Source organism: Mauremys reevesii, linkage group 7 (assembly GCF_016161935.1).
Source record: "Mauremys reevesii isolate NIE-2019 linkage group 7, ASM1616193v1, whole genome shotgun sequence".
In the NCBI taxonomy this organism is placed as follows: domain Eukaryota; kingdom Metazoa; phylum Chordata; order Testudines; family Geoemydidae; genus Mauremys; species Mauremys reevesii.
In genome coordinates this window covers 55,723,832-55,863,102 of record NC_052629.1, presented here as the reverse complement: position 1 = coordinate 55,863,102, position 139,271 = coordinate 55,723,832, and the positions used below count along the sequence as shown (strand labels likewise).

The 139,271-nt window shown below is 41.8% G+C and overlaps 1 long non-coding RNA gene across 2 annotated transcripts; it reads left to right on the top strand.

The window, feature by feature from the left end:
• The first annotated feature begins 18,416 nt into the window (after window positions 1–18,416).
• Window positions 18,417–106,452, top strand: LOC120369093. Of its 2 annotated transcripts, XR_005582926.1 has the most exons (4): window positions 18,417–18,486; window positions 68,952–69,085; window positions 104,202–104,281; window positions 104,713–106,452. It is a non-coding gene; the product is annotated as an uncharacterized LOC120369093 (long non-coding RNA). The 2 variants fall into 2 exon arrangements; XR_005582925.1 differs by lacking the exon at window positions 68,952–69,085.
• Window positions 106,453–139,271: the final 32,819 nt, after the last annotated feature.

Below are 139,271 nucleotides of genomic sequence, written 5' to 3'. Positions count from 1 at the left end.
GATGTGCAGCTGCTGCTAATATACTGGAGGGTAGTGAGGGAAATACAAGAGTAGAGACATATTTTGAGCTAACAAATGCTTGTTGCTGCCTTCCAGAAAACAAATGGACTATGAAAAGGTAACTAGTGAGTGGGAGGCATAGAAAGGGGGAAAGCAATTTAGAAAATGAAGAGAGAATTAAAACAACGAGACAAATGTGTTTATCCCATTGTTTTTTAAAATTTTACCATATTTTTGAAGTCCTTGGAGGAAACTCTGAAGATTGCTCTCTTCCCCAAATCACAATGCTTAAAATGCAAGTGGAGCCTGAGCCACAACATTCAGAACTGCATTTCAAATTCCCAAAGTCTGGAGATGTTGGCTTAGCCCATCAGAGATTCCAAGCTGTGGATTCTTGCCAGGATCTGCATTCAGATTCCAAGCCCTGTCTTGCTTCCTCTACATTCAGTGTTGTTTGGTTCTGTCCGTTTCTCTACAGTCTTTTGAGATGGTGGAGGTTTCAATTTCCTGTTTGTCCAGGTTTATGATATTATAGCAGTGACCCACAAATCTTGGTTGTGATTTGTTTTTCCTGGGGTAGCTAGTGTTGAGTCAAGGGAGCTGCATGTGCAGAATTCCATTTTAAGGCTTCCTGTCAATATTTCCTATCACTGTGGCCTCTGGAATTGATGGTAAATCCTCTTTGATAGGGACACAGACTTCAGTAATAAGAAAAATGTTTACATTCTTAAATGAATCTGACTTTCCTTTATATCCCTATCATAGCAATAAAAATGCACTTTATAGGTTCACAAGTATTTATACATATTGTTTAGACAGAATCACCAATGCATTCATTACCTTGGCTTTCTGGGATCCTTGTTACATCTGGAATTTTTTATTTTTGTCTGAATACTAGGGCCGTGTACAGATTTTGTCAGTTTAATGGCATTGGCTATTGTATAGAAAAGCAAAAACACCCCAAACAAACTCTACTACAAGGATACGATTTTGAAACCCACCTAATGTGTTTGGATGCTCACTTCCAGTGTATTATCTCTGCTTTAGGTATTGCAATGGAATTAATATACAGTTTAAGAGTATTTAAAATTATTGAATCTTTGCATTAAAGAAGCACCTCAAAACCCCACTTAGTATCAGGACCGCATCATACTGAACAAACACTGAGTAAAAGACTATCCCTGCCTCAGAGAGATGTCTGTTTAAAGATTTTTGGTAAAACAGATGGACTATATATGGTGTTCATATTTACTGAATCTGGGCTGGACACAGAGCCCATTGAGACCATGTGAGACTCTGAATTAATTTCAACTGATTTTGCTGAGCTGTATGAATCAGAACCTCCACTGGTGTGAAGCAAGATAGGTCTATAGACTACAGTGAAGCTACCCAGATTTCCACTGGCTGAGGATCCACCTCCATGAGTACATGCAATCCCCTTTGTCTTTCACAATTTGCTTTAAATACACACAAGGCTATTTATATTGTTATCGTACAGCGATGTCGGTGTGTACCACAATGGTTTGAAGTCTAACTCATAAATTCTTGTCTTCCAGTTTTTATAAAGCCACAGCACAAATTTGCTCTAAGGTGAAAAGTGGTATCTCTCATCCTGGGAGCAATTTTCTTTCTCTCTTTATATATATAATCTGCATCATTGTAGCTTATTTTTTTCACAAGTTTCTAAAGCTTTACATTTTGTTTTTGTTATGTCTCTTCTTTAAGATTCCCAGAGGCTCATGTTAGTGAACTGAAGTACTAATATGCCCCTGGCTGGGCTGTCAGTTGCAGGAGGTATTTGCATTTGAGCTGTGGTTTGTATTTCCTGGACTGATCCTTATTCCTTGGGTATATTTTAGATTGCTTGATGATAATGGTGCATAACTGATTTCTGTAACTAATTTATTGCAGTGCAAGTACTCTGCCTCTACAAATAGTTGTTTAGTGCTAGTGATTACCCCTGCAGTTTGTGTATTTACCTTATGGCGTGTGCCAATGCAAATTTTCTACTAGGCTGGAACTAGTTGCTGGTGGTGTGGTGCTCTCTTGGAAGTTCTTCCAGTAGTCTTAAGTTAAGGTTACATCCTTGTATTATAGGTTTAGTTATTATATACTAAACATGGATTATAAGCAATTTCTCTATGGTGGCGAAACAGCTTCATAAGAGATGGCTCTGTTTCGACTCAGACTGTGTCCCTTTGATCTGTGCATGGTGGAAGCTCTCCGTTTGCAGATCTCTTGCTCTTACTGAATTCAAGGGTCTTAGCTGCCTCTTTGGCAGCATTTACCTGCCCTGTTCCCAGACTCCACAGATCTGCATGTGAGAAAGGAACGTTCAGTGGCATTGAGGGCAGAGGGGGAGGGTGAACGGACATATCTAGTCATGTGGAGTTGCCCATCCAGCGAGCAAAGTGTTTGGAGTTGAGTGCTAACATATTCACTGCATTGCTCATTACACCAGTAGCAGGCAAAGGGTGCATTGGGATGACTTAAGTGTGTGCAGGACATGTGTAGTCCTGTGGAGATGACTGGTTAGTCTACCAGTACCTCAGGAATGGCACAAAAGTGGTCTTCTACAAAGAATACCTGAGGAGTAGCCCTAATTATCAGCATGAAGGAGTTGGCCCTGAGTAGTATATGGACATATATTTTGAATATTCCCAAGTGTCACATGTAATAATTTAGAAGCATGTTTTCATATACCCTGAGGGTAGTGTGTTTTGTTGAAAATGCATGGAGGTACTTTTTAAATCTCCATTTTTCTGATCCCAGAAATGGTACAGGTGCTGTTTCCTTATTCTAATTGCATAAAGACTTTGCTTCAGTGCATTCTCAGTAACTCAAGCCAGCTGGTATTTTGGAAACCCAGTATGGTCCTTGCATTTTTTTTTAAATTGCCTTATAGATTCATAGACTCTAGGACTGGAAGGGACCTCAAGAGGTCATCGAGTCCAGTCCCCTGCCCTCATGGCAGGACCAAATACTGTCTAGACCATCCCTGATAGACATTTATCTAACCTACTCTTAAATATCTCCAGAGATGGAGATTCCACAACCTCCCTAAGCTGTTTATTCCAATGTTTAACCACTCTGACAGTTTGGAACTTTTTCCTAATGTCCAACCTAAACCTCCCTTGCTGCAGTTTAAGCCCATTGCTTCTTGTTCTAACCTTAGAGGCTAAGGTGAACAAGTTTTCTCCCTCCTCCTCATGATACCCTTTTAGATACCTGAAAACTGCTATCATGTCCCCTCTCAGTCATCTCTTTTCCAAACTAAACAAACCCAATTCTTTTAGCCTTCCTTCAGATTATTGATTAATTATTGATTAATTCATCGGCTAGTGTTTCCTCAGTTACAAACCCATCTGGAAAAGGTTTTCTTCAAACAACTTTCACATTTAGAAAAAAGAGAGATAATTAAGATACTAGATTGTAAAAGTTATTTGGAGCAGAAAACTTATTGTGTGTAAAGAGTCATGCCTGCCAGTAGCATGATATAAATAAAGGAAGTGAACCTTGCTGACCACATGAACCATGATTCAAACTTGCAACAGAGCTTTTATATCAGAAATAAACAAAGGACACAGCCATGAGTGTGTAGTCTCCTCTTTCAGCAGAGGTACCAATGAGGTTTCCAAAGAAACTTCCTGAACTTCTTTTGGAAGTCATATAAAAACCCAAGCTTAATAAAGAACTCTAAGGCTATACCAAATTAATTAAAAGAAGTATAGCCTGGAGACCCATTGGTGATACTGTGAACACAAAACACCCCCATTGCCCGTAGAATGTGTTTGCATGCTTCACTGGGACTGCAAGCCATTGTTTCTTATTGGCTCTTGGCTATCACAAGCCACTGTAAATTCTCATGCTGGGTACTCAGGTCACTGAGGTCATCAGTGCTGAAAAATGTGGTATTGTATCTGCAAATGTACTTTCACCGTACATAAACCTTCCTTTCTCCTGGGGATTCCCTGAAATGATAAAAGTATCTAACTGGGCTGACTAGACAAATAAAATGTTTGATTTGTAGATGACACTCCCAGCCTACTAAAGATTCAATAGTTACAAACTCAAGCAAATTATGTATTGTACTGCAGTGAAGCTTTGCCTGGTCATGATTGTCTGGAACTGCCTCCTAAACTACTAGTTGATAGCTACCCATGTGAGTGAACCACTGCATGGATATCTGTGAATTTGTTTCCTGTTTTAGGGACTGATCCTGAGATGCCCTGAGCTCCCAAAGCTCCCACTGAAGTCTAAATTAATCCTCAGTTTATGAGTGTAGGAAATCTATATAAGCAATGTTCCCTTCCTACCCTGTATCAGTCTGATTAATAGATCATGTTTCCATTCTTCAAGAAAAAGAAAAAGAGAACTAGTAAAAAAAATCTTGCATAAACATTTTTTTTCAAATGGAAAATGCCCTGTATTTAAAAATAAAGTTTTGCTGAAAAATTGTTCCATTTGAGATCTTCCATTTTTTAAATTAAAATCCCCCCCCCCCCAGATTTTAGAAATGGAAAACTGAAAAATATTTACTGCAAAACTAATTTGTTTTTGCAGGAAAGAAACTATTTGTTAAAGTGTACCACCCTTTTCTCTAAACTCTCAAGACAGTACAGATGTTCAATCATTTTGACATTCTGAATGTAATTATTTCATTAGGTATACACTCTCTCCCTTAACACTAGTTTGCTGTTTCAGGAAGAAGGTAGATACCTGGTGGAATAATTATTCAAAATGTCAAAACCATTAAATATCTGGATTGGTAACTGAAATAAAATGAAGAAGATTTAAATAATTCCCTAGATAGTGTTTGTTCAGCAAAAATCAAACTATAAAGATGGGCAAAGTCTGGAAAAAAATCAATGAATATTCGTTACAATTTTGTTATGAATTTGCTTTGAGTGTTTGCAGCGTTTGTGTTTGATTTCCATAAATATTCTAGTAAACAAGTTTTGTGGCAGAAGTGTTCACAGAAACAACTAAGTTAAAGCAAATACTGTAAAATATACAGGGAGGTTAAGGCCTCGATTTCAATTTCCCTGCAAAATAATTGATTTCAATATGATTGGTCTCATGAGGAAAGGTAAGCAGGGGCATAAACATTTGCAGGATCAGAGTCTAAATTTCAAACTTGTAATCATGATGGAAACCTGATTCTGAGCTAAGATGGTCCAATCAGGGAACAGAGACATACCACATAACCAAGGTATTTAGTTAATACAGCTCAATTTTCAAATACTAAATATAAAATATTTGCAATAAACTGCTTGAAAACGAGATCCCTGACCTATAATTATGAGCAAAAATTATTTCAAGAATTCTATATAAAAATAAATTTGAAAAATATTGTCTTGTTAGGAGACCATTCGCAGAGATCAAGGCAACATCTGGGCCATCACTGCAGTCACTTTACTCCCTTTGGTGAGTAGTTACACATGTAGACTTATTGAAGGCAATGGAACTAATCTTGGGAATAAGGATTTTACAATCTGGGCCTTGGATTTTCACTCAGTTCTCCTGAACTCTACATACAGTTCTAAAGTGTTATCCATTTGGTCTCTGAAGTTGTTCAAAATCCAATGGACTAAAAATATTCCCTCTGCTAAGGAGACAGTCAAGCTGGAAAGACTTGGTTGCACTTTCTTTGGGCCACAGTCTGCAGATAAATGGAGATACCCATCCCTCCTTCCCTCGTCCCCAGACCTATTCACAATAATCAAGGAGAAACCTGACTGATAGCTAATATTCTGTTTCTAAATGTAATACAGTCCACTGCCCACAGTTCTAAAACTCCTTTCAAGTTACACTTTAATTCTTTTGCTGTAATTGATGATCAGTTGTATATCCCTTTGTAAAGCTTTATTTTTTAATCAATGTCTTTGGTGGTTCATTTTATATCAGCAGCAAATCAATGCCATTTTAATGGAACAGAGTGCTTAACTTCAAACTGAATTAATGTTGACTTATCTAGAGCTTAACTTCAAACTGAATTAATGTTGACTTATCTATTTCAATATCAAATGAAGTTTTCAAAGTCTAGAAGAGCAATTTTTTTGCCTTTAGAACCATCCCATTTGTCTCCACACAATGGTGGCATCCTTGTGATCAGCTGTAGTAAAATTACCTGTGTTAATGAAATTGGTTTAAACAGTGGCATTGTCTTTTCAGTACAATAGAAAGAAATGGGAGTTGAGGCTGATAGCTGGATGAATGGTTCAATAGAATGCAAATACCCACATAGAAAGTCTCTCTCTCTCTCTCTCTCCCCCTCTTCCATCTTCTGAGAAAAATATACAAAATCACTTAGAAATGAATATGTGTGCATGCATGAGCACATCCATGTGTGTATGTATCAGGGAATTCTCAGTGGGAAGGCTGTGAATGGAATAAGAGCTGCCAGAAAAGCTCTCGTTAAGAGCACTTAACCATATATCAAAGTGTGTTTTGCGGGGAAAATCGTAACTAGAATATATTTTATCTGCTTGTACTCTTTCTTCAGCATTAAATGAAGATACAGAGCTTGAGGGCCCTGAAGTCTTGCAGCCTTATTGAAGGAAACCCTCCCATTAATTTTAATGGTAGTTTTGTCTGCACTAAGGCCAAAGTTTTATCCGAGATTCCTAACTGAATCAGGGCCCTACTACCTGCAAAAACCATTGACTTCCACAGGATTTAAGCATGTTCTTAATTTTAGACACAGGCTTAGACATTTCGCTGAATAAGGATAGACTTGAGCACGTGCTGAAATTTAAAAATATAGTTAATAAAAATATTAACAAATCATAGTACCTCATCTAGAAACTTACATGCATGCCATTGTTGGCATGGGAAAGACCCATAGAACTCTCCACACACTAATATTCTATCTGGGAGTATAACTAACGTGGTCTATAGTGAGATTTAAAGTGAAAACACTCCCATTAAAGTCAGTGGCAAATCTTCCATTGATTTCAACATGAGCAAAATGTGGGTCTCATGTATTTCGTTCAGATAGCCCCAGGCAGAATTATATTTTATCAAATTGTGTCTACCAGCTAGAGTCAGTTTGAACTGCATGAGCCATTTAATCAGCCTGAGTGAGAGGCTGAAATAAGCTGCTTTGCTGTGAGTTCTGGCTATTGAGGACCATTTCAGGACCATGCTGACCCAAGACATACAGCCTTGGAAATTTGCATACCGAATTCCAATGACTTTCTAATTTATGACAGGAGAAGCTTTGATTCATTAGCCCAGCCTTGAAGAGACTTCAGGGGTCTAATAAAACCTGTTCATGATCTTGTTCTGAAAGAAAGGTAAGAAAAGAGACTGACACATGTCTTTAATATTTTGCTATAACTTTTCCCATTTCTCTTGAGAGAGAAACTGATGTCTAATTCTCCTTCCCCATCTTTCATTGACGACTAGATTTAATGGGCTATTGAACGGTATTTAGTCATGTATAGATATTTCCTACAATGTGACCTGCAGTATTAATCATTTTAGGATAGTCTTTCAATAGGCAAGATAGTCTTGTAATGACTTTCTTAGGTAGATAACAACAATAGGCCCAATTTTCCTGTAGGCAGTGGCTCAGAAGTAGGAAATCTCCATGAGGTTTTTCTAGTATAGTTTTATATCTGATCTTTGCATGGGAGGAGGGCAGAGGTTGTTGGCTTCCCCCATGGAACAGGCTGTAAGGCCAGCCCTCAGGTGCTGTGCATTCCCTAGGAATTATGAGAGACCAGGTTCTGCACTGTCCTCAGTAGTCTCTACTGCCTTTGACCTCTTCAAATGGTGGGATTGCCAATATGGAATGGGAAGCAAATACAACCATTAAGCATATTTTTACATTTGTAAGAAGTCTATCTGGCTGCAGGGGATCAGCTGCCATTTTGAGAGGCAGATATGATGCAGCATGTTACAGAGGAGGCTCACACTGTGATCTCTCATGGAGATTTTACTTCTTTCTTCTTTTTGTTTTCCCTCAATCAGAAATAAAACTTTCAAACTATGGGGAAAAAATCTACAGAAGAAACCATTGAGGACAGAACATGACACACGTCTGTTCCCTCTTCATGGGTTTACCTGTCCCATGAGAATTTTCAAGATATCAAATTTTTTCTCAGCCCGACTCAGGACTGCAGGAATGAGTGCCTAAATCCTGATTTTGACTTTGTTTTTACTTTTAATCTAAATAACTATAAGCTGAAAAGTGAAACTTTGTATTGAAAAAGTCATTATTTGTATATTTTCTAATTGTTAGCTTTGTTGAAACCAACCCTTTCCTGCAAATAGTTTTGGGTTTGATTAATCAACATTTTCCAAAGGAGCACTGGGAGGGCAGCAGCGGTGGGGGTGCGGGGGTTCATGGGAAAATTCCTGACCATCTTAAGTAATTGGGACCTGTATGGCTGAGAGTAATAATATAATATAATATAGAGAAGGTTTAATATTTACTGGGACTCCTGGTTATTTCTGCAACAGATCTACTGATAACGATAATTTTACTGTTGAATATAGCAGTCAAGCTTGACATTCAGTTATGTTAATAGGCTGTTAATGGTGGATAACAGCACAGCCAGTGGGAAGAATGGTCACCATAGCAGGATAAACTGACCGACTGATCAAACCAACTAGCAGGCCTCCCTCCCCCGCTATGTAAAAGATCTGCTTCTCCCAGGGGCTGTGGGACTGTTAATCTGTCAATAAAGTTTTTGTTGTGCTCAAAACATTTTACTGAGACTCTAGCATCATTGCATAGGCAACGAGAATGCTGGAACTTGAAATATATGAGTATAGGTAAAGGTTCTGCTTAAAGTGGCCCAAAAGTGCAATTTCAGGCAGGCCAATTGGGGAAACTTCTGTCTTCTCCTTTCTACAGTATTAAACTACTTAATATGTATATATTAAAGCCATGGAGCCTTTCCCTTGAACTATTTAACGGTGCCAAAGTATTTGTTAGATGTTTAATTTTAGTCCAGGAAAGTCCCTTGGATATGAATCCTATTGCTGGCGTAAAAAAAAAAAAAAAAAAAAAAAGCCTGATATGGCTGCTGCTGTCACATGTCTTATAGAAGCATTAGTACTATGAATTGTGTAACAGCTCTGCTGGTATAACTGAAAAAACTATGCCTTGAGTGCTGGGAAGTATATAAGAAAAAATGATGCAGTCCAATTCTAACTACAGCATACAAAGGAAACGATCAGTCATTATTGACAGGAAGAAAATGAATAAATATTGTTACAGATAACACATATATATCCTTCAACTCAATGAATTTATATTAGCATCTGAGTGATGACTTCTCTCAGGAAGACCAGTAGAGCAGTTCTATTAGCTTTCTTGATGGATATCATTCTTTTCAGGGTCAATGAACTTCTGATGTAAAACTATTGTTGTTCTTACTTATTCCTTGGGAGTATACACTTTCTCTCACATTGGGTTATCTTAAAATTCAAACCGATTAAAGTTAGGCACCTAAATCCATATTTAGGCACATAAATGAAAGTGGCCTGATTTCTACATATCCCATAGAAGTTAACCCGAAATGAAGGTGCTTGATACTTTTTTGGGGGGAAGGGGGGAAGAGCCTTACATTTGGGTGACTAAATGCAGTTGTTGGAGCCTAACTTTAGTCACACAGGTTTGAAAATTCAGTCAATGACATTAAAAGACGTTTTCTGTTTGGTACAAAATGGTTTTAAATTGTTTATCATGTTAAAGCCAGGAAAAAAGTGACCAGATAAAGAAGTTAGTTATAAAAAGGAGGAAAGAAGAAATATGGCTAGATGACCAGTAAATGGAGGTTCAGTTCAGTTTGTTAATCCAGAACCCTTTTGACGTTTGAAGATTATTGGTTAGCCACTCATCCAGCTTCCCATTTTATGTCATTTCAGTTCCTGGTTCTCACTAAGCCCTGAATTGGAAGTACAGAAATACTGTAATAAAAGGCCCAGATCCAAAGATAATTGAAGTCAATGGAAAGACTCCTGTTAATTTCACTGGATTTTGGATTGTGCCCTAACTTTTCTCATGCTATTTCTAATACAACAGGAAATGTGAAGTACTAGAAGTCTCACAACAAACCTTTTTCATAAGATCTCCAGAGTAATTTCGCTAGACCCAAGAGCATGTAATTTTTTGAATGCTTCAGATAAATATTTGAACTGTTGTGTTCATATCTGAACTGTACAACTTTCTGAGAGTGACCAGTCACTAATAAAAATGTCATCCATATTTTTTAATCTGCCCTGGCAGAAGTGCTGCTTTTGATACTAAATCCTTTACTAACCCTTGAGAATATATCAAAATGTCATGTTGTGCAGTACACCTACTTTTTTACCCCGGGATTGTAGCTGAACAAAATGAATGCTATACAGAGGGAGATCGTTTCACATCACATAACTGCTTTTCCAAATACCAGTGGTAAATAGTCAGCAAATCAATAAAATGGCACTGATGTATAGTCAAAAGTTACTTATGATGCTTTCAAATCCATATCATCACGTGCCTTTTTATTGCATCCCCTCTGAACCAACCAAAACATAATCTAGAACAAAAGAGATCTTTGGTTTGAATGTCTGGCAAACTTGCATAAAGATTTTGGGAAACCTGATTGTACAATGGGGTTTGATTTTAATTGTGTTTAAATGAAACATTTTGGAGCTGTTTTCCTCCCTTATCTTTGAAGAAAACATTATAAAACCTTTTGGTATATGCTGAAATACCATCCATTTTATGAAAAAGAGGTCCATTAATGTTTATGACACTGTTCCCTTCCTTTGAATACTAAAGGACAGTCAAGAGTTATCGCTTGAATGTCACTGAATTAATCTTGCTGAAGGGTTGGATCATATCACTGACTTGTGTTAAGTTACCTCATTCATTCATGCCTGTTCCTTTAAAGATATTCATCTTGTGTGAATTAAAAGCAACAGAACTCTACTGTTACAATTTCCAAGACAGTAACTCTATACTCCCAAAGACTGATAGTGTTTCCCTTGAAGCCAATGGTGAAATTCCCATTGACTTCATGGGTAGTGGAATTAGATCACATATGAGTGGCACAGCAGAGAGGTAAGTAAGTGGAAACTTCTGATGGTGCCGAACAGACAGTGAGAGAAGCTGACACCCCTCATTTATTCCCGGGACAGGTAAAGCAACTGCAGCACCACTGAAAGATGTTTCATACGTTGTCACCCACCCACATCTTCCCTGATCAGTAGGGCTCACTTTAAGGGCAGAGAAGACAGTTAAGGCGCTATGCTCTGGGCCTCTCTGTCGAGGCTGCCAGTAAAAGAAAGGTATTAGGATTAACTATGACGTGGATAGCTGTGTGCTAGGAATCACATTATGACTGCCAGCACATTTTACATTAGCTCCTGAGAGCCCTCAAACTGAGTGGAGCTGCATTTGAACCAGTGACCTAGAAGGACAAGTCTGAGTTGCGAGATGCAGGTTGCTAACCAGCCATTCATGTGTGAAGTATCAGGGGAGTCTTTTAAAAAAAATACCACTCATAAGAAATAATATAATAATCTGGTGGTGTTGTAAATTTCTCTAGTCCCTCTTGCCCACAAAACATAGTTGTATGAAAGACACTTGCTCCACCTTTAGGTACTTCTGGGAGAGAAACATTCCTTTTATTTCAGTAACATTCGATACCTAGGACTAAATGAGAAAGATTTTGAAATCAAATTCTTCTGAATAAAAGCCTGGCTGAACTTGGCTTCCAAATAAGAAATTGTGCTGTGATGGCGTGTTTCTCCCACACAGGCTCTGAAAGGGTTAATGTGTGCCTGAGCATCCAATCAATCCAGCTGGTTACACTTGGCCCAATTAAAGATGAGTCCCTGTGGGTGATTAGTATAAAGCAAGAAAATCTGAAGCAGAAAGAGTCTGCAATCACTCTCTGGGATTACAGAGTAGGGAGACAGGATGGGTGAAGTAGAAAGCCGAGGAGGAGCTTAAACACTGAGATTCTTGTTAAAGAAGGCTGGTAAGTAGTCAGGAGTGACATAGAGCAGCTTCTGGGCTGGAAAAGGCTCTGGTAAGAAAGAAAGGCAGAGATTGGACTTCTTGGGAGAAGACCCTGGAAGGTGTTCAACCACGGAACAGAACAGGGAAAATTTAAGAGGGATGAAAAGTTAAGCCTGAGGAGGGTGGAAGTTGAGTTTATATTTGTATTTGTTAGTGTGTTATTTTCTGATGGATTCCAGTGGAGGGCCTGTGAGTCCTGGACCTGAGAGAAGGGTGAACCTGGAGAGGTGATGGAGCAAGGGCCTCAAAAAGAAACCATGATAGGAAGAAGTCCAGGGAGAGAGCAGCAAGGAGGCTGAAAAAGCAGGCCTTGGCTGTCAGTTATAGGGCTCTTGGACTGGAACCCAGAGTAATGGGAGGGCCTGGGTTCCCCTACAAGCCACTGGCATGGTGGCATGAAGCCCCTGAGAAGGGAATAAGGATGACAGAGCCCTGAGAGAAGGGCGTAAAGACCATGAATCCCAAAATTATGACTGAAGACCTTTTGTGAGGACACTTGGACTTCTACGTGTTGGGCTTTGTTACCCCAAAAGGGATGGCACTAAATTGTGATGCGGCCAGACGGCCAAGTAAGTTACAGGAAGAGTGACCATATTGGAACTGGAGTGGCTGTTAGCAGGGAGCATCAAGTGGGGAAAGCCTCCTATGGCACATCGAGCCATAAAGGGGCACACCAGCGGTGAGTCCACTCTTTCTCACAGGCGGAGACAAAGACAATAAGTAGTTGAAATAAAATAAACTGTCCTGACAATTTGCCAATCCTTTGAACTAATCCCAAAACACATTTTGTTTTCCCCTGAAGTTCATTAACATTTGGTTAACTTTTAAAAATGTATTCTTGTTCATTGGTGCTCCTCTGCAATTTTCTGGTTTCAGCTGTAATATCCTAAACGTTGCTGTCATTATTATGCTTTAAGTACCACTAGTGTGCTGTGTGAGATGCAAAGACAAGGTTCCTCTCCTGAAGGCTGTACATTCTTAGGGTCAGATGATGTTACCCGTAGCTGGGTAGTGCCTTACTCCAAAAATAGTCCCACTGCAATCAGTGGATTAGCACGAGATTAAGGGTGGCAGAATCTGGCCCTAAACTGGTCATGAAGTACTCTGGTAAAGAACTGGCCATCTCTCACATTTTGAGGTGTTTCTGTCATTTCACAGCTTGGGCTTGCTATCAGGGCTGTATTGGTGGTCAAATAAGTCGAAGTAAAATAAATGTACTTTTCCTTCCAATATATCATTCATTCATGGGCGTTACCTTAGAGGCCATGGGCTCTGATATTTCAGATGAAGGATCCACACAGGGATGAGTGGCTGCACTAGCCCAGATGTGTAGCCTACATTCCATCAAAGGCCTTTAAAATAGGAGGAGGTGCCCCTAATCCATTTAACACCCTGCAGTCACAGCAGAGGACAAAGGGACCTTTGAAAAATACTTGTGACTTGCAGTTTTTAAGAAAGCTTCTAAACAAGCTTTAGTCCACCCGTTTCAGACTGCATATCCCTAAAGTTAAGCATATGCTTAAGTGCTGTCCTGAACAGGGATGTTTTCCTGAACTGGATCCTGAATGAATGTATAGTGAGAGAAGAGGTTATAGAGTACCCAGCTCAAATTTTGACCGAGAGCCACCACATCTCCTACCACCAGTTATGATTTATGATTATGCAGTAAGTTAACCTCTGTGAGCCTGAATGAAAAGGAATCCTCAACAATTTTATTTTTTATTAGTTGAAAAAATGGCAAATATATATATATTTGCAGTTACTTGTGTGTGGCCCACTTGTCTTGTGGCATCAGGATCTTCCCAAACTTGGGATTTTTTTTCTTTTTGCCTAGAGGTTTTTGCTGGGTTCTCTATGTTCCTGAATGGAGCTCAAAGGCTATTTGGGTTCTGGATACCATGATGATTGGGATGACCTTTACATTTTCTAAGACAGATGCTAGAGAGACCCCTAAATTGCCTCTGCTTTCCAACATACTGTCCCAGCTACCATCCTTCCAACTGGGAAGCATTTGATGAGATTCCCTTTGGACCCTCCTTAATCATCTTGCAGGGCACTGTACTTAGTTACTGAGTTGCATTGACATGCTACCAAGACCTTATTGCTACAAGACCTTGGAGAGACTTGAATTGAGCATCACATCCTAATGGTTCTGGTCCATGGGAGACCTGGGTCCAGTTCCTGCTCTGCCTCCTATTTCCTGTGTGACTCTGGCCAAGTCACTTAATCTCTCTGTGCATCCATTTCCCCCATCTGTAAAATGGGATAATAACACTTCCCTACCTGAGAGGAAATGTGAGGATCTTAGATACTCTGGTGATCTGGGCCTTTAAGTCCCTTAGTTTGATAGAACCCAAGCACCCTAGCCCCCTCAAACTTTTAAGGTTTAATGACCCTGTGAAAGCTTACAATTTTTGTTCATATTCAGAAATTGTGACTGCCTTTTGCATCAAGCCACAGTGCCTCATAATGTATTTAGTTTGTAATTTCAGCAAGGTGGTTGTCATTCTAAAATACACACAAGGATTTTCAAATGTTTTCCGATTCAAAACTCTCTTCATTCCAAAAATAAGGAGCCAACATTCATTGGAAAGTGGCTCATTTTCCATGGGAAATGGCTTTTCCCTCAAATAGCAATTGAAGATGAGCTACATTTAAGTGAGAATGGGCCCATTTTCATGTTCATGACAAAAACGAAAAAATCTTAGAACATGGAGTCCCTCTTGCATTTGGTTACAAATCTCATGCTGCTTTAATGTTCATGATCCAACTTGCAGAATGAATTTCTGGCCCTCTTAATGGTAAAATTCCCAGTGACTTCAATGAGGCCTGGATTTCACCTGCAGTCTCTGTTCAAAGTCAAACTTGAGGCTCCAAAAACTATTTTCTAATACTATTTCCATCTTTCTACCCCTTATTCCCCCTCCCCATCTCCAGGCTGCCACTCACAGTCCAGCACTAAGCACGTGGACAGTTTGTGGATTTGCTTGGCTTCACTGCCTCTACAACTGTCATCACATCACTAGGGCTAGGTGGAAGTGAATCAAAATCTGAAGCCTTTTATAGCAGTATTTGGCCTTCTTTGGCACTTAGATTTTTACCATTGTTGGAAGCAGCTAAGACTAGACTTGAGTGAATAATGCCTACCCAACCCCCAAAGAGCAAGCTGCGGAAGAGACCTTAGTAATACACTTCAAGTATAGAAATGTAGATTCTTAGGCACATGTGAACAGAAGGTGAGGCACTAGCGCTCAGAAATCCTCACATTAAGGATGGAAGCCTGTATAGGCACATGCAGTCAATTATATAGGCTGTGCACTCAAACATGCCTGGAGCTAAAGGAAACAATCCTTAGCTCCCAACTGCTGTAGGTGGCTTCCTACTGCAGCGTATAGACGGAGTAACATGTTGTGGAGCTGCTGTCCATGTCCTAGATCTGCCCTCCTCCCCAACATACAGATATGCTTCAGGGGGAGGGAGGAAAGGGAATTCATCCCTGTTCAGAAGGCCAGCACCAGGCCTATGCAACCATTTAAGCCCTATTTTGAAACCCTTAGGGAGCAGACTGTGTCAAAACTTGGTTCTGGGGCACCTGGGAGACTTGAATTCCCCTTCATACTCTTTCCAGGCTGTGCACTTCCTCTGCAGCACAACCCCGGGAGAAGGATAAACAGACGTTCATCCCAGCTAAGCATTTGGTTTTGTGCTAGAATCAAAGACTTAGAGCTGTGACATATACAGAGTGAAGAACCTATTTCACCACCATTGAACACATTCCAACAAAGCAAACAATGCATTAGCACTGTAACAATTTAAAATTATACATTTAGGGTCTGTCTATACTGCAGTTAAACACCCATGGATGGCCTGTATCAACTGACTCAGGCTTGTGCTCCAGCGATGTTAAATAGTAGTTCAGATATTCAGGCTCTAGCTGGAGTGTGGGTTCCAGCCTAACCTGAATGTCTACACCACGAATTTACAGCCCTGCAGCCCAAGTCAGCAGCCAGAGATATTCAAGTGCAGTGTAACCATAATATTTGGTGTTTAAGGGTAAGCTCTGATTTTTTTGCCTTGCTGAGGAGAGATGCCTTTTAGTGTTTTGGGATGATTTAGTTGGGGCATTAAAATATATACACTATAAAACTTGTGACAGGATGTACATATAAACCCTTCTCTTCCTACCTTAATGTGGGGGTAACTAGAGGCTCATGAGAACTGGAATATAAAGAGGAGGCAATGGAAGGCAAAGGGGAGAGTTCCTGAAGGGGAAGAGCAGGCTTTACCATCTTCCTTTCAAGCCCACTCCATTCCAGTTAGAGTAGCACTGTTACCAGCCCTTGAGATTTTATCCTAATTCACTTGATAGTTGGTGTTTCTCTGAAAGCTGCAGCTCCTACAACCAGGTGATTAGGAATATTAACTCGGCTTTCATTTAAGAAAGTTCTATCCTTCATGGTTGTAGAGAAAAGACTGATCTGAGTGCCAGGGGCGGCTCTAGGAATTTGGCCGCCCCAAGCACGCCGGTCCCGCGGCTCCGGGGGACCTCTTGCAGACGAGTGGAGCAGAGGTCCCCCGGAGCCGCGGGACGAGCGGACCCTGCGCAGTCATGCCTGTGGCAGGTCCACCTGTCCCGCGGTTCCAGTAGACCTCCCGCAGGCATGACTGCGGAAGGTCTGCTGGAGCCGCCTTCTGCCCTGCCGGCAAAACGCTGCCCCAAGCGCGCGCTTGGCGCGCTGGGGTCTGGAGCCGGCCCTGCTGAGTGCACCCATAAAACTTAAAAGGCAGAAGACAAATAAAAAGAACCCATCTTTTAAAAACTCACTCCTAAGCCAATTGCATGCTTTTTGGGAGCCTCACTTGCTGAACACATGGGGCTGATAGGACTAGAGGCAGGAAGCTCCAAATCCAGACCAGGAAAAAAGGAGGTACCGGAACAGTGATCATGCTGATCAGAATCATCTCATTGTTAAAGTGTTTTCCCCTTGTCCAAAACACACTAAGACTTCTTTATGTATAGGGTACCTAAATTTAGGGCAAGAGTGATAATAAACTGCAATTCTCTCTTATTCTGTTTCTTATTAGCTCCAATTCAACAAAGCATTTAAGCACATGTTTAAGTCCATCCCTATTCAGCAAAGCACATGCATAAAATTAAGCAGGGTTTAAGTGTGTGTTTTAAGAGCTTTGCAGAACAAGGTCTGCTGCATAAGGGCATTCTGCTCACACTTGGCCTGCATATTAGCTAGCTGCCACAGACCATAAACAATTTGTAGAAACCAGATTAAAAGTTCACATTTTCCCAATTATCCTTTGTGTAATAAGACATTGTTCAGTGATCTTAGCACCCAGAATTCCTTGCGCTGGTTCAATTTTATAAAATGCAGTTTCAGCACCCATCTTTTCTCCCTATAGAAGGAGAAGGAACACCAAACACCACGCCAAAATGCTGCAGCATCTTGCCAAGATTTGACAAGTATGCATGACTCTCCATAAATAGCTAATGAATACTTTTTGAAATACAGAGTAAAGCAGGTTGCATTTTCAGTTCATCTGGACACTTACTATTTGACACTCCTCAGGGCTTGGCAGATATATATTAAGTAAAAGGTATTTCCTTTCAGCATATACTAAACTTGAGCAGGCATAGAATCCTTCTTAGCTAATTGTGTCACTGTTGAAGTCCTGGTGACCCCATTCTAAGGTATAATGAACAAATCCTCCAAAAAAGCACTCAGATGCTAATCTGGGAACTAGGAATTCCTCACTTTAGAAAGGAAATTATTTTTATTGAATAAAAATTAAAGTCTCTGACCCATGCAGTAGTTTCTTCCAGTCTGTTTTAGAAATCTCTTGACAGAGGCCTGAGTATTGAAATGCCAGTAATTTTGCTCTATCATTCCTTTCTAATAAGTAGACAAGCAGGCAGTTAGTCAGCTTGAAACATGACATTTTAATAATTTCCAGCTGTCTTGGTTTGTACGTGGTGAGCCTCTTAGAATTGAAGCCAGGCAGCAGAACAGAATGGACTTGTTTGAGAGCCATTCATGGATTAGGATAACCACATACATTTTAAGGAAACAAAGGACAGCTAAATAAAAGCAAAAGGGGCAATCTTCTTCTTAAGAGATCTCACCCTCCAATGCTTATTTGTGGTTATATATTTGTATCTCACTGTATGATCTGATATACAAGCCACTGCGTATAAACTTATTCTGACCCCACACAGGACTGAGTGGAGTTAAGGTGGCTGGGTAGGCCAACTAACTCCACAGGCTGCACCTGGAGCAGGAGCCAGGGTGTAGGAGACTGATTAGGAACAGACTCACCTGTGCAGAAACAGGCAGAGCCTATAAAGCTAAGTAGCAGACCACAGAGTGATTGATTGTTGGGAAAGGCCAGTCATTTCCTGGGGGGAGTGGCAGGAGTGATTGGGGTCTGCTGGGAAAGGCTACAGGAAGGTAGGTGGTAGTCATCCTCTGGAAAGAGGGAGATGGGTTCTTGGAGCTGGTACACTCAGCGCGCGCGAGAGAGAGAGAGAAGTCAGCACCACCACCACCAGAGAGTAGGAAGCAGTCCAAGGAAGAATGATGGCATGCAAACTGTGGTTAGGGGTGTCAGCCTTGAGAGCCACTCCCCAGGGTGAGCAGGAGGAAGTGCCGTGCCAGGCCAGTGGTGAGTGGAGCATCCCAATGACAGGCTGAATTCCTGTTTGAGAGATCTCTTTCAGTTCTTTTATTATTAAGGGAAGCTGTACTTTAGAGGCTTGGTAGATAGTTTTCTCTTCTCTCCTAAAACTACTTTAACTGACTTATCCTTAAACCAAAGAGAATACTGTAATTATTAATGGAGCACCAAACAATTGCTCCTTTTAAAAACTATGCAGGAAGATTCTGTAGTGCCATGTAGAATTCAGTTATGGCTCTTGGAAACTTACTGGCACTCAGAAATACTGAGTCACAAATATAATTTACTGCTCCAGAGATCTGCCCATTCCCACCATCCTCTGCCCACTTGACGCTATGTCAGCAACATGGGAATTTTACCTTGAGAATTTGCTAAAAACAAGGCTCCTTGTTTGTTTGTTTTTTTAACTTGTAGTCCTTGCTGAGCCAGAGGTCTCTAACTGAGAAAGATTGTGCTCATTAAGTCTCAATCAAGGGAGTAATTGGAGGGCTGATTAGCAATGTAGCACAGAGGAGGAAGAAAGCTCCTCTGACCTGCATTATGATGGAGAAGACTCATCAGATGCTCAAGGGAGGATAAGAGAGTGTTTGTGGATGCATGTCTGTTGGCCTTAGTCATTTACTTCAGGGAGCACTGTGATTGCTAAGCGGAGCAAAATCATTGGAGTGTATTTTTTCATAAAACATTGCAATGTTGCCAAGGCTAACTTTTAGAGATAATGGCTTGAGTAACACTGCTTTATTAATCACATTTACTAATTAAGAAAATTGTGGGTATTTTTTTCAAAATATCATTAGAGACAAATTATACAGCATTGGCATTTCTATGGAAATTCAACATTAAAAGCTGTTTTTGTCATATAATGCAGGTAATTAAATGGGGAGGAATCCAGAATCAGTCTTGGATTCCATCGGCTTCAGAAGCCTAACAGCAACTTGCATTGTAGCCCAGTTGATTTAATGTAAATTTAACTTTGAGCAGCAATGATCATAATGTCTTTTACAAGGTCTATCTGGAAATATTGCATTGCATTTGAACTGCTTCTTTCATATAGCAAATAAGAGCTGGGCTGTTACTCGACAGCTCTCCTAATGGGATTATTTTTAAAATAAACCAACAAGCAAAACATAAAATAGATCAACTCTTAATTTGCAATATCAAACTTCAAGAGTGGTATTTATGGAAAATTGATCAACTATTCTTTATCATTCATACTGCAAAGCACCATAAATGGACACAGCGCTAGGCAGTTGATGCTGACAATGTAACAGCTCCCTGTCTCAGAGCACTCACAGTGTAAAGGCCCAAGTGATAACAATCCAGTACAAGAAAAAATAAACACACACGGAGTAGGTTATGACCACTATAACTTGAATGCTTCATGGAATAGGAATCTAAATGGAATTTTAGAAAACTTTTTATAAGGTGCAAGGAGTTGGCTTTTCTGGATCAGAAGGCAGAAAACTGTGATAACAAATAATACAATTTGTAGAGATGTTTTCATTGCAAAATCACATTTCTTACAACATAAGTGATACTGGCCTGCATGTGTGTATGTAAACACTTATACAGATCTATCAAAGAGTTTTATCTTTTGGCCTCAGTGAAAGGTGATCCAGACCACAGAACAACAATACTACTCTTGGAGAATAACTCACTTTTCATTTTTTTAATATGGGAAAGGGAACATTATTACAGGTTGTGGAACTTACCTGATAGTTGACTGTTGAAATCATATTAGCCTGCATGTAATTACATTTACATAACTTTATGGGATTTTCTTCATAATCTTTCCTTCACTCATGTCAGAAAATGAGATTACTTACCTTTCCAAGCAATGCCTCTTCAAGAAGGAATTAGAATCTTGTGCTTAAAGGGCAGTATAGCTAGTGTATACAATGCTGTTCATTATTCTAGCAGCACACTCTCAACCCTGGTACACGTCCACTCAGCTATTAATCACCTTTATCTTTTGTTCTACCTAAGTGCCAAGCAATTTATTCTGGTTATGCCTTGAATTAAAATACAGGGGCCTGATTCTCCACTGCCTTGTGTAGTCACATACCCCTGTGTAAAGCAGGGATAAAAATGTTACTAGGCTCATTGGACAATCTGTTCCTTCATTTGCCCCCAGTACACATGCGTGCCCTTGAGACAAAAACATGTGCACAGTGTGTAAAATCCTGCCCCCACCAACTTGGTCACAGTGGAATCCAGATGTAGCAGGACTATGGTGCGTTAGCTGCGCAGGGAAATAGGATTTCTGGGACCCATCTAGTTATGCCACAAAGAATCATCACATGGTGGCTCCTTCCAAGTCTTCACTCAGTGAGGTTAAGGAGACCTGTGTGGACAAGATGAAAAGCCGGGTGAGGCCAGTGGATCTTCTGCTATGTGGGTCCACCAGCCATTACCCTGCATGGAATGGGGGCACAGATGCTGCTCAGTGTGGTGCAGTAGCAGCTCATGGAGTGGTTCTGCCCCTTTAGCTCTGTGGCTCAGGGGAGAAGGCTTCCTTTTCCCTTCTGTCTCAGTAAATCCCCCTAGCAGCCACACAGGGCCACTTGGGCTTCAGGGAAGGGTGAAAATGTAGCCCACTGTGAAGGGAACCAAGGTGACTATGGGATAAGGATTGACCCTTTATTAAAAGTATTAGTCTTTTAACTTTGTAGAAGTCCTTGGCTACAGGCGTGAGAGCAGCACAGAGGAGACCTCCATCTGGGAAAAGTCCTTTTTTTACTGGAAGGCCCTGAGGGGTGGAGATGGGGCAGGTAGGACTGGATAGTCCCAATATAAGGGAGCTGGACCGGCCCTCTAATATGATTTATTTTGCAATAACTAATGAAGGCAAACTCTGTAGAATCCAAAACAGGCATCTGGAACTAACTAGTGTTTTGATGTGACAAACCTGATAAACCAAGTATTGGGTGAGATTCTTACAACAAAATACATGGAAGCAGATTCTGAGCTGGTGTGAATTGTCATTTCACTTTGAAGTCAACAGAGCTATGATCATTTACACCAGCTCAGCATCTGGCCCCATGAACTTTCACCAACACCAATGTGCATACTAAGCTAAACAGAATTCACATGCCATATTTTTCTTTTTTGTAAGCTGTGGGGATCCTGTTTATCTGGAAATTGAACACTTGTGTTTTTATTTTAAAAAAGCACTTAAGCAAGAAAATTAAGTTTAATTGTTGCTTAAAAGTAAAGTGTGTAGTCATGTAACTCGCAACTAGTTGGGAAATAACACATTATTTTCATTTCAGAATAGTCAGTCAAACGGAAATTAATTTAAAAAAGAAAGCAAGATAATAGTTCTGATAAATACTGATTCACACTTCAAAAGTCCCATTCCTGCTTTTAGTACTAGGCAGAGGACATTCTGAGAAACGCACATTTCTTCAAAGTTTGTTTGTTGCCTTTTTGGGGGGGGGGGGAGAGAACTCAACATGTGGTCTTTCATCTGGCTGTTAACTTTAAGAAAAGTCATTCTAACATTTTGGAAATTGGAGCTCTTCCAGTTATACTATCAAACAATAACTGATTCTTACAGCCAGAGGGGTTTATTTACTTTGGCTGAGTGGCAAACATCATCATAACGTTGGAAGAGGAGTATGATGCATTCAAGTTGATAAATTTTGCTGCCTGAAACTCCACGTTTATCAAACCTCAAAATTAAAGTTTCCTATAGAAGTGACTCCTAGCATAGTTTAACTGGTCACAGATAAATCTACAGGTGTCTTGAGGAAAAAGTGCACTTAAACAGGCATGTAGCCCCTCCCATTGCATGGCCATGCAATGGGGCTGCAGCTCATACTTCTCCATTTGTTATACACCATGAACAATGGATCAATAGCTGTTGCTGATCTATAACCCCTATGCAGGTGTTAAGGACACTGGATCTACATAGGAGAGCCATAACTGCCAGGTCAGCCCAAAAATTCCTGTACATATCAACCTTTCTAAACCTATTCTTCTCCAGGTGCAAAGGTGAGCAGAGGCCTTCCTATGTACGCAAGCTGGCTCCTGGCAAAACTCTCACTGGCTTCAGTGGGGCTAGGATTTCACACAGTGAGGTGGTCCCACTGCACAGTAACAATGTAAGGGACAAGTGTTATGGAGGGCCTCGAGTCAGCCCTCCACACTACAGCTGAAGTGCACCCAAAGGGCATTGTTCAAAACCAGCGGGAGGCCTGCCATTAACTTCAGTGAGCTTTGGATCCAGCCTTCAATGCCTGTCTTTATAATTGGCACATCTTAATCTTTAGCATTGAATCAAGATTTAGAATATCCAAGAATGAGTTATTGACGCTTATCTATTAGTTCCTTACTAAGAAAGGAGGCAGTAAATATCATAGGCAAGGCATGTGCCACCATCTATTTTTAAGGAGAGCTTGGTGGGGAAACAGTTTTCCCATATCCCACCCCGATCTGATTTTTGAGGAGATGATAAAAAAAAAACCAAAAAAACCTTCTCAAATTAGAATGAGAAATAAAAATCTGAAAAACGTTCATGAATTGAATCTGGGTTTTTTATTGGATCAGGTCAATTGAAATATTTTTCCTTTTGATTTCAACCTTTATTCTTTTTAAAATATTTTAATTTTAAGTTTGTCCATTTTCAAAATGAAAAGTCATTTCAGCTCAATTTTTCCAATTAAAAAAAGTCAATGGGACACTTTGACAATTTTGAAACTTTTTTCCGAAGTTTTGTTGGGTCAAGAGATTTGTCAAACTGAGCCAGTTTCAAAAATAATTTTGGTTTGGCTGAATCAGTACTTTCTTTTGTGTATATGTAGAGGGGGAAATGGTTCATCAAAAAAAAAATCCTTACTATCTGATTCTTCTTCCCCTTTTGTAAGTTGCTGTTTTCAGTTGCTTATAACTTTGCCAACTTTTAACTGTTTGGGCTGAAATTTTCTATGCTGAATATCTGCTTGAGGCGGAATTATTTCTGGAGAGAAATCATATGAGATTGTAGATAGAATAGTTTCTCGTGGTCCTTTTTAATAAGCATCAATTAGCTCTAAGAGATGATTCTCAGTAATGAGCCATTCCTGAGCACCATTTGTTGTAGAATGTCATGTTAAATAGTATCTCTAGCAGAAGCCCTATTCTATACCTGTGATCGGCATCAGCTTCCAAATAGTGCAGTTTAAGAAGCTAGCCTTGAGTTCTAAAATCATTTAGGGCTTTAGTGGTGAAAACTTTAGACCTTACGATCCTCATACTACTGTGGCTGTTTTGGTGAAGGGAGCTGCTTACTCTTTTATACACTGTGGCTGGAATGGAATGGGAGGCTACTTGAAGCCGTGTGTGTGGTGGTTAGTGAGAAGGCCTGACAGAGCACAGATTTGTTGACCACAGAGTAATGCTGAAAGTACAGTCTTTCACCTGATCTTCCCTGGTGAAGAATAAGGGGGATTAATTGGCTAAGGTGGGTTATGAATTGAAGGGTAGCATTTTATTTTCATGTGGTTTTGGGTGATTGTCTATCATGATTGTAATAGCTCCTATTTCACATAGGCAATTTTTATTAATCTAAATAAGTAGGAGGCTCATTCTCAGAATTGTATCTAAGCTGATTATCACTTTTTTCTTCAGATGGACACTGTTAGTACTTAGTAGTCAATCACAAAACATTATTAACTTGAGAACTTTGCTGATTGCCTACTATAGTGTATAATACATGCATCTAGCTTCATTTTTAGTTCATACTAATGCCAACTTCATTAGGAATACAGGCCTGACTTTTCCTCTCAGTTACACCAGTGAGAGGATGGTCAGGATGCTAGCCTGGGACTCCGGAGACCCTATGTGTGGCAGAGCAGAGAATTCATACTTCCTTTGTGACCCTGAGAGAGACTAAGGGAGTTGCACTGTGCCTCAGTTCCCCATCTGTAAGATAGCATAATGTCACTTTTTCTACCTCACAGGGTAAGGGTAAATATATTAGTGTGAGGTGCTTAAATCTATGACCTTTTCTACTGGAATAAGTACTTTACTGTAAATCAGGAATAACAATTAGTCAATTGAATTACACCAGTATATAGCCTATTATAAGTAAGAGGAGCATCCCAATACCCATATAACAATTGCCCTATATCTAGGAAAGATCATATGGTGATTTAAAAGAAGAAAAAACTAAAGGCTTCAATTGGTTTCTTAGCTTTGCTAAGTAGATTTTTTTATGGATGTTTTAATTAGATATTTCTGTTTTAAATATTGCATGAGACTTTGTTTCCTTGTCCCCTGGGAATTTGATAGATCTTTTAGTGGCTGGGTATAATGGCAGGGATAATTAAATTGCTCAGAGAGACTTTGAGCAACTTGAAGCTGAGCACAGAACTGTGGGAACTTGATTAGTCATCCTTGCTTCCACTACGAACTTGTACTGTGTGTAACCCATACAGCGAGCGTGTGGTACCTTCACCCCCTCTCATGGCTGGACCAGGTAAAGAGCTTTGAGTCTACTACTACCTTTAAGGTAGGTAGATTGAGCAAACAGTAGAGGCTTATGCTTTTACGTGTGGTGGTCCTTGGCTCAATCCTTACAGACAACCCCTGTGTGTCTGTATGTGTGCATCTCTCCACCACTCACCTGACTTCTCCATTGCCCCAATCCTGCAGAGAGCTGCTGCTGTGCACCAAGCTTTACCTTTGCATGTTCTCTTCATTTGCCACTGTAGAGTTGTATCTTCCTGGATTTTGCACAGGAATCTCTACAGATGTACAGCTAGTCTTACCAGTATGATCTGACTGCTTTACATGAAGAAGCTGGAGCATTTAAGTAAATCTGGCCTGCAATATTTATGGTGTAATCAATAAACATCTATAATTAGATGACCTTAAAAGACGACATAGACAACAATGAGATTCTAGCTGGAGCTATAGTATTGGAAGAGGAATGCACCTCACTGTGCATAGCTGCCTTCAAGGAAAACAATCTTCAGTGAAACTGCTGGTCTCAGTTTGTTTCAGTAGTTTGAAATGACCATCATATTTACAGTCCATGTTTGGGGAAAGCTGACAGTCAAAATAACCTTCCTCCAGGACCTGCCAGATATCTTGACAGCCCTGACAGTGAGCTAGTAACACACTGATCAAGGCCCTGTTAGTGCTCTGCTCAGTGAGAAGGAAAGAAATGACAGTGCTTTGAAATTCTATACTGGCATTTCCACACCCCCCGCCCCCTTCAAATACATAGTCCTGATCAATGGATTAATTTCATTCTGGGTGAATAATCAGGAATTGTTTAATACACTCGACTTTGGTTCATTTTATAATGGAGAAGCAGCAAAGAATCCTGTGGCACCTTATAGATGAACAGACATTTTGCAGCATGAGCTTTCGTGGGTGAATACCCACTTCTTCGGATGCAAGTAGTGGAAATTTCCAGGGACAGGTGTATATATAAGCAAGCAAGAAGCAAGCTAGAGATAACGAGGTTAGATCAATCAGGGAGGATGAGGCCCTGTTCTAGCAGTTGAGGTGTGAAAACCAAGGGAGGAGAAACTGGTTCTGTAATTGGCAAGCCATTCACAGTCTTTATTTAATCCTGAGCTGATGGTGTCAAATTTGCAGATGAACTGGAGCTCAGCAGTTTCTCTTTGAAGTCTGGTCCTAAAGTTTTTTTGCTGCAGGATGGCCACCTTAAGATCTGCTATTGTGTGGCCAGGGATGTTGAACTGTTCTCCTACAGGTTTTTGTATATTGCCATTCCTAATGTCTGATTTGTGTCCATTTATCCTTTTCCTTAGAGACTGTCCAGTTTGACCGATGTACATAGCAGAGGGGCATTGCTGGCATATGATGGCATATATTACATTAGTGGATGTGCAGGTGAATGAACCAGTGATGGTGTGGCTGATCTGGTTAGGTCCTGTGATGGTGTTGCTGGTGTAGATATGTGGGCAGAGTTGGCATCGAGGTTTGTTGCATGGATTGGTTCCTGAGCTAGAGTTACTATGGTGTGGTGTGCAGTTACTGGTGAGAATATGCTTCAGGTTGGCAGGTTGTCTGTGGGCGAGGACTGGCCTGCCACCCAAGGCCTGTGAAAGTGAAGGATCATTGTCCAGGATGGGTTGTAGATCCCTGATGATGCGTTGGAGGGGTTTTAGCTGGGGACTGTATGTGATGGCCAGTGGAGTCCTGTTGGTTTCTTTCTTGGGTTTGTCTTGCAGTAGGAGGCTTCTGGGTACACGTCTGGCTCTGCTGATGTTTCCTTATTTCCTCTTGTGGGTACTGTAGTCTTGAGAATGCTTGGTGGAGATTTTCTAGGTGTTGGTCTCTGTCTGCGGGGTTAGAGCAGATACGGTTGTACCTCAGTGCTTGGCTGTAGACAATGGATCTTGTGGTGTGTCCGGGATGGAAGCTGGAGGCATGAAGGTAGGCATAGCGGTCGGTAGGTTTTTGGTATAGGGTGGTGTTAATGTGACCATCTCTTATTTGCACCGTGGTGTCTAGGAAGTGGACCTCCCGTGTAGATTGGTCCAGGCTGAGGTTGATGGTGGGGTGGAAGCTGTTGAAATCGTGGTGGAATTTTTCCAGAGTCTCCTTCCCATGGGTCCAGATGATGATGTCATCAATGTAGCGTAGGTAGAGAAGGGGCGTGAGTGGACGGGAGCTGAGGAAGCGTTGTTCCAGGTCGGCCATAAAAATATTGGCATATTGTGGGGCCATGTGGGTTCCCATAGCGGTGCCACTGATCTGGAGATATATATTGTCATTAAATTTGAAATAGTTTTGTGTGAGGATAAAGGCACAGAGCTCAGCAACCAGTTGTGCTGTGGCATCATCAGGGATACTGTTCCTGACAGCTTGTATTCCATCAGTGTGTGGGATGTTTGTGTAGAGAGCCTCTACATCCATGGTGTCTAGGATGGTGTTTTCTGGAAGGTCACTAATGCATTGTAGTTTCCTCAGGAAATCAGTGGTGTCATGGAGATAGCTGGGAGTGCTGGTGGCATAGGGTCTGAGTAGAGAGTCCACATATCCAGACAGTCCTTCAGTGAGAGTGCCAATGCCCGAGATGATGGGGCGTCCAGGATTTCCGGGTTTGTGGATTTTGGGTAGTAGATAGAATAACCCTGGTCGAGGCTCTAAGGGTATGTTGATTTGTTCCGGTGTTAGTGTAGGGAGTGTCCTGAGTAGATGGTGCAGTTTCTTAGTGTATTCCTCAGTGGGATCTGAGGGAAGTAGCCTGTAAAATTTGGTATTGGAGAGTTGTCTGCAGCCTCCTTTTGGTAGTCAGACCTATTCATGATGACAACAGCACCTCCTTTATCAGCCTCTTTGATTATAATGTCAGGATGGTTTCTGAGGCTGTGGATGGCATTGCGTTCTGCACGACTTAGGTTGTGAGGCAAGCGATGTTGTTTTTCCACAATTTCTGCCTGTGCACGTCGGCAGAAGCATTCAATGTATAGGTCCAGACTGTCATTTCGACCCTCAGGAGGAGTCCATGTGGAGTTCTTCTTCTTGTGCTGTTGGTGGGAGGGTAACTGTGTATCAGTGCGCTGTTCAGTGTTGTCCTGGAAGTATTCTTTGAGTCGGAGATGGCAAAAGTAGGCTTCCAGATCGCCGCAGAACTGTATCATGTTGGTGGGGGTGGCAGGGCAGAAAGAGTCCCCGAGATAGGACAGACTGTTCTTCTGGGCTGAGTGTGTGGTTGGATAGATTGACAATATTGCTGGGTGGGTTAGGGGTACCACGGTTGTGGCCCCATGTGGCAGGTAGGAGTTTAGACAGTTTACAGTCCTTTTTCCTTTGTAGAGAGGTGAAGTGAGTAATGTAGATCTCCTGTCTTATTTTAGTGAAGTCTGTTTGTATGGAAGTTGGGTTATTGATGAGAGTTTCCAGGTTGGAGAGCTCTTTTTTGATGTTTTCCTGTTTGCTGTATAGGATGCTGATCAGGTGGTTCCTCAGTTTCTTTGATAGAGTATGGCATAATCTCTCACTGTGGTCTGTGTAGTATGTAGATAGCAGTGGATTTTTTACCTTTAGTCCATTAGGTATGATGTCCATCTGTTTACATTTGGAAAGGAAGATGATATCCGTCTGTATTTGTGCAAGTTTCTTCATGAGGTTGATGGATTTCCACTCCATACGGCTAAATGCAGTGCCTTGCATGGTGTCAAGTATAATGGAGAATATACTTCCTAATGGGGGAACCCATGAAATAGCCGGGACCTCCAGAATAACACTCAAACACAAAGTAAAACTATTTCCCCATTTTATTCCCCTCCCCCACGCTGTTCCTCACAACTTCTTGTCAACTGCTGCAAATGGACCATTTTGATTACCACTACAATTTTTCTCTCTCCTGCTGGTAATAGCTCACCTTAACTGATCACTCTCATTAGTGTGTATGGTAACACCCATTGTTTCATGGTTGTGTGTGTGTGTGTCTTCCTACTGTATTTTCCACTCCATGCATCCGATGAAGTGGGCTGTAGCCCACGAAAGCTTATGCTCCAATAAATTTATTCTTTAAGGTGCCACACGTACTCCTGTTCTTTTTGTGGATACAGACTAATACGACTGCTACTCTGAAACCACTCAAACACATGGTTTATAATGAAAATAAGACACTTCAGCACATTATTACGTAGTGCCAACTAGTGTACATCTTAGGTGCACAGCATTCACTTGACTCTATTACCAACCTAGCCAGGGGCTGCATTAACCATTTGTGTTGCTAAATGCCCTGAATATGGAAAAAAGAACCTGTCCGATGTGGTCCAGGCTTGGTGCCTGGGAGTGTCGATGGTAAAGGAATGTTAGTACTTCCAAGGTAGAAACATCCCTGGATGCAATGTGGGAAAGCAGCATATATGCACCCTCCTATTTGACACTGGGTGCCCTCAACTCCCATTGATTTCAAGGTGGTTCTTTTAATGCAGCTGGAAGGGATTATTCAATGCTCACTGCTGCACAGTCCGTCAGGTCTTTTTTTCTTAATTCACACCAATCAAGCTGTTAATCACAAGCCTGAAGGGGAAGGAAGTTATCACACCAAATTCACTCTGTCATGTCTAATTGCAATTAGACAACTTCATTCAAATAGTAATTGTTGGTAAAGTGTATGTATTTGTGTATGCTAATAGCTGAGGCTCATCAATTCCAAAAAATGAAGTAATGCTGGGAAGTCTAGCTAACCTGCCGGACCATTTGTATTTCATTTTCTTATACAAAGAGCAATTTACTATCAAACATGAATAGAATGTGATTGTAGAAGCCAATTCCAACTAGAGGGGTGTGAGTATAAAGTGGAAAGTGTTATTTCTACTATGGGCTGTAACCAGATAGCTGTACTCTTATTGAAGCTGGTGCTCCAAAAATAAATAGTCATGGGCCACAGCTCCAGATCCACAATGTATTTAGGTGCCTAACTCTCATGGAAATCAATAGGATTGAGGCACCAAGTACCTTTTGAGGATCTAGGCCAGTGTATTGACTTTTTTTAAAGCTGAGTTCTCTGTAGGCTTCAGCTAGGAATCCTGCTTAATCATTTCTGGTATCCACATCTGGAAAAGTACGCTAGGATTTAATAATGTTGAAACTAAAAGGGCTCAATGGAAACTTTAAAAAGTGCTATAGAATTTACACTCAAACTTTATATAATCATCCTACAGCTGTTTTGATCTATTCTACAGAATTCTATAGCAGGCACATAACTTTCCATTAAATTCTACATGTTCAAAAAAAGCCTATAGAATAGCTACCACTGCATGAAAAATTCCTATAGAATTTAATATAAGGGTAATTCAACTCCATTTTTGTAGTGTTTTGAACAAAAAAGCCTCCAAAAGAAGTAGCTTTAATAGAACTGGCGTTTCAACAGGGAACAAAGATGACGTATTGCTGCGACAAACAGTTTACTACTCAAGGGACAGTGTTTTTAAGAATGAGACCAAAGTGTCCCCAACTCTCAGCAATTTGGCGACAAGCTAGGTTTAAGGGTGGATGCCAGGGTTGCCAGTACTAAGATATGCACGTCCACTCAACCTTCCATGGTGTGCGTATGAGCAAGCACAACAGATACATGTGCAAATTGCAAACACTCATGCATAGCCAGTCATATGTCTCTCTCAATTTTCCTGTTATGAGAATGAGCATGTTTCCTGAGAATGAAACTGAAACTGGGATGTTCATAAAATTAACTGGGGGGTGGGGGTGGGGGGGAATGTATAACCTGGAGAACAGTATTAGTGTTTAATACAGAAAGGAAATGAGGTGTGTGTGATGTCCCCACTATTGGATTAATATAAAAAGTGGCAGCTCTGTTCTTTAGCATACTGTAGTTCCACAGACTGTTTCTTACACCTTGCTGAGCATCATTTTGAACCAAATGAGTAATCATCCGGAATGATGCCTATAGACTAATAACACTCAACAGCCCTCTGGTTAATTTTGTGGTTAGTGAATTGGGAAATTGTGGAGATACTCATTTTAAATATTTTCATGGTGTATGTTATGCTGGGCTCAGCTGATGTGAAAGCACTGGAAAAAGCATCTATTACTCAAAGGACACCTTAAGGAATTTAACCTATTTTTCTTATACAAGTATAATTTTTGAAAGTTAAACACTGACATAGCCTTGGTGCTTCCTTCCTAGCACTGTGCAGGTGTTTGGAGTAGGGCCAACTGGATACATGTACCACATGCAGAGGTACATGGAACCCCACAGACTTCTGGGATCCCATGTTCTTGCAGCACATGCTCTTGTTGTGAAGGCATCTCCATTCCAGGGATACCACCCCCAAAAGTGCGAAAGCTTCTTCCCTATTTACTTTAAAGTTTCAGCTCCATTGCAAGCTGCCCTTCCATTTTGTCCTATCACTGATGCTTGGAAGGTCAGGACCCTTAACTAGCTTTCAGGGGTCCCTGCACATCTGGTTTCCCACACAACTGAGTCTTTTTCTATATTATAGTATTTCCTGCAAACCCTCCACAACTTGCTCTTGCCAACAGGAATCTCTTTTGGCACCTGACAAAATGAGGTCACCAGCATTGAAGGCAGATTAGGAAACCTCTTGCTCATTGATGAAGTTAATAATTTGTTATATACTCTACTTTGCAGGCATGCCAAAGAAGCAAACTAGAGGGTTAGTTGGACATTTCAGTTTATTTTTTTCCAGTGAAACAAAACCAGTGTCCTTTTAGTAATGCAGAAATGAATGAGCAAGCAATTAGCAAGTGTCAATTCCTGATTCAGAGAAAAGCTGCACATTATTTTAACTTCTCAACACTTGCTAAAAATCAAACACACACATTGAAAGAGAGAGACACATGCTCAGTGTAGGGCAAACAAAATAAAATAGACTTGCTTTAGAACATGAATGTGTACATACCCTCTCCTCCCCAACAAACCCTAAACACAGTGGCTTGAAGGGAGAAATCCATCTTTAGCAACTTTGACTTGGTAGCTTTTTGTCATCTATATATGTGCTAAGAATAATTTGGCTGATAACATGTTCCCTTTTACTCTGCATTGATTAACTTCATATGCAGTGGAAGCTTGTAGATGTAATTTATAATCCCTCATTGAAAATTCTGGGACTCTGACAGTATTCAGAAGCAATCTTCTGAATAAACGATATTGGCAACTAATACAAATAAGACATTGTGCACCCTTGCTACATAAAGCCAAAGCAATTGAACTACAGAGGGGATGGATGATATTTCCAACTTCTGGACAGGCTGCAGGATGATTAGTACAACTTGTAAGATGGCAAAGTGGCTGCTACTGCTTCTCCCCCCCCCTCCGCCATGTGTTTAAGTGGCACTGAATTCCACATTACAAGTGAATTTTACCTATCCAGCATAATGTTGAAATCTTAATTTTAATCCATTTTATTAAAATCACTTCTAATAGCACTCATGAGGAAGACCTATAGAATTTCCTAAGGATTGAATCAATAAGGTTCTAAAGAAATTTTCTTAAAACCTAGAGTGACATTTAATGCCATTGAAGTCACTGGGAGTTTTGCCATTCAGAAAACTTATTAACTTTTTTTGACCATCCTCTCAAATTCTCTCAAATTCACAGGATGATTCAAACTGCCTATTGAAAGGAAGCCATTCTCTAGTAAATTTGATAGGACTCTTCTGTTTAAATAGCACTCCCTTATAGATTTCTTATTACCAGAAGAAAATGAAAGTTCTTGCTATCTCAAGAACTCTATTTGGCTCTCTCTACTTGGACTGAGCTTTGCTGATTTAATGCAGATTTAGTGTGTACATGCTCCTCAGCCTGATAAATTCTTTATCAGATTTAAGGGGTTATTCTTCCTTTTTATAAAGAGTGTCAGAATGTATCTGAACAGCATATACTGTAGGTCTGGCTTTGCAGACAAAGTAGAAGGAAAGTCTTGACTTGCTGTTTTCAGGGCCTCTAATAGTTTTGGTTTGATTTTCTTCGAATTCCTTCCTTCTTGCAATCATTAGTAGCTGTGTCAAAGGAATGCTTCTTGGCTACTAAACTGCTATCTGATCAGGCGCAGCACTCAATGACACTCCAAAGGCAACATGATGTAATCTCAATGGTAAGACAGTAGTAGTAGGTACATCTTTAGCAAGTTGGAGGTTTGCTTCACAACTGGATTAGCATCTAAAAATTTGAATTGCATTATCTGAGTCTGATTTAGACTTGTATGGAGGTGAGCAGGGATGATGGGCCAAATTTATCTCTGGTGCAATTCCATTGAATTTGGCTCCTTTAGACTCCTGTGTTTGTATAGTGCTGAGAACAATAAATGTAATTGGCCAAGAGTCTAAAGTCTAACCAAAGAGTTTAGGTGCCAACCTTGAGACATTGAGTCTAATTTTCAGGAGTGCATAGCAATCTTATGATTTTTAATCCCAGCTCTAATATTGATTCCTCTGTCATATCAGTAATGCTTTATGCTTCAATTCCCCACCTGAAAAGTGGGAAAAGTACTAATACTTACTGAGCCCCTGATAGGGTGGGGTAAAGATTAATTACTTGATATTTTTCAAGTGTTCTGAACACAACCAGTTCTGAACACAACCAGGATCACCTATGGCTAGTCGTGCTTTGATTTTTTTTTCTGGATGATTGCTGTGGAAATGGATGATAGAGCATGTGTCTGATTTCACATTGTCAAGGCAATGATACCGTATGCATTTGCTTTCTTTCTCCCTCTGTTTCCTCGAAACTAATGTTCAAGTAGCTAAAAAAACAGAAACGTCCATGACTTTGCTCAAATAGCTCACATTTCACCAAAATGCACAGCTAAAATTCCTTGAGGGGAACATTTTATTCCTTGTGCCTGCCTCCAGAGGCAAAAGAGGTTATCTTGGAAAACTGCATGAGGCTCTCCCCACAATGTCACTTGACCTATCAGTAGTGAAACCTTTCCAATAACAAGACGACTCAGGGCATTGACGCTGCCATTATTTTTGCCAATTAACAAGGCCTTAAATTTAAACAAAGTTTAACTCTAATCACATTCACATTATACACTGTACAATTACAGGCAGTCCTCGACTTTCTGACAAGTGGCACTTAAGATGTTTCTGAATTGACACCATGTTTCAACTTCCGACAATTGGCTTTGACTTTATGACGCTCGGTCCCACAAGGGAGTGGATTGTAGTTCTGAGTTATGACATTTTGACCTGCGATGCAATTTTCAGGAACTAATTGTGTCTTAAGTCAGAGGACTGCCTGTATAACAAAAATAAAGACATTAAAAAACTAGTGGTGAGAGAATTCCTTTCCATAATCTGCTCATGATAACTCTGTTTTCCTATTTTGGACAATCTTTTTCTTTCTGCTTCTGGCTGTAATCTCTGTGATACTTACAAGCTGGAGACCAACCAACTAGGGAAGCCTGATTAGGTTATGAAAGCCACTCTTTCTTGGAATGTGTCCTAGCCCACAACTCTGTTTTTATAAGGAAAGTCAAACTAGTTTTGGCAAAATCGACACACGGCTTTAGCTTATTTTTATTTTTTTAATTTGAAAATGTTCAGATGACCTCTACATGGACAACCCCACTTAAATTATGCATTAGAACGTGTGAGCACACTGGGAGGGAACCTAGCTCCACTTCAGTGAGCAATTGGCACAAGGCATAAGTCGAATTCACCAACCTGCTGCAACCATATCTAGTGAGGAATATGATAGTTATTCTGGTTTAATAGTTAAGTAAACTGCTTATTCCGTATAGAGATTAGGGTTGACACCCATGCACAATTCACATTCAGTTGTGCACACACTTGCACATGCAAAGTTAAATTTGAGCATCTGTGCTAGCAAGGTCACATGGAGAAGAATTACAAACCACTACCCTCTGCACTGGAAATTAATAGGGGAATTATGGGTAGGCAAAAGGTAAATACTACTCAATGAAATTTGTACAGAGGGGAACATCTTTGGTATTGGGTATTTCAGTTGATGTGCCAGAAAAGATACTTGTTTTCAATATATCATCACAGTTCTGTGTATGTTTGAGAGATGGAAAAAGACTACGAGACAGGATAGAAGAGGCCCTGCATGTTCTTTCTTCATTAGAAGAATGTGCTTGCAACAGCAGGGAACAACTGCATTTTTAAGTCTTTTGTAAATGTCCCCAAAAGAAAATTCAGAATATCTACAAAAACACCCTAATCCTCTGACGTGTAATATTCCCATATACCCTGTCCTCTATCACTTGGCGTTTATGATCAGAGATGTTCTACTGCAGAAATTTGGCAGGTAGAGGATTGGGATGTTCCAATACAATCTACTAGTCACTGAATACCATCAGTTAGCACACTAGATTCCACAGGACCTGCTAGCGCTGTGATTCATCCTCCATCATACAAAAATTGATTACTCTGGCTTTGTTTCAGAAGAAAAAACATGGTTATTAGAGCAGGTTGGTGATTTAAATCCACCCCACTATCTATGAATGTGTCATGGAGGGAATGCAGTCACCGTAATAGCCATTGTTTCCATGTATCCCTTTTTTTTGTGTGTGACTTTTTTATGTTGTTGACACACTCCTAGAAGAATAGTGGGAAGACATTAAAAATGTAAATTTAAAATGCCATGAGGGAAAATTTCCTTTCTGGTGATTTTGATTTCAGGATGCCGCATCATACCACTTGGAAAAAGATCAAGACATCACAGGTGTTCATAGCAGCTTTCATTTTCCTAGTGAGAATGTGGGTTGTATTGGGAAATCCAACTAATATGTAGTAGAATGGATCAGAGCAATTACTGTATTGACTGATCTTGTGATTGGGCAGTTTTAAACCTTCATGGACATCTTGTCCTGGACTAAACTAATCTCTGGTGTAACAGAATTGGATGAGGGATGAATTTAGCCCTGCTAGGCTGCAGTTGAGAAGGAGTGAATTCCTGATCCTTTACTCATCTGAAATAAGACTACATGGAGGCAACTTGGGTTTGAGTTATGAGCTCAATAGAGCGGTAACTGGATGAAATTCTATGGTTTGTAGTGTACAGGAGGTGAGACTAGATGATATAATGGTCCCTTCTGGACTTGAAATCTCTGAATGTATGGATCAAGATCACTACCAGCTGCACGTCCAAATAAGAATAAGTCTGGATGTTGCAGAATGCTGTGGGCTGCATTTGTCCTTGGGCTTCTCTTCAGGTTATCCTGAATTAGAGTATTTAATAGAGAGGCTTATTCAGAGAGTATTGTTCCCACTATGGTACATACTGTGAAAACACATAATATGATTTTGTATATAGCCCTGCTCTTCCTTTCTTGGGTTATGGTTTTCAAAGCAGCGCAGAACATTTTGGCCACAGACCATCTTCATTTAAAATAAGTGTGGCTAATTCCCCTGTACTGCTTTGAAACTCTCCTCCACAAGGAGGAGGTTCTGTGAGAAGAAAAGCAATGACGACCATGCAGTGGGTCCCTGAACTAGCCTGCTGTCCCAGGGCAGCACACATTAAGGAGCAGGATGCAACCCTGCTAATGTGCCACAAAGTGCAATATATACACAAATGGTGTGGGGGCTGACCACACCCTATAAATAACACACCATGTCTCCTTGTGATGTGCAAGGATTGATAGCTGGGACCTTCCTGGTGCTCAGAAGAGTGCTGGGATGGGAAGGCATTCTTACCTGTTCTTGTGTTGCTATGAAGGTGGATAAAGCTCTGTAGTCTTTTCTTTACATTGCACCCAGTGCACCCACCCAACTCAAGGCAGGATTTAGCTCTGTATTCCCCCCCCCCCCGGTCCTCCCATCTGACCTTGAATCTAAACATTGTCCTGAAGATTAGAAAGGTTTGTTACCCAGTCTGGAAGCTGAATGGAGTTTTGAGCAATGAGCCTTTCTGATATAAAAACAGAAACATTGGCCTAGTGAGAGAGATCTTTTATTCAGCACAGACTTCAATCTTTTCAGTTTTCTGAGCTTGAGCGGGGAAACTCTGGGCTTTGTCTGCTTCCCTTCCTCTTTCTGCCTTTGTGCATACTGCAGTCTCCCTCAGCTTGGAAGTTGGCTGCATTAGCTCTGAAGGAAGAGAGACTATTCCTGGAGCAGCAAAGAATCCTGTGGCACCTTATAGACTAACAGACGTTTTGCAGCATGAGCTTTCGTGGGTGAATACCCACTTCTTCGGATGCAAGAAGAGCTTGAGCTTTCGTGGGTGAATACCCACTTGCATCCGAAGAAGTGGGTATTCACCCATGAAAGCTCATGCTGCAAAATGTCTGTTAGTCTATAAGGTGCCACAGGATTCTTTGCTGCTTCTACAGAACCAGACTAACATGGCTACCCCTCTGATACTATTCCTGGAGCCACTGGCATGTACTAATACAAGATGACAGAAGCCTGAATAAACTAAGAGAGGATCCCATATTAACAATAAATAAATAATGATATATAGATCACTTGAACCCTCCATTGTAATCTGAGGAAGGAGCAGATGGCCAACACACAGCCTTCTAAATCCAAAAGAACCTTGCTCCCCCTCAGTCCCCAATAACTTCTAGGCAACTTAGTCACATTCATTTCGAGTTTGTGTTCTTCCTCTTTGCACTTATGCAAAGGAAAAAGCTGACCAAAGGAAGACAATATACTTACTGCAGTATATTATGCAAAGCAGGACTAGGAGCAGAGCTACAACAACGAACAATGCAGACTCTGTAAAATGAGACACTGTATGAATGAACCGGTCGGACTTTTCTGCGCTCAGTGACTTATCATTTTGCTCAGCAGGTGGCACCATTGAGCTAATCATCCAGGTAGAGCTGTTTTACCACAAGGGATGCCCTTTTTTGTTAATATCACAATGATGCATTCTACACATTTCTCAAGCTTGAGTCGTTACTGGAGGCTGTGGTACCACTTTAAGAATCGAGGGCAAAAGAAACATTAAAAGGGAGCAAGGTTATTTTCATCACTCCAGCTGAAAGTCCATTTCTTTTTGTTACTAGGACAGAGCTTTGTTTCCCAGTGAAATCTATTTTGCTTGTATTTCCTATGATTAGTGTTTCCTATTTAAAGGCTATTTCATTTGTGCAAGCAGAGCACGTAATGGCATGACAAACAGGCTTTATTGGCATGGGTTTGGGATGGCTGTAGTGCACACAGCTCACCCCATCGTGTGCTGTACACATGACGCATTTTATGGGGGGGGGAGGGAAATACTATTTTAGAAATGTTTACAAATCTTGTCCCTGATCCCACAAATTCTTACACACAAGTATTTTTGTAGCCCTGCATAGTGCCATTGAAGGCAAGAGACTACTGGGTCATGTAAGTGCTTGCAGGATTGGGGCCTTACTGATGGCTTTTCTTCATAGCCTTGAGCTGGTTGAACTAGTTGTAAATGGTCTCAAGCTCATGTTTCTAACCCAGTTGGGTCACAAGCTATCTGGCCTTCTGTTTGTCACTGGTTCAGAATTGAGCATTGCCTGTCCTGATCCCAGGTTGGTGTAGTTTGCGGGGGGCTGGAAATATTTGGAAAAAGTAGTCACCCTTTCAAAATTGCTTTTGTTCTGGAATGTTAGCAGCCTTAGCCAAGGTTCATCAGTGTCTTTCATATATTCCCTTTAGAGTATGCACAGCACTTCACATCCAAATAAAATGGAACTCCTACAAAGCAGTTAAGGGTGCCCTGTGTGCACAGTTTTCTGTTCCAAGATTCACCTAGGCTGATTGGTATACAGACTCTTTCCCTTCTGTAATCCTGGTACTTGTCTGTGGTAGCTTGCAAAGTAGCCGCGTCTGAGCTATACCCATATATATATTTTGCTGTCATAGTCATTATTTTACACACACATCTCTGCAGCATTTCATGCACTCTCCTAAAATTGCTAATAACCTGGAGCAGAAGTAAGTTGTACATTAAGGGCTTGACTGTGGCTGAATCTGCAGGTGAGGAGGAGGAAGAGAAGATGCACCACATGTGTCTGTTACCCTCACTCACCTTGGTTGCTGAAGGATTTCGCTGTGCTGTATTATCAATGTATTATTGAGGGCTGGATGCTGACCATTCTTAAACATAGAGGTCTACCGTCTCTGCAAGAAACCATCTCTTGATGCTGGACTGCCTGACAGTTACAGCCATGTCTCAGATTTCTCCCTTTTGGGAAAGATGATAGAGCTCTCTGTGTGTGTGTGTTGTGTGTTGTTTTTTTGCTGTTCACTTTCACATGCCTGTAGACCTCAATAGTATCCTGGGTACATTCCAGTCTGGGTCCCAGACATGCTTGAGAGCTGAGACTGCTTCCTTTTAGGTCTAAATGGAGGGCAGTCAGGTGGTGATAGACAATTAAATTTCGTTACCTTGGGAAGTAAAACATGGCAGTTCAGTTTCACAGTATTCAATACACAGGAAGCCTCTAGAGCAATGTTTTCCAAACTTGGGATGCCACTTGTGTAGGGAAAGCCCCTGGCACGCCGGGCCGGTTTGTTTACCTGCCATGTCCGCAGGTTGGGCCGATTGTGGCTCCCACCGGCCACAGTTTGCTGTTCCAGGCCAATGGGAGCTGCTGGAAGCCGCATGGGCCAAGGGACGTACTGGCTGCTGCTTCTAGCAGTTCCCATTGGCCTGGAGCCGTGATCGGCCGAACCTGTGGACATGGCAGGTAAACAAACCGGCCCAGTGTGCCAGGGGCTTTCCCTACACAAGCGGCATCCCAAGTTTGGGAAACATTGCTCTAGAGAGAGTCTATGCCACGTTCAGAAATGATCAATGTGGGTATTTTCATAATACACATCTCATATTTCCTACCCTGTGGAGTTCAGTCTCTACTCTGGATAATTGCTTACATAGCGTAGCTCTGATGCATCCAAATGGCAATCTTGTTCTCAGCCCAATAATATTAGCCTTGCTGTGGGTAGAGGTAATAGAGTGCCCATGGTAGCCTAGGTGCCTTCCAGAACATGTAGGTAGACACATGTTCCCTGCCCTGAGAAGCTTACAATCTAATGATAGGACATATGCAAGTGCTACAAACAGTAGGTGGCATTATGAATACATAAATCTAGAGGTGTGAAAGAGTAGACTTCACTGATAGAAGTCTTCCTTGTGTGAATTCCTGCTCTTGTGACTCTAGAGGTCATCAGTATGAGAAGGCCTCTTCTTTGTCACACTACTTGTCATAGGGAGTTAGTCACCCTCTTGACCATGTGCATTCTCTAGAAAGACCAGTATAATGGATGTGGTGTGAAAATGTGTCCAGTTGTACAGTTTGCACATTATACACCTTTTTCTTATCCCATGATGACCTTGCAACAGCGAGACGTCTTCCCCATAACCTGGGACACTAGATTTATTGCAATTCCCTTTCAGTAGGGCTTCCAGCTGTACTACTTACAGCTTGTTCAGAACTCAGCAGCACCTTTGCTCAGTGGTTTGAGTAATCCTGAGCATAGTGCACCCATTGTGCATTCTTTACATTGGTTGCCGGTAAATTGACAGATTGAATACAACAAGTAAAGATGAGTTATATGTTGCATATATTCTGAATGTTTCCCCTTGTTCCTTTGAATATCAGCCTGCCTCCAAAACAGTAATGTTTTAGGAAGTGTTATGTTGCAAAGCGCCTAAGTAATTCATGTGTGCACATGCACCTGCTTCAGAAATAATAGTAGTATGGATTGTCATGATTTTTATTAGCAAGGATCAATAAGCATGTGACATTAGTCACATTCAGTCCTGGCAAGGCCATTTTGACCAAAGGCCTTTTTCGAGTAGGTGAAAACTAATAATGATACTTAGCAATGGTCTGACATTTACAGACTGCAATTTCCAATTCCCTTTGAAAAATCTCAGCAGACATTGTCAAAGCACTTTATGCTCATTAGCTATGTTGCAGTTAACCCCTATTTTATGCATGGAGAAGCTGAGATGGAAACAGGCCAAACTCTGCTCCGTTTTGCTAATGTAAACTTGGAGTAACTCACTTAAAGACAATGGAATATACCAGCAGGCTTCAACTGGGTCATGGTAGTTCTGGACCCAGTCTTGGGAGTGGGCCATGAGGTTGGTGCTTCTGTTGGAGCTATTCCTGTAGGTACATGAAGAACTGGGAAATAAGCACTACAGACTAACATGAGACCAGAGACAGTGGCTGCAAGATGGCTGGAAGAGTGCTTTTCCAGGGCTGGACACTTGCTTCTCTTCAGCATGTATATAACTCCCATCTCAAGGGAATGTGTTCCCAGCAGATATCCCACTCCTAGGCTTTTGGGGGAAGGAAGAGAAGTGAAAAATTCCCTTGTCTGTCCTGTGGTTCCTTACCTCCAAATTACCTGGGCTTTCAGAAGTTGTATGAAAGTAAATGCAGGTGACCTGGGTTGGCAAGTCTTTTGCCTTTCTCTGTGGTAGAATGTGTTGAGGAAGGGGAATCTGTGTTGGAGTTAAGTGGGGGTGTCAGTGGGCGTGAGAGTGGAAGGGAAAAAGAACAAGGTCAGGAGAAAGCATGAGCTCATTCATTGTAGGGCCACGCTGTCTTTCTGTAGGCCCTGTGAATCTTGGCTGTGGTAATGTACACTGGTATAAATGGGAGCAGAATCTCTCCTATGGAGAGAAGTGACTTGTATGAGGTCACGCAGCAAGGCAATGTGAGCCCTGGGGTGGAATGTCACAGGGCCAGGTTCCCACTCCAGTAACTAGACCACCAGATCATTAATATTTATAATGCCTACAGTATGGTGGGCCCTCTGCAGAACAGAGGTTGGCTCCTAATGTCCTGGTGAGCTTATATATGGCAGACATGACACAGCAAATGATCTATGAACAATAGATGAGGAAAGAGGAGGGTAGGTGAATGAGGGTTACAAAAATAGTTAGGCTGTAACTTAGTTGGTATGCACGCAATCCAAACTCTGTGCCACAACATGTACCAGTCACTCACCAAACCACTAACAATCACACCTCACCCAGACTGCCCACTGCCAAGATGAGCTTGTAATGACTCTCAGATAAAGCCAGCTTACAAGCAGGGGAACACAAACCTATAAGGTACTGGGACACTCCTGGTCCCTCTTCTGTGTGATCTCCATGAAGTAGTTACAGGTGTCAGGAGATCACAGGGATGCAGAAGCTGTGAAGACCTCACTGGACCACAACCTTCTACCACCCCCAACCCACAGGTACAGAAACTGCTGCTACTACTCAATGTGATTGAGTCCCAGTGGGTGGCACTGCCCCTGGGAAAAGCTTTTCCCAGCCCAGGTGGCTGGGAAAAGCTTTTCCCAGCCCAGGTGGCTGGGAAAAGACGCCTGTCTTGTATGTCCTTAAAACACTTTCTCCTTACAGTTAAACCTGAGCTGCAAAGGGAGAAAATTAGGGTTTACTTCCTTTTTTGAAGTACAAAATGTCCATTCTTTGTGTAGGTTGCTTGCTTTTTACCCTGAAAATGCCAGAAATATCACATCCGATCTTCCCTGCTTTATAAATAAGTTGAATATTTTGACTTTTTATGACAAAACAACTCTTGAAATATTGAAGACTGCTGCCATTACGGACTCTATTGATTGGACTTGTTGCCCTTATAAGGAAGTTAGAATGGAAAATAAACAGCAAGTTCAAATGTGCGGGTGGTTTTTTTTGGCTCTAGAGAAGAATGCTCTCTACTCCACCTAGCAGCGGCAAAACTGTCTTGATTGCAAAACAGGTCAGGTAATGTGATGAGGGATGTGTGTGTGTGTGTGGGGGGGGGGGGGGTATGCAGACTGGACCTTTGAAAACCTGGCCCTCCATATCAGCCTCAGAAGCACTGGAGCTGTGGCAGTTTGTGGAATTCGCAGTAGCAGCAGCAGAGTCAGCATTAACAGTCCAGTGGTAAGTTCCAGTAAGTTTTTTATTTTTAGAATACTCTTACAAAAAGAGGAAAATAAAGCAAAGTACATTTCAACTTGCTGGTGAGCTACAGTCATTTTTAGCTGTTACCACAGCAACGGAAGAGCACCATGCACTGGGTACATTTCCCTCCCCCTTCACTGCTTACTAGTAGTTAACTGCTGAGGACTAGATAGGCATTTAAAATATCACCCAGCTAATGAGCTCAAATGAAGGCATAGATTGTTAGAACTCTGACACCACTATGCAGCACCTAGGGCAATAGCTATAGAATAAGGGTCAATTCAGTGGCCTTTATCTAGCAGATAATTACCTGCAGGGGTGTTGAATCCCTGGGACTGGAGGGACCCTTTTGTGGCAGATAAAGGAATACTAAGGCTTTATTGTTGCTATAAATGTCAGAAAATAACCCAGAACAAGAAATTCCTACAAGAAGAAGGCTGATAGTAGTTTTTCTCCCTTACCACTCCAATTTTCAGAGTAATATAACGGGGTTTCTAGAGGACTGTTTATGCCAAGAAATGCTGCTGTTGTCTCTTAGGGCATGTCTACACTGACCTCTGGCGCGATCAACCCAGCGGGGCGGAGTGGGGGGGGGTCGATTTATCGTGTCTAGTGAAGACGTGATAAATTGACCACCAAGCGCTCTCCTGTCGACTCTGGTACTCCACCAGAGCGAAAAGCATAGGTGGAGTTGACGGGGAGAGTGTCAGCAGTCGACCTACTGCAGTGAAGACACCATGGTAAGTAGATCTAAGTACGTCGACTTCAGCTACATTATTCACCTAGCTGAAGTTGCATAACTTAGATGGACCACCCCCCCCCACACACACACATAGACCAGGCCTTAAATAAAGGACCAAAGTCAAGGGGAGCTAATAGAAATTCCACTCATTCTTGTAGCCTTGCCCCTCTTGATTGAAATTAATTTGGGATGAGTTTCCAATTACAGGCTGGATTGGCACCTTGCAATCAAGCCCCGCTAAGGGTCAACATGCAATGTATCGCAGTGTGGTCCATGCTGCTCCCTTGCTCCATGGAGGAAGTAACTAGCACCACCCCTTTGCCTGGTGCATCTCTGTTAGTCTCCACTGTGGCTCAGCTGCTGTCCTGCTCTGCCCAATCCCTGCTTCTGCCTGCCCACTCCTCACCTGTCTTTGTAGCAGTCCAGTGATGGCTTTTCTTTCTGCCTCCTCCAGTGTCTGTGGATATCCCATGCAAGGGAGGGAGGAACTCCTTACCCCAAGGTTAGAAGCAAGCCCCATATTAGCATTTTTTACCTCTGAGATAAGGTCTGCTCGCTAACTGATCACCAAGCTAGGTTTGAGAAGGCAGGACTCACAGGAGTTTCTAAAGGTGCCAAAGTTTGAGCATGGTCCTGCAGGTCCTGAGCTCTCTCAATTCCCATCCACCTCAATGTGTGTTTTGAAGACCCTCTGAATCTTGCAGGATGAAACACTAAGGCTGATTCAGTGAAGCACTTGAGCATGTGCTTATCTATAAGCATATCTGTAGTCACCTTGATTTCAATGGGACTAATCACATGCTTAAAGTTAAGAACATATGTAAGTGCTTTGATGGACTGGGCTCTATATGCATAAATCTAACACCTTTCTCCTTCTCTCTTCCTTTTTAACGTTATCCATTTCACGTCAGCATTAAGATATACAGTAGAGAACAATCCAGCCCTGGTAGGGGTATAGACTAAAAGAGCAATAATAGTCTGATCCTGCAAACACACACATGCTTTAGACATGTGACTAGTCCCACAGATTTCAGTAGTATTACTCAAGAGTAAAGTTGGGCACATGGGCCATTGTTTGCAGGAACAGAGCTGAAGACAAGTCTGGGGCTGGGCTATGAGTGGAAATATTTTCCGTTATCTTTTCATCTGAAAGCAAACTTTAGTCCTTCCATGTTTGTCCTGTCAGCGTTCACCCCCTACATATGAGTGCTTGATATTTAGTAGTGCAAATCAATGCAAAATTTTCACTTGAATGGTATCTGAAAGCAGATCTTGAATTTTGATTACAAAATTCACAATTACTACTTTTTTTAGTTGTGTAAGCTAAATTGGCTTTTTTCCCTGATTGGACAACTTATGTAACTAATCAGTATGGTGTGAATGGTGAATATTAAAACTGAATATAGTCTTAACATCTTTGGGGGACTGTCTCCTGGAAAGCAAAAAAAGCAGGAGTACTTGTGGCACCTTAAAGACTAACAAATTTATTTAAGCATGAGCTTTCGTGAGCTACAGCTCACTGCATCCGAAGAAGTGAGCTGTAGCTCACGAAAGCTCATGCTTAAATAAATTTGTTAGTCTTTAAGGTGCCACAAGTACTCCTGTTTTTTTTTGCGGATACAGACTAACACGGCTGCTACTCTGAATCCTGGAAAGCAGTGTCTCTGAAAAGGATCTAGGGGTTTATACTGGATAAGCAACTCAACATGAGCTCCCAGTGCAATGCTCTGGCAAAAAGGGTGTTATCCTTGAACGTATAAACCTGGGAGTTCGAGAATAGCAGTGGGGAGGTGATTTTTACCATGTACAATTCTGGCGTCAACTTTACTTAAAAAAGGATGTTGTAAAATTGGAGAGGGTGCAGAAAGAGCAACAAAATGATTCAAGAGCTGAAGAAAATGCCTCTACAGTGAGAAACAGACCCCAAATCTCTTTAGTTTCTTAGCCCTGGTCTACATGATGCATTTAGGTCGAATTTAGCAGTGTTAGATCGATTTAACCTTGCACCTGTCCACACGACAGCCATTTTTGTTGACTTAAAGGGCTCTTAAAATCTATTTCTGTACGCCTCCCTGATGAGGGGATAAGTGCTGATATAAACATCGGGTTGAATTTGGGGTAGTTTGGATGCAATTCGATGGTATTGGCTTCCGGGAGCTATCTCAGAGTGCTCCATTGTGACGGGTCTGGACAGCACTCTACCTGGCCAGTGCATCTGAGTTGAGACAGGAAAAGCTTCACGAACTTCTGAATTTCATTTTCTGTTTGGCCAGCTTGGCAAGAGCTCTGCATGGTCACCTGCGCGGATCAGCATCAGCAAAGGTGACCATGGAGTCCCAGAATCCCAGCAGAGCTCCAGCATGGACCGAATGGGAGATACTGGATCTGATCGCTGTATGGGGAGATGAATCCATGCTATCAGAACTCTGTTCCAAAAGACAAAATGCCAAAATATTTGAAAAAATCTCCACAGGCATGAAGGACAGAGGCTATAACAGGGACCCGCAGCAGTGCCGTGTGAAACTTAGAGCTCAGGCAAGCCTACCAAAGAGGCAAATGGCTGCTCTGGGTCAGACTCCCAGACATGCAGCTTCTATGATGAGCTGCATGCAGTTCTAGGAGGGCCCTCCACCACTACCTCACTCCTGTTCACGGACTCCTGCAAGGCGGGGGAGTCTCACACAACAGGGATGAGGATTTTGGGATGAGGAGGAGGAAGAGGAGGAGGGTAGTGCACAGTAGGCAAGTGGAGAAACCGTTCTCCCTGACAGCCAGGAACTGTTTATTACCCTGGAGCCAATACCCTCCCAAGGCAGGCTCCCAGACCTTGAAGGCAGAGAAGGCACCTCTGGTGAGTGTACCTTTTGTAAACATAATACTTGGTTTAAAAGCAAGCATGTTTAATGGTTGATTTACCCTGAAGACTTGAGATGCATTTGCAGCCAGTACAATGGAATGTATTCAAGCAACATCCGTTCTTTATCTCTCTTTGTTATCCTAGGAGAGTGATATCATTCATGGTCACCTGCTTGAAATAGGGGAATTTTATTAAGAGCACAGTCAGAGGTGGCCGTTCTTGCTGGGCTGTGTGCCTGTGGCTGAAATAAAATCATCCCCGCTGTGTGCCACGTGGTGTGGGGAGGGGTGAAGCGATCATACCAGAGAATAGGGTGGAGTGGAGGGGTTTAGTTGGATTTGTGCTGCACTTTAACCTGAAAACCACAGCCCTTCTTCTTAAACGGCCAACCCAATGGGCGCTTGGTATGGGACATGAGAGCGCTGCTGTTTGAAACTATTCACACATGTTATGAAGGTTAAAGAAGCCAAAAGACTGTGGCTTACCATGTCTGCCTGCAAGCCAAATTCTGTTGCCTGCCGGCCCTGCGTGTGTGTTATAGTCCTAGCCTTCACAACCTCCTCAGGTAAGGAGTTCCACAAGTTGACTGTGCGCTGCGTGATGAAGAACTTCCTTTTATTTGTTTTAAACCTGCTGCCTATTAATTTCATTTGGTGACCCCTAGTTCTTGTATTATGGGAATAAGTAAATAACTTTTCCTTATCCACTTTCTCAACATCACTCATGATTTTATATACCTCTATCATGTCCCCCCTTAGTCTTCTCTTTTCCAAACTGAAGAGTCCTAGCCTCTTTAATCTTTCCTCATATGGGACCCTCTCTAAACCCCTAATCATTTTAGTTGCTCTTTTCTGAACCTTTTCTAGTGCTAGAATATCTTTTTTGAGGTGAGGAAACCACATCTGTACACAGTATTCGAGGTGTGGGCGTACCATGGATTTATATAAGGGCAATAATATATTCTCAGTCTTATTCTCTATCCCCTTTTTAATGATTCCTAACATCCTGTTTGCTTTTTTGACCGCCTCTGCACACTGCGTGGACATCTTCAGAGAACTATCCACGATAACTCCAAGATCTTTTCCTGACTCGTTGTAGCTAAATTAGCCCCCATCATGTTGTATGTATAGTTGGGGTTATTTTTTCCAATGTGCATTACTTTACATTTATCCACATTAAATTTCATTTGCCATTTTGTTGCCCAATCACTTAGTTTTGTGAGATCTTTTTGAAGTTCTTCACAATCTGCTTTGGTCTTAACTATCTTGAGTAGTTTAGTATCATCTGCAAACTTTGCCACCTCACTGTTTACCCCTTTCTCCAGATCATTTATGAATAAATTGAATAGGATTGGTCCCAGGACTGACCCTTGGGGAACACCACTAGTTACCCTCTCCATTCTGAGAATTTACCATGAATTCCTACCCTTTGTTCCCTGTCCTTTAACCAGTTCTCAATCCATGAAAGGACCTTCCCTTTTATCCCATGACACCTTAATTTACGTAAGAGCCTTTGGTGAGGACCTTGTCAAAGGCTTTCTGGAAATCTAAGTACACTATGTCCACGGATCCCCTTGTCCACATGTTTGTTGACCCTTCAAAGAACTCTAATAGATTAGTAAGACACGATTTCCCTTTACAGAAACCATGTTGACTATTGCTCAAGAGTTTGTTTTTCTATGTGTCTGACAATTTTATTCTTTACTATTGTTTCAACTAATTTGCCCGGTACCGACGTTAGACTTACCGGTCTGTAATTGCCGGGATCACCCCTAGAGCCCTTTTTAAATATTGGCATTACATTAGCTAACTTCCAGTCATCGGGTACTGAAGCCGATTTAAAGGACAGGTTACAAACCTTAGTTAATAGTTCCGCAACTTCACATTTGAGTTCTTTCAAAACTCTTGGGTGAATGACATCTGGTCCCGGTGACTTGTTAATGTTGAGTTTATCAATTAATTCCAAAACCTCCTCTAGTGACACTTCAATCTGTGACAGTGCCTCAGATTTGTCACCTACAAAAGCCAGCTCAGGTTTGGGAATCTCCCTAACATCCTCAGCCGTGAAGACTGAAGCAAAGAATCCATTTAGTTTCTCCGCAATGACTTTATCGTCTTTAAGCGCTCCTTTTGAATTTTGATCATCAAGGGGCCCCACTGGTTGTTTAGCAGGCTTCCTGCTTCTGATGTACTTAAAAAATATTTTGTTATTACCTTTGGAGTTTTTGGCTAGCCGTTCTTCAAACTCCTCTTTGGCTTTTCTTATTACACTCTTGCACTTAAGTTGGCAGTGTTTGTGCTCCTTTCTATTTGCCTCCCTAGGATTTGACTTCCACTTTTTAAAAGAAGTCTTTTTATCTCTCACTGCTTCTTTTACATGGTTGTTAAGCCACGGTGGCTCTTTTTTAGTTCTTTTACTGTTTTTCTTAATTTGGGGTATACATTGAAGTTGGGCCTCTATTATGGTGTCTTTAAAAAGGGCCCACGCAACTTGCAGGGATTTCACTTTAGTCACTGTACCTTTTAACTTTTGTCTAACTAACCCCTCATTTTTGTATAGTTCCCCCCTTTGAAATTAAAGGCCACAGTGTTGGGCAGTTGAGATGTTCTTCTCACCACAGGGATGTTGAATGCTATTGTATTATGGTCACTATTTCCAAGCGGTCCTGCTATAGTTACCTCTTGGACCAGCTCCTGCGCTCCACTCAGGATTAAATCTAGAGTCGCCTCTCCCCTTGTGGGTTCCCGTACCAGCTGCTCCATGAAGCAGTCATTTAAAGTATCAAGAAATTTTATCTCTGCATTTCGTCCTGAAGTGAAATGTTCCCAGTCAATATGGGGATAATTGAAATCCCCCACTATTATTGGGTTCTTAATTTTGATAGCCTCTCTAATTTCCCTTAGCATTTCATCATCACTATTACTGTCCTGGTCAGGTGGTCGATAATAGATCCCTACTGTTATATTTTTACTAGAGCATGAAATTTCTATCCATAGAGACTCTATGGAACCTGTGGATTCGCTTAAGATTTTTACTTCATTTGAATCTACACTTTCTTTAACATATAGTGCCACTCCTCCCCCTGCACGGCCTGTTCTGTCCTTCCGATATATTTTGTACCCGGAATGATTGTGTCCCATTGATTGCTCTCAGTCCACCAGGTTTCTGTGATGCCTATTATATCTATATCCTCCTTTATCACAAGGCACTCTAGTTCACCCATCTTATTATTTAGACTTCTGGCATTTGTGTACAAGCACTTTAAAAACTTGTCCCTGTTTATTAGCCTGCCTTTTTCTGATGTGCCAGATTCTTTTTTATGTGACTGTTTATCATCTGATCCGGCCCTTACATTATACTTCTCATTCCTCTGCTCCTGACTATAACCTGGAGATTCTCTATCATCAGACTCTCTCCTAAGAGAAGTCTGTGTCCGATCCACACGCTCCTCTGCACCAGTCGGCTTTCCCCCATCTCCTAGTTTAAAAACTGCTCTACAACCTTTTTAATGTTTAGTGCCAGCAGTCTGGTTCCACTTTGGTTTAGGTGGAGCCCATCTCTCCTGTATAGGCTCCTCCCATCCCAGAAGTTTCCCCAGTTCCTAATGAACGTGAACCCCTCCTCTCTACACCATTGTCTCATCCACGCATTGAGACTCTGAAGCTCTGCCTGCCTACCTGGCCCTGCGCGTGGAACTGGGAGCATTTCTGAAAATGCCACCATAGACGTCCTGGATTTCAGTCTCTTCCCTAGCAGCCTAAATTTGGCTTCCAGGACATCTCTCCTACCCTTCCCTATGTCATTGGTACCTACATGTACCACGACCATCAGCTCCTCCCCAGCACTACACATAAGTCTATCTAGATGCCTCGAGAGATCCGCAACCTTCGCACCAGGCAGGCAAGTCACCATACGGTTCTCCCGGTCATCACAGACCCAGCTATCTACATTTCTAATAATCGAATCTCCCATTACTAACACCTGTCTTTTCCTAGAAACTGGAGTTCCCTCCCCCAGAGAGGCAACCTCAGTGCGAGAGGCAACCCCAGCACCATCTGGAAGGAGGGTCCCAACTACGGGAAGGTTTCCCTCTGCTCCCATTGACTGCTCTACTTCCCTGGGCCCTTCTTCCTCCTCAACAGCACAGGAGCTGTCTAAGTGGAGGTGGGACAATTCTACAGTGTCCCGGAAAGCCTCATCAACATACCTCTCTGCCTCTCTCAGCTCCTCCAGTTCCGCCACCCTGGCCTCCAAAGCCCGTACATGGTCTCTGAGGGCCAGGAGCTCCTTGCACCGACTGCACACATAGGCCACCCGCCCACAGGGCAGGTAATCATACATGCGACAGTCAGTGCAATAAACTGGATAGCCCTCACTCTGCTGCTGGGCTTCTGCCTGCATTGTCTCCTAGTTAGTGAAAGGGTGGTTTAAGGAAAGTAGTTTTGGAATGTAGTTTGGTTTATAGGTTTTAGGATTTTAGGGGGGGGCCACAGGGACGGGGTTACGGCTGGCAAGGGACTCCCGCTCCCTTCCCACTCCCCTTCCAAACTCCCTTGCGAAACTCCCTGTTAGCAGCCCCTGTTTGCAAAGCTCCCTGGTCGCTTGTGCGCAGCTTTATAAAGCCCTGGCCTGGCCTGAGTGAATGCCCTGCCCACTGATTAAGGCTCAGCCAATTACCAGAGGCTTCGAGCTTTCAAACCTGCCTCCAACTGCCAGCCAGAGCACACGGTCCCTCAAACAACCAAACAAACAATCAGACTGACAAACACAAGCTCAGCACACAGCAAGTAACCCCCAAACACAAACAAACACACACACTACAGACAATCACTTACCCCACAGATGCTGTATTAGCTCCTTCTTCACCTGGAGAACTCCCTTGCGAAACTCCCTGTTAGCAGCCCCTGTTCGCAAAGCTCAAAGATTCTGTCGTTGCTTTCACAGAGGGAGGGGTGACTGACAGGATGTATCCAAAACCCACGACAATGTTTTTACCCCATCAGGCATTGGGAGCTCAACCCAGAATTTCAATGGGTGGCGGAGACTGCGGAAACTGTGGGATAGATACCCACAGTGCAATGCTCTGAAAGTCTACGCTAGTCTCGGTACTGTGGAGGCACTCCACTGACTTAATGCGCTTAGTGGGGAGACACAATCGACTGTATAAAATTGCTTCCTAAAAAATTGACTTCTATAAATTCAACCTAATTTCATAGTGTAGACATACCCTTAGAAACAAAATTGAGAGATGACTTGATTACAGAGTTTTCTCTTCGGGGACAGGGAGGGGGACACTGGGTACTAAAAGGGCTCTTTAATCTAATGGAGAAAGCAACAAAAGAACCAGTGGCTGGAAGCTGAAGCCAGAAAATTAACAGCAAGGGTGATTAACCATTGGAATGAACTACCAAAATAAGTGGTGGATTCCCCATCTCTGAAGACATCAAGAGCAAGACTGGATGCCTGTGTGGAGGAAATGTTTTAGCCAAATACAAGTTATTGAGGCCCAATACAGGGATAACCGGCTGAAATTTAATGGCCTGTAATATACAAGAGGGCCAACTAGATGATCTAATGGTCCCTGTTGGTATTAAATTCTATGAATTGAAAATACATTTCTACCCCGCTATAACGCGGTCCTCAGGAGCCAGAAATCCCTACTGCATTATAGGTGAAAACCCCGTTATATCAGGGTAGCAGTGGCAGGATTCCTGCGGTGATTTAAAGAGCTCCGGGCTCTGTCTGCTGCAGGGAGCCCTGGGCCCTTTAAAGTGCCGCCTGAGCCCCAGGGTTACCGTGCTATATGCGAACCCGTGTTATATCGGTCGCGTTATATCGGTGTAGAGGTGTATATAACAAATTATGCATCTGCACTTAAATGCCATGCTATTTTAGCATGGGTTCCAATTTCATTTTAGATGGTTGAAGTCAAATGTCCTGCATCTCTAAATACCACCTGAGGGCTTAGAGTAATCACCAAGAAGTACCAAGTGAGTTTTATGACACTCTAATTGCTTGAATAGGCTGTTGCTTTATAATATGCTCCAAGTTCACCTGAAGACACCAATCTTCTTACTTAGGTAAAATTTTACCCTGAATTGTGTGTGTTCAATGCTCTTAAAATGTTCGGGGGGTGTGGGGAATGAATACCAGAAAGCACCAAAGCGTGTTGTATCATCAAGGATAAAGCTGTAATAATTTACAGAATAGTTGGAGTTTCTAGTGATAATTCCCTTCCTATTCTTCCTATGAATTCTAGACCTGCATACAAGGTGAAAGCTTAACTACAGTACTTTACTTCAGAGATGCTTATGAGCAATGGAGCGTGCCAGACTATATTGGAATTTGGAACACTGCTGTTGATGGCTTTTTCTGATGCTCATCCTATTCAAACTGTAAATTTACTATCTAATCACAAGTTGCCATGTCAGTCTAAACAGAGTTATGTGGAGCTTCAAGCAATGCATAAAATAATCTAAGAAGACTGACAGCCAGTAAAATTACTCTGTTTGCTTTTTCATTATGGAAGCAGCCTTTGATCCTGCAGAATTAGAGGCCTTGTCTCCTGTGAGGCTTTCTGGAGGTGTGCAGTTCCACACTGTATTCTGCAATCAGAAAACTGCATAGCTGCAAAAGACCAGGAATAAATGGTTAAATTGGACATGGTTTGATCACTCCCTCATTCTCTATATTGGAGTTGGACATGGTGATCACTCCCACATTCTCCACTCCCTTTCATCTTGTGTAGTCGTTTACTCCTTGTAAAATGTCTGTGGTTCATCATCCAACCAGATTTCTCCATGCACTTACACCAGCTGCAACATTTTGCACTGCTGACAATAGTCACACAGTATTCAAGGCAGTGGAGAATCAGGCCCCTACTGCTATTGAAAGATACTATTGACTGCTCAATTCAGTGTAGTATGCACCCTCCCATACAAATAAAGTAAGCCCAACAAAGATAAGAAATACCCAAGCCATCTGCAGAAGAAGCTATGCACAACTACAGCTCTATACTAGAGCACATTCTTGATACTTCCTGGGTGAGCACCTTTGTTTTTGGAGCATGGTGACCCAACCTTATTATTAAAGTGCAATTTTTCTATGAGAATTCTTTAATTAAAAAAAGTATGGTCAACATACAGCGTAATCAACCCAGAATGTAGATTTTAAGTATTCTCCCACCTATTTGTAGACATCATTTGTTGTCATGTCTTAATTTGACTCAAGTTCATCAAGACAAAGCATGTGCCCACCTACGTATTCTGTGAGAAGCCTACTGTACTGTGGCCATTGTGGAATAATAGTGGCATGGCAGCACCTCTAAAGTTAAGTTTCTGTCACATCTGTTTAAAAGTTTATATTTCTAAGTCTTCTAAACTCTACTTGCTCAGAGTTCTTTGAAACTTGGTAAGTCTCAGGAAGGTGCACGGTAAGGCTAGTGACCCAAAGTTGGAGTCACATGAGCCAGAGGTTCTGGAGATACAAGACCTGAAAAAAAGCCATTTAAAAAAAAAAGGGGAGGGGGATGATTTTGCCTAGAGCTAGAGATCAAACAGTTGATGTGATGTGGTCAAAATGGTCTCAATCTGTCAAGTTTTACCCTATGTAGTCCACAGTACCTACTAAATCTCCAGGGAACCCAAACTGAGAACAATATATTAAGAAAACATGTACATGCTTAGTGTAAAAATGTCAGTACAGAAAAACGGGATGTGGGTTTCCATAACCACCATTTTATATGCTTTAAAGCTTGAATCATGCAAATGGCCTACAATATGAATAGTTAAATTGCTTTGAAATTTGGTGTGTAGGGTAGCATTAGTGATTCAAATGTGAGGTAATTTAACCGAGGTTCCTGACTTACACTCCCAAAAGGGTCTGTTGCCTTGTACCACTTAAACTGAGAGGTACTAGTGACTGGATGAATCATGTACCTCTTGGGGTACACCTACATATTGAGTTGCAGCCTGTGGCTGCTAGGCTTAGAGCCCGGGTTAACAGAGTTAGGTTCATGGAGTTGTCATGGTGCTAAAATAGCTATAGATGTTGTGGCCACAATGTTTTTGCATTTGCTGATTCAGTGGCTTTTTATTAGTTTTCCTCTTGCAATTGTTTGTCTGCAGCAATAGTGAACTTTTCTGCAAAGGAGTCACAGCATGGACTGTCTCCTGTATCTTTGCTCATTATTTTCGCTTCAGGTCAGCTGTACCTGACTCAATCTGAGTAGCAATGGTTATTGCTTTTTCTATTGTAAGTTGTGGTTCTAGAAGTAAGTGTTCTCTTACACAAAGCATGGTTGTTTTCTCAATGAGCTGGTCTCTAATAATCTCATCTGCCATATTCCTAAAGTCACAAGTTACAATCAGACTCCTCAGGGAAGCAATATACTGCATTATAGTCTCCCCTGGTTTTTGAGACTTATCTGCTTGCAATCAGTGATACAACATTCTGGCGATGAGGGTGGGATCGTCTGCCTCTGAACCCAACTGCACCCTTTCTGCAAAGCCCAGGTGAGCCTCCAATTGCTGTTACTGTCTGGATCCACATATTTGAGACTTATCTGCTTGCAATCAGTGCTACAACAAATGTCTACATAACCATTTTTAGCACCACCATGGGACCCCAAGTCAGTCGACCTGGACTTGGATCTGAGACTCTCTGCCATTCACTTGATGGCTGTGAACTTGCCTTCCCATTGATGCAACTAAGGATAAGTTAATCATCCCTCACCTAAGACCAAAGTCTTGGACTTAGTGATTAGAGGCTCCTACAACTTGTGAGTAGTGGGTGCCAATTTTAGTGATGCTGGCAGACCAGATGCCAGCCCCTAGGCCTCAACTGAACACTGACAAATGCACCAGTCTATCTCACCTGTTAGTATTGTTAAATAGGTAGTAGGTTTATAAAAATGTTTTTAGTGTTTAGGCTTTATGAAATGCTTGTAAATTACAGTAAGCCTTAATTTCACTTGTGTGTATCCCATATTGTAGTATTTAAGTGTTTGCTCTGTAACTGTAAATCACCAGCCAGGAGAGAAGCATTACCAAGTGTAATATACTAATTTGCCACAGGAGGCACCACCTCCTGCCCAACAAAAGAGAAATCACCGTGCAAGAGGACAGAAGCCTTCACTGATTGCTCCCTGCCACACTCACAAAGAGACATGCATATGGACTTGTCCCATCAGCTTGAACTTGGGGGAAGGGAATAGTTTCTTCTTGTTAGGGATTTTTATCTTTCTACTGCTTGGACTCTGATGGGGAAGGATTACTTAAACATAAGCAAAAGATCCCCAGTGCTTGCCCTAGATTAGCCTTAAAGGGCATTTAGAGCTTGTTTAGTATAGAAGCTTCTACCACCTTTGAAATTTAAGACTGAAACTTAGCTGTGTATGTTTACCTGTTTTAACCTTGTAAACAACTTTCATTTCTGTTTCTTAATAAATCTTTAAATAGTTTGATAGGATTGGCTACAAGTGTTTGTCTTTGGTGTAAGAGCTAATGCAGGGCCGCCCAGAGGGGGGGGCAAGAGGGGCAATTTGCCCCAGGCCCCGAGCCCCACAGGGGCCCCCACCAGAGTTTTTTGGGGCCCCCAGAGCGGGGTCCCTCACTTGCTCCGGGGTGCCCGGCAAACTCTTGCGCGGCCGGGCGCAGGAGCTGCTTCTGCTCCCGGTCTTCGCCGGCGGGGGGTCCTTCCGCTCCGGGGCAGAAGGACCCCCCGCTGGCAAATTACCGCTGAAGACTGAGCGGGACCCGCCGCCGAAGCGCAGCCAGGTCTTCGACAGTAATTCGGTGGCGGGGGGGCCCTTCCCTTCCGGGACCCGCCGCCGAAGTGCCCCGAAGACCCACGGCGGGGGCCCCCTCCGCCGAATTACCGCCGAAGACCGGGCTGCGCTTCGGCGGTGGGTCCCGCTTCGGTGGTAATTCGGTGGCGGGGGGGCCCGCCACGGGTCTTCGGGGGCACTTCGGCGGGTCCCGGAACGGAAGGGCCCCCCGCCGCCGAAGACCCCGGGCCCCCGGAATCCTCTGGGCGGCCCTGAGCTAATGTGCAATTGACTTGGGGTAAGTGTCTAGCCCTTTGGGACTGGGAGTAACCTGTGTGTGTAAGGGACCATCAATCACAAAGGCAAGGTGGCAAGATAGACTGGAGTACCCAAGCAGACTGTCTGACACTATGATAAGGCTGTCTATGGTGCTTGAGCAGTCACTCTTGATCTTGGTTGGTGCAATCTAAGTATAGAACTCCCAACTAGTTTGGGGTTTGTGCCCTGGTTTGTAACAATCTGCACTGAGATGGTATGCATGCCTTTGAGCCACTCCAGACAGCTTCACAATTTTATTGAGGGGAATAGTATCAGGGGAATGTAATTCAAGTCCCTGGGGTGGGTCAGAGGGAATTAGAAATGTGCATGCTTCCTGGGAGTGGAAAGATATTAGGGAGCTCAGGAGTGGGTGAACATAGTGAGAGGTGTTTCAGGCTTCAGAAGAGGAGAGGAATAAATGGGGACCCTCAGGTTGGGGGCTTGGGTGAGTGGTGCACTGCACTCCCCCAGATTTGCCAGTCCATGCCATGGCTCTGTCCATGCACCCAAACCTGTACCCCCAACCACCCTCAACCCCACAGCTGTGCCAATGTGTCCCAACCTCCTGCACCCTAAGCTCTGCCCTTGTCCCTGCTCTGACTCAGATTTTTACAGCCAGCAGGACCATCATGATCATGTAGTTTGACCTCCTGCACCTCACAGGCCAAAGAACTTCATCACCCATGCCTACAATAGGCCAATAACCTCTGACTGAGTTACTGAACTCATCAAATCTTGATTTAAAGAGTTCAAGTTCCACTGGCATTTACTCTAGTTCAAACCAGCAAGTGCGTCATGCCCCATGCTGCAAAGGAAGGCAACCCCCCTGCCCCCCACCTGAGGGTCTCTGCCAGTCTGACCTAGGGGAAAATTCCTTCCTGCCCCCAAATGTGGTGATCAGTTAGACCCTGAGCTTGTGTGCAAGACCAAAAGTCAGCTGGGAAATAATTCTCTGGAGTAACTTGGATTCCTCCCCATCACTGGCTGTTGAAGATACTTACTAACAGCAGTTGCAGATGGACTGCTATCTGGGGTTAGCTGAACACAGAGCTATGGTAACTAATCTGTTTTCCAGGTGGTGTCAGGAAGTAAATCAGTGGGGGATACAGCACATCTGTCTGATAAATGATTGGCAGACATGAGTGCTTCTTCTACCCAAAAATCTTTTTATTGAGTACAAAGCACACATTTAAAATACTGATAGTCCAGTGCACCCCAAAATATAGTTACCCAAAGTCTGAGGTGGTGTCAAGTGGCAGCAGCAGCAGGCTTCAGGTGGCCAGCCTTCCTCCTAGCTGCTGGGGCGATTGTGTCCTTTTGCAAATGCAAAATCCAAACTTCTCCAAAGTACACACACTAATCTTTTTACAAGTAACTGAGTTGCGCTTTGTTTTGACAGTAACTTCTAATAGGCCAACTGTTTCCTTAACAGCAGCAATACTCATAATTTCTACTTGTCAATAAAGCAACTTTAGCAAAAAAATTAGAGGCACCCAGACCAAGGTCAGCTATTTACCCTTCCTTTTCATTCTCATGAATCTGTAACATTGCAGATATGCAATTATTTTTGTCTGCCTAAGCAAGGCCAAGTTCTTTCTTACTACGTGGTGTCCTCAATTCCAGCTTATGGTGGCTAAGTGCACGAGATGACTGTGGGTTGTGTCAAATCCAGTTCTCTTGTAACAGGGCCATATACTGTTGTAGGCAACCTCATTGTACAGTTCCCTCCATAAACGTATCAAGCTGAGTCTTGAAACGAGTTAAGCTTGCAGTGGGGAGTGGCCAGGTTAGAGGGGGATCACATTGAGCGGGTTAGGGGCATGGCTGGGGAGGTGCCCAAGCAGGTCTTGTGGGGTGAAGCTAATGTGATGGTGGGAAAGGGCGGGGGACAATGGCAGCTGACTGAGTATGCTAATTGCAGGCATAAGTTCAAGTGCCTAACTCCTAATAACATGTCTTCTCCTATGTGGGTTTTTTTTTAAACTAGGAAATTCAGTGGCAAAAACTATACTAATGCAGAGTTCAGGTTGCTTGGTGGCACGTCATCCCTTCTCAGAATGCTGAGCTGAGCAAAACTCAGACGTCTAAAAACCAGGAAATGCAAAGTCTAGGTTGCCCATAGAAGCTGAACTCTGTCCTCTTTCAGTAATGCCCCAGTTTGCCTTGTTAAGACACAGACCATTTACTCTACCAACCCCATAGTTGAAATGTGCAAGGTCTTCACCTTTCTTACAACCCTTTCACTCTCACCCACAGAATTCTATCAAATGCTACTGAAGGACAAAAAGGAAAGGAGATGTGTTGTCCACTCTACTTTCCCTCTGTTCCCCAGAGCTGGCAGTAGCCAGTAGGAATTTCCTGGATACAGTCCAGTTGCAGTCAGTGTGTTAGGTGTACTGACACTGGTGGAGGCAGCAGTTGGGCCTGCTTGGTAAAAGTGTATCTGTGATATGAGGACCTGCATGGATTATTTCGAAGTGTGTGGCAGAGCAGAAACTTACAATCTGAGGAGATCTCCAATGTGTGTGAGCAAAGGGAAGAGCAGCATGTGTACCTTCAGTGTCCAGTGTGCATCATTTCAGGGCAGAATTGTGCATGTTATATAATCAGCAAAGCACAGAAGTCTTACTACAGAGGGTATTGTCAGGAGCAAGCTGGGATGTGAGAACAGTTTAAGCATTTATTATCTGCATGTGCTCCAGGTGAAGCAACAGTGGTTAGTGTTAGGTACTGTTCTGAATGGTGGAGGCAATACGTAGCTCTGCTGGGTGGAGGTGTGTCAGCGAAATCTGTGAATTACTTTGTTGTGTAGCAGAGATTGTGATAGTGATATGAAGAGATCTGTTTTCTAGCCTCTCGTGTGAGGCCTGTCTCCCAAGATCTGTGAGAGTGAGGGATCGTCCTTCAGGATAGGTTGTAGATCCTTGATGCACTGGAGAGGTTTTAGTTGGGGGCTGTAGGTGATGGCTGGTGGTGTTCTGTTACTTTCTTTGATGGGCCTCTCCAGCACATCATCAAGGATCTACAACCTATCCTGAAGGATGATCCCTCACTCTCACAGACCTTGGGAGACAGGCCAGTCCTTGCTTACAGACAGCCCCTCAGCCTGAAACAAATAATCACTACCAACCACACAACAAAAACACCAACCCAGGAACCAAATGCTGCTATAAACCCCGGTGCCAACTCTGTCCACATATCTGTTCAAGGGACACCATCAAGGACCTAACCACATCAGCCACACCATCCGGGGCTCGTTCACCTGCACATCTACCAATATGATATATTCCATCATGTGCCAGCAATGCCCCTCTGCCATGTACATTGGCCAAACCGGACAGTCTCTACGCAGGAGAATAAATGGACACAAATCTGACATCAGGAATCATCACGTTCAAAACCCAGTAGGAGAACACTTTTTTCAATGTCTCTGGTCACTCAATAATAGACCTCAAAGTGGCAATTCTTCAACAAAAAAACTTCAAAAACGGATTTCAACGTGAAGCTGCAGAACTGGAATTAATTTGCAAACTGGATACAATCAGATTAGGCCTGAATAAAGACTGGGAGTGGTTGGGTCATTTCCCCAATACTAATTTCTCCCTACTATTACTCACACCTTCTTGTCAACTGTCTGTAATGGACCACTCTCTTACCACTTCAAAAGTTATTTTTCCTTCCTTGATATCCTGCTGTTAATTTATCTCATTAGAGTGACCTCACACTTGGTAAAGCAACCCCCATCCTTTCATGTATTTATACTTGCTCCTGTATTTTTCACTTCATGCATCTGATGAAGTGGGTTCTAGCCCATGAAAGCTTATGCCCAAATAAATTTGTTAGTTTCTAAAGTGTCACAAGGATTCCTCGTTGTTTTTGCTGATACAGGCTACCACTCTGAAACCAATCTTTTTAATGATAGTTAATTGAAAGTGTAGTTGAGATCGCATCCTGAGAAAGCATAAAGGAATTGTAAAGGAAGTGGTTCTTAAATTGTAGATGTGTGGTATTTTCTCTGGGGAGCTAGCTAAGTGTGTGAGGTTACTCCATGATCTGGAACCTCTTGAATCTTACAGTGTCAAGGGCTCATGTGACTCTGTGCATATTGAGGCATTGCCTGAAGATGACAGAGGGAAGGTGGTGTGAGCACCACTTTAAAACTATGGAACATCTAGTGAACTGTTGCCCTCCAAGATCCTTCTCAGAAGGTATAACCCCATTCATTCCATGTCACCTAAACTCAGAAAGAGGATGACAAACATGAACGTTGACCTCCAATGTTGCTATGAAAGTGCCATTCACAATTATCTCTTAACACGGTGCAAAGTAGGTGTAAACTCCTACAATATCAGCAGTAAGGGGTTAGCAATCATTTTTACATTAGTATAAATGAAGATACAGGGCAAGGGATAATTAAGCTCTTAGCCTTGATCCTTTCCATGGTTAAGGTTGAAACACTATGGTGGAGCATGCTGGGGAAGCTTGCATTCCCACTGTCTTTCCTGTACCTGTGCTATGATAAAATAGGGCTTCAATTTCTAGGACTTCTAATCTTGCACTTTTCAGCAGCACCACATTCACCTTTAAACCCTGTGAAGCACTGATTTCAATGAACAGAAAGAGGGAGACAATGAAATGGATTTTACAAAGAACACAAGCTGATGCAGTTTTGGGACTAACAACCTTTAGAGTGTCCCTTTTAAGAATATTGGATAGTGAACTGATGGGTTTCTTAAGAACACATTCAGCTTGTAACACAGTGACCATTTAATTTCTCTTACATGGAAAAAAAAATCCAGGTTGTATAAAAAATGCATGGCCTGACATTTCCTTACCAGACTAATATGTATATGACAAAAGCAGCAATAGCAAAAATAAACAGTATTAGAAATCTGTTTTTTCAGAGAGCTGTCTAAAAATCTGCCCAAAGTGTGGTAGTTTGCAAGTAATCTGCAAAAAATCCTTTGCCCAAAAACTTACCAGGGAAAAAGATAAATGCATTCATTGCCAGCATTTAGGCACTGTGTTGGCTGTGGTTGAATATAGCAACAAGAATATTAAATTTCATTATTTGACAGCAAAATAATCTGTCAGGAAAAGTAGTAGGGGTGTTCCTCACTGATATAGCTAATATACCATTCTGACAATACTGCGTCTACTGGTCAGGCCAACCAGGGTTCAGCTCTATAGAAATAACCCAGCCTACATGTAAGTAACATGATAGACCTAAGTTTTTAAATCCACAAAGCTAGGAAAACTTAGAACCCAGGCTGGAAATCGAGGGCTATGGTCCAACTTCAACTTAGCCCATTGTTGGCAAAAACCAAAACTATTTTATTTTTTTAGTTTTTGTTCTTGACTCTGAGTTACCTTGTTTTTCTGAATTTAAATCAAGACTAAGATCAGTGATTTTTTTTATAGTTTAATTTGTATCATTAAACCTTTCTTTAATAATTAAAAACCCAAAGAACAGAACAAATGGTCCATTTTATGACATGGGAGAATTGACGTAGTTGACTATCAGCTCATTTGATCCGTTATCTTCTAATGTGAAAATATGTAATTATGGACTTCTAACGGTTCACATTATTTACTCAGTATGTGTGACTTTAATTTATAACAGAATTACAGGCTATTCAAACCAGGTGTTATTTACTAGATAGGGGAGGATGGCTTTGCAAGCGTCATTGCTATACTCCTGAGTAATTAATAGGCTTTTCAAAATGGACATTTTAAACTCTTAGATCTGCTCCAGGGGAACGATAAAGGATATATGCTGTTGGGTGAAAGACTACTCAGAGTTTTTGCTTTGTGGGTCACTGACCCTGTAGATGCAGTGAGATTTTTCTATTACTTCTCTGAATGGTCTCATTAGGATGAATTATAACAAAAGCGAGAGCTGTTTCCATTGCTGGAATATGTAGCAAAGGTTTATCGGGTATGGGGATTACACCTTACTTGCTATAACCTCTACGTGGCAATAAACCAGATCACCACTTGTGCACAAATGAAGCAACACTACACTTCACATTAACAAACAGACCTGAACAGTAATTCAAAATGAGGTGAGAATTCAGGTCCCATATGCAGATTCTGAGCAGTCCAAAACACTGGGAGTGTCTCAGGTTGGGATGTTCAAGTCCTTATAGAGATGGATGCTTTTCTTCAATGAGCTCTGGGTGGACAGACTCTTGTGCATCCCTACTGATTTTGAGTAATACATTCATAGAGATGGAGGTAGGAAGCTCATATGGATGAGGAAGCTCATCCAAGAAAGTAGCTTCACAGATGTTGAGGGTATATCTATGCTGCAACGAACATCTGTGGCAACTGACTAGGACTAAGGCTGTGGGGCTATAAAATTGCAGTGTAGATGTTTGGACTTGGGCTGACGCTCTAGGACCCTCCCTCATCATGGCCAGCCTGAATGTGAAGTGGATCAGAATCAGGGGCGGCTCTGGGCATCAGCACGCTAAGCGCATGCTTGGGGCGGCAAGCCGCCGGGGGTGCTCTGCCGGTCACCATGAGGGCGGCAGGCAGGCTGCTTTCGGTGACTTGCCTGCGGAGGGTCCGCTGGTCCCGCGGCTTCGGCGGACCTCCCATGCTTGGGGCGGCAAAATGCCTAGAGCCGCCCCTGATCAGAATCCTGGGATGCAGCCAGTTTGCAGCTGACACATGGTTGGATGGGGCTTACATATCCATTCTTGCCAACCAGAAAGTCAATATTTGGCCTTAAAATATATTTAGAACGTGTAAAGCATCTCTCAGCCACGGTCCTCAAAGAACTTGTATTAGGAATACACCATTGCATTCAGAGAAGGCAAGATTCTGTCTATTTTATAGATGAGTAAACTGAGGCAGAAAGAGTAAATGATTTTTCCAAGGTTGTGTAATGTCAACGATCCAGTTTGGTGCATCACATGTGAAACATGGAGAGTATTTGCCTAGCAGACTTATCTGCTGGTAACTGGAGCAGTTTCAAAGAGTTATCCAAGTGTGCAGCTTAGAGCAATTACAGGAGGATTTAGTCAAGTTGACAATGTTGCATATTAATTATTTGATTCCATTGACTGCAGGAGTTTTTGTGCATTCACCGAATGATACTGTAGACTATGAGGATAAGCCAACTACCTTGAGTATGTGCGGGAAGCCCAGCTTGTCAAACAGCTCTCATTTGATTTATCACTGCTGCCAGATTTATGGGTAATTCAATATAGTAGAAGCAAAGAAACCATGTAGTTTTTCCTACTCTGAAACAAGTGATGTTATTAAAGGCTGGCTTCTACTTGCTAGCTGCTGTTTTGGTTATTTGCCTGCTGTCTGTTAGCTTCATATAGATTAGTCCAGCATGATTCCTTTCCCATTCTGCAATTGTTTAAGGGTCAAAATAACTCTAATCACAGAAAATTAAAATGTCTCAGTCTAGTACATGGCACTGAAAAGTCCTGCCCTCTGCCATTTACAATTGAGCTAAGTGGCCAAAACTCTTATGCATGACAAATTAACCACTTGCTAGCTTCCTCTCTTTTCTTTGTAATACAGTATGGAAATGGTGCTATTCTCAAACTTTAGTGCCTCTTCCCAAACACTCTTGCCTTATTTTATAGTGCACAGAATATATTTTAAGAGTTCGATTCCACTCTCATTGAAGCCAGCAGAAGAAGGCTGTTCAAGCAAGACGAGGCCCTAAGTGGGGTGCTGGCCCATGTTAATTATTTGTAGATCAATTGTGTGGAAAATTAGACAATTTCTTTCTAAAGTCAAAGGTCCACAATCTTGCACCTTATCCAGACTGAGTAGTAAAATATTCTGCAAGTAGAGCCATTAAAATAAATGGAGTAAAGTATTACTCAAACTGAGTGAGGCTAACAGAACCTGGCTCCAAAGTTTCAAGCAACTCCACTACTATGATGGGTGGTAGCCAACTCATTGTGTGAAACCAATGATAAGACTCCAGTGTTTACTAAATCAGCTTCTACCCTAGACTTCAAAGCATACGGCATAACTCTGGGCTTGCAATACTTTGGCTGGCTATCAGAATTTACAATGAATTTCACTGACATGTTGATCAACTCTTCTCTTGCAAAACCTTTTAGTATTTCTTGAAGGTTTTAAGGTGTTTTCATGATCGCCTTTATCTCGGTCCAAGTTCTGCCAAATAATGGGGGATGTTTTCCTTTAATTATGTATAAGTGAAAATGACTGATTGTTCAACTAGTTGGACATTTCACCTGTAGTATCACTTTGGGGACTAAGTTTTTCTGCTGCTAAGTTGTTTTTTTTTTTGTACTGGCACTAGAAAAGGTTTAGAGAAGGGCAACTAAAATGATTAGGGGTTTGGAACAGGTCCCATATGAGGAGAGATTAAAGAGGCTAGGACTTTTCAGCTTGGAAAAGAGGAGAATAAGGGGGGATATGATAGTGGTATATAAAATCATGAGTGATGTAGAGAAAGTAGATAAGGAAAAGTTATTTACTTATTCCCATAATACAAGAACTAGGGGCCACCAAATGAAATTAATGGACAGCAGGTTTAAAACAAATAAAAGGAAGTTCGTCACACAGCGCACAGTCAACTTGTGGAACTCCTTGCCTGAGGAGGTTGTGAAGGCTAGGACTATAACAGCGTTTAAAGGAGAACTGGATAAATTAATGGAGGTTGTCCATTAATGGTTATTAGCCAGGATGGGTAGGGAATGGTGTCCCTAGCCTCTGTTTGTCAGAGGGTGGAGATGGATGGCAGGAGAGAGATCACTTGATCATTACCTATTAGGTTCATTCATTCTGGGGCACCTGGCATTGGCCACTGTTAGTAGACAGGATACTGGGCTAGATGGACCTTTGGTCTGACCCAGTATGGCCATACTTATGTTCTTATGCTGTAAATCTTCAAAACCAGGACAACTTGTGACTAAGTCTGGTGACAGGTAGATGAAGAAATTAGTGAGATAGCAGCCCCAGTATCAAGTTCCATTCTTGTAGGAACTCCCTTGATCAAGGGTATGAGCCAGAAGCTATCCAGCTTCTGATAACCAGTTCAGTGCTAGGTCTTGGTCTCATCTTTTTCCCCATTACAAATTCCCAACTTCCATCCTTTCTTAGGTTCACTCTTCATAGGTGTCTTCTTGGGTGGAGAAATGTGTGATAGGCACAGCGATGTGACCCTTATTCTGGCACTTCCTGCAAGTGACCTGGCATGCCTAGCAATCCTCCTCAGCCTGCATAGTTTGTGCACTATGGTCACATGGAAATTCTTTGTTTCCATCATCCATCATTGCACAGCCATCTTGCAATTGTAGGTTTACTTTGGAATGAAAGATGAGATGTTAATTTGAAGTCACGAGTGTAGCTACTCTCAATGGGCAACTTAATCTAGTTACTTATGCATTTTCTCCTAAACAATCTGCAGTGTGGCTGGTTTATTTTTATTATCACTTTACAAGTGAAGGTTAGGCATCTTACTCAGTAATAGGAGAGATCTGGTGGGTTTACAGGCTGCTTTTCTTCACAGCATGTTGGAGAGTTTTTACCTCTGTGAAGTGTTTGAGGTACACCTGGGTGACCAGTAGTGGCGCATGCTGTTTGATTTGATGTCGCGGAGAGGTGTAGCATTGTCTGGGGAAGATTTAATAAAAGTAGCTGATATGACAGGCTGTGTCTGAGTATGGATGGATAGGAGAGGGGTGGGGGAAGAAAAGCACTGGACTTATTGAAGAGAAGAATTGGATTAAATTCTGAATTGCTGTAAATCTGCTCATCTACTGACTATCTCACTTAATGCAAAATCCTGATCTTTGGCTTTTGTGGTTGGCTCAGGTTAGGATCACCAAATAGACAGTATATTAGCCCTATGAGGGGCGAGTGCATCATTTTCCTCAATAACAGGTGTAAGAGAACCAGTTTGGATACAAAAAATACCATACCCCCGTTCAGTCTTTGCTCAGAGTGAATGGAACCTATTCAAAGAGTCAGAAATATTCAGATCAGACTGAGGCACTTCCAGATTCGGGCCACCTGGAAATTGGAAATGCCATAGTGACCTATGCTCCAATCTCCCTTTTTAGTGGGTATTTTCTCCCCCACATCCCAACACTATGCTTTTAAAGGGCTAGCCCTGTAGCAGTGGGACTGGAGGTTCAAGAAGTATAAAATCAAATAGCCACGATGCTCAAATTCAAACACTTCTTAAAAATAGATCAGGACCTCAGTTTCATACAAACCACCCTAAATTCATTGCTAACAAGCTACTCACATTTCTGTGAATCCATAACTCATTAATTCTAAGGTGTGCTTTTGTATCTGACATTATTTAGGCACATTGTTCAATAGCAGAATTAGTGATGCTGTGTGCAGACAAGCATAACATGGGAGATGCTAAGACAAGCAATGGTTGAAAAATAAGGGTAATAAAGCATAGATTCAGTGCAAGTCAAAGTACAAGGCTAAGATATGGATTGTGTTAAGCGACTGACAAAAAACTGTCTTCAGTTCCATCAAGAGGAATTCTGAAGCTGGACAGGAAATGGGAGAAAAGAAGGCTGTGGTTCCAGCCCTTTTAATCTAATGCGTCAGTCTCTCATTTACATTTACTAATTAAAATAATTATTTAAAAACTATTATTAAAATTTAATTCAACCAGATAAAATCCTGCCTTTACATGATTGAATGTATTCTTAATCATTCACTTTTCCTTTCTGACTAAATCATATGCAAGAATAGCAGGAAGGGCAGTTTGCATTTTTTCCATTCCACAGACTGCATGGGAACACTTTTCATATCTCAGAAGCATTATTATTGTCTCAAAGATGTCAGGGGTGAAAACCCATTATTAAGTCAAGTGATCTCACTCCTCCCCCTGTTGGGAAGAATAGGCAAAACAACAGAGCATTAGTATTGGGCTTTGTAAAATTACAGGGAGAGGAGTTGGGGGAAGAGCAGGTTGCCAATTTGCTCCTAAAAATGTCTAAGTGTAAAGAACTGGAAAAAGGTACCTTGAATCTTCTGCTAGATCTAATTTCCACTTACCTTACTAGTTAGCTGCTTAAGGGTGACCTAAGTAAACAGGATTTGACACAGCATATATCAGTTAAGATAATAATCATGTTGAGTTCAAAATATCTGTTTGACTATTGTCTAAGCCTTTGTCATGTGTAAAAGAGTGAAACTGGCTTACAAATGGGTGGAACAGGTTAATTGTCCATTAGTCTCCCTGGTTCAATCATCAGTCTTCTTTTACCTTATGACACTTCATAATATTGATGTTTGCTACATTTGCTACCCTACTGTTCCGGTAGATTTAATAGCATCTTTATAAACAGAGTAAAACATAACTTTTTCTCTGAAAGGAACAGAGTATCATTTAAGAAGACAGTTGATAGGAGAATGTTCACATAGGACAATGGCCTTTGGACCAGTCCAAAGACTGAAACTTTATATAGGAACTGCTCTTCTCACCTCTAATAGGATATACTTGAATGGCAATGATGCTGTAAGAAGCATAGCAATTTATGCATGCATTCAAAGTTAAAGATCTAAAATGATGGTGAAAATCATTAGTCAGTTGTACCTCAAAAATGTCATCATTCATTACAGATTCCTCCCTGCCTTTGCAATCTTATTTATGTTTATGTGAATCTAAGCTAGAAACCTAAAGAATAAGCCTAACAGTGTTTGTGATGCTACATGCAGAGATTGCATTTTGCCAGCTAGTGCATTAAGCAACTTCTCATACTTTTCCATCTTTATAGATTATTCAGCCATAATATATACTGATGCAGGCTTCTTTACATCATAGACCTATTCAAAGAATTGCTGGACTGACCATCTGATCTAAATACTTCTTAAAGACATTGTCTACATTCCTAGGGACACGTATCTTTTTTTCCCTTTTCTCCTTTTTTCTTGTTTATCCTTTTGTGTAAATATACTGGGTCCTCAATGACTACTAGTAAAATGTCAATATTGACTCAATGTCTACTGATTTTTTTAATTTGATGTACTATTGAAGATTAATACCATATGTTCCATTAGCTCATGACCCAGGAAGAGGCAAATATATTATGCTTGCCTGCAATTACATTTGACTGACAATATGAACACGGGTTACTGCTATATTACCTATGAAATACCAAAGTCTTGACTCTGAAACCTACAATTTCCTCCTTCAGAAACATTGTCATCTGGTTTTTGTTTTAGGGACTGCTTCTGAGTATTCTTTCCTTTTTTGTTGTGTAGTTCCAGTTTGTGCATGAAATAATCAGGAAGAATGGAGACGTCACATCCAGGGAACTCCTTAACTATGGAATGTCAGAGAAAGGGGTTATAACATCCCAGTAGGACTACCGGGTTACACTCTTCAGATAATCGTAGTAAGACTGTTACATTGTTACCATTTCTCATTTCTTTTTATTGTCTCTTCTTGCTATGAGACAATATTGGATTCTCATTGTGCTATTTCACATCCACTTTCCAGTCTGTGCACTCCATAATAATGTCATCCAAATTGTAATGCCCTATATTTGTCCTGCAAAAGATTGTATAAAACTCTGCTGCTACTTGTGACATTTTCAATAGTCTGTAATTTGATTGGCTGGCCAATTCCATTTCCTTCCTCTTTACTGCACAAGTTAATGATAATGTAATTAAAGAGGTTGAGTGGCCAGTCAATCAAATTACTTATGTATATTTTTAAAAAGCCTGCAACTGATCAGATTCATTGTTGTACAAATTGAAATGTATAGAATGAAAAGCATAGTTTGAATAAAAGCAGCTAATAACAAAGCCTTTAGGGAACCAAATAAAACTTCATTCATCCTTTTTCTGTTGTCAAGTTTCCAAATACCTCTCCAACAACTCTTCAATGTCAAGTGCATTCTTTGCTTTCCAACGACTGCCATAATTTACAGATTCTGGAAACTGTGCCCAGGAATGTAATCTTTGTATATAGCACTACGAGATCAGAATAGTATTTGAAATAGGTCTTAAAAATAGAACTCTGGATTTACATGAATGAGAGTGCTACATTCTTATTGGATCGCTTCTATTTATTTGCAGCTTAGCGGGAGAAACATTTTGTCTATTGCAGAAGATCTATAAAACCGCCTGCAGCTTACTCTCCATCCTCATATAATCAAATGGATTATAAGGATCCAGCTTCAATTTCATTTTATGCTGATAAATATTTTGAAACCATACTCCAATGTGCATAATTATTTTCAGGGTGGCATTTTAAAAAATGATCAGTGTTACCCTACAACTACACCTACTGGCATCCATAAGAGACTTATCTTTGATTTAAATGGGAGCAGAGTTAGACCAAAGCTAGATGCTTTTGAAAAACATACTCCTCATAATTATGAATAAGTAAAATTTCAAAATAAGCCAGACCACTGCCTCATCTTAAGTATGCTTAAGGCACTGCCTACTTTGGTATCTAACTGGAGATCAAAATGTAGGAAAAAATCTGATAACCCAAAGAAGTATCTACCTCTCTCCCTTTACCAGGTTCTCTGGTGGACATGTGTATACACATAAACCAGAAACACTGGGTATAAGAAAGAGGAAAATTATGGGCCCCATTCCTGAAGAAAGGCTTGAACAAAAAAAGATGTTTGTTGCAGTTTGAATTGAACATGATCGTGCTAGGAATCAGCGTTATGTCCTCTGGTAAAGCATTCCATAAGCAGGGTACTTTATTGAGAATGCTCTGACAGGCAGAGCGTAGACAGGCGCTTGTACAATTCTAACCTGTAATACATCCCATCCCATCCCTGCCATATTCATGACACAAAACTATGTATTATACAATAACATTCAGTAGGAACCAGAGTGAAAACTCTAAGCTCACTTTCCTTGGGGACATTACTGAGTCAGGATTTTTAACCCAGGGTCTCAAGAGGGGAAAGGCTAGCAAATTCCTTACTGATCAGCGTCCTTTGAAATATTTAATGGGGAAAAGACTGCCTGTGAATCTGTTAAATGTTTGGAGAAGACATTTTTATGTGTAAATAAAGCCTATATTCTTTCCAAGATCATGCTGGGCATTACACTCCTGATGCCTTACTCAGGAGACAAAGGTTGTAATATCAGACGGAAAATGTCAGAAATCAAATCCTGTTTCCTGTTGTGCCTTATAGTGAGGATTCAATATGGAACAGGCCAGATTTCTTATGATTACTTTGGTTAGGATGGGCCCATTTTTCTGTTCTGTATGTGGCTTCCTAATCTGCATGTAACTTTTAGCTTGGATTCATTGTGTACATAAGGATCCATTCCACTAGCATGAAGATACTGTTCTTCAATAAAATGTTTATTCAGCATACTTTATTCAAAAAAGAGTGAATGGCAACTGTCAAATTGCATTCCACTTTCACAAAAGACCCCTCCTCATCCTGCTCCGCGTTTCCCTCCAATATCAAAATAGCTCAGGAAAACTCCACAGGCAGGAAATAAGTTTGTAACTTCAGCTTGCGTTTATTTAATATTTTACCAGCTGTGCTGTTATGCCATTGATAACGTTTCGTCTCAGAATCTTGTTTTCAAATCAGGCAAACTGAATTTCAAACAGTCCTTTTATAAAACCTGTCAATATCAGATTAAGGCTGGCAGCTGTTAGCTAACAAGAGATTACTTCTATCAGTAGCAGAATAACTACAACTGTCACCTGTGTGATTTTGATATTGGAAATACTGTTAGCTTGATTGCTTTCCCTGGGTGCCCAATCTCGTTTTCTGGAATCTGCAGTGTTTGGACAGAATAACTATAGATAATGCTGCTGTAAAGAACATTGATTTATAATGTGGTCACTTTTTTGGATATTTGTTTCACTGTTTTGAACTAATATAATACGGTAAATGTATAGCATGTCCTTTACATACCAGTCAGCAGGTCATAAGATTAACAGATCTTTATCCAGAATAAAGAACTATTGTGGTGCCATGGAGGTCTTTTCTTTGCATTGAGGTATAAACTCAATGCAAAGAAAAGACAAGATATATGATGCTGACTGGCTTCTCTGAAAGGTTATCAGAATGTTTACATTGTAAATATATCAAGAAAGTAGAATTGTTTTCCTAGTATTTGCAAGTGAAGACTTTTTTCCCTTTAATGTCCACTTGAAGAAAACCTAGCTCAGTCTCCAGCTGTAATAATTCTGGTGGCAAAATTTATGTCTGACTCAAATCCTGCCACTACCCTACCTGCACACTTAGGAAAGAATTATGACAAAACACTACACAGGTGGCAGGGTACAGAAAAACACTTAGTCTTCTCAAGCACAAAACGACTGGCAACTAACTTACACAATCACACTTGTCTTTACTGTTACCTTGTACCTTTTGCAGATGAAAGCCTTCAGGAACAATGTGTTCAATGGATTTCGAGTCATCCTTATGTAACTAGACTAGCAACTCAGACCAGCTGTAAGCCTGCTGTGTGCTCATGGAACCAGGATCTTGTACCAAAATGCATCTCTTGGTCTTAATATGGCACTGCAGAATGGAATACCTTTTCTGCTTCACAGGCTAAAGACAAAATCTAGTAGTCTAATCTTATTTATGGAGATTATTAATCCTGACCTTTCCTTAGTTTTGAGAGATCCTACAGTATAAACTTGCCAACTTTTACCAAAGTTGCCCCATCACATAAATATGATCCAATTTTCTAATTAAATTTATTAGCTTAATTCTTTTCCTTTTTAATGCACCTGCTACAGCCCTTCCTCTGGAATGGATTAGAATAATAGAATCATAGAATATCAGAGTTGGAAGGGACCTCAGAAGGTTATCTAGTCCAACCCCCTGCTCAAAGCAGGACCGATCACCTACTAAATCATCCCAGCCAGGGCTTTGTCAAGCCTGACCTTAAAAACTTCCAAGGAAGGAGATTCCACCACCTCCCAAGGTAAACATTCCAGTGTTTCACCACCTTCCTAGTGAAAAAGTTTTTCCTAATATCCAGTCTAAACCTCCCACACTGCAACTTGAGACCATTACTCCTTGTTCTGTCATCCACTACCACTGAGAACAGTCTAGATCCATCCTCTTTGGAACTCCCTTTCAGGTAGTTGAAAGCAGCTATCAAATCCCCCCCACCCCATTCTTCTCTTCTGCAGACTAAACAATCCCAGTTCCCTCAGCATCTCCTCATAAGTCACATGTTCCAGCCCCCTAATAATTTTTGTTGTCCTCCGCTGGACTCTTTCAAATTTTTCCAGATCCTTCTTGTAGTGTGGGGCCCAAAACTGGACACAGTACTCCAGATGAGGCCTCACTAATGTCAAATAGAGTGGAATGATCACGTCCCTCGATCTGCTGGCAATACCCCTATTTATACAGCCCAACAAGGGCACACAGTCGACTCAGATCCAGCTTCTTGTCCACTGTAATCCCTAAGTCCTTTTCTGCAGAACTGCTGCCTAGCCATTCGGTCCCTAGTCTGTAGCAGTGCATGGGATTCTACTGTCCTAAGTGCAGGACTCTGCACTTGTCCTTGTTGAACCTCATCAGATTCCTTTTGGCCCAATCCTCTAATTTGTCTAGGTCCCTCTGTATCCTATCCTATCCCTACCCTCCAGCATATCTACTACTCCTCCCAGTTTAGTGTCATCGGCAAACTTGCTGAGGGGTGCAGTCCACACCATCCTTTAGATCATTAATGAAGACATTGAATAAAACCGGCCCCAGGACCGACCCTTGGACCTCTCCGCTTGATACCAGCTGCCAACTAGACATGGAGCCATTGATCACTACCTGTTTGAGCCCGACGATCTAGACAGTTTTCTAGACACTTTATAGTCCATTCATCCAGCCTATACTTCTTTAACTTCCCGGCAAGAATACTGTGGGAGACCGTATCAAAAGCTTTGCTAAAGTCAAGGAATAACATGTCCACTGCTTTCCCCTCATCCACAGAGCCAGTTGTCTCATCATAGAAGGCAATTAGGTTAGTCAGGCATGACTTGCCCTTGATGAATCCATGCTGACTGTTCCTGATCACTTTCCTCTCCTCTGAGTGCATTAGAATTGAATCCTTGAGGACCTGCTCCATGATTTTTCCAGGGACTGAGGTGAGGCTGACTGGCCTGTAGTTCCCTGGATCCTCCTGCTTCCCTTTTTTAAAGATGGGCACTACATTAGCCTTTTCCCAGTCATCCGGGACCTCCCCCAATTGCCATGAGTTTTCAAAGATAACGGCCAATGGCTCTGCAATCACATCCACCAACTCCTTTAGCACCCTCGGATGCAGCACATCCGGCCCCATGGACTTGTGCTCATCCAGCTTTTCTAAATAAACCACTTCTTTCTCCACAGACCGCTGGTCACCACCTCCCCATGCTGTGCTGCGTAGTGCAGCAGTCTGGGAGCTGTCCTTGTTTGTGAAGACAGAGGCAAAAAAAAGCATTGAGTACATTAGCTTTTTCCACATCCTCTGTCGCTAGGTTGCCTCCCTCATTCAGTAAGGGGCCCACACTTTCCTTGACCACCTTCTTGTTGCTAACATACCCGAGAAACCTTTCTTGTTACTCTTAAAATCTCTTGCTAGCTGCAACTCCAAGTGTGATTTGGCCTTCCTGATTTCACTCCTGCACACTTGAGCAATATTTCTATACTCCTCCCTGGTCATTTGTCCAATCTTCCATTTCTTGTAAGCTTCTTTTTTGTGTTTAAGATCAGCAAGGATTTCACTGTTAAGCCAAGCTGGTCGCCTGCCATATTTACTTTTCTTCCTACACATCCAGATGGTTTGTTCCTGCAACCTCAATAAGGATTCATTAAAATACAGCCTCTCTCTCCTGGACTCCTTCCCCCTCATGTTATTCTCCCAGGGGATCCTGCCCATCAGCTCCCTGAGGGAGTCAAAGTCTGCTTTAGGACTGGAGTAGGAGATTTGTATTTGAGACATCTGAGTAAATATTGCAAAAAGCTTTTTCTTTGGCAATTTCTAAATCAAATTCATTCTGCTAATATTCATGACCATTTAGATCAGGTTTCCATCAATATTTAATCCATTTGGATTTAAACCACAATAAAATCTCTCATATATAGCTATAGGCACTCTAGAATTAACTGAGATAACAGTCAAATAATAAAGGCACTAAGCAGTATACAGTATCATATACAGGAAACAAATTAACCTAGCTAGCCAAGAAATCAAACCTGAAGAAGAAATCTCTTTTCATTCTTCCAGTTATGCATACCCTCACTTTTCCTCTCAAACTCTATCAAACAGATGGTATTAGTGCAAACAACTCTGTGTTCTCAAGCATATTCATGAAGAGAGAATCTCTGCCCCAATCACATGTACATTTGCATTGAACTTAGGTGGCCAATCATGGATCTGGTAAATGGAATCACCAGAGAGATTCAAGGGAATGTGTGTAGTGAACCCTTCACAAGCAATTCAAAGAGTGAACTTTGTTTGCAAAATCATTTGCTGAATTCTTTGAAACAGGGAACAAGACCCTACTTCAACAAATGACTTAAGTATGTGCTTAACATTAAGTTCATGGGGCCCAAATCACTAAAAATCACAGGCTGTTCACAAATGGGGGCTAGGAGGGAAGGGTTCAGTTTGCTGATTTATTTGTTTATTATGAATTACTTGGGCAGCTCTGTTTAGTTATTATCACTGTAGTGCCTAAGATCTCTAGTCATGGATCAGATCCCCACTGTTAGATGCTTCACAAACACAGAACAAAAGGATAGTCTATTCTCCAAGGAGCTTATAGTTTGTGGAAGCTAGGGCACACATGAACCAGGTGACTTAGCTAACAGCAGGTGGGCTTTGTGGAAAGCAGCAGACAGATTGTTTAAAAAAATCACTGTCAGATTTTCAAAGCTCATGATGTAGTTTTAAAGTAGGGAAAAGCATATTTTTCAGGTGACAATTCCACCACTGTAGATAATACCAAATTTAATGCAAGCTTTTGCTGGCAAAAACTGTCTGTCTAGTTTTTTGGGGGGATGGGGGCAGGCAGAGGGTTGTAGAAATTTTTACAACTTTGCCACTTATGTAGACATAAAATACACAAGCAGCTTTAAAGTTGTTTTTTTTTTGCCAGCCAAACCTACATTTGATCTTAAACAGATTTAAAAAAAAAAACCCTAATCAAAACAGTAGTTTATTTTTGGACAGTTTCCCCATCAGTGAGGCTGTTTTCACAATGCTCATGAAATGTACCATTTAATTTGTTCCATGCTGCAAAATCTTTGTAGCTGCTGAATCTTGCCTTCAACCCTAATTAACAACATTGATTTTAATTAAAATAAGAATGGAGAGCTAACTTTATGCTCTTGTCTCCCTGATGCAAAATGCCAACTTTATCCTCATTTTAAACCACATATTTTCAATAAAATCTCTTCTTTCCTATTCCTCCACAGCTGTTAAATCTCGCCTGATATCCAGTTGTAAGCCATGATATGCTGTAGTATGCACAAAAGCAACATTTTATATATATATGAAATGAGATTTTCAAGAAAACCTATGGAATATGGATGCCTAGTTTCCTTCAAGAGGAATGGAAGTAGGCATCTAGATCTTCCAGGTATCTTTGAAAATCTCTCCTATAATAATGTTCTGGAAGTGTCACCAGTTAATACTGTTGCTTATACACTGTGTTCAGGTTTTTTAGTGTGTGAGCAAGTGTTAAGTCTTGGAAGACATGCAGTGGTGTTGTTTTTTGATATATAAGGTTCTGTGTAAAGAAAGTGGTGCTTACAGCAGGAGGTGAGAGAGCATCAGGAGTGTTTGAGCTCTGCCTTCATCTTCTGATTAGAGTCGATTATTGGGACATAATTGCTCCTTAGGAACCAGACATTGGTTTGGGCCTGAATGATGTCTGACCATATCTGTTTCAAGACTAGTGTATATGCATAAATAGTATAAATTACATTTAAAATATACCCAGACTCTGCTTCAGTTTTTCCTCCACTGGGAAACTGACCTGAAAGGCTCTAGCCATCTGACGCTGCACATCAAGGGGTGATGCTGGTGTCAGAATGGGACATTAATGTCAGCAAAGGGGCAATAATACTTTTGTGAAGTTGGGTTAAATAGAAACAGCAACCTCTCCCAGTTCATTTAAAAGCTGATTCCTTCTGCTATGTAAGCATTTTCATTTTCAGCCCTGTTTCCATGCTGAAGAGGACAGGGCCAAGTGGAGTGTTCAGTGCCATCAGAAAGAGGTGATTTCCAAGGACAAACAGCTGTGTACAGCTCAGAACCTCAAAGAGGTGTCTCCGACACAGTCCAAAATGAGTGTGGAGTTCATTGCAGCTGTAGGTTTCTTAACATGCCAGCGTGAGAATGCAATATAGTAGCCTTTCATGAACACTCACCTTTTATGACACATCCCTCAAGGTTTTAAATGTTGGTTCATCTCCCTGGAGAATGTTTCAGGAAAGCATTTTAAATAATAAATAAATTTATTGGGCCGAGACTTTCAAAATTAGGAGCCTAAAATTTGGCCCCCCCATGTATATTTAGAGACCTAAATACAGGGCCTGATTTTTTTTCAAGAGGGTGGAGAACCCAGCAGCTCCCACAAGCTTCAGCTGTTCCCCTTCTCTTAGCCTAGTCTGCCCTTTGAGCTCTTGGGTCAGGAACCACCCTTATAGGATGACTTGGCAGGCACCTAGCACATTCCAAGCAGAAGGACTGGATTTGAGGAACGCTAAAACCTATGCTTGCTTATGGCATTACGTCTCTTAAACACCTAGGGTGAAGTTTTCAAAAGGACTCAGCTCCCAGCATAATTCATTGGGAACAATGAGGGCTGCTGGACCCTCACAGTTTGAAAATCTGGCCACCTCATTTATGTGCCTAAATGAGACCTGTTAAATGTGAGCTCTTTTTAAAAACCTGGCCCGTTTCTTAGCCACTATTGCATCCATTAGAACTTTCTTTTCCCTTCCTCTCCCCAGCACTAAACTAAAGCAAAATACGCAATACGTGAATAAACCTGTAGTTGTCCAGTTACAATACTATGAAAAATGAAAAGCCCCTTTTCACCTATGCTTTATGCAGAATCCCCACAAATACAAGGGCCCTGTTGCAGAATATAGGCCCATGCAAAATGCCTCTATCACACCGCAAAACACTCTAACCAACAGGAAGGTGATTTGTTGCTGTATGACAAGCATAAATAACCATAGCATTGATTTCTCCCCACTTCCCCCATATTACTGAGGTAGAGAAGCACCAAATAATAAAACATAAATTTTAATCTAATTAAAAAGAAAAACACAGCACAGCTCCCCTAGAAAGTCAACACAGAAAGTCAAGAACAAAGTCTGTGATAAGTGGTGGTTTTCTCCCACCAGGTATTAGATGCCAACTGAACGGTAAGAGTAACTCACTCTATACCTTAAAATGAACTCCACTGTGGTGTGAAATAATACATCTAATCTGGGTCAGCCTGGGGAAAGATCTCTAGGAACTTCATAGCAGAGAGTGATGGGAGAGAGAAATAAAACAAAGACAATTGGCTAATAAAGTTGGGGTTTTTTCCAAACCCACAAAAATAGCCTACTGATATTTTAGGGTATGCATTGAAAACTGTGGAGGGTAGGGGGAACAATACATTTGGAAGGTTATGTACTCACACCCCTAAGCATCATTATTAAAATGTACCTCCTTTATACTGTAATAGTGCAGTTTCTCCTCATTATCTTAATCAAAACCTTTAATGCAGCCAGCCATCTAATTTGCAGCAGCATGTGCTTCCCTAGTGATGCCTGTCACTGGCACTACCCACCAAAAGAATGCTTTGGGTATGTCTGCCCTTTGGAGCTGGGGTGTGGTTCTGAAAATGCCAGCTCTGAAAACAGTGGTGTAGCTACAGTAGTATAGACAGTGGTGAGCGGCAGGATGGGCTTGCTGCCCCGAGTACAAACCTGTCCCAACCACATGGGAATGCACTCGAGTGATTAGCCTGAGCCGCTGCCCCCAGCTCCAACTGTAGACATACCCAATCCTACTTTGCAATGCTATTTTCCCAGCATCTGAAACTACACCCATCTGCAACGTAGGTAATGGTGGAGAGGGTAAAACTACTGCTAATAAACTAGCAAGAGTAAAACAAACAGGTCATGCCTACCCTTAAAAAAATGTTTGTTGTGTGTAAAGGAGCAGCTGAACACAAATGTTGTTCATCTACATAAAAATAGAAAGAAATGGGGGTGGGGGGCCGAGTCACAATTTGGTCTCTGTTCTGCTCCTCGTTTAGTCAGGATTACAAAATGCCATTCCACCCCTAAAATGGTGGGGGGTTTTGGAAAGGACATGAAAACAATTACTTTGTCCCTATCTTGGGGGGACGTGTCTCTGAATATGTGATTAATGATGAGTCTGAAAAAAATAATATTGAACTTGAAGATTTCTCTTTCCTCCTCATCATAAGGCCATTTTTATTGGGTATGTTTCCTCAAACCTGAGTGATGGGTTATTACACTGGTTCTGAGGTTGTGGGCTGGAGACTGGTGGTCAACTGCACTCTTTCTTGTGGGACAAAGAAGAACTCAGTCATTGCACGGGCTTGTTTCCTTCTCCTTGTTTCCATCGGCTAAATGACATTACAAGACCTGCAACACTCTATGACTTACCTAATGCTGCTTTCCCATGTGAGCCATTGCAGTGGTTGCCATGGGCATTACAGCATTGTGCATGAAAATGAAAGTAGTCCTCTGACTTGTAAATGGAAGAAATGGAAATGTTTGAGAACCCTGGATTATTATAAAGTTGCTTCTAGCTACATCATCATGAGCATTTTGCAGAGAAATACTCTGCAAGGCAAACTGAGTGGCTACAAATAACTTGGTTTATGTGAACTACCTTGTTTCATAAATTACAAAGAATTCAAGGAGTATGCCTATTGTCTGTTCCCTCATGAATAAAGTTTTGCGCTGTGGAAGGTGATCTGGGGTATATATAATATGAATATTTGGAGGAGTGAATGGAGAACTATTCTGTGTGTCAGGCAGAGAGGTTGCACATAATCAAAAAGTGGTTAGTATATAAAGAGATTGTCACTGAAAGTGTTAATGGTAATTTAAAAAATATTGACTCAAAACCAAGACTATTTTTAATTAGATTGGGTCTTAATTATATTTATATTCCCCTTACATTTTTTGTTTTAACATTTTCTTTTTCCTGTCTTTTCAATTTTATATTCTACTGTTGCGAAATATCATAAAATAATAAACATGTTCAAAGTGTTGTAAAGTTGCTGTATTTCGCTCTGTAATTGTAGAATCCTGCAGCAGCCTGGCAGATGCAACACTCGCTGCTCTGGGTGTCCCTAACCCTCAGACTGCCGGAAGCTAGGACTGAATGACAGGGGATGGATCACTTGATATTTGCCCTGTTCTGTTCATTCCCTCTGAGGTATCTGGTGTTGGTCACTGTTGCAAGACAGGATATGGGTCTGACCCACTATGGTCTGACCCACTATGGCCATTCATACATTCATTGAAGTCAGAGTCTTTAAACTGATTTCCATGGAAGCCCATCTTCAGCAGAAGCTGCTTGACTCACAGAGCTGTATGTGGGTCATACATAGCATTTATGAGTGATCCATCTGTCTGTTTCATAGCTACAAGTGCAGCAATTGTATCAGCAGAAGCTGAGAGTTTGTTCCTTTGTTTTCAATAATTCTCCTCTTAAATAATTGAGTGAGTAGTGTGATTAAATTTATATGACCTTGTATGCGTTTGTGTGTGTTTATATATAATATATAATTAAACATTCCACACAAAGATGGACTACAAGCCATCAGGAACAGTATCCCCGATAATGTCACAGCAAACCTGGTAGCAGAACTTTGTGACTTTGTCCTCACCCATAACTATTTCACATTTGAGGACAACATATACCTTCAATTCAGCAGCACTGCTATGGGTACCCGCATGGCCACACAGTATGCCAACATTTTTATGGCTGACTTAGAACAACGCTTCCTCAGCTGTCGTCCCCTAATGCCCCTGCTCTACTTGCACTACATGGATGACATCTTCATCATCTGGACTCATGGAAAAGAAGCCTTGAGAAATTCCACCATGATTTCAACAATTTCCATTCCACCATCAACTTCAGCCTGGACCAGTCCACACAAGACATCCACTTCCTGGACTCTACAGTGCTAATAAGCGATGGTCACATAAACACCACCCTATACTGGAAACCTACTGACCTCTATACTTACCTACATGCCTCCAGCTTTTATCCAGACCACACCACACGATCCATTGTCTACAGCCAAGCTCTACGATACAATTACATTTGCTCCAACCCCTCAGACAGAGACAAACACCTACAAGATCTCTATCAAGCATTCTTACAACTACAATACCCACCTGCTGAAGTGAAGAAACAGATTGACAGAGCCAGAAGAGTACCCAGAAGTCACTTACTACAGGACAGGTCCAGCAAAGAAAGTAACAGAACACCACTAGCCATCACATACAGCCCCCAACTAAAACCTCTTCAGCACATCATCAAGGATCTACAACCTATCCTGAAGGATGATCCATAAGTCTCCCAAATCTTGGGAGACAGGCCAGTCCTTGCTTACAGACAGCCCCCCAACCTGAAGCAAATACTCACCAGCAACCACAGACCACACAACAAAAACACTAACCCAAGAACCTATCCTTGCAACAAAGCCCTTTACCAACTCTGTCCACATATCTATTCAGGGGACACCATCATAGGACCTAATCACATCAGCCACACTATCAGAGGCTCGTTCACCTGCACATCTACAAATGTGATATATGCCATCATGTACCAGCAATGTCCCTCTGCCATGTACATTGGCCAGACCGGACAGTCGCTACGTATAAGAATAAATGGACACAAATCAGACGTCAAGAATTAGAACATTCAAAAACCAGTCAGAGAACACTTCAACCTCCCTGGACACTCAATTACATACCTAAAAGTCACAATATTACAACAAAAAAACTTCAAAAACAGGCTCCAACAAGAGACTGCTGAATTGGAATTAATTTGCAAAATGGACACCATTAAGTTAGGCTTGAATAAAGACTGGGAGTGGATGGGTCATTACACAAAGTAAAACTATTTTCCCATGTTTATTCCCCCCCCACTCCCACTGTTCCTCACAACTTCTTGTCAACTGCTGCAAATGGACCATTTTGATTACTACTACAAAAAGGTTTTTCTCTCTCCTGCTGGTAATAGTTCACTCTTGTTAGTGTGTATGGTAACACCCACTGTTTCATGTTCTCTGTGTATATATATCTTCCTACTATATTTTCCACTGCATGCATCCGATGAAGTGGGCTGTAGCCCACGAAAGCTTATGCTCAAATAAATTTGTTAGTCTCTAAGGTGCCACAAGTACTCCTGTTCTTTTTGTGGATACAGACTAACATGGCTGCTACTTGAGGGGGAGGGATAGCTCAGTGGTTTGAGTATTGGCCTGCTAAACCCAGGGTTGTAAATTCAGTCCTTGAGAGGGCCACTTAGGGACCTGGGGCAAAAATTGATCCTGCTAGTGAAGGCAGGGGGCTGGACTCAATGACCTTTCAAGGTCCCTTCCAGTTCTAGGAGATTGGTATATCTCCAATTATTACCTTTTTTTATTACTCTGAAATATATTATGAAATGTAATCATTGGCACTGGGAAACTTTCAAATAGTCTAGATTCTGGATGACTAACTGTTTTTTAGGTTGCATTAGCACCCTCCACATCCTCACATTAATATTGAAAAGGCAGAACAGCAAAAGCCCTGAGTCTTCTGTGCTTGTTATAGTTTCATGTGGCACCAGACATTCATGTATACATATACTGGTTAGCTCTGTCTTGGACTTTATAACAGCATGCTTCCTTTAGCATACAATACAATAAATGGTCAAAAATATATCTTATCAAATTATATTGTGCTTTCTCTAGGTTTGCATTTTTGTGTTGTCAAATAGCACAGCAGATTGGTGTGTTAGCATAAATGAAGTGAAGGTGGATTTAATAACAGTTAAGGGATGGTATTAAAAGTTTGTGTGTGAGAAAGAAAAACAAACATTTGCTCACTTGATCACTGATTAGACAAGGTTGACAGTTTAGTGACAACCACTTTAAGTTCTAGTATTGAGTAATATCAGCCAACGCTCTTCCAGCCACTGGGGCCAAATTCAGTGCTGGAATCAGCAGGAGCAACTCCATGGGCATCAGTGTTGAAACCACATATCCAGAAGTCTGAGAAATATCAAACCTGGCCCATCTCTAGATGTAGATAAAGTATGAAAATATCTTCCTTTAAAATATGAGATTAATCTAACTGTCTTACTCAGAGATAATATTAAGATAGTCTAGTTATTACATCCCTTGTCCTCAATTTGGCACAGGATATCAAGCTAAGTGTTAAGATGAGCATTCTGATAATGAAAAGGTAGGATATTACTTATTACAGAAAAGATGAGGCGACTGGGATATTGTGCTATGGCAACATGTTCCCCCAGGGTGAAATCCTGTTCCTACTGAAGGCATTGGGAGTTTTGCCATTGATTTCAATAGGGCCAAGGTTTCACCTGAAGTGTCACAATGTCACTGTCTTGGGGAGTATGAATAAAGATGCATCAATATGATGAGGTTAACTTGTCCTGCAGAGACATTTTGTCATCCCTTACTTTTCAATGTGAGAATTAGTGAGAGAGAGCGAATTGTTCTGAGCTGCAAGAAAAATCAAGCTATAGAAATGAAGTGAAAAGGTGTAAGTCTCACCAATGCTAAGAGTAATCAGTTTTGTCAGAGCACTGATGGGGCTAATTTTGTGTTAGGTAAGAGGGAATGGAAAGTAGTAATAAGGGAAATCATTCCCTCCTTGTGTCCAATTTAATATGTAAAGAAAAGCATTTATCCTGGATCTAATACAATACAGCTTTAAGGCAAAGGGATTGGCTAACTCAGAGGACTGGAAATGAGAAATAAAACTTAAGTCTTTAGGTCACCAGCTGGAAACCACCCCAGATGGCGCTAACGAAGTAGTGTTACCATCTGATGTCTCTTTGCTGACCTACATGAAAATTTTTTGGTCATCTCAACTCTGTTCTGAGAGGACAGGTGTCCCCATCACAAGAATCACCTCCAGTATTGGCACTGTTGCTCTTCTTGACAGTGTAAGTAAAGGCCGAAGACTGAATGGGCCTGGGTGCTGAACTACATTCTCACTGCTCGGGATGACACTAAGTCAGCGAGGAAGGCACATTAGCAGTACAGCATGAGAAATCTTGTACTGCCAATGTGCATGGCATACTCATACAGTAAGGAAATAGAGGGCTTCAGTCCCTACAGCTATTTGTCACAGAATTCAGCTATGGTCCATAAAAATGAAGTGAGGATTATTTAAGCATAAAGCAGTATATGCATAGTATTATGACAGTGAGAGAGAGGTGTTGATAACAAGGAAATATATCTGAATTCCAGTAGATGCAAGGGTAGGTCTTTGCAACCAGAATAACGACAGAAAGAAAATGTTGCACCTCATTTAAAAGGAACAGACAGCATCAGCACTCCAAAATATGTAAATGCCTTTGCTCTGAGCATTTATAGTGCTTTTGTAGTAAACAGATTTGAAAGCTAAAGTAGCTAGAGTGCTAAAAAGGTAGTGTAAGTGCCATGAATATATAATTATTTGGTGGTTTGAGTTATTGTGCACATTGCCTTATTCCCAGTCCTATGCTATCCAGATTCTATTCCTGGTTCACTAATAGACTTCCTATGTGACCTGGGGCAAGTCTCCTAACCTTTCTGTATCCTAGTTTTCCCATCTATAACATGTGGATACTTCCCTATGTCGTAGGGGTATTGAAAGGTTCAACTAGTAAATGTTTGTAAAGCACTAAATTCATATAGCTTTCCTTTCTACCACAAAGCACCCATGCTAAAAGTTATGTAAAAAGTTCAAGACACTTTACAGAGAAATTGCGTGTGACTCCATAGTTAAGACTGAGTTCAATTTTACACTTAGTGTGGATTCAAATTCTTTGGTGTTCCTCAACAAAAGACTACCATAAAATGGAATTAAGGTTGAAAGTACATATTAGTAACTTAAAGATGATAAAACATTATAGGCTGTTGTAATTGCTCCAAATCAAGCATTATACACCCAGAGAATTCAGACTTAATGTTACACTTAAAAATGACCTGAACATGTTAAATTAAGAAATGCACAGAAAAGGCAGCCAAACAGCCTTAACTCTGCCCTGTAGTGACACAATGCAATACTCATCCAATTATGATTAAGGAAAGTTAGGGTTCTTGGTCCCAGATGAGATTAAACTGATTTTTAAAGACACCTATTTTATCTCCAGAGTTAAGACTGTTTGTTTGCATAGTGTGGGTTGTGACTTCAATGGGCTATACAGAGCACAAGCCAAGTTCTACATGTCCTGCTCATGTAATGAATCCCACTAGACCTAAAGCTGCTCCCACTTGCATCAGTTTAATACTGTTATCACACCATTGACTTTAATGGAGTAACTCTTGATTTACACTGATTTAAGTCAGGAGAAGCAAGCTCATTGAGTTCAATGAAACTGTTGATTAAGGCAGATGGGATCTGAACCAAAATAACTCATGTCTTTTTTACCTACTGTATATACCACAAATAGTAATACTTGTATGCCTCCTTAACCAAGCAAAACATGCATTGTCTACAACTGGGTTTTTGTCGGAGAAAGGAAGATAGTCCTACAGGGTTGCGTCCGCCAGGATGTGCTGGTGCAATAGTAGAGATGCTATTGCAGAATGATTGGGTGGACAAATAATAGAATGATCATTTTAAAGGAATCCAACATTTAGCTCTTCTAAGATCTTTGTTGATCTCCTCAACAAATTCACAACTTATTTTATTGTTTAAAATAACTAATGACAAGCCATCGGTGCACATGGAAGCCCATAAATGGAGAATGGTATTGAGTGGTGTTTTGAAACATGCATCATCCAAGGAACTACCATATGAGCATGGAAGCTCTGAGGAACCCAATGCAGTGTTTAGTAAAATCAAGGAGGAGTTTGGAGAGTTGAGGTTTTTCAGGAAGCAGAAGTTAGGGATGTTGGAAGCAGATGGAAGGCTTTCTATATCTATGCTCCAAAAAGGAAACCCATTCAGCACAGCCAGTTTTTAATGCATATTTAAGTTATAAAATATGTTGATAAAATAGATTATCTTTTCACATCAGGTGATATTGTCTGAGAAACATTTGTACGTGGATGGAGAAAGAAAAGATTTTTAATAGCTGAGCATGTACAGTTACAATGAGCATGAGGTCCAGTACAAATTACCAAGTCACATATAATGTGCTTCAGGTAGGGGACAGAATTGGGCAAAACTCTGCACGTTTAGTTAATATACTCTGAAAAATGATGTGAAAGTGAAAATGGTTTTACAAATGTAATCCAAATTAAAATGATCAATGCATCAAATGTTTGGCAGGAAATCTCATCCCTCCTCTTGCATTTGCTCCCAGCAGGTACGTACATCCTCAAACTCAGCAGAACTAGTGTATTTCCTGTTGTTTGGGGGCAGAGAGTACAAATGGGGAGAGCCTGTAGATCCCTCCTTTGCCCCAAGGAGCTGTACTTTGCAGTGCTCCATTTGGAGACTAACTGGTGTGCAGTGATTATGGAGGCTACCGCCATCCTATGTCAGCTGTTGAATGACTGCACTTGAGCTATATGGCACCATTTTGCTCCTCCCTTCAACAACCTCCAAACAAATCTTTTTAAATTGGACTTTACCCAAGAGAAGGGATTTCAGCCCATAACATTAAGTTAATATGATATAGGTGTAAACATAGTGTCTCTACAGCTAACACACACACACAAACAAAAAACCACCACAAGATGGTACTTGTGTTCATTGTCAGAGTATAATTTGAAACTATGTTGCATTTCAAGTGCCATAGTTATTGTGTATATTGTGGAAAGTAAGAGATTTTCCCTCTTGCTTTTTTTTGCCAATGGGAAATGTGTTACAGGACTTAATTGATTAGGTTTCAGTGATTAACTGTCATTCAATCATTGTCATTTTTACATTAGAGACACTGAAACAATCAACATTATATATTACTGAGTGACCTAAACAATGGGATCTATTGTTTTTTCTCTTTGAGGATATTTTGCTCAATGAAACCCAAGAAAGAAACTGCAGAAATGTAAATAGGCCTATATCATCCTACATTATATATGTGTTTGTTAAAAATCTGCTTTTATTGAATAGACTTGGTATTCTCTTTAGGAAACTGGTGTGATTGGATATTAATTTATCTCCTTCAACCTCTCCTGAGTCACTCTTACCATAGATTACTTTGCTTTGCAAAGCTAGTCATGGTCATTCCGAGAAAGGAGACTTTTTTCCTTTATTCATTCAATGTTCTGCATTATTTTATCACTTTTTAAGATAGCACTTTAATAAGGACAACACTTTCCTGCATGATTATTCATTTGCTTCTCCTAGACATTACACAGAGGAAAAGATTTGGGTTTCAAATGCCCAGGATGTATTGCAGGTTACCTGCTGATGTGACTGCATGACCAAATTTTGTAGTGGATGTTTTTATGATGAGAAGTGTAACACATTGCAGATTAAAATCTGGACCAATAATGGTTTAACTTCAGTGTGCCCAGACTTTTGATTCAGTTTTAAATAAGCATCCAAGAGGATGAATGCTCTGAACTTTACACTAACTATCCAAATCTCTGGAGTCCACAAAATCAAACTGGAAAACTCACAAGAATTGCCTGTCATTTGGTATTTCCATCACTTCCACTACCACAAGAACATACAGTCTCATAGTCTTTTAGAACTTCTAGTTCTGGTTCCAGCTGGGAATACCTACAAAAACAGGTTTCATTTTACAATATTTTGCCTTTTATAGCTCCAGTTTTGGCCAGAGCCCCAGAAGTACAAACTCATGAAATGGGTGTTTAAGCTCTAATTGTATTAAAGATTTAAAATAGGTAAAGTATCAAAATACAGAGATGTTCCATGTAGCCTTCCACAAAGAATATGCTTCCGGGGTACCTCCCAACTCACTTGTATGGGCAATTATTAGATGACTCCTACATGCTTGAGGGAGTCACAATCTGTTGCTTTTTTTCTGAGAAGCACTGCATTGGGAAAAATTTTCAGTTGTGAATGGTGTGTGTAGACTGCTGATATGCTGGCCAAATTTAATAATCTATTTCACACATTTCTAAAGTGCCCATCATTGTAATATCTGTAGTATTAGCATAATATCAATCTTGGAAATGTTGCCTTCTGGAAGTACTGCTAAGAAGGATGTCAAAGTACAGCAGTTCAAGAAGTAGCTGTGATACCAAGTAATTAGCACATGCTGTACCATTATGTAGGTTTCTGGGAAGTGGGTGTGAATAACAAATATATGCTGTGTTCTGCCCTTCATTTCTGGTGAGTAGAGCTGTCAGTTGTGTGGAAATGTTAGCAGTGTGAAGTTTGGTTCATTAGGAACATCCTGAGATTACTAAATTTGTTGTATTTTGGGACCTCAGATCACATGTATGTGTAGTCTATTATATTTTCTAGACTGGATAATCTAATCTGATCTTTTTTACATAGTAATCTGAAATGTTTTTTGCAAATGTGTGGGAGAGGTGTAATGGTAATTACAATTTAAAATTTCAGCAGAACAAGATGGGAGGGAAAATAGCATCTGAAATTAGTATTTGACAGTTTAGCAGATAACAGCTTTTTAATAATTCTCAAATACTTGTGATTTTAATACCTCATTTTATTAACTTCTGCTAAATGTGATGTTTGTATTGTATGGACAATTGAAATATCTATAACAGAAAAACTCAGAGGTGTCATACAAAGTCTTTTCTGTTCAGACAAGTTATGGGGACACAGTGGATAAATCTAAATTAGGTTATCAATATAAAGTAAGTTTTGTTATTTATACTGGAGCCATGAGATCAAGGACTGTGGAACCTGCGAGTGAAAAGACCTGATTTGCTGTGAGAGTCTGGACAAGTCACATAAGCTCAGTGAGTTTCCCCATCTGTAAATTGAACTAATCCTCTGTAACTGTCTCTGGGGGTGTTGTAAGGCATAGCTAAATAGTTTGTGTAAAGTACTAAAGAAGTGCACAGTATTATTAAGACCAGTTAGTGGCTGTAGGGGAAATATTGCTCAGGAGTTCCTGGATCCCAGCCTTCTGATCTTTTCTACAGATAATGTGGCCTCTATGATCTGATGCCACTACAAGTCAAAACCTGTAAGCAATGGTGGCTTTTTGTAGGGTTCAATGCAAAAAAGTTCAACTGAAATTTTAGGGGAAAAAAAAAATCACACTATCGGGGCCTATGAAATAAAGAAAACTGTGAAAACATTCACATTAAATTTGTAAAAACTTTCCATCAGTTTTGAGAAGTCCTCTGCTGTGGGCCCTTAAAAAGTTTTCATTTTTATGGCACCTTAGAAAATGCTGGTGTTGTAAGAGTTAGTGTGGAGGCTTGTTACGGATATTGATTCTTTGTTTCTGTCTCTCCCTACCCTAATGAAAAAAGGCATTTGGTTCCCATCTTGAACTGGAGATGGATTTTCAGAGGGTGGGAACTTTAGTACTTTCTGAAAATCGAGACCATTTAAGGTGTCTGAGCTTCAGTAACAACAAAAACTGAGGTGCCCAAAATCATTACTTGCTTCTGAAAATCTTCCCTTATATGGATTATGACAAGATGGCCGATGTTAGTATGGTGGGTCCTGTGCTTTTCTTGTTGGGGGGGCTAAGATACCACCCTTTGCCCCTGCTGTTGGGGCACCGAGGGCCCTGCTAGTGGCCTGAGAAGATGGTAAAGAAGGGAAGCAAGGGGAGGAGGAATCTGGGTTTGCTCCTTACTCTGAGCACCAGCCACTCTCAATCCCTATGGGTTCTTATCCTCTTCCCCCTTGGGTGGGGTACCTTCAGTCCTTAGACGTTGGGAGAGAGAGTGTCTCTCTGCCGCTGGGGCAGGGTCTCCTTTACTTCAGTTCTCTGATTTTTCAAGCCTCACAGCACATCTCCAAGCTCCAGTCCGCTCTCCTTCTCCCTATCTGCCTGAAGCAGGGGGGTTTTATTAGGTTCCTGACAGGGCCTTAATTGACTGCAGGTGCTCCAATTAACCTGTAGCCACCCTCCCTAGTCTACAGGGAACCACACCTTAATTAGATTTGGGTTTATATATTTTCCCTCTAACACTCTACCACTGCTCCCTGGCCCTCCTGTATCACAGGATTTTGTGCTAACAACTCAGAGGGAGATTTTGGAAGGTACCTAAGGGATTTGGAAGCACAAGTTCTATTGAAAATCAGTATGACTTGTGTTTCTAAATCATATAGGCACTTTAGAAAACTTCTCAGAGCTTTCATAGAATAATAGAAATGTAGGGGTGGAAGGGACCCCAAGAGGTCGACGAGTCCAGCCCCCTGTATTGAGAGCAGGACCAAGTAAACCAAGACCATCTGTGACAAGTGGGTGGTGTGTGGTGTTGTTTTTTTTTGAACACCTGCAGTGATGGGGATTCCACAACCTTCCTTGAAAGCCAATTCCAGTGCTTAAATATCCTTATAGCTAGGAAGTTTTCCTAATATTTAACCTGAATTTCCTATCTTGAAGATTAAACTGATTAGTTCTTGCCCTACATGCAGTGGAATGGAGAACGATTGATCCACCATCCTCTTTAGAACAGCTCTTAACGTATGTGAAGACTGTCCAGTACCTTCTTTTTTCAGGACTAAACACCCACTTTCTTCTCATAGGTCAGGTTTTCTGGACACTTTATCATTTTTGTTGCCTACTTCTAATTTCTCTCCAGTTTGTGCATATCTTTCTTAAAGTGTGGTGCCTAGAACTGGACACAGTACTCTAGCTGAGGCTTCCATAGTACTAAGTTGATGGCAGCAAATACTTCCTGTGCTTTCATATGACACTCTTGTCAAGACCCCTCAGTATATTAGCCTTTTTTGCCATTTTATTGACTCATTCAGCTTGTGATCCATTAAAACCCTGAGATCCTTTTCAGTAATTAAACTGCTAACCAGCTATTACCCATATTGTAGTTATGCATTTTATTTTTTCCTCCGAAGTGTGTTGCTATGCACTTGTCCTTATTGATTTTCATCTTGTTGATTTCAGACCAATTCTCCAACTTGTCAAAATTGCTTTGAATTCTAATCCTGTCCTCCAAAGTGCTAGCAACCCCTCTCATCTTTGTGTCATCTGCACATTTTATAAACATACTCCCCACTCTACTATCCAAGTGATTAATGAAAATATTGAATAGGACCATACCCAGGACAGACCCCTGTAGTGTTATGCTTATAAGAAGCACACGGGATCTTTTTCAGGGGAAAAGGCAATACGCCACATTTATTGAAGATACAACAATTAGCATATGCATTCAATCTCTCTCTCACACACACACACACACGCCAGTCAATGTTATAGCTACCAGTCCAGAGTCCAGCTCAATCTAGTGGCCAGCTAGGTTGATCATGGGTAGGGAGGAGCTGGATTCAGTCAGTCATGACACTATTCTCTGGAGACATCTTGGCAGGATGAACTCAAAGTTTCATGGCAAGGTACCCTGTTTATATAGTGATTTTCCTTCATTCGGGCCTGTAGCGATGCCGAGTAGCCTCCCTCTGAGCGGGAGAAAGAGGGACCATTATACTCCCCTTGGAGGGTGGAGCCTAGATCGCCCCACCCCTCTCACCAGAAGTACTGGGGCGTAGCCAGAAGTATAAAAGGCAGGCCATGCAGCACAGCTGGAGCAGAGCCTGGGGAGGAGAAGGATGCTCTGCCCGTTCTGCTGCAGCCCAGAAGGGAATCTATGCCTGGCTGTTCCCGGTCCCCAGATGCCAACGAGGATTAGCCCAGAGTGCCTGCCACTGTGTACCCTGAGGAGCTGGAGGAGACCTGGAGGCTACAGGTGCCAAACCCTGGGGAGACAGGTGCAGCCACGGAGCAGCCAGCTGCAGAGCCAGATGTGGCTTGGTTGGTGTGTTGTGGCTGAATTCCCACTGATGCAGGGGCAGCCAATCCTGCCCCTGCCAGGACCCTGGGCTGGGATGTGGTGGAGTAGGGTGAGCCCGCATCCCCCTGCTACCCCACCCTGGGGTGGCTGACTCCCTGCACTGTGCAGGGAAGGTCTAGCCTTGAAGAAGGAGCCTCCCTTACCAGCTCACCCATATACAGTTTGTTTGCTGGCAGCCTGAGCCTACTCAAACCCAGGCCAGGCTCACCTGTGGACTGTTTGTTTTCTGGATGCCTGAGCTCCACCCAGGCCACAGCCAGCCTTGATAGAGTCTATTTAAGGACTGACAGTATGAGCCACCCAAACCCAGGCTAAAGCCTGACGGTGACTGTTGATCGCCCAGTCCTATTGTGGGCTTTTGGCTGTCCTGCGGACTCTGGTCCTGGCCAGACAGGACCAGCCTGAGTGGCCTCCCTCCGAGCGGTAGAGTGAGGGACCATTACACAACCAATGAGTTTTGCACCATCATGCTATAATCAATTGTTGTTTGACGCATGCTTGTTTTCTTAAATTGTCCTTCTCATTCTTTATCGTGTTCTTTCATTAAGTCTCTCAGGGGGTTACCCCATGCTAGTTTTGATCACAGCTATTTTGTCCCTATTGATAAGTGCCTGTCTCATCTTTAGTGTTGTCAATCTGCCCTCTTCTGACATTTCAATAGGGGCGTGTTGTAATCTTCTGGCGCCCTTGCATCTGTCCTTGGCTCCTCCCTAGAACATCTGGTTTGGTGATGACCTTCACACTTATCTTGTAACACATTCCTCATTCACACACAAAACAGGATTGATTTACACAGAACATTTGAACAGGAACATCAGATTGCAATGCAAGAGAAAAACAATCATTGCATTTTTACTTATTTTAAAATACTAAACCTACAACAAAGTGGTGACCCTAAAAAGGTCAGTTACTGCCTTGAAATCAGCTCAGACACAGATTCTGGCTGATGCATCTTTACTGCTGGCCCATTAGGCCATTCCTTTCTGCTGTTCAAAAAGGATGGCTGGCAGGATATGATAAAATCATACACCAATACATGCTACATTATCCTTTATCCTTCCATCTAAATTATATAAAATACAAACACAAAATCCTACTACTACAGGATTGACAGGGAACCATTGATAAACTATTCTTTAGTTCAGTTGTACAACCATCTCATAGTAATTTCAACCAGACCAAATTTCCCTAGTTTCCTTATATCATGTGGAACTGTATCCAAAGCCTTACTACATTGAAAATATATCATGTCTTACTGCTTTTTCTTATTCACTGGACCAGTAACCCTATCAAAGAAGGAAGTTAGGTTAGTTTGGCATGATTTGTTCTGAACAAATCCATGCTGGCTATTAATTATCACCTTAGGATCATCTAGGTACTTTCAAATTGTTTAATTTGTTCCAGTATCTTTCAGGTGTCAAAGATAGCCTGGTCAGCCTAAAATTCCCTGGTCCTCTTTGTCCCCCTTTTTAAAGACAGGAACTACATTTGTCCTTCTTCAGCCCTCTGGGATCTCACCCATCCCCCATGAGTTCTCAAAGATAATTGCTAACCATTCCAAGATGGCTTCTGCCAGTTCCTTGAGTACCCTGAAGTGAATTTCATCAGCCCCTGCCGACTTGAATACATCTAACTTATCTAATCATAGAATATCAGGGTTGGAAGGGACCTCAGGACATCTCTAGTCCAACCCCCTGCTCAAAGCCAGACCAATCCCCAGACAGATCTTTACCCCAGTTCCCTGAATGGCCCCCTCACAACCCTGGGTTTAGCAGGCCCATGCTCAAACCACTGAGCTATCCCTTCCCTGTTCTTTCCCTATTTTTGGCTTGTATTGTCTCTCTCTTGTTTTGAATATTAATTGTTAAGTATCAGGTTACAATTAACCTTTTTAGTGAAGACTGAAGCAAAATAGGCATTAAACACCTCAGTCTTCTCGATGCCATCTGGTATTAGCTCTCCTTTGCTGCTAAGTAAAAGACCTACAATTTCCTTTATTTTTGTTGACATCGTTCATGAATCATGCTGCTTCCCATTCTTTCCTGTCCTGTAATCATTTATACTTGTCATTAATCAAAATAAAAATTCATTTAAACAAAGGGGTACACAGTATATTTTTATAATGTTCTGACATCTAACAGTAATACTGATAGTTGATATTTCTGATTAAGAGGTTTTATCTATATGTAATATCTCCAAGATCATATAAAAATAAACCCAATCTGAGTAGCAATATTCCCTAAAGTCTGTTAATTAGATCCTATTTTTCATCTTTCTTTGTTATATTGATATCAAGCAGTGTCACTTTCTGACTACCTTTTGGCTGATAAGGATGGATGCAAGACTATTTAATTCCTCAGTCAAGTTAACATCGTATCTTTTTATGCCCTGTGAGCTGAATCACGTGCTATAGTATAACAGAAAAGACAAAGTGGTAAACAGGAGAATGAGTGAAAAGCGTGGCACCGTTGCTAGTTGTTGTTTTTTTTCCCCCTTGGCCTGACTGTAATTGTCGCAGATTAAAGATCCACAGAGAGACAAAGAAAAAGAAAACATTTGTATTTTATCTTACTTGTTTCTAGGTCTTTTAATGAATGACCTAAGGGGGAGTTTGGGTATCATTTACATTTGCAGTAGACTCTGAGACACTGGAGTGAACAAGTTTCTCACCTTTACTGTAAGCTTGAATGCATCCCATGCTCATGATGTAAGTCTTAAAACTCCTGATATGAGCTATGTAGGAGCCAGCAGCACTGTTGAAATGGAAGGTAATGTTTGCATTAAGGCTGAGGCTTGGGCTGAATGGATGACTATCAAAGAGAGCAAGAGAGAGGCATGGACTGAGCATCACAACAATCTGTCTCAATGACTTTCTCCTTATCCGTCTACATCAAAATGTAGAGAATAAGAGAAGGCCCCAAACTGCTTCTGATGGACACTTTAACCACTAAGGAACACTGCCTTCTTCAATGCTGACAGAAGAGGAAGGGAAGAAGTCTACATGCCAATATGACTAGCTTTCTCTTTTAAATGGAGATGGGTTTCCCTTAATCTACCAGAACTGTTCATAGAGAAAAAACACCAACAACAACAAAAACCCCACAACTCAGAAATACTTGACCCTGTGAACAGAAGATGACCATAATAAAATTAGGGAAATACAATCTAGATGAAGCTACTATAAGGTGGGTGCATAACTGATTGGAAAACCATTCCAAGAGAGTAGTTATCAGTGGTTCACAGTCAAGCAGGGAGCATATCGAGTGGGGATCAGTCCTGGTTCCAGTTCTATTCAGTATCTTCATCAGTGATTTAGATAATGGCATAGAGAGTACACTTATAAAGTTCACGGACTATACCTAGTTGGGAGGGGTTGCAAGTGCTTTGGAGGATAGGATTAAAATTCAAAATGATCTGGACAAAGTGGAGAAATGGCCTGAAGAGAATAGAATGAAATTTAATAAGGACAAATGTGAAGTACTCCCCTTAGGAAGGAACAATCAATACCACACATACAAAATGGGAAATGACTGCCTAGGAAGGAGTACTGCAGAAAAGGATCTGGGGGTCCTTTTCTGCAGTAAATATGAGTCAACAGTGTAACACTATTACAAAAAAAGCAAACCTCATTTTGAGATGTGTTAGCAGGAGTGTTATAAGCAAGACACGGGAAGTAATTCTTCCACTCTACTCCGTGCTGATTAGTCCTGAAATTGAGTATTATGTCCAGTTCTGGGTGCCACATTTCAGGAAAGATGTGGAGAAATTGGAGAAAGTCCAGAGAAGAGCAACAAAAATGATTAAAGGTCTAGAAAACATGTCCTATATGGGAAGACTGAAAAATCTGGGTTTGTTTTGTCTGGAGAAGAGAAGATGGAGTGGGGGAGGGGGACATAAAAGTCTTCAAGTACATAAAGGTTGTTACAAGGATACAAGGAGGAGGGAGAATAATTGCTCTCCTTAACCTCTGAGGATAGAACAAGACTCAATGAGCTTAATTTGCAGCAAGGGTGGTTTATGTTGGCCATTAAAAAAACTTCTTAACTGTCAGGGTGATTGTAGAGGTGCAGACTCACCCTGCAGCACCTCCTGCTAGTGACTTCTGGGAATTAGCTCGATTCAGCTCTGGAGCGCCCTCTTCAGGCCGGTGATCTGTCTGTCCTCAGGCCCCCCGTGTCCCTCCCTGGACCCGATGCCCTTTTACCTGGGGTGCTTCTCCCTAGCAGTAATCCCCTCAGTCTTAGGGTCTCCCCTCCCCGGGGAACCCCCACCCACTATCCCCACCTTGCCTCAGTATTGGGCTACTGCCAGTCATTGTCTAGCCCCCCCCACCCTGGGGCAGACTGCAGTATCAGCCAACTCATCACTGGCAAGGTTGGGTTTGGACCTGCTGCCTTGGCCTACCCCTGGGCTGCCCTCTGCAACCCCCAGTACCTGTTAGCCCAATGCTAGGCCACAGCCTGGGGCTTTCCAGGCTGGAGCTCCCCAGCTCCCTGCAGCCAGGCCCATCTCCCTCTATAGCTAGAGAGAGACTGTTTGGGCTTCTGGCTCATAGCCTCTTACAGGGGCCAGCTGGGCCTGACTGGGGCATGGCCCAGCTGCAGCCACTTCCCAATCAGCCCAGCTTAGTAGCTCCCAGCCACAATCTTCCCTCAAGGCTGTTTTAAGCCCTTCAGGGCAGGAGCAGGGTAAGCACCCTGCTACAGTGATTAAGCACGGGAATAAATTGCATAAGGAGGTTGTGGAATCTCCATCATTGGAGATTTTTAAGAGCAGGTTAGACAAACACCTGCCACGGATGGTCTAGATAATACTTAGTCCTGCCATGAGTGCAGGGGACTGGACTAGATGACCTCTTGAGGTTCTGTGGAAATAGAGCAAGAACTGACAGGGATTTGAAGGGGATTTCAATGCAAACAGTCCCCTCTGTGAGCAAGAGTCAGGTTAGATGTAACCCTAGTAACGCGAGACTTGTAGAAGTGAGGATTGTGTGAGGCAAGTGGGAAAGAACTGTGTGAGAAGTTGTTGTGACCTTGTGTTAGATAAAGTATGGAATGTAGACTATAGTCTAAATAGAAGTGAGAAAAATAAGATATCAGGATGACCTATGTATAAACAAAATGCAGCTGTTGCTCATTATTGTATGTAACAAAAGGTATAAATGCTTGCTGTAATTGTTTACCTGTAGAGAGACCTGCCTAGGTGGGGGAAACCCTGTGTCCTAGTGCACTCTCTCCCTCCACGCAATTGCTAGAGAATAAAGTATCTGACTTGCTGCACCCAACCAGAGAGTGATAACTATGTTTTTCTCCAACAGTCCCTTTCAGTCCTATGATTCTATGATATACTGTAGCAGGAATGATGTTTTCATGGGTAAGGCACTTAAATGGCACTTAGGAGATCTGGATTCAATTCTCATCTTTACCCAAAGCTTGCTGTGTGATCATAGTATCTCTCTGTGTCTCAGTTCCCCATATGTAGAATGGGGACAATCGTACTTTCTCCCACTCTTTTTGTAATTTCCTTATGCAGGGACTGTCTCTTACTATGTGCAATGCCTAGTGGAAAAGGACTGTGATCTTGGTTGAAGCTTCTAGGCACAAATAATAATTAATAAAAATAGAGAAGTTTCTTGTCCCTTGGAGATTTTTGTTTTAGACTATTATACAGTGGGACTGTCTTACCAGGGCAAACACCCAAATCAGCAAGTATGTAAGCCTATCCCCTAGGATGGCAGCACTTCCTCATTTTGCCAGGCCAATAAATGAACTAAGGCATTTCTGGTTTCCAGAAAGTTAAGATGTACGCTCCCCCCATCCTCCCATTTATAAAAGTCATTTTATCTGGTCTCAGAGTCATCTGGTCTCTTGAAAGTTCACTGGATTGAAGAACCTTTAAAATATATTAGAAAAAGTGAGTGTGGCAGCTAGATCAGTCTTTCTAGCCCTAGAGTCTTGGTATTGAGTAAATGATCACAAGGACTGGGTTTGCAACACATCCTTGCTTTTGATGTTTGCCAATTAATTTGGAATGAAATATGTTTACTTCTGGGTCACAGATAAGCCTGATGTATGTGAACTGTCCATAAAAAATAAAATCTTCATTTGAAATATCTGTCTTCCAGCCACTATACAGGCTGGAGCTGAAGCTACACTCAGCCTCTGCCCGAATGTCTAATAGGACTAGTCCTTCTATAGGGCTACTGTTGTAAATTGCTCACATGCCTAAGGGTTGGTCTACACTACCGGGAGCGGAGGGGATCAATCCAAGTTAAACAACTTCAGCTATGTGAATAATGTAGCTGAAGTCAACATACTTAGATCTACTTACCACAGTGTCTTCACTGCAGTGTGTCGACGGGTTGAGGTGGGGTACCGGAGTCAACGCTAGAGCAATCAACGGTCAATTTATCGTGCCTCCCAGTTGATCCTGCTGGTAGTGTAGACAAGCCCTAAGTATTGGCAGAAAGAGGCCTAATAACACTAATTTGACTGTCAGTTCAGAACAGAATTTCTACTGTTGTTGTTTTTCGCTTTAATTAAAGTACCATTCCCCATTGTGCCAGCCCTGTACAAATGCATAAGAGATGGAACCTGCCATAAAGAGCTTACAATCTAAATAGACAAGAGAGGCACAGGATGCAAACAAGGGAAACAAAACCCCACTATATTTGATTGGTGGTTATGTGTGTGTGTGTGTGTGTGTGTGTGTGTGAGACTTAAATTTTTTTAAACTGGTTTAAATTTTTTTTATTTATTTATTTATTTATTTATTGTGGGGGTGCATGCACACACGTGTAAAAAGGTTTAGCCTACAGGAAAATGCAGAAAGGGAGACATGACACTAAGGAGAGGGACAGATGGAGAGGACCACAGAGGGCAGGTGGACTGAGGCTGAACCAAAGAGACTCTAAAGAAGAGGATAGATGGTGGGAGCCAGTGACCAGTCCAGCACAGTGGAAACATTTTAAAAATTGTTCTTTCTAGTGAGTGGAAAAGTGGAATAATTTGAGTGAGGTTAACATTCATGTCACCTTTTCCTTGAACCCACCGTCATACTGAAGCCCCTCAACAGTAGCATTAAAATTGCACTGACAACCTTAAATTCAGTATTTCCTGACTTCTGAGTTTTTTTCACTTTGCATCCTTAATGCTCCTGAAATGTAGCATTTTTGTATTCACTTCACTATTCACTTTAACAAACAAACTAAACAGAATAACTTTCTAGTCTGTTTTGTGTTTGTTTTCTGATTTGGCAATCTAAAGACACCCAAACTAATGGTGCCTTGTAAATAGCTCTTTAGGAAAACAAATAACACATTTATTTCTATACTGAAGGCCAAGAAGCCCGATGATTTTTATGCTCTTATACTTTTAAAGCTAATTATATTTTTTCCATGCATATAGCTATTGACTTCAGCAAGCCATGTTATTAAATGAAGTCTTAATGTATTCCAATACTGCCAAGTGCTATGAGAGCACACAAGGCTATGGTGATAACTTCCTTTTTATATGACACACATGAAATCTACTCATAGCCCTCTGGCCCTTACCCATAATCCCTATAACAAGTAGTGAAAGAATGAAATTGCATGGAAGCTATGATTATGGTGTGTCTGCACAAAGAAGCCAGCATTTGCAATGCATAATACATCATAGCGTCCAAGACAGTTTTTCCCCTAAACTTAGATTGCTAGGACAATAAGAGAGAGAGAAATAATTGCTGTAACTGTGTAGTTGGCAAATATTGAGTTTTTACAGTGAACATTATAGACCAGTTCTTTGGCCATAATCCAGTCTCTTTGTGCCTACTCAGTGATGCAAAGAGAGAGAAAATTGGCTTAAATAATCAGATGAGGATTTCCTTTGTGTAGGGGAATATCCAGGTGATGTAATTCCATCATAGCCAGATCTCTGCCATCTTTTCTGGCGTCTTGGGTAGGGGATGTGTTGTGGGCAGGAGGGGCTGTGTTGAGCAGGAGGTGGCCAGAGCACAGTATATTCTAGGTGATCTTGGATTGACAGAATGCCATTTTCTAGGGGAGGGGGGGGTCATTGCTTCTTGGATAGGTTAGAGCAGCCCTGGGGATGCTCTAAAATATATTACCAGGATTGGTAAAGCACAAAGATGGCATAACTCCAACTTTACCCTTTTTTAACAAAAAAATGTCCTGTGCTGAGCATATTTTGGTGGGTAAGATCCCCAGGTCCATTATGTCTGTGCCTCAGTTGTACTCTAGTTCTTTGGGTTTTTTTCCCCAAGTTGGTAAGAATTGGTTTGTCTGGTTAATATACTTTTATTAATCAACTGACTTCAGAAATGGGGTGTATTAAGTTATTTGTGTTCTTTACACTGAGAGCATCAAAGTATTATGTGAAGCCACAACTTCATTTTGTTAGAAATAATCACTTCTAGGTAAATGTGATGAATATTACTGAATATTCTAATCAGCAGCGCTGATTAGAAAAACAATGTTGGAACTGCATTCTCTTGCATTATACAGTTGCCATTAAATTTGAAACACTGCACAAAATTGGGTTGATTTCACCAGAATTCTGTTTTGGAAAAAATGGAGAATAAGTTTTGACAACATTTCATTTTAACATTTTAGAAACAATGTTTAAACTTTTAATTTTGATATGACTTTTCATTTAATTTTAAATATATTTATGTAACACAATAATTAAGATGTCAAAATTGAAACAAAACATTTCAGTCGACTTGAAACAATTTTTTAAAAAATTGTTCCTCCTTCGCAGAGAAATGTCACGTTTGGGTTTTGCTCCATTTCAGAAAAAGCCAGTTTTTAAAATTTCCAAATCCTTTTGTGAGATGAAAATTCCATCCTCTATACAGTTCTAACAGCATGTTGTGCCCTGGCGTATGCAAGATCATGTTATGAGAACCAATGCATAATCTGCGTATTGGTGATGTATTCATTTGTCACAATCAGTCCCAGCAACCTCTGAAACCAAACGATTCATTTGCTCTATTTTGCTGAAACTTCTCTTTTATCAAAAAGCCATCATCATCATTTTTATATAAGCAGTGTTAACTCTGTGATTCATATTTCTCAACAGAAGAAATCTTCCTGGAATTTCATGGCCTTATTGTAAATAGTACAGTTTGATAAACTAAATAGAAGGGGGAAGGGCTCACAATCTATTTTTTCTCGCTAGTAAAATATAAGTCCAACCTGAAGATGAGCTCAGATGAGAGCCATGTGCTCAAAACAACATGATAAGTAATTGGATTAGCACATGGCAGGCATGGACTGTTTTGCATAGCCCATCTCCTCTACTGTTCTCTTTCCTAGATCTTCTGGGTTATGAAGTCAGACTCTGTCTGGCAGTGTGTATTTAAAAGAGGCAGCTCACAGCTTGGCATTGAGCCCCGGCTTCCAGTTAGAACTGTGATACTGTTGCCACTAGAACAAATGACTAGGAAGCAGCTCAGATAAAATAGCTACTTAGAGAGATTAAGCGATTCTGTGTAGTGTCTTTTGAAAGCTGGAGTTTAAAGGGCAAGAAGCTTTCTTTTCTAATCTCTAAAATTGAAAGGAGCTAATATTTTGTATTGCTGTTATTTTGAAATACAATCTACATTTTAGTGTTTAGAAGGTTTCCTCTCTCTGAGTCAAGAGTCAGTTACCATTTCCCTCTGCGACGGTGTTCAAGGGGTGTAAATCCAATCCCCTGGTTTACAGGAATCAATACACCCTCCTTTTCTCTTCAGAAAGGTTTCAAGTTAAAAGCTTTCATTTAAATCCAAGAAATCTAATTTGAATCAGAATAGGGATGTGATGTCATTTTGAGATAGATAGTGATAATGAGTGGTTCATGATCACTGAGAATGTAGCAGTATAAATAATCCAGGGACTAAGCAGAGGTCAAGGACTCAGGTTCCTCTGTATCCATTGTAAATTGTTTGTAAACTGTTGCTGGAAAGTTTTTCTTGCCTTAAAAGTCTTGTTTTTAAAGGCTGATGCTGCATTTGAGAGATCTAGCTCAAATCTCACTTCTTGGGGACTAGATGGCACTGGATGATGATGATTATATTATAGTTGCACCTAAAGGCCTCAAGAGAGATCAAGGTCTCATTGTGTTCAGTCCTGTACATGTATATTGTAAGAGACAGTCTGTGTCTCAGAAAGCTTGCAGTCTAAACAGATAAAACACACACACAGAGATAGAGGATTATCCTCCTGATTGTTATGGATGGGGAACCGAAGAACAGAGATATTAAATGATTTGCCCAAGGGCACATAGTAAGTCTGTGACAAAGCTACATATTGAACTCAGATCTCACGAGTCCCATTTCAGTGCCTTAGCCACAGACCATCCTTCCTCTCAAATGCTCTGGGATATTGGGCCTTTTGTCCTTAAAATGCCATATCATATCCAGTTCAGGTCAGAATGGCAGAAAATCATTACTTGAGCTGGTTGGAAAAACTTTGACAAAACTATTTTCCCTCAGAAAATTGTGTTCCATCAAAATCTAAATGCTTTGAGAAATCATGTTTTCACCAACATTTTGTTTTGGAGGGAAACAAAAAAATAAGTTCCAAGAATGCCAAAATGTCCTAGTTTGCCATTGCTGATGTTGTCCTCAAAGTCCCATGTTGTTGAGTCATGTGATTATGTGAGACTTGCAGCTTTCATTAAAAAAAAAATTCTAGACCTCATGGTTGCAAAGACATGCTTGCATCTATGAACCCTGAAGGTTAAAACCTTCAAAAGACAAATAAAAAGAACCTCGAGATGTATTATTTAAAAAGAAACCCTCATGATTTTAAGGCAATTTTATTATTTTGAGGATCTGACTCATTTTTGAATACTTGGGGCTGGCAATGCTGTCTTGCTGGAAAAAAATTCAATTTTCTGAGGGCCAAAGATTGAACACCTTACTAGCAAACTCCCATTGGTATCAATGGCAAGAGCTAAGTTAAATCTAAGTGAGGACCTAATAAGATCTGTGCAGAGAGGCCTCTGGGCTTTCCCAGAACCCCACAGAAGCCTGTGGGGTTCTGCACTGGTGGAAGGTCTCACTGAGCAGGATCAGGATCTCAATGCAGGATCAGGATCTTAAGTTCCATGAGGATTTAGTTGCCGGATCGGCAGGTAGTGATCGATCTGTCGGGGATCAATTTATCGCGTCTAGTGTAGACATAGATGCAATAAATTGATCCCCAATCACTCTGCCGTCGACTTCTGTACTCCACCGCGGTGAGAGGAGGAAGCGGAGTCGATGGGGGAATGGCGGCAGTCGACCCCGTGCCGTGAGGACATGAGGTAAGTCAACCTAAGATACGTCAACTTCAGCTATGCTATTCTCCTAGCTAAAGTTGCATATCTTAGGTCAATTTCTCACCTCCCGCCCCCCAAGCATAGACGAGGCCTAAATGTCAACATCTCAGCCTTAACCTGGTATAAGAAAAAAGTGAGACCATTCTGGTGAATGGGAATACTCGGAAGGTATTCCTGTTCTTATTAGTTTCCGTACATTTAATTTTTGCAAAGAGGGGGTAAATGAAATTCCAAATGTCTTATGCACCAGTTGTTTCCAAATCTTTCCTCTTGAAGAACATGTGGAGTTCCATTGTTCATGAATGACCCTCCATTTTAAAGTCATGGCAAGATCTTGCCATTAGAGGATGCTAGAGTGCATACAATCTTTTCACCTTTCCTTGTTATTTTGCTTGATCTTATTTCATATCTTTGAGATGTTGCACTTATTGAAAATACATTGCCAGATTTAAAAAAAAATGGAAATTTCAAAATAAACATTCAAATGGGAATAATAATAAAAAGGGATTAAAACCAAGATGCAAAGTGTTTGACATATAAAAGAATGAAGCTGTTAACCACACTAATTCCCAAGAAACATGCTGTTATTTTGCAAATCATAATTACATCCATGCACTGTTAAATGCACAAACTTGTTTCACAGAGTCATGCCTTTAACAGCTTTATTCGTCTTGCATGTATTTATTTAACACAGCTCTTTGTTTTATTATGTATGGTTTGATACAGAAATAATGTATCATTTCATAGTGGGTTTTTTTTTTTACTCCTTCAACAGGTATTCATGGAAATTCTTGTTAGAACTAAGTATATATGCATTTCAATGCACTCTGTTTAACTGGCTTCTGTGAGTATGGGCTCTATTCAGATTGTGTGTGTGTTTGGGGCATTTTTTGCATTTCTTGAGCTATTTCTATGAATAATCAATGGCTGCAGATACATTATTTTATTAGTTCCAATGAGGCAGATGGAGCCACATCAGAGACAAAAAAGTGATGTTTTTATAGCAATACTTTTTGATATAGTATAGCATTCTCTCTGATGCAGTGTAACTTAAAAGCTTTCCTTTATATAGGGGTGTGTATTCTATTATTATTATTTATTTCTTTATTATTATTATTTCAGATTTATAATACACTGGTTCCTACATACCATGTTCAGGACCGGGGATCCATTACGTTAAGTGCTGTGGAAAGAAACTTTCCGTAAGTCTCTGTTGAAGATGTTCTGAAAGGACAGTTGTTTTGATGCTTCTTGCTGGAAATGCATCACATTTGCACACACATGTTATGCCCCTGTGGCTACCTTCACTTTTGGCCCACTGCTTAATTATGCATGGAGTCATCCCACAAGTTAGTTTGACCCATGCCCATACTCTCAACCATGTCAGTTGTTCCAAATTAAGAGAGAGAGAGAGGATTTAGATTAAAACTGTAAATATAGCACTATATACTAGATAAATGAATCCAACTGCAATAAATCTTAAGTAAAGAGGTAAAGAAAAAGGCAATTATAAAATGCTTATTTCTAGCTATATTATTCATCAGACAAGGAATAGATAGAAAACATGGCAGAACTTCAGATTCAGTACATTAGACAGGCCAGACCAAGTCGTGAACATTGCCTATTCTTTCAGGTTTACTTTACAGTATTCACTAATCCCGGCAAGGGAGAGAAGGAATTATATGAAGAACCAAGATTGTTCAAGAGAATTGGCAAAAGAGGCAAGAAATGACACCAACTTTGTAATCTTTTTGGAATTTGAGTGCTAAAGTAGTGAAGAAAGCATAAATAGACTTTAATGTATAAATTATGGAGGAAAGAGGAGATTTGTTTTCCAGAAGAATTTGCTATTAATGGGAGAGTCAATTATCACAATTCTATTCTGAGAGACAAGTAGAGAATGGTCATGGAAAAGGGCCAATAGTGAAACTCAAATGATTGCCTGAGTGACTGACAAGGGAGTTATGATGTAAGATATTACAATGTCTAGCCATCTATACAGAAAATCTATTATCAGAATGCTCAATGAGATAGAGAAATAATGCAATTTAAAACTGGAAATGTTGGGCCTAGTCCATGGTGCTGAACACCCTCTACTCCCATTGACTTTATTAGAAGTTCAGTAGCTTGCAGAATTAGAACCTCTGGCAGCAAGTTTTAGAAACTTAATGATAGACACAAAGTAATCGTATTTGTATTGGGAGAAGTTGCTGAAATGGTTTAACTTCTATCACTATGGAATGTCTCCTTGACTATCAGCTAGTCAACCATAGGGTTGGAGTGAAAGTCATGGAGGTGGAAGTCGGCATGGCATCTCTCACGCTGACTGTGGGTCAGAGAGCTGAATATCAGCCTTCTAACCAGTTTTGCACTCCACCTGGATAGAACCTGGCTATTCTGACCATATGAAAGTGGAGTCCATTTCTTCCAGAAAGATTAGTGACGATATCATATGTTGCAGTGTCTAAACTTCAGTGTTCTCAGAGGGTAGAATGTCCTGATCATAGATGTGCTTGCATCGCAAGAGATCTTTAAAAAGCAATTACATCCGGAAGGCCTAAATTAAAATGAATGTCAGTGAGAGCAGGCTGGCCATCTCCCGAGTGGTCTGAGGTCACTTTGCTGGTGCTCTGCTTTAATTTACCTTCTTCAGCTCCAGGATCTCGCCATCAAACTCTTAAAACAAACTCTTCTCTGGTTAAGCCACACCCCTTCTTAGGCAGAATTTATTAAAATAACAAAGTCATTCCCACATAAAGTTCTCCAATTCCCATCCAGTCCATATTTCCACTATGTCCTACTGGGGGCCACTCTGGTTGAGAGCATGGGCCTTTTTGAGGAAGAAGGTTTTGTGGAATCTCCTAGGGATGATCAGACTATGGACTCATCTGGGTTATAGCATACAGTAATAATCCTGAGTGTTTCAATTAGTATTAAGCAGGATCCAACTCCTACTAATGCCAGTCAAGTTTTTCTATTGATTCCAGAGGGAGTTAGATCAGGTCCTAAATCTTTTGAACCAGTTTTTGTGGTAAAACTTCCTATAAATGCAGGGCAAGTAAAGGAAAATATAAACATATATAATTAAAATAAGATAAAGAACACAGACTATACTGTCATTAAGAAAAAAACAAAAAAAAGATGTACCTGTGAGCATAGTATAATCAAGGAACAGATGAGAAATGGTCATCAAAGAGCCTAAAATTGTGGTAGAGTAAAGCAATCTTAGGAGATTTTGTGAGAACAGTGCAAATAGATGACATGTGATCAGATGAGGTGAATAAGGCCTCTTACTGTGAATGGATTTCTTTTCCAAAAACTGTTTTCATGAACACAAAAGTCTTATGCATCTTGTAGTGCAGGGCATGTCAGACTAAACATATCAGTAAAATGTTATCAACCTGCATTAGTTCTGAGTGATTTTATTTGTAATTACCACAGTTTTATGAAATGAGGAGGAGTGCTAATACCTCATTCAAACTCTTGCTTTTAAAGAAAAAAAAGTTATTTTTCCTTAAAGTAGTTTGCATTTCCTGCTTTTTAAAATCGCTTCTCCATCTGTTAGTCTATAAGGTGCCACAGGATTCTTTGCTGCTTCTCCATAATAGTGTGTAATGCATTTGTATAAGAGCTAGGAGACTTGTGTGGATTTAATGAAATGTTTCTTTTACTAAACATCATTTAATCATGCACTGTAGATCATCTATTATACTAGTGCTCCCTTTCTTTCCTGACTCTTCCCTGATCGTTCTTGCTGTCTCCTGTTCCAATCCGTAAATTCCCTGGCAGCTTTCACTTCCTTCCCTACTTGGGTCATGCTCTGTGACAGATTTGGCAATGTCCTGCAATATCCTTGAAATACCATATTGTATTATTGTGTGTGGCAGGTGGGGCGAAGTTGTATCTAACCTCTCTAAGGCCTGGTCTACACTAGGACTTTAAATCGAATTTAGCAGCGTTAATTCAAATTAACCGCTCAACCGTCCACACCAGGAAGCCGTTTAATTCGACCTAGAGGGCTCTTTAGTTCGAATTCGGTACTCCACCCCGACGAGGGGAGTAGCGCTAAATTCGACATGGCTATCTCGAATTAGGCTAGGTGTGGATGCAAATCGAACTTAGTAGCTCCATGAGCTATCCCACAGTGCACCACTCTGTTGACGCTCTGGACAGCAGTCCAAGCTTGGATTCTCTGACCAGCCACACAGGAAACGACCCGGGAAAATTTGAATTCCTTTTCCTGTCTGGGCACTTTGAATCTGATGTCCTGGTTGGACATCGGGGCGAGCTCAGCAGCACCTGCAATGATGCAGAGCTCTCCAGCAGAGGAGTCCATGCAATCCCAGAATAGAAAGAGGTCCCCAGCATGGACAGACCGGGAAGTCCTGGATCTGATTGCTGTGTGGGGCGATGAGTCTGTGCTTTCGGAGCTGCGCTCCAACAAACGGAATGCAAAGACCTACGAGAAGGTCTCCAAAGCCATGGCACTCAGAGGATACAGCCGGGATACAACGCAGTGCCGCGTGAAAATCAAGGACCTGAGACAAGGCTACCAAAAAGTCAGAGCGGCAAACGGACGCTCCGGAGCCCAGCCCCAGACATGCCGCTTCTACGAGGCACTGCATGCCATTCTAGGTGGGTCTGCCACCACTGCCCCACCAGTGACCGTGGACTCTGAGGATGGCATAGTGTCGACGGGCAGTTCCTCGGCGATGTTCGCCAATGGGGAAGATGAGGAAGGGTTTGTGGAGGACGACGCAGGCGACAGCGCTTACAATACCGCTTTCCCTGACAGCCAGGATCTCTTCATCACCCTCACAGAGATCCCCTACCAACCCTCCCCGGCCATTAACACGGACTCAGAATCAGGGGAAGGATCAGTCGGTAAGTGCTATAAACATGGAAACATTTATTTTTTAAAAAACAGGAATAAAAACTATATAAAAACTATATAAAAAGTTTTCCATATAAAACTATATAAAAAGAAGGTCCACACATATAGGGATGGAACAGAAATCCTCTTGGGACACTTCCACGAAGCTCTTGTAGAGGTGCTCGAAAAGCCTCCGCAGGAGGTTCCTGGGGAGAGGTGCCTTATTTGGTGCTCCATGGAAGCACACTCTTCCACGCCAGGCCATCCTAACGTACAGCGGAATCATTGCCTCGACCAGCATGGCAGCATACGGTCCTGGTCTGTGCAGGGATTCTCGCAGCATCCTCTCTCTCTCTCTCTCTGAGTGACCCACCTCAGGGTAATCTCGTTCGGCGACTGCTGCATCTAATTAGGGCAATTAGTGTACTGTTACTATTGTGAATGCTTGACTTTTACTTTGCATAGCAATGACCTTCGTTTAACAGCCACGTGTTGGAGGCCGCAGAGGAAAAGCATACAGTGATCTTTCCCGGGCACAGCCGCGAGGGGCTGGAACAGGGTCAGACTTTATGCTTTCCAGATTGCCTTCAGCGGGAGGGCACAGCTATCCATTAACTGTTAAGCAGCCTATAGTTTAGGGCTTACCAGGCCTGGCTGCTACACGGATTCAGCTGTACCACCCCGCTTGTCCGATCTCCTGTGCAAGACCGCAGCCAATGAAAGCGTATTCCGAAATCTTGAACTTGTCCTGAGAGCTCGTGAGACTAGGTGCCCTGTATGGTCTTGTTCACAGAAACTGAGTAGACTGTGTTCAGTGTTCGCAAACATGTATCTTTTCAAGGAAATCACTTCCTTTTTCCCATCACACAGCTGCGGCTCTTTCATGAACTGCCGCGGCATCCCCCTCACAGAGGCTGGCGCAGATAAGGCGGCGAAAGAAAAAGACTAGGGACGACATGTTCTCGGAACTGATGGCCTGCTCCAGAGCCGAGGTGGCCGAGCAGAGACAGTGGAGTGAGACCCTATGTCAGCACCAGCGCTCACACAGCGAACGGGAGGACAGGTGGCGGCAGGAAGACCAGCAGGCGACTCAAACGCTGCTTGGGCTAATGAGGGAGCAAACGGACACGCTCCGGCGCCTTGTAGATGTTCTGCAGGACCGCAGGCAGGAGGATAGAGCCCCTCTGCACTGTATCTGCAACCGCCATCCCCCGCCACAAAGTCCTGTCCCCCCCTCACCCAAAATAACAGGAAGGAGGGGCGCTAGGGGCCGTGAAAACTGTCACTGCACCCCAGCAAAGCGCTCATGTACCACACAGCTCTGATGCCATAAATTTTGAGAAGTGCTTCCCTTCCTGGATCACCCAGTCCCAAATCCAAGTTTCATCCCCACACTGTGTAGTTGAGTATTAAAAGTAGTTTGTTGTTATTCACTGTTTCCGTCCCGTTTTTATTGTCAGAAGACTTTGTGTGAAGGGGGGGAGGGGTTTTTTAATTGCATAGGACAGCCTCCATTACCAGGGTACAGACTTGGGGGCAGGATCAACAGCAGGACACACACAGACTGCAGTCACTAGGCACCAGGGTCAGTCTGTGAGGTGTATGCTGCCCCGGGTCAGTCTGTGAGGTGTATGCTGCCCCAGGGTCCTAGCGCCTGCCATCCACAAATGGCAAGGCAGGCTGCCCTTACCATGCCCTTCCACCCTAGCCACGAGCCTCTCCGATGCCCTGAGCCCCAGCAAGAGCCCTCATCCACGGACACATACTCACCCTTCCCACACACCCCTCACCCCTTCCTACGCCCCAACCCCCAGCCCAGAGCCTGCATCCAAACTCCATCCCAAAGACGGCACCCCTCACCCCTTCCTGCAAACCAACCCCTTCCTGCACACCCACCTGCAACCGTCCTCCCCCCAGAGACCGCTGTAGGAGCAGGAGCCTGTCATTCCTCTAGTGTAGAAGCGGTCTGTACATCAGCGCACACCGTACCCACCACAGTCTGCGTCCATGTTTCAACCCTAGAACAGGAATTCATAATTAAAGAAAACTTTGTTAATAATCAGTGTTCCATTCAATTTATTTTAAAACGTGTGTTGGAAGGAGGGAAACCTGGAGAACGGGGTATGTAACCGCAGATCGAAGTCAACAGTCACTGAAACAGGCTCAGGTTCAGCTTCTCTGTAAATCAAGTGGACAGTCATAGGTAACCCTGCTCCCCGAGGAACCTAGCTTTCAAAGCCTCCCAGATGCACAGCGCTTCCTGCTGGGATCTTCTATCGGCACGGCTGTCTGGCTGAGCATAATCAGCAGCCAGGCGATTTGCCTCAACCTCCCATCCCGCCATAAAGGTCTCCCCCTTGCTCTCACAGAGATTGTGGAGCACACAGCAAGCAGCAATAACAACGGGGATATTTTTTTCGCTGAGGTCCGAGCGAGTCAGTAAGCTCCGCCATCTCCCCTTGAGACGTCCAAAAGCACACTCCACCACCATTCTGCACTTGCTCAGCCGGTAGTTGAAGAGTTCCTTCTCACTGTCCAAGGCGCCTGTATAGGGCTTCATGAGCCAGGGCATTAGCGGGTAGGTTGGGTCCCCGAGGATCACTGTAGGCATCTGCACATCCCCAACCGTTATTTTGTGGTCCGGGAAGAAACTACCTGCCTGGAGGCGTTTAAACAGACCAGAGTTCCTGAACACACGCGCGTCATGAACCTTGCCCAGCCACCCAACGTAGATGTTGGTAAAACGTCCCCTATGGTCCACCAGTGCTTGCAGCACCATAGAAAAGTAGCCCTTTCGGTTAATGTACTGGCTGGCCTGGTGGGCTGGTCCCAGGATAGGGATGTGAGTCCCATCTATAACCCCACCGCAGTTTGGGAATCCCATCGTGGCGAAGCCATCTCTGACGACCTGGACGTTTCCTAGAGTCACTACCTTTGAGAGCAGTTGCTCAACGATTGCGTGGGCTACTTGAATCACAGCAAGCCCTACGGTAGATTTGCCCACGCCAAAGTGGTTCGCTACTGACCGGTAGCTGTCTGGCATTGCAAGTTTCCAGAGGGCTATGGCCACTCGCTTCTGCACAGTCAGGGCTGCTCGCATCTGGGTGTCCTGGAGCTTCAGGGCAGGGGACAGCAAGTCACAGAGTTCAAGGAAAGTGCCCTTACGCATCCTGAAGTTTCGCAGCCACTGTGATTCATCCCAGACCTGCAGCACTATGCGGTCCCACCAGTCCGTGCTTGTTTCCCGGGCCCAGAATCGCCGTTCCACACCATGAACTTGACCCATTGCCACCATGATCTCCACTGCGCGGCGTACCCTGCTTTGTGAGAGGTCTGCGCCACTCTGTGACTTCCTGTCCTCACCGCGCTGACGGAGCCTCCTCGCCCGATTTCTCAGCAGCTGACTGTGGAAGAGGTGGACGATAAGGTGCGAGGAGTTGACAACGGCCATAAGTGCAGCGATGATCGCAGCGGGCTCCATGCTCGCAGTGCTGTGGCGTCCACGCTGTAACCGACCAGAGAAGGGCGCAAACAGATTTCCCGCCGGCGCTTTCAGGGAGGGAGGGCGTGATTGACGGTTCAATGACGACAGTTACCCAAAATCACCCTCGACACATTTTTTCACCCAGCAGGCATTGCGAGCTCTACCCAGCATTCTAATGGGCAGCGGGGACTGCGGGAACTGTGGGATAGCTTCCCACAGTGCACCGCTTCCAAAGTCGACGCTGGCCTCGTTACTGTGGACTCAGACAGTCGAATTAGTGTATTTAGTGTGGATACACAAATTCGACTTCATAAGGTCGATTCCACAAATTTGAGTTAAGTAGATTCGAAATAGTCTTGTAGTGTAGACGTACCCTAAGGAGATGTGACCGATATTATCACCCCATGCAGAATCTTTGGGGTCCATTGTTTTAACTGAATGGTTTATGACTGTGTTCCACTGCATGTGGGAGGGCACCTCCAGGAACAAAAACAGTGGGTGGTGACTGTGATAAATCAGCCACCACCTCCTGGGAAGGCTCATATATGACTACTTCAAACTAGATTCTCCAGAGATCAGCAGAGAAAGAAAGAACTGTTACATGAATAGACTGAATTTAAACTGTCTCAGGGCCTGCTTTCTGATCCAGCGAACAGGCAGGTTTTTCTGTCCAAGGCAGACCCCAATTCTTGCAGAAGGGTTGGAAGAACTTGACCCGCTAGGGCCCCATCAGACGGAGGGTGAACAAGCTTTTATCTTTTATTGTTTCAATATGTTTTCCCTGTAATCTTTTTACATTAAGAATATATGTGCTTGCCTAGGAAGAGCTTTATGGTATCTAAAATCTGTGGGCAACACAATGGTCATAGCTTTTGGAGGGAAAGCAAAGTGCTGATGCTGGCCTTTTAGGTAGTCTGACTTGCTGGGGCTATCACAGTGTAGGCAAGGAACTGTGCAGCCTTTAAAACCCTGGTCAAGAGAGAGAGAAATGCAGGTCTCTGCCCAAGAAAGGTGATGGCTGGAAACTTTTATGTGGATACACTCGAGGGACCATGGAGGGGGAATAGAAGTGCAGTTACCCTGAACCTGTGAGACTCTTCTAAATAATTATAAGGACTCCTGTTACTTCCTTGCTTGATATTTTGCTTTTCTTCTTCACCCTAAATGTATTTGTTTTTTCCAGGCTCTGTCCCCACTTCCATTGCTATCTGTTATCACTAATGGAACAGGGTAGCGCACTCTTGGGGCATAATCTCTCCCAAGGCTGATTGGTGTAACAGGAGGTGAGCTGTCTACATCACCCATTACAATGGTACCAATAGCTGCTTGCCACCGAAAGGGATGCCAGCCCTTGGCCTGACATCTTCCCTACCACCTTTCAGGAAACTTTCTCATCAGGAGAGCAAGGATCAAGCAGTCGTTGCTTACAGGTGCTGCTGTTGTGATTAGTGCTTGTGAAGAAAGAGGAAGTTTTCTTGGGAACTTTGTGGCCATCACTGGCAAAATAGGCAAATGTCTTGATACAGCATCAGTGGCTGATTGATGAGCCCACTAAGTGGGCAGGAGTATTTCATTTAATGCATGATTTGTTAACTGCAGCAACGATTCCACAAAGTCGGAAGGTTTTAAAAAATAGTTAATGAGGAAGATAAACTTTTTTTTTGAGACAGACAAAAGATAATCAGAGCAATATTTATGCTTTCAGATTTATTTATTTGCAGTCTGGTAATTAACAGAAATGGCTTCCATTTAAAATATAAATATTGCAGGCTATAGTGTACAGTGTTTTACAGTCAATATTCCAACTCAAAACCAACTTGTTAGAGTACCATATCTAGATAGTATCATTTGTTCATAAAGCATTCCCATGTAAAATCCTGGCCCATTGTCAATGGGTGTTTTGACATTGATTTCAATAGGGCCTTGATGCTCAGTTTGCATGTAACACTTAATGTTCAGATTGTTCTTCTAGCTGCATAAATTTGCATTGATGCAAGCAGCCATGATTGCTTCACAACAGCTGTGATGTCCCACAGCATCAATAATCCATGGATTAAAACTCCCTGTAATTTATTGTTTGCAGTGTTGTAGCCATGCTGGTCCTCGGATATTAGAGAGACAAGCTGGGTGAGATAATATCTTTTATTGGATCAACTTCTGATGGTGAAAGGGACAAGCTTTTGAGCTTACTCAGAGCTCTGAAGACAGAAGTTTTTCCAATAAAAGATATTACCTCACTCACCTTGTCTCTTTTATAATTAATTGACATTGTGTCAATAATGGGCAGATTAGCACCCAAAAACAGGCTTGTTGTGTGCAGTATCATGACATTATCTGTAGATTGAGCTCCAGGGACAGTCACAGCTCAACAACTATATCACTGTAAGAAGCATTATAAGCACACTGAAGCAGGACTTTCCCAAGGATTGGTTCTTCAGGACTGGAACTAGAATGACTAGGCCTGGGCCTGTATTTGGGGTGGTGGTGGTGAGATGTACTGCCACAGTGGATGGTGGAGAAGGGATTATACTGCAATAAGCAGTCACTTTCGCATCCAAACGTATTCCACATTGCATGTTTGGATGGTGTGGCCTGCTCCTCTCCAATGTGCCCAACATGCTGTGCGACCAGAGCAGGGAGAAGGTATGGCCCTACCTCTCTTCATTGGCTTTGGTGTCTACTTATCCTCCCAGAGATGCAAGAAAAAAGCAATCCTCCTTAACTCACATGGGATGAGATGGTTGGGTGTTTTCTAGCTTATGGACCAGGGTCCTAGCCCAGGATAGGGCTCTGTGGTTAACCCAGTATTGTGCTTGCTTATAGTAATGGATTAACTGCAGAATTTTCTGCGAAGTATGAAGATAAGTGTCAAGCTGTTTTCTGCGATACGTGCCATGACCTCCCAGCAGAGCTGGCCCCAGGGTATGCTGTACTCTTTAAAAGGGAGATAGCTGTGCTGTGTTTGCCCTGCACTCTTGGTAGTATGGTAGGCCTCAGTTATAATGCCTCCAGGTGTACTCTCCTTCCATGCCTGCAAAGGGCTGTGGTTTGAAGCTGCAGTGTAGTGCCAGATAGTTTGCAGCAACTAGAGGAGTTGATCTAATCTCCTTCATTTAGAATTAGAAACGAATGGGGGGAAAGAGCTATTTAACTATGAAAGGTTCCTCTTTACATTGAGATACAATTTCAGCGAAGATGAAGAATGACTGTGGGTTTTCTGAAAAATGGCTTCTGCTTCCAATTATTGTCAGCCCTTTATCTTTTATAAGTATTGAATGTATTAAAGGAAAATACAACTGAATACCTTTCAGAGATTCATTATAAGCAGCAATCACTTTTTAACCTTTGACTGTTAACACTGTGGAAATTCATCTCTGATGTAGGCCTTTAAAACTATAAAGGTTAATAAAATGTTATTGTCAAAGCTGTATTGTTTTCCATGATGAAATCACTGGAAACTGAAAATTGAGTTCTCCAACCAGGGGAAAAAAGGGGAGGGGGTGGAGAATTACATCTAGATGAAATGTAATTCAAAGCTTAGAGAAATATTGAAGCAGTGCACAGTTGAGCTGCCCTACTCCATTTATTGATTTATTAAGCAAAATAGTTAACCAGGAAATTCCTATTGAACATCTCATTTTCAAGGGTGTCCTGAGGCAGGAAAAAGCAATCATTCTGCTCAGCATCCCAAGACACAAATCACTGTAACAATGTGAAGTAAAGATCTGAAATGAGAGAGAGGAATTTTTCAGAACTTGTGATTTACAGATTTATCAGAATACCTTCATAGCATTAGTCTTATAAAGTGTATTTTCAGACCAAAAATAACAAAACCACAAATGTTTGAAAGCCAGAAAATTGAAAACTAAATGAATAATTTTAAAAGCCCAACCATTAGAAAGTATGAAAATACTAACTCAGATTACCCAAACACCTTAACTCTGCCCTAATGTCCTGCCATTACATGTACCTTCCATGCAAGTTAGATAATGCGTCTGAGATAAGTATTGCACTGACATGTTAAACTTTCTATACCTTATTGGTATAAACAGGAACCTAGTGGTTAAACCATATGTACTGTGGTATTTTGCCTGCAGCTGCTAATAAGTTACATGATGCCCTACATGTCAATGTTAATCTATTTTTACCAGAAGAGTACATTGGATTTAAAATATCCATCCCTAGGGAGCCCACCCACAGTTCAAAAGAGTTGTGAAACATCCAAAGCCTGGTATGAGGAAAGTATATTATGGATGGGAACTGGACAGGACTTTTGTCCATATATGGAATGTAATAATAATAATGCCTTGGCTTTATACACCTTACCTCTGAGGCTCTGAAGTGTTACAAACATGAGTTAATTTAAGCTCTCAATCCAAAAGGTAATGTCTTAGGTAACTGTTATTAGGATGCCTATATGCAGCGGCTGAGGCACAGAGAGATGCAGTGATGTACCTATGACCACACAAGACATCTGCCAGAGACTCAGCACTAATAACTATATAAAGAATCTATTTATAGATTCTGTGATAACCAAAGTGTCTAAATTCCCTCTCCTGTGGCAGCTGAAGCCCATATGCCCCTTTCCGTGAGGCAAGCACTTAGTGTTGCTGACTTGTCAGTGGAATGAGAGGTGGAGGCTGGTCTCCGATGGAGCAGGCGGCCGTTTTTAGGAAGTGGGTGGAAAATACGTTTGTATGTTGAGTGCTCTATCAATTATGAAGATGTATGGAGATAAAGGCTGAGCCTGGTTTCATGTTTGTGGGGTGCAGGGAGAGCAGGGAGAGTGAAGGTTGTCTGAAACAGGGTATCTTAACTCTATAATACTAGCCTTTCAACAGGAATTTTTTCTTTGCGTGTATCTTTAACCTTGCACTTCCTGGATTTCACTTGGTTGTGTTTTATTAAACTTATTATCACCTAAAAAGGATATTTTCTAAGGCATCTGAGGTATTGAGGAGCACAAGTCCGACTAAAAGTCAATGAGACTTATCCTTCTAATTCCTTTAGAGAGATGTATAGGTTATTCAGACATATTTACAACCTTAAGACCTTCTTAACAAAGCTTTTTATCCTCCTGGAGATTTCCTTTGTTTTGCGTCCTGTTTTAGAGAGGAGTTTAGTGACATGTCTGTATACATTTATTAACTTGGAAGCTTCATGATTTTTTGGTTCAGAGTTTGGAAACTTTATGCTGTTTTGTTGGAAGGTCGCAATTTTAGGACCAAACTAAAAGCCCTGCTCCTGAGCACAGTTAGGGAGAGGCCAAAATGGAAAACTTGAAATGGAAAGACAGGTTGAGTGTATCTTGGAAGTTAGCTTCACCTTTCACTGTGAAGAGACAATACATATCTCCGTAATTTCTGATGACCCAGTTTCTGCACTGAGTTACACTGCAATCACATAGACTTCAGACTTGTGCTGTGATCCTAACTTCTGTGAGGCTGCATGGGATATAAGCCAGTGCAGAATTTGAACCATTACTTTGGCTCTCTCTATGTCTGCATTAATATATGCTTCATATAAGCCAGAGCTGGTAGCTGGTGCAAATGTTCATCAAATGCATAAAGCTGACCATATTTATTTCATCTTCTATCTAGACAGGTGGTACTCCAGTAAGTGTGTGTTGGGGGTTTTTTTGGTTTTTTTTATAGCTCAAGCCTTGGAATACTGTGGTTTAACTGACAAAAATATGTTAGTGTTACTGATTGCAAAGATTATCATTAGTGTACAGAAGTGCAGTATTTTGATATATTCATTGAAACCACTGACCAAATACATGCCCTTTAACCAAGAGTATTGAATTCTTTTCTTCCACTGGATTCATAGTCATTCTTTTCTAATTTCTTGGGTTTCCCCATTTTCTTTTTTCTTTCTATTCATTTATTTTGTGTACCATTCTTACCATTTTCTCCTCATTCACTGCCTGCTAATAATAATAATAAAAACCATCAGAAGCCATACAAACTGGGCTAGAGTGAAATTAACCTATTTATTTTATAACAGGAACATGTTATCTTTCAGTAATGGTGAAAATGAAGGTTTGGTAATTAAGACTTGCACTATAGAACTATGGGGATGGTTAATGAAATCATCATCAGTATAGGATAATATTTGATGACTATATTTCCCTAGAGTGAAGGAGGCTGATGTTAAGCAGGCAGAAAATCTGAAGCTGATTATGGAACTACTAATACTGCAGTTTGTTGTGCAAGTTTTAATTAAAAGATTTAATGTGACAGTTAAACTACAAATCATATTCAGTGATGCTCCACAGTTGACATTTGTTTTCCCATTTTAACTCCATTTTAAAAAGGTAGATACCACTGAGAATTTTTTGCTCTGTAAAAATAAACAAATGATAATTGTAGTAAATTTGGTCTTTTCAATACCGTATAGCAATTAGGAATAAAACAGGGTTCCTGCTGAGAGCTTATTAGAAGTCGTTTTGTGCTATCAAATGAGTATAAACATTCTGTAATGTTTGGTAAAATGGCTAGTTTAGGATGAAATGACAACTTTAAATTGTTTTTTGACCCCTCCTCCCATTTCTATGTGACATCCTTGTCCTTATGCATCCTTAACCCTACACATCTTTGTACTGAAAGGGATCAGCAGCTCCTGAAGAGAGAGGCAAAAAGTGCTGGCAGGTGTCTCTGTATAAGAAAACAGGGTGAGTGTATTAGCATTCAGATGTAAGCAGAGTCAGGATGAGCTCTACCCTGACATCTGGTGGTGAATTGTGGCGAGTTGTGGAAAAGAACTTCAGGGGCTGATCTTGTTTGCATAGGCACACCTATCCCGCCTAGCCTGAGCCCATGGCAGCCCAAATAGTCACTTTGACTGCTGTGGGATCCCCAGTTTCTCTGTTATTGGGGCAGGAAGAATAAAGTGTTGTTACCCTGATTATCTTTAGTGTACAGATTACATGAATCAAGGGCAGTAGAACTGTACTTGGCATTTTATGATGGAGGGACTCGCCATCAACTAAGTAGCAGTCGCTAGACAAGGGACATGGGTTCCAAAACCCAGTGAATGGAGAGAGGTTGGAGACAGGTATTTGTACCTGATGGCATGGGCCACTTTTGAGGGCCTGAGACACCAATTGCACCTCCTTCTCTCTCCACTGTGGACTATCAGAGCTAATCTTGATTCTATTAGAAGGCTAGTTACAGGCTGCTGAGCTGAATTCACCTTGGGCCAATGATGTACTAGCACTGGGGCTCCCCCCTACTACAAGCTGAATTCACAAAAAAGCTGAAATCACTGAGTTCTGTGTTAAGTAGTGGGTGGGTGGGCTGAAGATATATGGTTGAGCAGCTGGTGGAGCAGAGCAGCTGGCAGAGCAGCTCACAGGACAGCTGGTGGAGCGGAGCAGCTGGTGGAGTGGCTCACGGTGAAGGCAGCAGCAGATCCCGGAGAGGCGGGGCAGTCATCCTTGGACCACGTATGGTGCCCCTTAACACCCCTATGGTGTGTGGGGGGGAGCATTTCCACCCAGGCTGGGAGGTAAAACTCTGCAGATAAACTTTTGAACTCTGGGGGCTGCACTGACCAGGAACAGAGACTTTGGGTTGTTGGACTTTGGGTGATTTTTTTTTTGGGTTGCTGGACTTAAGACCCTGAGGGGGAAAGGGCACTGCCAAACTTACTTGGGCGGGGGCCTTTTGCTCATGGTCTGTGTTATGAATCCTGTTTCTGGTGTTTCCCCAACATAATGCCACATTGTTTCCCTCCTTTATTGAAAGGATTTTGTTACAGTCAGACTCCGTGCTTGCGAGAGGGGAAGTATTGCCTCTTAGAGGCGCCCAGGGGGGTGGTATGTAATTGTCCCAGGTCACTGGGTGGGGACTCGAGCCGGTTTTGCATTGTTATTGAAACGGAACCCCTAGATACTGACCCCGGCCCTTGTTGCTGCCAACTCAGATGGGCAGAAGGGTTACACATAGATTCCTTTTTTTTTAAGGCCAGGAGGGACGATTATGAGCATCTAATCTAATCTCCTATGTAACACATGCCCTTGAACTTCACATAGGAAATCCTTCATCCTTCTACAAGTATTGTAGATCTGGGGACAGCTATGGTGTAAGGCTGAAGTATATAGCCCTAAACCATTCCCTTTTGCAGTTCCTGGAATAGGGGTATGCCAGAGGGTGAATGAGAGAGAGTGAACGCTGAGCAGACCAGATGCACCCTAGGTAAGGATGTAGAAAGTTAGATCAGCACTTGGGGTTGTTCTAAATATTTTATGCCAAGGACTATTCCCATCTTCAGAGGAGTCCAGACTGTAGGAGACAAAGCTGGCATAATAAAGCTACATTCCCCACTCCACCACAGCCCCACACACTTTCTGTGCTGTACGTCTTAAACACAAAACAGACTCAGTTGTACGATACTTTAATTGTGTTTGATTAACTATAATAAATATTTTGGTCTGAATTTTTGAAGGTGAGAAGTGATTCTGGGTTCTCAGCTTGAGATACTTTGAAGGACCTGATTTTGAGAAAGCGCTAAACACTCACCCAATGGAAATCCAAGTGTTTCATGTTGGGCACTCAGAAACTGAGGTTCCTTTCTATGTTACTTGAGATGTTTATAACTAGCATTAGCATGGTCAATGGTTAGAGCAGGAGGCTGGAAATCGGAGCTCTGGGCTGTATTCCTGTATCGTCTACTGATTTGCGGGATAACTTGGGCAGGGAGGTGGGGGGAGGATGCTTTGTGCTCAGTTTAAAAAAGGGGAAATGAAATTTCCCCATCTTTTCATAGTACAATGCTCATTTCTGGTGCTATATAAATAGCAATATAAAAAAAGCAGTTTCAGATCCTCTGCTAAAAGGTATGCGAAGTATAGTAATGAGTTGAGTATTAACATTAGGGTGACCAGTTAGCAAGTGTGAAAAATTGGAACGGGGTGTGTGTGTGGGGGTAATAGGTGCCTATATAAGAAAAAGCCCCCAAAATCATGACTGTCCCTATAAAATCGGGACATCTGGTCACCATAAGTAACATTTAGTTGCAGTGTTTTTAAAATGAAATCAAAGATTTGTTTAACTGGCCCCAATTTGGACAGAGGCTATAGAGAATACAGCTAAAATTAACCTTTAAAATTTGTTTGGACCAACAGTATTAAAGTGTTATAAGTTCTATGGGATCACTTTTTCAGCTCTGAGTCAACTAGACAACTGGTTAGAGAAACCCTCTGTAATTAGCTTTGATCAGCTTGATAGTTGTAAATGAAGTGGTTATAGATTATGGATCATTTACTCCCAGGGCTATCACCAGGGAAAGTTCAGCGAAAATGGGCAGTCATTTCTTATTTCAGTGGTCACCAGTGTATCCCTAAATGACACAAGCTCTTATTAAGAGCTCTCCCAAAATATTGTTTCATAAGTTAATTAGTAATCTTGGTTTCCCTCTTGAGTGAGCTGGGATGAGTTTTTCATCAACTCTGCTGACAGAGGTATCACAGTAATATATTTGGGCTATTGTTTTATTGTCTACTTTTGTGTACTCTGTTTTCTGTAGAACTGTTATTTGTTATAGTATTCAGGGAAATATGAAAAAAACAGGGAGCAATTTCCCCTTTGTTGCTGGATTTTCAGTATTTTCTTGAGTTCTTAAGAAGTGTGTGTGAGTGAGAGTAAAATGTGCATCGTGGTAGTTCTGTGGTGGTGGTTCTGTGTTAACTCTTAAAGTTGCCTACAATAATATTCCAAACTTTCTCTCTGTTGCAGAAACTAGCTAGTTGCTTAATGCCAGCATAATTAGTAACTGATTTTATGCCTTTCACTCCCCACCATTTTGTTTAAATCTTGTATGTAAGGTAAATATGGTCCCATTCTTGGGTGAGTGCTCTCAGCTCCAGTTCACCTTTAGGGGAGTTAAAGAAGGCTCTGTATCATCAAGGATTGGACTCTAACAAATTAAAAAGAATAAGGTCTGGAAAGTGGAGGAAAGTTGGTCTTGTGGCTAAGGCACTGTCATGGGACTTTAGATGTCTGGGTTCAGTTCTGGGCTGTGTCACAGACTGCCTGTTCTGACCTTGGAAAAGCCGGGTAGACCTCAGTCCAGCAAAGCACTCAAGATTAGGCTTAACTTGCCTGGGTCTAGGCCTTACTCTGTTTGTACCTCAGTTCCCCACCTGTAACATGGGAATAGTATTTCCCTACAACACAGGAGTGGTGATAAATTGGGTAATATTTCTAGGGTTGTTCTACTACCTGTGTAGTTAGTTCTCCATGTTTGCTTTTCTTATCATTTCTAACGTCAGAATGTACAAGAAGCTGAAATCAGAAGAAATTGTTCAAGGTCATAAGAATATAAAGGTCAGCATTTGTGGGGCCTCTAACCTGTCAAGAGTAATATATTGACACAGCAGGTTGACATTGATAGCATCGCTGAATGGGTTATTTGCCTGAGAGTTCATAAAAGATAATGGTGAGGAACAGATGTCAGAAACACATGGATTTCATAGGAAAGGAAGAAATACTGAAAGAAATGATTACACAAGAACAGGTGATTGTAATTTAGAATGTCTGCAGACTGGCACAGTTATAGGAGAAGATGAAAACGGAATTCAGGAGAAAGTGACAAAGGAACATGAAAAAACTGCAGTAGCTCTTATTGTATAGTGCTTGCTTGATCTCTAATCTTTGTGTATGATCTACTGTGTGTGTGTGTGTGTGTAAAAGGCTAAATCCCACTTGCCTTCTGTGAATAATCCCATTGATTTAAATGTTGCATGATCCCATAATATCTAAATTAATGGGCCCAATTCTCAGTAGTTTTGCACCAGAGGAAAGAGTAGCTAAAATGCTACTATTATAATTTTCATTGGTATAAATGGCTACTCAAAGGGGAGTGCAATGGAGAATTGGCCCCGAAGCATGGGTAAAATGAGCAAGGTTTGCATAATTATAATTTGGCCAAGGGTCTAACTGTGCTCAAATGCTTTCAGAATTAAATAATGATGAATTAGAGCAAATGGAAAGAGTGACGTTAAGAGGTGTGGCCAAGAATAATAATAAAAAGAGAGTCAGTATGGAGGCAGGGGCGGCTCTACCTTTTTGGCCGCCCCAAGCAGTCATGCGCGGGAGGCGCCCCGGAGCCGCGGGAGCAGCGGACCTCCCGCGGGCATGACTGCAGAGGGACCGCTGGTCCCGCGTGGCTCGGCTGGACCTCCCGCGGCTGCGGACGGTTCGCGGGTCCGGCGGCTCCGCTTGAGCTGCCGCAGTTATGCCTGCGGGAGGTCCAGCCGAGCCGCGGGACGAGCGCCCCCTCTGCAGTCATGCCTGCGGCAGGTCCAGTCATCCCGGGGCTCCGGTGGACCTCCCGCAGGCATGACTGCGGCAGGTCCGCCGGCCCAGCCTGCCGCCCCCCCCAGCAGCAGGGGACAGGCCGCTCCTCGGCTCACAGCGGCAGGATGAGCTGGGGCCCCAGCCTTTTGCCGCCCCCTAGATTTTGCCGCCCTAGGCACCAGCTTGTTTTGCTGGTGCCTAGAGCCGCCCCTGTATGGAGGACAGATATGAATGAAGTATGAAAACCATTAAATTCTTTTGTTTTTATTTATTTCTGTGAGTTCCTGCAGAGGGTGTGCAAATGTGCACATGCTCTATCTTTCCCAATCTGATTCAGAAAAATGGGAAAAAATCAAGTAGGCAAACGCCTAAAGACTCCTGTATAAAAAGTAGAATTGATGGTTGCTGGACTACTACAAACTGGCAGAAGCAGATTACCCAAGCCTCGCAGGGAGCACAGTTGCTTCACGTTAGCAAATGGGATCTTTAGGCACAGGAAACTATGCAAGAATGGAAACCGCAGGAGATGGGATCCAGACAGGGAGGTTCAGTTAAGTGCTGGTTAATGAGCCTACTATCATTTCGAGTTAAGATCTTTGTGCTTTTCATCTCTATGGTCATCTGTGTGTGTGTGTGCGCTTTGCTTTTTAGTTCCAGTTCCTTTTCCTGTAGCTATATCTAAAACATCTCTTGTACCTTGACTAGTCTGAAGCAACCTCCTGATTCACTGAACCCCCATGCCCATCATTTCCCCAGGTATACTTTCAAGGGATAGATCACTTGATGACTACCTGTTCTGTTCATTCCCTCTGGGGCACCTGGCACTGGCCACTGTCGGAAGACAGGATACTGGGCTAGATGGACCTTTGGTCTGACCCAGTAGGGCATTTTAGTAATAGATAACTAGCATTGGTTATGAAAGGCGTGATGAAGAGCACAAAATAAATTCTGGCAGTATGCTATTACAGGAAAGTTACCACCATGATGTATAAGTTCATGCAATGTGGCATACAGAACATGTGCCTGATCTACACCCATAGGCACATTGTTTATCTTCACTTTCCATTCTTCCTTTTTAGTTTCACTCAGTGCATCTACAAACTCTGTCCATTCACCTCTGACCCAGATTTAAATTTTGCATGGATGACAACCTCGAGCAGTAGAAATGTTTCCATGATTCTTCTTAAAATTCTAAGTGTAAAAGTTGTTTTTAGGATTTATGTATGTGACTCACATTACTCAGTTGAGTAATCCCATTGACCTCAGAAGGTGTTTGCTAGATCCGGTCTTTAATGGGACCATGGTCATCAATTAGTGCATGTCGTGATATACGTTATCACAGTCCTCCTTAAACAAGGAGAGCTTTTTAAAGAGAACAATTACAAGACATAAAAAAGCTTCTATTCAGCTTAAGGTCCAAATTTGTTTCCCATGCTTATCAATGACTATATCTTATTTGGAATGCTATACGTCGCACAGAGACATCGACAGGCCGAATATTATGCTGCAAGTATAGATATAATTATAGGACAGATAACTGAAAAGCAGAATTACCTGCAGGGCAGGACTCTTTCTTAGAAAGCCAGCAGGGAATCAAGGACATCTGCATAACAACAGATATACATGTACACTAACTCCTACCTGATTTGCAGAAAGCCTAGGAAACACTATATGTTTCACTTTCTTAAAATCACATCACAGAGTACTCCTTTTTTGCTTCTTCCATTAGTTCTCAACCCTCAGTCTCAGATGTGTGACAGTGACCTTTAAAATGGTGGCAAGCCAAGGAATCAATATAAGGGACATAAATCCGAGCAAGCAGCTTTTAATAATGTGAGATGAGTTGCTTTCACTTGCATCAAGATTTCTAGAGCAGTCTCATGAGTCAGCTTTTTTTAATCTCAAAACTGTGGCATAGAAGTGGGGAGTTTGTGTGAGATCAGGGTCTAAACTGAGAGAGATGCCTCCTAGTTAAGGGCAGTTCTCTTCTGTATGCTATGTAAAGTAGCAGCCTTCCATCATGTTAAATCCAAGCTCAGTTTATTCTTTCTGTTTAGTATGTCCTGGTTTATACTTGAGTGGTAAAAAAATTTTCATTACTGATTGTTTGAGGGTTTCTTCTGAAATCTTGTTTGTTTGATTTCTGATACCTTGCTGTAGTAACAGAGTGGACCAAATGCTGCACTATATTACAGGGACACCTTGTAATGATTGTGTTATAGACTCAGGATAAACATCAACATGCTACTCAGTCCATACTATTAGATTTTTTTCCTCCACGAGTCTATGTGGTGCATTGTGATATATTTATGGCCCAACCAAATTCATGGTCCATTTTGGTCAATTTCACAGTCATAGGATTTTAAAAACCATAAACTTCGTGATTTCAGCTATTTAAATTTCACAGTGTTGTAATTGTCGGGATCCTGACCCCAAAAAGGAGTTTTGGTGGGGGGGGTGTCACAAGGTTATAGGGGGGATTGCAGTACTGCCACCCTTACTTCTGCATGGTGGTGGTGCTGCCTTCAGAGCTGGGCAGCTGGAGAGCGGTACCTGCTGGCCAGGAACCTAGCTCTGGTGGTATTGCCACACTTACTTCTATGCTGCTCGGGGTGGGGGGGAGGGCGCTGCTTTCAGAGCTGGGTACCTGGCCAACAGCCACCACTCTCCAGCTGCCCAGCTCTGAAGGCAGCATTGAAGTAAGGTTAGCAATAGTGTGACCCCCTTAAAATAACCTTGAGACCACCTGCAACTGCCTTTTGGGTCAGGACCCCTAATTTGAGAAATTCTGGTATCCCCTGTGAAATCTGTATAGTATAGGGTAAAAGCACACAAAGGACTTGATTTCACAGGGGGAGACCAGATTTCATGGTCTATGATGCGTTTTTCATGGCTGTGAATTTGTTAGGGCCCTAGATACAGTCAATGTGTACTTGGTTTCAGCTGCAAAAGTTGTAAATTAGGGTGTGTTGGAAAAGAATACAAGTGTGAATTCAAACTAGCAGATGAGCTTTGCTTTGAATTTGGGGGGCTGCTTGATACATGGGGTGGAGATTCAAATAAAGAACAGCTAAATTAAAGGACCAAGAGAACCCTTAAAAACAACAAGGAGTCTGGTGGCACCTTAAAGACTAACAGATTTACTTTGGCATAAGCTTTCGTGGGTAAAAATGCACTTCTTCAGATGAAGAACCCTTGTGAACCCACCCTGTGCCTCTCACAGACCTAATCCCTAGTTAGGAATCTCGTATTCTGCCTCCTTAGTTACTTCAGTGTCTGCCCCTTTTGTTCCCCTCACCTAACCCAGACCACACTCCTTACAACTCCTACCTAAGATCTTGGCAGCTCTTCCCTTCTCTTTACAACCCTTTAGTCTTGGGTGGCTCAGGCCCTCCCCTCAGTTGCCCCACAGCTCCCTGGTAACTGCCCTTCCCCTCAGCACCACTGTCTAGCAGCCTCTGCCCACACATGCTGATGGTTGGTAAAGACTGCTTCCATCATCATCAGCTGCTCCCCAGTAGGTAACTGCATTCCTCCATGTATTGCTCCACCAAAGGAAGTGGAGGACAGCAGATAGACAGGTGAGTAGCTTTAATAAAGCTGCCAGGTACTTTATATTCTCCCAGGCAGCAAGAGCTTATTGCAGACAAGGCCCAGACCTGGCACTTTTTCCTCACCACAGCTTGTTCTTTCTCCTCTCCTGCAAAGCCCACTCTGCTTCTCTCCTGTGGGCTAATCACAAACAGGGGAGGAGTCATGCTTGGAGCCTGACTTTCCCCATGTATGGTGGCAATTCCTGCTAGGGTCCTCTGGACTCATGGGTCCCCAAGCACCATTGGAGCTGCTGAGGTGAAATTTGACCCCCATCCATCAGAGGAAAAAATTATTCCCTAAGCAACTGCTTGCCAGCCAGGCACTCAAAGCTGTCTCACATTGCTGGTATCATCATCTATTCCACTTCTGGAAGCTAAATTACATCTAGAATGGGCAGTCTAGCACTGTAAATGCTGTTTTCATACCATTTCCATAAAGATCAGTGAAAAGAAGTGGGGACACAATTAAAATGGTTTTGTTTCCCATTAATATTCTCCAAACCTTGTAAATTTGCTCTTGAGAGCCAGACACAATAAATATAAGGTGCTGTAAAGCTGTCCCAGTTAGGGAGCAGACAGCCAAAGTCAGCCTTTTCAATTCCATATATTGCTAATAGGACATACAGACACCTACCATGAGAACATTTTCATATTGTATTAATGAAACTTTGCTGACACAATGAGTCCTTGCTGTCAATTTAAAAGTCCCTAAGTGGGAAGAATAGCACTGGTTTTTTTTTTCAGCGTAAATATCAAGAGTCCTAGCCTCCATGCTGAGACCACCAGAAAGGATGCTAGGAGGTGTGTGTGTGTGTGTAGGGATTTTTTTTTAATGATAATGGAGAGCTCTCTATCATGGGCTCAGAGCAGCAATCTATTTCAGATAAGTCAAGCAGACATCAGAGGTTATGAGTTTCAGGCTTGTTATGGCAAAGATGACACCAAATCTATATAGATGAGATGTTTATATGGCCCCCATTATTATAGTATCCTAGCATCTTACTATTATCTTACTATTATCTTCATTTTGCAAATTAGATAAGGTATTTACTCTCTGTGCCACAGCTGCCCAGGTCAGAAAGGAGGTCTGTGGTGGAGCAGGGAATTGAATGTAGGTCTTCTGAGTTCCACATTGCTTCCTAACCCTTGGATCATCTTTCCTCTTTTGGATATGCAGAAGAAAATGCCTGCTGTGAATTACTGATATTGTATATAAGTTCTTAAGATGAAACTCTCCAGTGGAAGTGATAAACAGAGAGCTTTGCCTAAGGGGCCCCATAAGGACTGGCTACAGCAATGGCACCTGGATTGTCATTAACAAGCTTGTTTGGGTTTTGAATGGAGACTGGCTGGCTCCAGTGCAGACTGATTATAGCTGAACCTGTCTGAAGAGATCATTTGTGTTTCAAACAACCTGGACAAACAGGAGGTTTATGTCTAGGCCCACCCGAACTAGCCCATACTCAGTACTGAGAGCCATATGGCTTTGGGCCTAGGGGTTTCCTAGGTGAGAGTGCAGGGGGTGCACTGGTACACACTGTGTTGTGAGTGCAGCACACCCACCAAGGGCTGGGAATTGCTTTTATGGTGTAGGGCTAAACAAAATATCTTAGCTGGGATTTCAGCATGTGGAATTTCTGCTGTTTTCCCCATCTCTGTTCAAGATAGACCAGACTGGTAGACATTTTATTAATACGTATCTAAGAGAAAATCAGTGTGGCCTAATTCTCTTCTAGTGGGAAACAGACTTGTATCAAGGCACTGGAAACTGCTACAGTTTGAGCGAAGAAGCAACAATACCAACGTAGGGCAGAGTTGAACTAGTGACCCTGAGGTGAAAACCTTTGGATTTCATTGGAAATCCTGAAGCCACAAGAGAATTTATATCCTGGAGAGAACTCCAGTTAGCAGTACTGTGAGTGGTACCTGTATGGTCAAATTCTACAACCCTTACTCATGTTGATAGCACCTGACTCCATAAATAGCCACACTGATTTCATTAAGGCGTTTAGTGAGCATTACGTTTGTTACTTCCCTTCCTCCACTTCTTTTATCTATTGTTGTTGAATTTATAACCTGATTCTCCTCTCACTTACACCAGTGTGAACCAGGGTTCAAGTTAATGGTGTTACAAGCACTGGTTCTTTTTTGAGTGCTGTCCCTGTAGGTACTCCACTCCAGGTGATGGTGGAGATGGGCAGTAAATCCTCTCCCTCACACTCCCCTGCTAGGTCGGGTGAAGAGGCAGGAAGCCCCAATATCTCCGCACAGAGTATTTCAAAAAGGAAAGGGTCTCCTGCAGGATCTTTACCCTCAGTGCTGACAGTGCCAAGAGCAGGTGCCTCCGACCACACCTCAGCTGCGGCTCACATGGGGCGCAATAGCAGGGACCCAACTTCCCACAGCGGGAAGCTCTCCTTGGCACTAGTCCAGTCGGCACCAATGATGGACCCGGTGCCGGCAGTGCATTCCACCCCAGTGCCAACAAGAACGTCGGTACTGAGCCTGCCCGTCACCCCCGCAGCAGACGCAGAACCCCTATAGGGCTCCTACAAATGGCCGTGGCTCCCGCTAAAACTAAACAAAAGTCGCTGCGGGCTGCTGCTCATGCTCCACAGCACTGCAGCCCAGGTAGCAGCAACAATTTCTGCATCAGGATGATATCTCCGTGGCTCCTGACCCTGATTCTCTGCTCCTTGACATGGAGAGCTCATTGTCTGAAAACCACTCTCACCACCCGATCCAGCTACCTTCACTGACAGCGAGAACGAAAAGCAGTAGCAGGCAGAGTTCTCCCCGCCTGATTCTCCTCCTCCACCAGAGCGATACCTATCTCAAGGCATGGCACCTCACAAGAACCAGCCTCAGTTTCCCTATAGTTTACTTCTAACCTCTCTCAAAATAAACTTGCCAAATGTAAATCTCACCCCCTGGGAAAGAAAATTTTAAAGTGTCTAGCAGAACATGTATAATCTCCTTTCTATAAACCGGTCTGTAAATGGCATTGCTTTGCAGTATGAGTTGCTATTACATCATGTGTGCTTACAAGAGTTCTCATTTTCTGAGAATACCTTTTGCTTATCATATGAGGAAAGAGCTTTTCAAGTGAGCCTTTTGAGGAAAAGAAGGTGACATTGGGAATATTATTAAGCTCCTGTAGCTGGAGTTGCACCCCTCCCCAGGAATTTACCTTCAGTTCCCTAATGGTGGATTTACAGGGGCAAAAGAGCTAAGAAGTGAAAAACTTCCAAGGACATTTTTTTTTAAAAAGGACATGCGCTTGTGTTTACATTTCCTATCCTATTGCTCAATACCACTGCTGTGATTCTTGATGTCTTGACATTGGCTTTGAATTGTGCTTGCTATCCAAGTTCCCCCTAAATTATGAATGGCCATACCCACCTACTAAAGATGCAGCTCTCTAACCAGTGCCTGCTACACCATGGAGATGAGAGACTACTGGCTGCTGGGAAGGGCCTTTGGTGCTCTCTCTACTCCTGCAGCAGCCATTGCTGCTCCTGGAGGCCAGGGAGAAGGGTTCACCTCTATGCCACACATGCATGAGGCAAAAGAGAGGAAGACCGTGTTTGGGATCGTAACAAAAGGCAAAGGAGGGAAAGTGAGTGGTGGCGACAAGGTGAGAACAAATGTGGAGTGCAGAATGAATGAGGACAAAGAGTGAGTCTGTGAACAGGGAATGAATGAGTCAGAGGGGAAGTGAAATCAGGCAGAAGATGTAATAGGAGGATAGAATGAGAGGGAGAGAGTCTCTGCACTCATAGGTTTTAAACTTCAGCTGAGTCATTGCACACAGAAAAAAATTAGAAGCAACATTGCCTGCCATATAAATCTGGGATAACTTAATATTCTGTTGTATATTTTATGTTCTATGGCAATCATTACCCTGAAAACAGGAGCTGACTCTTTTTACACAGTGCTTTCAGCCATTTCTTTTTTTAAATAAGTCCAAAACAATCAAAGGGTAATGTGATTTTATGCAAACCACTTGCTTGTCGCCTTCCGTTAGACAAAATGCTTTTGATGGAATTGGGGAAAACTTTTCAACCTAATGCAAGTCAGTGTTTTCATAAATATTGGAAGAGGGATAGAATCTATAAACAAACTTAACACTAAATCTGGACTAACTCTTGTTGTCTGGATTCTTCAGTGGCAGCTTTTGGCAAATATTCAATAATTGGGTTTTGAAACGTGAAGTGTGTTGGTTAGTTTTAATTAGACATGTAAAGCAGACACTATTTTGGTTTACTGGATAGATAAGCATGGCTCTTTGAATCGGGTTTCTGGCATTAATAGTCATGCTTACATGGTCAACATTCACTTTCCATTAGAGCTGGTTGGAGAATGGTGAAAATTTGTCATTCTACTCCCCAGCCCTCCAAGAAAAATTATTGTTGAGAAAAAGCATTTAAAAAGTCAGCCAGTTCTTTTCTATGAATATTTACTCTCATTTAAAATGTGCTGTTCCCTCCAATGTTTCTGCCCAACAAAATTATTCACCAGAACATTCACAGAGAGAGAACAGAAAAGGGGTAGGAACCCATTCAAAGCAAAATATATAGAGTGAATGTTTATGGACAATTTTGTGGGGGTATTTCACACATCTACCCATTAATAGACTTAATTTCAGCAAATTTTTTTGCCAAAGGGGAAAAAATGCAAGCACTACAGATTTTCAGTGCCATAAGACTGATCACTATTTTCTACCATTGTCATGTAGGTTAAATAAAGTAATTTATTATTGGACTATGATATTGAAATACCCTGGTACATAGCTCAAGGAAATACAAGGATTTCAATACTCAAAACTGAGGAAATTTGAAAGCTAAGGTTCCCATAGTAACATTGATTTGGGATGAAAACTGAATTTTGTATAATGTACAGGGGAATGTGGCTGTCATTTAGTGCAGGAAGCTCAACTCTCACATTTCTTAACTGAGTTATGAAACTTGGGTGTCTGCATTCTTATTAAAAGGCTGCATCATCACTTCTGTGCAGTTTAGTTAGCTTTTACTAATCGTTTAAAATGATTATTCAAATTGCTGAAATACTAGAAAGTATGTTACTATTCTGGACAGCCCGAAAAAGTGCTTCAAAAGCTCTCCAATTTTTAATGTGCTCATGTCAGAGTTGAATTGTTCTAGCACAGAGCTGCCAATCACTAGTATATTTTCTGGAGATTGCCATTTTTTCTCCAGAATCTCAGCTTTTAGTTTAAAAGAAGTCTGTAGTCTTCATGGTTGCAGAGCAAACTCTCAAAATGAAAACCAATTCAGGGATGTGTGCCTGAGTCTTCAGACAGCCTGAAACAATTGCTCTGAATGCAGTGGACTGCCCCTATGTATAGTACTCAGTGGTTTGAGCAGTGGTCTGCTAAACTCAAGGTTGTGAGTTCAATCCTTGAGGGGACCATTTGGGGTAAAAATCTGTCTGGGGATTGGTCTTGCTTTGAGCAGTGGGTTGGACTAGATGACCTCCTGAGGTCCCTTCCAACCCTGATTGTCTATGAATTGTACATCTCCATGGAGTGTCAATACTGTGATGACAATGTAAACATCAGCAGTGTTTACTATTTCAAGGCTTATCAAAGCACACAAAAAGAGAAGGGATACTTTTATTTTGAAGTCCTGAACATTCAACTGTGAGTGGTTAGGACTGGGTTGATTGTTGGTGAAGTACTATCACATTTTTTTACAGTCTGATCACTCAAAGTAACAGATCTATTTGGGCAATACTTCCACATGGCTTGCTTCGGTATTATAAGAGCAAGCTCTTTCTCATCTTCACCATTTCTCTGTGTGTTCTATATAAAAAAGAAGCAAATCTACACTGTCTTCCCTCCTGCCCAGGAGATAAAATGATTTCCTAAGATTATAAACATTTTGGGGTTCTTTTCTCATAGCTCTTGGAACTACTATGCAAGTCACCTGTGATTTTAATCCATATTTTTTTCATAATTCACCTGTCATATACCTAGTGCACTACTTTGTTCTGATGACACAAAGTAAATGTTATTGTTATAGTCTATAACCCCCTTTCAAGAATAAAATAACTTGCGTAAGCATAAATAAGGGGTAATGGCCTCTTGGGATGTACTGAGTTATATTCTGAATGGAATGCCCTAATGTAATTCCTGTGCATTGTACTTAGTGGTTACACAAGTCAGTCTCAATGCATGTGTTTATGTATATTTTATACTGCACAACTTAGGGACATAATATTAAGAAGTATGTTGAAATAGAATTAAGCAGCTTAGGGGAAATCATTGCTCTTTAGATCATTTATGGGATGTCACTGACATTTCACCCAGAAGCTTCTTTGGTAAAGTGCTTTTTTGTTGCTTTTCTATTTCACTGATATTTAAGGGAAACAGTATTTTGAACTCATATCTTCAGTTATGGTGTCCAAATTCTGCTCCACATTTAATGGAGTTCCCATGGGACCACGAGAGAATAAGGTCTAATGCACTAGTGATTGCAGGGTTGTATGGGGGAAAAATACCTTAAGAAAAGGTGGAGAAAGAAGGTAAGTCTAGAAGGAAAAGGTGCAGGCAACTTTACTAGTGAGTATCAAAAGGGAAAATAATTGACCCAATCATTTATGGTTTTTAAAGATTAAAATTAATCATCACCTTGGTATCTGAGCATCTCGCAAACATTACAGAATTTATCCCCAAAATAGTTCTGTAAAGAAAATATTTTCCCCATTGTACAATGGGGAGCCAAGGCACAGAGATAAAAGAAGTTAGGTGCCATTTGAAGAAGGCACCTAGGCACCTGCTGGCATTTTCAAAGGTTCCTATCTGCATCTTTAAGGTGTCTGAATACCTTAAAAAAACCAGGTCCTAAATGACCAATAACCCACAGCAAGTCTGTGGTGGGCAGGAAATTGAACTTGGATATCTTGAGTCCCAGTCCAGTTCCTTAACCACTAATTTGCAATTGTTATAAAAATGTTTACTCTCATAGATACCTAAATGGGTGTACATTGACATGCTCTACTGAAGAGACAAGGTGGGTGAAGTAATATCTTCTATTGGGCCAACTTCTGTTGTGAAAGAGACAAGCTTTTGAGCTTACATAAAGCACTTCTTCAGGTCAGCTCTATGTGCTCTATTGGAGTGGTCTAGGTATGCTTGGTTCTACCTCTGCACAGAGGGTGGGGAGCGAGAGGAGGAAGATGGACTAGATCAGTGGTTCTCAACCTTTCCAGACTACTGTAACCCTTTTAGGAGTCTTCTTTGAAGACTGAAAATTGTGAACAAACAGCATCACATGCCCCATAACCTCAGCTGTACAGAACGCAACGCCATCCACAGCCTCAGAAACAACTCTGAAATTATAATCAAAGGGGATGACAAAGTAGGTGCTGTAGTCATCATGAACAGGTCGGATTATGAACAGGAGACTGCCAGGCAACTCTCTCATACCACATTCTACAGGCCGCTATCCTCCGATCCCACTGAGGAGTACCAAAAGAAACTACACCATCTGCTCAAGAAACTCCTTGCTACAGCACGGGAACAAATCTACACAGACACACCCCTACAGCCCCAACCAGGGGTATTCTATCTGCTACCCAAGATCCATAAACCTGGAAGTCCTGGACACCCCATCATCTCAGGAATTGGCACTCTTACAGCAGGATTATTTGGCTATTTGGACTCTCTCCTCAGACCCTAGCTACCAGCACTCCTAGCTATCTTCGAGACACCACTGACTTCCTGAGGAAACTACAGTGCATTGGTGATCTTCCTGAAAACACCATCCTGGCCACCATATATGTAGAAGCTCTTTACATCAATATTCCATGAGGATGGACTACAAGGCCACTGCACACCTGGTGGCTGAGCTTTGTGACTTTGTCCTCACCCACAATTTCAGATTTGGGGACAACTTGTATCTTCAAATCAGTGGCACTGCTATGGGTACCTGCATGGTCCCACAGCATGCCAACAATTTTTATGGCTGACTTAGAACAACTCTTCCTCAGCACTTGTCCCCTAGCGCCCCTCCTGTACTTATGCTACATTGATGACATTATCATCATATGGACCCACAGGAAGGAGGTCCTTGAAGAATTCCACCTGGATTTCAACAATTTCCACCTCACCATCAACCTCAGCCTGGACCAGTCCACACAAGAGATCCACTTCCTAGACACTACAGTGCAAATAAGTGATGGTCACATAAACACCACCCTATACCGGAGACCTACTGACCACTACACTTACCTATATGTCTCCAGCTTCCATCCAGGACACATCACGTGATCCATTGTCTACAGCCAAGGCCTAAGATACAGCCGCATTTGTCTCTGTCTGAGGGATTAGAGCAAACAACTACAAGAGCTCCATAAGCATTCTTAAAACTACAGTACTCACCTGGGGAAGTGAGGAAACAGATTGACAAAGCAAGACATGTACCCAGAAGTCACCTACTACAGGACAGGCCCAACAAGGAAAATAACAGAACACCATTGGCCATCACGTACGGCCCCCAGCTAAAACCTCTCCAGCACATCATCAACTATTTACAACTTATCCCCACTCTCACAGGCCTTGGGAGGCAGGCCAATCCTTGCTTACAGACAGCCCCCCAACCTGAAGCAAATACTCACCAGCAACTACACTCCACACCACAGAAACACTAACCCAGGAACCAATCCTTGTAACAAACTCCATTGCCTTCTCTGTGCCCATATCTACTCTAGCGACACCATCATAGGACCCAACAACACCAGTCACATCATCAGAGGCTCATTCACCTGCACATCTACTAATGTGATATATACCATCATGTGCCAGCAATGCCCCTTTGCCATGTATATTGGCCAAACCGGACAGTCTCTACATAAAAGGATAAATGGACACAAATCAGACATCAGGAATGGTAACATACAAAAGCCAGTAGGAGAACAGTTCAATCCCCCTGGACATTCAATAACAGATTTAAAAGTAGCCATCCTTCAACAAAAAAACCCTTCAAAAACAGACATCAAACAGAAACTGCAGAGCTACAATTCATTTGCAAACTTAACACCATCAATTTGAATAGGGACGGGGAGTGGCTGGCTCATTACAAAAGCTATTTTCCCTCTCTTGGTATTGACACCTCCTCATCAATTATTGGGCGTGGACCACATCCAGCCTGACTGAATTGGCCTTCAACACTGGTTCTCCATCTGTAAGGTAACTCCCTTCTCTTCATGTGCCAATATATATTTATGTCTGTATCTGTAATTTTCACTCCATGCATCTGAAGAAGTGTTTTATTTTACCCACAAAAGCTTATGCCCAAATAAATCTGTTATTCTTTAAGGTGCCACCGGACTCCTCTTTGTTCTTTGTCTTGTGTACCCCAAGTTACACCTCACTTAAAACTACTTGCATATAATGCAGACATAAAAATACAAAAGTATCACAGCACACTATTACTAAAAAAATTGCTTACTTTCTCATTTTTACCATATCGCTATAAAATAAATAGATTCAAATATAAATATTATACTTAAATTTCAGTGTATAGTATATAGAACTGTATAAACAAGTCATTGTCTGTATGCAATTTTAGTTTGTACTGACTTTGATAGTACTTTTCATTTAGCCTGTTGTAAAACTAGGCAAATAGCTAGATGAGTTGATGTACCCCCCTGGAATACCTCTGCATACCCCTAGGGGAATGCATACCCCTGGTTGAGAACAACTGGACTAGATAAATTTCTTGATATCTCTTCCAATTCTATGATTCTATGAGGTCCGTGGAGCTATGTTGATTTACAGCATCTGAGGAACTGGCCCCCAAAGTTAGGCAGAGACACACTCACTGACCTATGTTGGGAGTGGGTTGTATTTATACTAGTTACTACCAGCTCTTCTACTCTCTGACATCCTCAGTTGGTTCTATTCTGTGTGATTCAACTCCCTTTGTAGCCTGGGATGCAGAAGGCATTAGGGTCAACTTGTGCTTTCATGATGCCTTATTTTCTTTTCTACTCTTCCAGAACTGAGCACTGTTATAGAAAGCTTCTCGATATGTTCCCCTTGAATGGCAGGTGTTGCTGATGAGAGATGCACATTTTACCTTCCTTTTGTCAGAGACTGGGATTGGGTGGTCCTGCCTAGTGGTTGGAGAAGGAGTAGGTAGTCAGAAATCAAAGCCGAGGGACAGAGCTAGAGTCAGAGGACAGAACTGGAGTTAGAGACCAGTTTCCTGGAGTGAGTAAGGCAGAGACTATTACACCCATGGGTGAAAGCTTTGCACAGCCATTGAACTACAACTGCTGCTGGGCTTGAGACTGCCTGCCAGTCAGGTGGTGTAGCCACTCAGGCAACCAATCACAGGCCAACTGCACTTGTTAGGTTGCCTAGAGACCGGCTCTGCCTCAGGCTTCAATTCCTGATGCCCTTGCTAAGAGCATTACCTTCATCGAGCTCAAAGACCAAATGTGAAATCTGAGCTCATATTTCCTTAGATGATAAAACACAGCACTATACTGGTCACGATTAAAAGTCCAGCATTTACCAATTGTTACCAGCCCTGTGGTGTCTAAGAAACTGCACTTAGTTCCTTGTTCTAAATATAGGGACTGAGGAATCTCAGTCATCGTAATATCGTAAATGTTGGTAAATTGTTGGAAATTTCAGTGAAATAGGATTTCTAATGAGTTTTAGGCACTTTCATGTTTCTGGATGGGTTGGACATTTCAGTGAAAACAGCCTTTATCCCAAATACGGTCACTTCCATTCTCAGCCAATTGTAGAATTGCAGTAACATTCTTGTTTGCCTGCTTTCTGCACGCAATTACCACGTTAGAACTGTAGATCGCATCGACTACTTAGCCATGTAGTGCTCAATTCACAATGAAATACACCAGCTGAGGCTCTGCTTAAGTAATTCGAGCTACATTGGTTCATTCAGCTTGCCACTTAACTCTTGGGATCAGCCTATAATTTCCCTTCCACCCCAAATTAATTAGTTTTATTTCTTTATATTTATACTACAAAAAGGAGCCAATTCCAAACTGGGTGGGGCCCCTTGAAGAATTCTTAAAAATACCTGTCATATAATAAAATAAATAGAATCCAACAGTTGCCTACAGATAGCACTACTTTGGCAGTAACATAACTGAAAACAATGTAACAAACCCCACTAACTAAATCTGCAGGAGACTCTCCTTTACTGAAATCTCCACTTCAACCCCTTGTGGATCAAGGTAAAAGATGGGCTATGTAGCATGTCATGAAAGTTAACGAACTCTGGCTTCTACAGATTGGAGTTCCGATTCTGCAAAGATTTGTGGTCCTGCTGAAGTCGATGGGATTACTCCACTGTGTAAAGTTAAGCATTTAGGCCCAGATCTTTAAAGGTATTTAGGCTCCTAACATCACTAAAATTAACGTAGGAACCAAATTATCTTTGAGAATCTAGGTCTTAGGGGCAGATTTTTAAAGGTTATTTAGGCACCTAACGATTCAAATAGGTGCCCAGTTGAGTTTTTAAAACACCTAGATGCCAAAATCTGGATGATTTCAGTGGAATTCAGGCACCTAGGGCCTAGATCCTCAGTTATTTAGGCACCCAACTCCCATAGAAGCTAGTATTTTAAAAAGGAATAAGGCATAGATCGCTGCCAGAATAGATTACTTCTATAATTTAGTTCATTTAGACTGTAAAAAAAATAATCTTTGCAACAATCTCTAATTACTCAGAAAATGTTGTTCAATTAACTTCCAACCCGACTCAAGTGCTTCCTAAGCACAGCCCTACATTGTGTGACTCATTCCTCCCCAAAGGAAGCTCAAGCAGGCAAGGAAACGCTTGCTTGCTCTCACGGGGAGCTTGCATGCTTCTCCATCCCTTAGCAGTGTGCTCCCCTCTCTGGGCTGAGCTTTATAGGGCAGACCAGAGAGCTGTGGTTGCTTAAGCTGGGGCCTGAAGCCTCAGCCCCAAGCTGTCTCCTCTTTGTCTCTGCACTGGCTCTAGCACCAGCAAAAGGATGAATTCATTCCAAAGTAGTTCCAGACATACAGTAAACAAACTGGGGGAAAATGGAGCAAATATATATTTCCTCAAAAGCGTCATATTTGCATGAGTTGCTGTATATGTGTGTGTGTGTGTGTATATATATATATATATATAGAGAGAGAGAGAGTTTTATAGATGCTTAGATTACCCAGGGGGAGGGGGGGAGGAACCTTCTCCCAGTAATTAACCTAGTATAGTTTAAAGGCTTAATTGACACAGAATATTTATGCAGCTATTACTGTGTGTGAGTTCAGATATTTTCATGAGATCGTGAGATGCATAATATGTGCTGCAAAGCAAACAACTGGAAGGGAGTCACATTAGAGAATTACTAAGTAACCATACACTTTGGGAACCTTTACTGGCAATCTTAGCAGAACGGGTGGATTATCCTCTCATTTCTAAAGGGGTCTCACCCAGATGAGGATTGAAGCCTGCTGGGTAAAACAGTATGTGCACAACCTTGCAATGCTGCTGATTTTTTGTTAAGTATCAGAGGGGTAGCCATTTTAGTCTGGATCTGTAAAATCAGCAAAGAGTCCTGTGGCACCTTATAGACTAACAGACGTATTGGAGCATGAGCTTTCGTGGGTGAATACCCACTTCGTTGGATGCATGTGATGACATGCATCCGACGAAATGGGTATTCACCCACGAAAGCTCATGCTCCAATACGTCTGTTAGTCTATAAGGTGCCACAGGACTCTTTGCTGATTTTCTGTTGAGTTTTTCCTTGCTGAACTTGAAGAACCCTGATCCTGAGCTGAATTAGGAGAGCTTTGCAAGGTTCTGCTGATGCAAAGAGACCCTGAAGTAATCCTAGATGGACATGAGACAATCAACTTAGTGTACAGGATCCTCCATCACCATAAAGTCAATGTACTGGTTTTTATGCAAC